This window comes from Patella vulgata, chromosome 1 (assembly GCF_932274485.2).
Source record: "Patella vulgata chromosome 1, xgPatVulg1.2, whole genome shotgun sequence".
Taxonomy (NCBI): domain Eukaryota; kingdom Metazoa; phylum Mollusca; class Gastropoda; family Patellidae; genus Patella; species Patella vulgata.
This window is the reverse complement of record NC_065879.2, coordinates 3,872,584-3,975,433: the sequence shown is the minus strand read 5'-3', so window position 1 is coordinate 3,975,433 and position 102,850 is coordinate 3,872,584. Positions and strand designations below refer to the sequence as shown.

Here is a 102,850-nt window from a genome sequence, read left to right as displayed (position 1 = left end):
ATAATATGGCCGCAAGTATACTTTTCTCCAGGTATATGTGTCGTGGTCAATAACAATCTCATTAAAACACAGATCCTATTTAATTTCGTTTTTTATACTTCAAAATTTCTATTATCTTGCCTTTACTACACTAGGATCTAGAAGAGTTGTTATATAACCCGCGTTCTTGATAATGTGGGGGGTTAGCCAATGAAACGATCTGTTACGGCGAGTCTTTGGCGTGAGGTACACAGAACTGTGGGTAAACCACTGGAAACATCAACGCTGATTGGTTAATCAAATGTCTGACGTCATAGGGTCAAATGCCACTTATATGACCTCGGACGTGTTCTTCCACAACAACCGGTCAGATCTTCATGTATTAGAGGCCATAGAAATTATAAAACAAAAAACGAAACGAAATACAGATCTGTATTTTAATGAGATTGGGTCAATAACTACGCATGACCGCCTCTGATTACTAGCAAAACCTTGTAACCCAATTTCAAGTTTTTCATTGACAAAGAAAATAACTCAGTATAATACAGCTCTGAAATTAATTGCAGAAAGTTTAAAAAGAAAAACTTTACCTTTAGAATTTTTACAATGTTCATGTGAGATGGGCACTATGATATGTTGTAGCTGTAAAGGTCTGTCACAGAGTTAATTGTCGTCAATTTGATCCCAGACCTAGTGATAACAATGAGTAGGGTCGGGTAGTCTTTCTAACTTCCATAATGCGTTCGATAGCCAATAATCGACTTTCTACAATTAAAACGATAACACTGGCGAGTTGGTTATTGATCTATAATGTTGATTTTTGAAGTAGGTTATATTAACAGCTTTAATATAAAAACATAGTTCGTCAGAAAAGAAGCATACGCCAAACCACAGATAAGCGTACCATCAGTTTCTTGTCAGTAGTGAACGACGGAGGCCTCACATGTAACAGTGTCTAGTCGTTCCGATGAGACGGAAATCCGTGGTCCTGTATACACGTTGCTATGAGCGTTCATTTACGAAAGTTGTAATTCGAAATAAAATGCCGTAGTGTCGCTGCCTGGACAATATTTACTTCATAGCACACTGACGTATGCTGCTCGTCATTTACCCCAGTTGCTGCAGAAGACTAGAGAGTTACGCCCCTTTTCATTTCAGAAAGCTGATTTCCATGCGAGTCATTATATTATGCCATAAATCAGGATTAGTTGGAATCCTCGAACTTTCATCTCATATTACACCCATATTGTATAATCTACATGGGTTATCTATTTCAAAATACTCCTTCTTACTTAGAAATGCTTTAAAAAAAAACCTATCCCTCAAATTAGTCTGGGGTCCTTCTAGTTTTTTTTCCAAAAATAAATCTCTGATCTTCATGCTTATTAGTAGAACCTATGTTATTTTTGTGTTCAAACGGTCTTCTCTCAAACAAACAGCCTTAAAACAGCATTGTCAAAGGGTTTTTAAATACTCAAACTTACTCTACAATGACCATTTTACAGCAAGTGTCAACTATATGGATTCTTATTCTTCTTACTTAGAAATGCTTAAACAACCCCTGTCCCTCAAATTAGTCTGGACTTCTTGTAGTTTTTGTTCCCAAAAGACATCTCAGATCTCCATACGTGTTAGTAGAACGTTTTGAAAACTTACGTTATTTCTTTGTTCTAGCCCGTTCTTCTCTGGAACAAACTGCTTTACATTAGAACCTGTTCCTCGTTGACACTAAAAAAGATTTAAAAACGTAGTTATTCTCAGGGACTTTTCTTCGGTAAGACACCATTTTGATTTGTGAATAGTAATGATGAAATTTATAAGATTTAAAGTTGATTTCAATGTTTACATGTATGTTTTATTTGTATTATAGTTCATTTGTATATTTAATTTCTGTACCATATTTTGTAAAGCGCATGTGAGCAGTTAGTTGTGGAACTTGTGTGCTAATTGTTCAATAATAATAATAATTGTAAACTCATTCCCTTCAATGCTGGGTTCCTTTTGAACAACATCGAATATGTATGAAGATAATACATTCCGTCCTATGAATATAATATTTGTGCACATAACAGCGATTATATTCACGTTTATAGATATTCGATTGATTCCGTACGTCCAATGAAAAATTGTAGTATTATGGTCTTTGCGACCATATTGTATCTTAAACTAATCATTGGGTTTACATACATTTGGTGTAGGGAAGTCATATCTCACGTACTTATAAACACGATTGAGTGGTTGACACATAAAAAGATTTATAAACCAAAACAGAGGTGATTCTAGGTGAACCCAGAATATCATATTTTATCACTTGTGTTGGAAAATTCCTATTGCATTATTTCGCTTAGTAACCAATCATTATATTAATTACGTAATATTTGTCCAATTAAATAATTGACAGAGCTGTCTCAAGGACACTGTCAATGTTATAAGACTGATTTAGGTCCTATAGCTTTTAGACAGTCGCCCAATTCGGGAGAGACCGCTCAATCTGATTAAAATACAGATCTATATTTCGTTTCGTTTTTTTATACTTTCGATGGCCTACACTACATGAAGCACTCGGCAAATCTCGACAGATTCCGTTACCCTACATCTAATCTCGGCTGTATGACAGTCAGTGATATGTACCTACGCCCATACATTTGCGATGCGGCTGCCGGTTTACTTTAAACAGGAAAACGTGTCGCTTTTACAAAAAAGTCCAAAATTGCGTCTTTTGTAGAGTGTATATACCTAACTGAGCAGAGATATTGTCTCAAGGCTGCTGGTTTAATAAAATTCCCTGGTAATTCCCCAAACCCAATGCCAAACGTGACGTTTGTTGATATAATACACTCTCCACAGAAATCTCCATGGGGGCAGCCATTTTTCATTCGGAACCTTTAAAATAGTTCAAATATGGCGGAAATGGTGATACAGCCGAGATTAGATGCGTAGAATCTGTCGAGGTTTGCCGAATGCTACATGAAGATCTGGCCGGTTGTTGCGATAGGTCATGTCAGAGGTCATACGAGCGGCAAGTTAGCCTATGACATCAGATATTTGATTACATTTGATTAACCAATCAGCATTAGTGTTACTAGTGGATTACCCACAGTTCCGTGCAAAACACGCCTAAAGCTCGCCGTAACTGACCGTTTCATTGGCTATTACCTCACACTATTCAGTACACGTCAAAAATAACAACTCTTCCAGATCCTAGAGTAGTAAAGACAAGTAAAACGAAAATTTAAACTATAAAAAACGAAACATATAGCAACTGTGTTTTAATCAGCTTGTAGACCGCCTAGGTTCAAGAGACACCAGCTAGATGGAGTAGACCCCATTGATTTGTAGGAGAACCATATGATGGTGATATTTGTCAGTAAACTCGATCTGAAAATAAGCGGGTTGAGAGAAAGACAAGTATTGTAATTTATGTTTGTAACTTATGTATTCAGAGCTTAATATAAATCTGTAGTCAAGAGAGAGAGAGAGAGAGAGAGAGAGAGAGAAATGGGGTTTAACGTCCACTCGACACAAACTAGGTCATTTCGGGACTAACACATGGTTATTTCAATAATTCGCTTGCGCGTAGGGGTCTTTAGCAGTGGGAGGAAACCGGATGACCCGGAGAAAACCCACAAGGTTGGACAGGCGACCCTACTCCTTGTCACGTACAACCAGGGATTCGAAACCACGCCAGTTGACTCAATAACAGGCCTTATGATACAGCACGCACGTGCTAACCATTCGGCCATCCAACCCCCGCTGTAGTCAAGAGACTCTTGTATTTGTTGTTTCGGTCAATCATACCATTTAAGATGCAATATATTCAACCACAACGTGAAACTGTGATTGACGTGGAACGTTAGAATAGGAAGTAAAGAAACATACTAGACGACCAAGGGCTGTTCCAAGATATGTTGTTGGGATCACGTGGCTAAGTGGGTAAGACGCTGGCTCGCTAGCCTGGAGTTCGGGTGTTCGATCCCTGCATTGGCAGAGAAAGTTCATCCCGATTTTCCGGCGTGGTTTCCCCTTGTCAGTGATGCAGGACGGAGGGCCTGACAAGGACAGCTGTCTAGTCGTTCGGATGGGACGAAAAACCGAGGTCCCGTGTACAAATTGGCGCGCACGTAAAAGATCCCTTGGCAGTTGGAATTCGATATAAGAGTAGGCCGTAGCGCCGCTGCCCGGGCAAAATTTCCCTCATAGCACACTGTATGGCGTATGCCCGTCTTCATTAGCCCAGTTTGGAGTAGAACAGTAGGACATTAAACCCCATTTCATTTCAAGATATGTTGTACTTAAAAGATCCCTTGGCAGTTGGAATTCGATATAAGAGTAGGCCGTAGCGCCGCTGCCCGGGCAAAATTTCCCTCATAGCACACTGTCTGGCGTATGCCCGTCTTCATTAGCCCAGTTCGGAGCAGAACAGTAGGACGTTAAACCCCATTTCATTTCACGATATGTTGTACTTAGGATGTGGCTACCGGTTTGTCGGAGGCCGGCTTTCCACGTCTGACAGACGACCCATGGTACTACAAAATGGAAAACCATTGAAATGGCGGCGTTCCGAGACATACAATGTAGATAAAAACATGTATAATTTGTCAGAAGTTAATAAATACTCTAAATGCATTAATAAAAGATGATGGAAAGAATATTTAGACGCATCTACAAATATAATATTTGTGGACATAAAAATGCTTATATACATGTATTCACTTTTGTAGATATTAAATATTGCATTTGACTGATTCCAATGATATACGGTAAGCAATTGAAATGGCGGCGTTCCGAGACATACAGTGTAGATAAAAGCATGTGTATAATTTGTGAGAAAGGTAATAAAGATTCTACATGCAACACCAAAGATGATCGAAAGAATATTTTAGACGCATCTCTCATTTAGAATGATGAGGTCAATCACAAAGTTCTAAAGATCATTCACTTTATTACAATAAAAATATAAAATATAAAATACACAAATAATACAACATAGCAAAATGAGCACGCGATGATCTACACTTATTATCCTTTTAAGTCAACTGGCGTGGTTTCGAATCCCCGGTTGTACGTGACAAGGAGTAGGATCGCCTGTCCAACCTCGTGGGTTTTCTCCGGGTCCTCTGGTTTCCTCTCACTGCTAAAGACCCCTACGCGCCGGTAATATAACAACTCACTCGGCAAACCTCAGCAGATTCTAGTACCCTACATTTAGCCTCGGCTGTATGACGAAATCCGACATTGGAACTACTTTCAAGTTCTCGGATTTAACGGTGTTGCCCATGACGACGCATGTGAAGAATGTTTTATCATACAAATATTTCAAAGTCTGAAGCTGTTTTTCTTTCAAGTTTATCCGATTTTCTGCAAACAAGGACAACTTTGCACTGAAAATTCTAAACACGCTTCGAATGACGCAATTTTGATAACTTCTTTTCAAAAGCGGCAAGTTTTCCCAATAAGTAAATCAATGCCGCATCGCAATTGTATAGGCGTAGGTACATATCACTTACCGTCATACAGCCGAGGCTAGATATAGAGTAACGGAATCTGCCGAGGTTTGCCGAGTGATAACAACTCTTCCAGATCCTAGCGTAGTTTTTTTTAAAAAAAAAACAATATTTTTATTTAGGTTGTCTGAATGCGATTGGGGAACAGGCTTAGCCTATGTAAAACCCCTCTCCCTAAATAATTTATATATATATATATCATTAATGCAAAATGTGTGTATATACATAGTTATAATGGCAAACACATACATATTATATAAGTACAGTGTAAAATAAAATATAATGGGTGAAAATGTACAGTAAAGACAAGTTAAAAATTAAACGTAATTTTGAACTATAAAAAACGAAACGAAATAGGATCTGTGTTTTAATCAGATTGCTGTATCCCAGTGGTATTATTCCGTTCTACTCCACTATAAACTGAGTTCATTCACGGGGGAGACACGTGGTCAAATTATCCACCCCCAATTCTTGTGCTATTTTTATCGATCAATCGAGTGTTTGAAGGGAAGTAACTACTGTATATCATTGGGGATAACGAGGATGCTCCAAAGGAGATATATCACAAGGACAAGTAAGCGCAATGGGAACCCAGCTGCGACCGCGAGAAGATCACCGTAATGAAATAAAGAGTCAATGGCTACAGCTTATCCAATATGTACTAACACAGAGTGATTGAACACAATATGTGAAATTTGATCAGGGTGACACAAAAAAAACGTTCATCAATAAAAATCGAATAACTTCCACAAATTTATTTAGATTAACACAAAAATTCAGCTACATTAGGTTAAGTCTATGTAGCAGACATCTCCAAAATGTCAAGTCTGTGCCATAAAAACTCTTTGTTTAACTGGCGCTCAAAAAATGTGCTCTAAATGAGCTCCCCGGTGCTGCAAGCACATTTGGATCCGGCGGGCAAAGTTCTCGATGACCCTCCCACATTCTTCCCTTGAGATCGCTTTTATTGCTGCTGTGATTGCTGCCTTCAGATCAGGGATAGTCTGGGGGTTGTTGCCATACACCCTGTCCTTAAGGTATCCCCACAGATAAAAATCTGGGGCGTTCAAGTCCAGTGAATGCGGCGACCACTCCGGGTCACACCTGCGGCTGACCAGTCGGTCAGGGAAACGCTGCTGTAGCCATGCCAATGATTCGTTTGAGGTGTGGGGGGTGGCACCATCCTGCTGGAACCACTGGAGGTCCCTGACGACCCCTCTTCGTTATTCAAGTTTAGGTGATGAACGCTTTTTTGTGTCACCCGGTATTATATGCACATTTCTAAACGCGACCACCGTTTTGTACACTACACGTGACAGGCTCCACTTACCACCCTAAAATGGGCCGCATCACACAGGTACAAGTAAGAATATAAAAAAAAAGAATAAAATGAGAGGAGAGACGATGATTGACGGAAACCGTGAACAATGTGAGACAGCAAGTCAAACATTTTAATTTAGAATAGAAAAATAATCCCAAAGAGGATCGCCCAAATAAAGTAATATATGCTAATGTCCAAAACAAAGTATACACACTAAAAATGGGACTAAGTTTTGTTTAGATTTAAAACATTTGATAAAACATTACCGACTTTGTCTCTTGCGTCCAAACTCAACATTTCTAAGCAAAAAATGTGAAACAAATTGACATTGTACTCAAATACCGGATACAATGAAAAAACGACTATATGCTAATGTCCAAAACAGAGTATACACACTAAAAATGGGACTAAGTTTTGTTTAGATTTAAAACATTTGATAAAACATTACCGACTTTGTCTCTTGCGTCCAAACTCAACATTTCTAAGCAAAAAATGTGAAACAAATTGACATTGTACTCAAATACCGGATACAATGAAAAAACGACTATATGCTAATGTCCAAAACAAAGTATACACACTAAAAATAGGACTAAGTTTTGTTTAGATTTAAAACATTTGATAAAGCATTACCGAGTTTGTCTCTTGCGTCCAAACTCAACATTTCTAAGCAAAAAATGTGAAACAAATTGACATTGTACTCAAATACCGGATACAATGAAAAAACGACTATATGCTAATGTCCAAAACAGAGTATACACACTAAAAATGGGACTAAGTTTTGTTTAGATTTAAAACATTTGATAAAACATTACCGACTTTGTCTCTTGCGTCCAAACTTAACATTTCTAAGCAAAAAATGTGAAACAAATTGACATTGTACTCAAATACCGGATACAATGAAAAAACCACTTAGGTTGATGCAGCACGAAATGAGTATACTTTCTTCTGGACATTAGTTTACTAATAATAGAACTGTTTGGTTATCGCAGTGGTTCTCAACCTTTTTTGCCAATGGCACACCTTGGAACACATGACAAAATAGTGGCACACCTGGCTAAATATATATGAAAAATATTTCAATTTTGCAAAATAAAAATATACAACCGTAGACACAGAGTAGTCATAGATACATAGAATGACACAAATTGAATAAAGAACAACACAGCCATTAACTTACTTTATTGCAGTGTTTCGAATTTCATCAGTTAAATATCTGGCTTCTTTAGTGAGAAATTTTCTTTGTGTGCCGTTCAAAATTTAGCGGCACATTTAGGAAAATCTCGCGGCACACCGGTTGAGAATTACTGGACATTCGGAAACGGCTAGAAATGACAACAGCATCCTGTTGCCGTTGCGCGGACAGGGTGTTAAATATATTGGATATTAGAAGGCCCTGGAACCACGGTTGTGAATCACGACGACTGAAATGAAATAAAATGAAATGGGGTTTAACGTCCAACTGTTTTGCTCCTACTGGACCAATGAAGACGGGCATACGCCATACCGTTTGCGATGAGGCAGTATGGCCTAATCTTATATCGAATTCCAACTGCCAAGGGATCTTTTACGTGCAACGCCAGTGTATACACGGGTCTTCGGTTTTTCGTCCCATCCGAACGACCTGACAGCTGTCCTTGTTAGATCTTGCGCAGGACGACTGTAAATGTGAAATAAGTATTGCACCTTTTCTCAAACAATAACACATATTATTTCTTCTATATAAAATTTCCTAAATGCTAAAACCTAATTTGTAGGCCTACATCAAATATGTTTAATACTCACATCATAGGAGCTGGGTTTCATGGCGGTCCATGATCCGAAAAATCTCTTTTTGGCTTAGCGAATGGTTATAATTATACTATACATTTCATTTTCAAAATAGGGGGGGGGGGGTGGATGGCTGAATGGTTAGCGTGCGCGCGCTGTATCATAAAGTCTGTCATGGAGTCGACTGGCGTGGTTTCGAATCCCCAGTTGTACGTGACAAGGAGTAGGGTCGCCTGTCCAACCTCGTGGGTTTTCTCCGGGTTCTCCGGTTTCCTCCCACTGCTAAAGACCCCTATGCGCAAGAAAATTATTGAAATAAAATTAAAAACCATATGTTAGTCCCGAAATGACATAGTTTGTGTCGAGTGGACGTTAAACCCCATCTCTCTCTCTCTCATTTTCAAAATGAATGAGGGTAGGGTATGAAATAGGGTTTAACGTCCACTCGACATCACTTGAATGAGAAAGACACAAGTTTATAATGTTAAATGAAGAGCCTCTCATTGTATCTAAAAACAAACGTTTCGTATTTTAATGAATATCTGCAGGCTTATGACATATTTCTTTCTCGTACCAATCACCAATATTATCGTACACTTTTTTTTCATTAAGCCACAATCTGGCCTTGTAACATAAACCACAATGACTTAGTTTGTGCATAAACATGGAATTGTCTCCAGTTCCGAACCAACTATATATAGATTCATAACTCTGTTTATTTTCAAGGTATTGTCTATAGGCTGTATCATTTCTATCCAAGTATAGAAGAAAATTAGCCAAGTCTTTTACTGATTTAAAATCGCTTGTATCAATGTAAGTTTTTGCTGGGGCTATTTTTGAATAATTTGCCCCACCCCGCGTTACGGCGACAATGTCTAGTGATTCAGGGCGAAAGAACTTTTCAGATACGTAATCTCTACACAGACTGTTCTCAAAGGACAGATAGAATTTGTAAGTTTTCGCATTTGATATAAAACAGTCGTGGGATTTAGGACACGTTAGATTGCCACATCTTCCATAGAAGTCAACGGGTATGTACTTTCGTAACAAGTTGATATATTTTTCACGTTGACTCGGTACACCACAATTACTGGAAAATATAGATACCAGTTTGAACTTCTGTTTCATGATGGCCGTGATATTTTTCTTTAGGGGCTCTTTTCTTTTTCTATAAAAACCATATGGAGTAAATTGATCCGAATCTACGCGATACGTAAACGTTCTGTTAAATTTATTCCGCCATGACGGCTTGAGCCATTGGTGAGAAGAAGTAATAACCGGTGATTCCATCTCGCGAAAGACCCAAACTTGATTTGGATTTCTCCTGACTGGTGGGTTTCCAGCTAATGAGTCGCCATCGAAAATTAGAATATCACTGTTGATATCCTCAGTGTATATACAAGAATCGTTACATTGGGAAAACCAATTTCTTAGTGTCTGTGAAGATAGCCCAGATGGTCTATTATACCAATGTATTGTAATACGTCTCTTTTTATTAGACCTAGATTTATTAGAACTTCTAGTGTTGAGATGCGATGATACATTTGTTAAAATATACGGGTTGCTGGGATGTTCTGGCTGTAAGTGTTCTGTCTTCAGATTGCTGGGATATTCTGATTTCGGGTTTCTGTAGTGTTCTGACTTGGGATTGTTGGAATGTTTTGATTTCACATTGTTGGCGTGTATTGAGTGCGTATCGTCCTTAGATGAATTAAGAGGCATCGCTTCTTTCAAAAAATTTACGAACACCTCATTGGTGGCCTCCGTATCGTCCTTAGATGAATTAAGAGGCGTCTCTCCTTTCAGAAATTTTACGAATACGTCATTGGTGGCTTTCAGATTTGTCAGGTAAAGTATCACCGTTAAAACCATGATCAGGATGATGACTAGTTTACGTTTTCGATTTTCCGTCATAGTGCCTTTTTCGTAAAATCTGAATTTAAAAATTAAAACAAGATTACAAATACATAAGAAAGAAGAAGAAACTAAATAATTATATTGGTTAAAGATGCATTATATAAAGCTATATCTGATTATTGTGGGCCCTTTTTTCTCGCTTCAAATGGTATATAAATTATTATTTAGAAATTTATTCACATAAAAATCAACAGACCGAACAAAGAATGGCTTAGATATTGAATGGTTTGGGCCATTGGTTGATGTTATTTCAATTATTAATAAAATGCGAGTTACTTCCCTTCAACCACTCGATTGGTCGATAAAAATTGCACAAGTATTGAGGGCATTCGGCAAACCTCGACAGATTCTACGCATCATTTCCGCCTTATTTGAACTATTTTAAAGGTTCCGAATGAAAAATGTCTGCCCCCCATGGAGATTTCTGTGGAGAGTGTATTATATCAACAAACGTCACGTTTGGCATTGGGTTTGGGGAATTACCAGGGAATTTTATCAAACCAGCAGCCTTGAGACAATATCTCTGCTCATTTAGGTATATACACTCTACAAAAGACGCAATTTGGGACTTTTTTGTAAAAGCGACACGTTTTCCTGTTTAAAGTAAACCGGCAGCCGCATCGCAAATGTATGGGCGTAGGTACATATCACTTACTGTCATACAGCCTAGATTAGATGTAGGGTAACGGAATCGGTCGAGATTTGCCGAGTGGTATTGAGGGTGGATAATTTGACCACGTGTCTCCCCCGTGAATGAACTCAGTTTATAGTGGAGTAGAACGGAATAATACCACTGGGATACAGCAATCTGATTAAAACACAGATCCTATTTCGTTTCGTTTTTTTATAGTTCAAAATTACGTTTAATTTTTAACTTGTCTTTACTGTACATTTTCACCCATTATATTTTATTATACTTATATAATATGTATGTGTTTGCCATTTGCATATGAAAGTTGATACTGTGCGAAAGTTGCTATGTAGAAAGCGTGAATGACAAATGGGATGTGGCAGAGCGCAAATGTAAAATGTAATGAGAGAAATGTAAAATGTTGACACGTCAAAAATAGCATTTTCCCACAAAACATTTGTCATTTAACACTTAACATTTGACGTTTTACATTTAACTCCTACCTTAGAGGTATTAGGACTTTGTACATTGTACTTTTTACATATAATCAGTGGAAAAGACATTGTAGCAGAGCATTTAATATTGGCAGCGACACCCTTCCATATGTTTCGGGCATATATTTCATCAGTCATATGTGATACGAGATATCGCTCTCTGAAACTTTCTGGTTTCTTTTGCAATTTGTTTGGGGTAAGACGTTATCACTCCCCACCCGCGTGTAAATAATAATATTAATTAAATATATAAACCGCACAAATTTAACAGATTCAAATAATGTACATGTTATTCCACAGGTAGACATACATTGAAGGGGCCCAGTGAAGGAGACGCAGTTGGCTTAGTATTTGCGCCCCATTTCCATGAAATAATCGTGTTGTTCTGATGCTCAACTAGTATCAAACATATATCGTGTCTGAGATTTGTTCGAGCATGTTCCACACATCTCAACATTTATAAGCTTTTTGTTCAATCTATAAATGCCTACATTCTTAGAAAATGTTTTGTTTAGTCAAGTGAAACAAGTAAAGGCTAAATGGAACAATAGAACAAGTACACCTTAATGTCGACAAATACGTAAAACTATGAAATAAGATACGTGTAATTTTATGACATGATTCAACCAAAAGGTTCTATATATTCAACATAGATATATAATATCTACATTCAAGTTAAACGAACTGCATCTATTCATTTTAAGTATTGCGTCGAGCTGAATAAAGTATATGATTTATTGTCATTAAAGGACCCATGGGTGGTTGGTTAGCAATGTGTAACTAAAAACTATGAAATTATCTTTACTGCCAACATTTCAATACACCTAGATTTTTCTACACTAAGTCTATTCCATCTAGATGTTTAAAGCGCCTTAACAATATATTCATTTAAGAGCAACTATGCCATTTCGGGATTAATATACCACATATTACAAGTTATACCAAACGGAAAGAAATGTCGATTAATTAATATTCCACCAATATGGATTTTATTTTGCGGGCCATTTTGAATTTCTACCATTCAGAATCCTCGAAATTCATTTTTTGAGATTATCGCTGCCCTTTTATTACCAAATTAATGTTGTTTTGTTTTGGACCATTTTGTAGAAAAAGGTAAAAGATAGTCAATTTTTGAAAAATATTTCAATAATTTGAATATTTTTGATTTGACTTGTTTGAAACTCTTTAAATCTTTTCGCAGAACTCACATTTTGACACAATTAAGAAAGAATCATCAATTCTAGAACAAAAGGCACATGGACCTGAGCTTCAAACCGGTATACAAAACAGTGCATAACTTTAAAGGGTCACCATTTCTGCAGTAATTATTTTTTGTGATTCTGTATTATAATAATGTTGCAAAAATAAACGTGAAGCTATAAAGAAAAGAATTTTGATGATATATGAACTTATAAAACCATATAGGAGGCAGACCACCATTAAATTTCACCATCTCGATACCCACAAATTGTAATTCGTCTATTTATAGCAATTCTCTCTGTGTCTCTTTTCTCCCCTTTTGCATGCCCATTTTTGTTGATTTTTTGGTCTAGAATGGATGATGAGGGTTTGAATTAACGTTTTCTGTCAGGTTTTGGTAAATATTCATGATTTTGAGGCTGAAGGATAATGGGTTTATCAGGTTGGCTACGGTGACATGTACGGCAACTAGTTACATGTTTTTAGTATGCTTCTTCAAGTTTGTGTATCTCAAAATTTTTGTGGTCAACCTCATACAAATTTTAGTGCAAAGACATGACCATTTCTTCCTCTCTGTCCGTAGTGAAAAGAATTCAGCCCAATGAAAATTTGGGGAAAAGTTGGAGGTGGGCAAAGAGGCCAGAATTAACAATGAAGTCAATGGGGAAATTAATGGTGGCCTTCCTCCATTTGTTTAGGATAAATTGTAGCCGTAAAACGTTATACCAAGAAAAAAAAATAAAACATTTTGTTAAGTAAAGCTATATAACGCCATGACGTCATAGTTTTTTATGGCGTCATAGTTGGGACCCAAAATGGCGCCTGTAAATAAGTTGTCGTAACTTTCTCTATACAGGGCTTTGCCCAGGGGCAGAGCCACGCCTATTTTCTTATTGTGCGTCTGTGTGTCGCCTACATGCCACAATTCTTAACTCCTTATACCCTAAGGATGATCCCTATTGTTTTTGGTGCATGCCCGACCCCCAGTGGCCCCTTACTTACTCCTTCTATCCTAAGGAACATCTCTAACATTGTTTGTGGTGAATGCCCAGCCCCCAGGGACAGAGCCACGCCCATTTTCTTTTTGTGTGTCTGTATGTCCCTTACAGCCTGCAATGCTTAATCGATCACCTTGAAAACTTTTTTATACTTATTCCTTATACCCTAAGGCTGGCCTCTATTATTTTTGGTGCATGCCCGACCCCCTGGGACAGAGCCACGCCCAATGTTTGTGTGTGTGTTTTGTGTCGCCTACAGGCCGCAATTCTTAACAGATCCTTTTGAAATTTTGCATGCCTATTCCTTATACCCTAAGGATGCCCCGTGTTGTTTTTTGGTGATTGCCCAACCCCCAGGGACAGAGTCACACACATTTTTTCTTTGTGTCTCTGTGGGTTGCCTACAGGTCACGATTCTTAATGGATTGTCTTTGAACTTGGGATATGTATTCCTTATAGCCTAAGGACGACAACTGCATGTCCCGACCCCCAGGGGCAGAGCTACGCCCAATTTTTGTGTTTATCGTTTACAGGCCGTAATTCTGAATGGATCAACTTGGTACTCGGCATATGTATTCCTTATAGCCTAAGGGCATCAACTATTGATTTTGGTAAATGCCCCGACCCCCAGGGGCAGATCCACGTCCAATTTTTGCCTTTAGCGGCCAAAGGCCACAATTCTGAATGGATTATCTTGGAACTTGGTATACTTATTCCTTATACCCAAAGGACGGCAACTATTGATGTTGTCATTTCAATAACAGGGTGGTACCTATTTATATTGTTTCTATATCCAACCCCTACGGACAGAGCCACGCCTATTTTTTGTATTTATCGTCTACAGGCTGTAATTCTGAATGGGTCATCTTGGAACTTTGCATATTTATTCCTTATACCGTAAAGACAGCAACTATTTATTTTGATGCTTGCCCCGACCTCCTGGGGCAGTGTCATACCCATTTTTTTGTTAGTATTTTGTCTGTAAATTTGGCAAAACAAACCCAACGCCGAGCCTTCTTTGCCTCTGATCATATTACAGCCATTTCATATTTCATTCTCTTCATTTTAAAAAGTACCATATCAATCAAAGCCGGAATGTGGACGTATATTGCAGCGTTAGCGATGCTCTTGTTAGTGAAGCCTGTACCATAACAGGCCCGGAATTGTACAGTGCAGTGGACGCTTACGGCTGGCCCCCGGATCCATTCACTTGATTTGATATTTGTTTCTTTTTGCAATGTCTATTTTCTGTCTTGTCCGCAGGTTTATCTTGTAGATTTTTGTTTTGCGTGTAGTGCGATCTGTTTCAGAGAAGACCGTTTGAATACAAAAATAACATAGGTTCTACTAACAAGCATGAAGATCAGAGATTTATTTTTGGAACAAAAACTACAAGGACCTCCGACTAATTTGAGGAATAGGAGTTATTGAAGCATTTCTAAGTAAGAAGGGGTATTTTGAAATAGATAACCGATGTGAGTAATATGAGATGAAAGTTTGAGGTTTCCAACTAATCCTGATTTATGGCATAATATAATAACTCGTATGGAAATCAACGGGTGCTAATCTCAACACTAACCCTGGACCTAGCCCGAATGCTTACTCCAACCCTAACCTACAAACTCGTCAACAATCACCTGTCCTAATTTATACATCTCAGCGACCTTGACAAAAATTGAGCTGGCCTTAACAAATAGATTTAGCCATGGAAATCAGCTTTCTGAAATGAAATGGGGCGTAACTTTCTATTTGTCTGCACCAACTGGGGTAAATGACGAGTAGCAAAGGCCAGTGTGCAATGAAGTAAATATTGCCGGGGCAGCGGCACTTCGGCATTTTATTTCGAATTCTATCTTTAAATAGGTCTTTCTGAGTAATACACAAATTCCCTTTACATTATCTAGTTTATACAAACTACCAGCTCTTTATCTAATCTCCCATAATATATCTTTAAATAGGTATTTCTGAGTAATACACAAATTATTCATACATAAATAAAGTTAACTTTAACACAAGTTTCTCCATGACTGTTACCAAGATACAGAGTTATTGTTTGAACTGTATAAATTTTAAAAGGGATTGATCTTAACTTCATGAATAATTTCAGCATTGATATTGTCATTAAAATTGTGAACTCATATGGGTAACAAGATTTACCCAAATCCATGAATATTATCATTCATAAAATTGATTTTGATTAAATCAGCTGGTTGTCTTTTTGGGGAATCTGAATCCCCTGCTACAAAAATGTGAAAGTTAAATCTCTAATAGAAATATCAGTTCAAAAATGATTCAGTTCGGTTTGGGATTGCCTGTCCACCTCGTGGGTTTTCTCCGGGTCCTCCGGTTTCCTCCCACTGCTAAACACCCCTATGCGCAAGCGAATTATTGAATTATAATTAAACCATATGTTAGTCCCGAAATGACGTAGTTTGTTTCGAGTGGACGTTAAACACCATCTCTCTCTCTCTCTCTCTCTCTCTCTCTCTCTCTCTCTCTCTTTTTCTCTATATGGCTCTCTCTCTCTCACACACACATACATGTTTATGGTGTAAACCGAGGACTTTGACTGGATGCTTCTAATCGAGGTCTTGATAAATATTGCATGTAACTAAAAAACACAGTTATGTCTGAACTCTAGTACATCAAACGATTTGAAAAATATATAAATAATACAATCAGGGGCTATAATTTAGGAAGTTATGGCCCGATATGCGCGAATATCGACAGGAACCGAGATTTGGGGGTTATAAACATACATTTCAGGTTTAAACCAAATCGGATACAAATTGTGTCCTCTACAGTGTTCACAAGCTAAAATCGTGACTTTTCCTACATTCAGGGGCCATAGTCTATGAAGTTACGGTCCGATACATGCCAATATCGAAAGGAACCGGGATCTTGGGGTGTTAAACCTATATTTCATTCACAGACAATTGTGGACATGAAAATGTGGGCGTATAAAAATTGATGTATGGTACAATATCGCGATAATGTAATCAGCCGAGGACGCATATTATGTTTCAATACCGACACATGGGGACTTGATGAACGCCAACAACCTAGTACATACACACCTACATCCGAGGACGTTACAAGTGTATATCAATAATATAAATTGAGTGGGATCAACATTATATCCGCGAACAGAACCCCTTTGAGCACATTAGCAGCCCATTGAAAATATAATTTTGTATTGATTCAGCCACTTAAACTTCTAATTTTTAAACCAATTGTGAAAACACTTTATAGGGTATTAAGTAGGCCCTATTTATATTACTTATTAGTTTCTCGTCACAAATCTATATTATGATACTGCTTGTGAACTATACATATATAAGCCTCCGTATTTTCCATAAATTCACTCTCATATGCTAGTCAAAACTCGAAGTCGGAGTTTTATACATTTTATTATAAAATTGTAATAAATTGGTTTTATATGAATGAATAGAATAAAAAATAAAGTCTACAATTTAAAACAGTATTTTAATGAGATTGGGTCAATAACTACGCATGACCGCCTCTGATTACTAGCAGAACCTTGTAACCCAATTTCAAGTTTTTCATTGACAAAGAAAATAACTCAGTATAATACAGCTCTGAAATTAATTTCAGAAAGTTTAAAAAGAAAAACTTTACCTTTAGAATGTTTACAATGTTCATGTGAGATGGGCACTGTGGTATGTTGTAGCTGTAAAGGTCTGTCACAGAGTTAATTGTCGTCAATTTGATCCCAGACCTAGTGATAACAATGAGTAGGGTCGGGTAGTCTTTCTAACTTCCATAATGCGTTCGATAGCCAATAATCGACTTTCTACATTTAAAACGATAACACTGGCGAGTTGGTTATTGATCTATAATGTTGATTTTTGAAGTAGGTTATATTAACAGCTTTAATATAAAAACATAGTTCGTCAGGAAAAGAAGCATACGTCAAACCACAGATAAGCGTACCATCAGTTTCTTGTCAGTAGTGAACGACGGAGGCCTCACATGTAACAGTGTCTAGTCGTTCCGATGAGACGGAAATCCGTGGTCCTGTATACACGTTGCTATGAGCGTTCATTTACGAAAGTTGTAATTCGAAATAAAATGCCGCAGTGCCGCTGCCTGGACAATATTTACTTCATAGCACACTGACGTATGCTGCTCGTCATTTACCCCAGTTGCTGCAGAAGACTAGAGAGTTACGCCCCTTTTCATTTCAGAAAGCTGATTTCCATGCGAGTCATTATATTATGCCATAAATCAGGATTAGTTGGAATCCTCGAACTTTCATCTAATATTACACCCATATTGTATAATCTACATGGGTTATCTATTTCAAAATACTCCTTCTTACTTAGAAATGCTTTAAAAAAAAACCTATCCCTCAAATTAGTCTGGGGTCCTTCTAGTTTTTGTTCCAAAAATAAATCTCTGATCTTCATGCTTATTAGTAGAACCTATGTTATTTTTGTGTTCAAACGGTCTTCTCTCAAACAAACAGCCTTAAAACAGCATTGTCAAAGGGTTTTTAAATACTCAAACTTACTCTACAATGACCATTTCACAGCAAGTGTCAACTATATGGATTCTTATTCTTCTTACTTGGAAATGCTTAAACAACCCCTGTCCCTCAAATTAGTCTGGACTTCTTGTAGTTTTTGTTCCCAAAAGACATCTCAGATCTCCATACGTGTTAGTAGAACCATTTTGATTTGTGAATAGTAATGATGAAATTTATAAGATTTAAAGTTGATTTCAATGTTTACATGTATGTTTTATTTGTATTATAGTTTATTTGTATATTTAATTTCTGCACCATATTTTGTAAAGCGCATGTGAGCAGTTAGTTGTGGAACTTGTGTGCTAATTGTTCAATAATAATAATAATTGTAAACTCATTCCCTTCAATGCTGGGTTCCTTTTGAACAACATCGAATATGTATGAAGATAATACATTCCGTCCTATGAATATAATATTTGTGCACATAACAGCGATTATATTCACGTTTATAGATATTCGATTGATTCCGTACGTCCAATGAAAAATTGTAGTATTATGGTCTTTGCGACCATATTGTATCTTAAACTAATCATTGGGTTTACATACATGTGGTGTAGGGAAGTCATATCTCACGTACTTATAAACACGATTGAGTGGTTGACACATAAAAAGATTTATAAACCAAAACAGAGGTGATTCTAGGTGAACCCAGAATATCATATTTTATCACTTGTGTTGGAAAATTCCTATTGCATTATTTCGCTTAGTAACCAATCATTATATTAATTACGTAATATTTGTCCAATTAAATAATTGACAGTGCTGTCTCAAGGACACTGTCAATGTTATAAGACTGATTTAGGTCCTATAGCTTTTAGACAGTCGCCCAATTCGGGAGAGACCGCTCAATCTGATTAAAATACAGATCTATATTTCGTTTCGTTTTTTTATACTTTCGATGGCCTACACTACATGAAGCACTCGGCAAATCTCGACAGATTCCGTTACCCTACATCTAATCTCGGCTGTATGACAGTCAGTGATATGTACCTACGCCCATACATTTGCGATGCGGCTGCCGGTTTACTTTAAACAGGAAAACGTGTCGCTTTTACAAAAAAGTCCAAAATTGCGTCTTTTGTAGAGTGTATATACCTAAATGAGCAGAGATATTGTCTCAAGGCTGCTGGTTTAATAAAATTCCCTGGTAATTCCCCAAACCCAATGCCAAACGTGACGTTTGTTGATATAATACACTCTCCACAGAAATCTCCATGGGGGCAGCCATTTTTCTTTCGGAACCTTTAAAATAGTTCAAATATGGCGGAAATGGTGATACAGCCGAGATTAGATGCGTAGAATCTGTCGAGGTTTGCCGAATGCTACATGAAGATCTGGCCGGTTGTTGCGATAGGTCATGTCAGAGGTCATACGAGCGGCAAGTTAGCCTATGACATCAGATATTTGATTACATTTGATTAACCAATCAGCATTAGTGTTACTAGTGGATTACCCACAGTTCCGTGCAAAACACGCCTAAAGCTCGCCGTAACTGACCGTTTCATTGGCTAATACCTCACACTATTCAGTACACGTCAAAAATAACAACTCTTCCAGATCCTAGAGTAGTAAAGACAAGTAAAACGAAAATTTAAACTATAAAAAACGAAACATATAGCAACTGTGTTTTAATCAGCTTGTAGACCGCCTAGGTTCAAGAGACACCAGCTAGATGGAGTAGACCCCATTGATTTGTAGGAGAACCATATGATGGTGATATTTGTCAGTAAACTCGATCTGAAAATAAGCGGGTGGAGAGAAAGACAAGTATTGTAATCTATGTTTGTAACTTATGTATTCAGAGCTTAATATAAATCTGTAGTCAAGAGAGAGAGAGAGAGAGAGAGAGAAATGGGGTTTAACGTCCACTCGACACAAACTAGGTCATTTCGGGACTAACACATGGTTATTTCAATAATTCGCTTGCGCGTAGGGGTCTTTAGCAGTGGGAGGAAACCGGAGGACCCGGAGAAAACCCACAAGGTTGGACAGGCGACCCTACTCCTTGTCACGTACAACCAGGGATTCGAAACCACGCCAGTTGACTCAATAACAGGCCTTATGATACAGCACGCACGTGCTAACCATTCGGCCATCCAACCCCCGCTGTAGTCAAGAGACTCTTGTATTTGTTGTTTCGGTCAATCATACCATTTAAGATGCAATATATTCAACCACAACGTGAAACTGTGATTGACGTGGAACGTTAGAATAGGAAGTAAAGAAACATACTAGACGACCAAGGGCTGTTCCAAGATATGTTGTTGGGATCACGTGGCTAAGTGGGTAAGACGCTGGCTCGCTAGCCTGGAGTTCGGGTGTTCGATCCCTGCATTGGCAGAGAAAGTTCATCCCGATTTTCCGGCGTGGTTTCCCCTTGTCAGTGATGCAGGACGGAGGGCCTGACAAGGACAGCTGTCTAGTCGTTCGGATGGGACGAAAAACCGAGGTCCCGTGTACAAATTGGCGCGCACGTAAAAGATCCCTTGGCAGTTGGAATTCGATATAAGAGTAGGCCGTAGCGCCGCTGCCCGGGCAAAATTTCCCTCATAGCACACTGTATGGCGTATGCCCGTCTTCATTAGCCCAGTTTGGAGTAGAACAGTAGGACGTTAAACCCCATTTCATTTCAAGATATGTTGTACTTAAAAGATCCCTTGGCAGTTGGAATTCGATATAAGAGTAGGCCGTAGCGCCGCTGCCCGGGCAAAATTTCCCTCATAGCACACTGTCTGGCGTATGCCCGTCTTCATTAGCCCAGTTCGGAGCAGAACAGTAGGACGTTAAACCCCATTTCATTTCACGATATGTTGTACTTAGGATGTGGCTACCGGTTTGTCGGAGGCCGGCTTTCCACGTCTGACAGACGACCCATGGTACTACAAAATGGAAAACCATTGAAATGGCGGCGTTCCGAGACATACAATGTAGATAAAAACATGTATAATTTGTCAGAAGTTAATAAATACTCTAAATGCATTAATAAAAGATGATGGAAAGAATATTTAGACGCATCTACAAATATAATATTTGTGGACATAAAAATGCTTATATACATGTATTCACTTTTGTAGATATTAAATATTGCATTTGACTGATTCCAATGATATACGGTAAGCAATTGAAATGGCGGCGTTCCGAGACATACAGTGTAGATAAAAGCATGTGTATAATTTGTGAGAAAGGTAATAAAGATTCTACATGCAACACCAAAGATGATCGAAAGAATATTTTAGACGCATCTCTCATTTAGAATGATGAGGTCAATCACAAAGTTCTAAAGATCATTCACTTTATTACAATAAAAATATAAAATATAAAATACACAAATAATACAACATAGCAAAATGAGCACGCGATGATCTACACTTATTATCCTTTTAAGTCAACTGGCGTGGTTTCGAATCCCCGGTTGTACGTGACAAGGAGTAGGATCGCCTGTCCAACCTCGTGGGTTTTCTCCGGGTCCTCTGGTTTCCTCTCACTGCTAAAGACCCCTACGCGCCGGTAATATAACAACTCACTCGGCAAACCTCAGCAGATTCTAGTACCCTACATTTAGCCTCGGCTGTATGACGAAATCCGACATTGGAACTACTTTCAAGTTCTCGGATTTAACGGTGTTGCCCATGACGACGCATGTGAAGAATGTTTTATCATACAAATATTTCAAAGTCTGAAGCTGTTTTTCTTTCAAGTTTATCCGATTTTCTGCAAACAAGGACAACTTTGCACTGAAAATTCTAAACACGCTTCGAATGACGCAATTTTGATAACTTCTTTTCAAAAGCGGCAAGTTTTCCCAATAAGTAAATCAATGCCGCATCGCAATTGTATAGGCGTAGGTACATATCACTTACCGTCATACAGCCGAGGCTAGATATAGAGTAACGGAATCTGCCGAGGTTTGCCGAGTGATAACAACTCTTCCAGATCCTAGCGTAGTTTTTTTAAAAAAAAAAACAATATTTTTATTTAGGTTGTCTGAATGCGATTGGGGAACAGGCTTAGCCTATGTAAAACCCCTCTCCCTAAATAATTTATATATATATATATCATTAATGCAAAATGTGTGTATATACATAGTTATAATGGCAAACACATACATATTATATAAGTACAGTGTAAAATAAAATATAATGGGTGAAAATGTACAGTAAAGACAAGTTAAAAATTAAACGTAATTTTGAACTATAAAAAACGAAACGAAATAGGATCTGTGTTTTAATCAGATTGCTGTATCCCAGTGGTATTATTCCGTTCTACTCCACTATAAACTGAGTTCATTCACGGGGGAGACACGTGGTCAAATTATCCACCCCCAATTCTTGTGCTATTTTTATCGATCAATCGAGTGTTTGAAGGGAAGTAACTACTGTATATCATTGGGGATACCGAGGATGCTCCAAAGGAGATATATCACAAGGACAAGTAAGCGCAATGGGAACCCAGCTGCGACCGCGAGAAGATCACCGTAATGAAATAGAGTCAATGGCTACAGCTTATCCAATATGTACTAACACAGAGTGATTGAACACAATATGTGAAATTTGATCAGGGTGACACAAAAAAAACGTTCATCAATAAAAATCGAATAACTTCCAAAAATTTATTTAGATTAACACAAAAATTCAGCTACATTAGGTTAAGTCTATGTAGCAGACATCTCCAAAATGTCAAGTCTGTGCCATAAAAACTCTTTGTTTAACTGGCGCTCAAAAAATGTGCTCTAAATGAGCTCCCCGGTGCTGCAAGCACATTTGGATCCGGCGGGCAAAGTTCTCGATGACCCTCCCACATTCTTCCCTTGAGATCGCTTTTATTGCTGCTGTGATTGCTGCCTTCAGATCAGGGATAGTCTGGGGGTTGTTGCCATACACCCTGTCCTTAAGGTATCCCCACAGATAAAAATCTGGGGCGTTCAAGTCCAGTGAATGCGGCGACCACTCCGGGTCACACCTGCGGCTGACCAGTCGGTCAGGGAAACGCTGCTGTAGCCATGCCAATGATTCGTTTGAGGTGTGGGGGGTGGCACCATCCTGCTGGAACCACTGGAGGTCCCTGACGACCCCTCTTCGTTATTCAAGTTTAGGTGATGAACGCTTTTTTGTGTCACCCGGTATTATATGCACATTTCTAAACGCGACCACCGTTTTGTACACTACACGTGACAGGCTCCACTTACCACCCTAAAATGGGCCGCATCACACAGGTACAAGTAAGAATATAAAAAAAAAGAATAAAATGAGAGGAGAGACGATGATTGACGGAAACCGTGAACAATGTGAGACAGCAAGTCAAACATTTTAATTTAGAATAGAAAAATAATCCCAAAGAGGATCGCCCAAATAAAGTAATATATGCTAATGTCCAAAACAAAGTATACACACTAAAAATGGGACTAAGTTTTGTTTAGATTTAAAACATTTGATAAAACATTACCGACTTTGTCTCTTGCGTCCAAACTCAACATTTCTAAGCAAAAAATGTGAAACAAATTGACATTGTACTCAAATACCGGATACAATGAAAAAACGACTATATGCTAATGTCCAAAACAGAGTATACACACTAAAAATGGGACTAAGTTTTGTTTAGATTTAAAACATTTGATAAAACATTACCGACTTTGTCTCTTGCGTCCAAACTCAACATTTCTAAGCAAAAAATGTGAAACAAATTGACATTGTACTCAAATACCGGATACAATGAAAAAACGACTATATGCTAATGTCCAAAACAAAGTATACACACTAAAAATAGGACTAAGTTTTGTTTAGATTTAAAACATTTGATAAAGCATTACCGAGTTTGTCTCTTGCGTCCAAACTCAACATTTCTAAGCAAAAAATGTGAAACAAATTGACATTGTACTCAAATACCGGATACAATGAAAAAACGACTATATGCTAATGTCCAAAACAGAGTATACACACTAAAAATGGGACTAAGTTTTGTTTAGATTTAAAACATTTGATAAAACATTACCGACTTTGTCTCTTGCGTCCAAACTTAACATTTCTAAGCAAAAAATGTGAAACAAATTGACATTGTACTCAAATACCGGATACAATGAAAAAACCACTTAGGTTGATGCAGCACGAAATGAGTATACTTTCTTCTGGACATTAGTTTACTAATAATAGAACTGTTTGGTTATCGCAGTGGTTCTCAACCTTTTTTGCCAATGGCACACCTTGGAACACATGACAAAATAGTGGCACACCTGGCTAAATATATATGAAAAATATTTCAATTTTGCAAAATAAAAATATACAACCGTAGACACAGAGTAGTCATAGATACATAGAATGACACAAATTGAATAAAGAACAACACAGCCATTAACTTACTTTATTGCAGTGTTTCGAATTTCATCAGTTAAATATCTGGCTTCTTTAGTGAGAAATTTTCTTTGTGTGCCGTTCAAAATTTAGCGGCACATTTAGGAAAATCTCGCGGCACACCGGTTGAGAATTACTGGACATTCGGAAACGGCTAGAAATGACAACAGCATCCTGTTGCCGTTGCGCGGACAGGGTGTTAAATATATTGGATATTAGAAGGCCCTGGAACCACGGTTGTGAATCACGACGACTGAAATGAAATAAAATGAAATGGGGTTTAACGTCCAACTGTTTTGCTCCTACTGGACCAATGAAGACGGGCATACGCCATACCGTTTGCGATGAGGCAGTATGGCCTAATCTTATATCGAATTCCAACTGCCAAGGGATCTTTTACGTGCAACGCCAGTGTATACACGGGTCTTCGGTTTTTCGTCCCATCCGAACGACCTGACAGCTGTCCTTGTTAGATCTTGCGCAGGACGACTGTAAATGTGAAATAAGTATTGCACCTTTTCTCAAACAATAACACATATTATTTCTTCTATATAAAATTTCCTAAATGCTAAAACCTAATTTGTAGGCCTACATCAAATATGTTTAATACTCACATCATAGGAGCTGGGTTTCATGGCGGTCCATGATCCGAAAAATCTCTTTTTGGCTTAGCGAATGGTTATAATTATACTATACATTTCATTTTCAAAATAGGGGGGGGGGGGGTGGATGGCTGAATGGTTAGCGTGCGCGCGCTGTATCATAAAGTCTGTCATGGAGTCGACTGGCGTGGTTTCGAATCCCCAGTTGTACGTGACAAGGAGTAGGGTCGCCTGTCCAACCTCGTGGGTTTTCTCCGGGTTCTCCGGTTTCCTCCCACTGCTAAAGACCCCTATGCGCAAGAAAATTATTGAAATAAAATTAAAAACCATATGTTAGTCCCGAAATGACATAGTTTGTGTCGAGTGGACGTTAAACCCCATCTCTCTCTCTCTCATTTTCAAAATGAATGAGGGTAGGGTATGAAATAGGGTTTAACGTCCACTCGACATCACTTGAATGAGAAAGACACAAGTTTATAATGTTAAATGAATAGCCTCTCATTGTATCTAAAAACAAACGTTTCGTATTTTAATGAATATCTGCAGGCTTATGACATATTTCTTTCTCGTACCAATCACCAATATTATCGTACACTTTTTTTTCATTAAGCCACAATCTGGCCTTGTAACATAAACCACAATGACTTAGTTTGTGCATAAACATGGAATTGTCTCCAGTTCCGAACCAACTATATATAGATTCATAGCTCTGTTTATTTTCAAGGTATTGTCTATAGGCTGTATCATTTCTATCCAAGTATAGAAGAAAATTAGCCAAGTCTTTTACTGATTTAAAATCGCTTGTATCAATGTAAGTTTTTGCTGGGGCTATTTTTGAATAATTTGCCCCACCCCGCGTTACGGCGACAATGTCTAGTGATTCAGGGCGAAAGAACTTTTCAGATACATAATCTCTACACAGACTGTTCTCAAAGGACAGATAGAATTTGTAAGTTTTCGCATTTGATATAAAACAGTCGTGGGATTTAGGACACGTTAGATTGCCACATCTTCCATAGAAGTCAACGGGTATGTACTTTCGTAACAAGTTGATATATTTTTCACGTTGACTCGGTACACCACAATTACTGGAAAATATAGATACCAGTTTGAACTTCTGTTTCATGATGGCCGTGATATTTTTCTTTAGGGGCTCTTTTCTTTTTCTATAAAAACCATATGGAGTAAATTGATCCGAATCTACGCGATACGTAAACGTTCTGTTAAATTTATTCCGCCATGACGGCTTGAGCCATTGGTGAGAAGAAGTAATAACCGGTGATTCCATCTCGCGAAAGACCCAAACTTGATTTGGATTTCTCCTGACTGGTGGGTTTCCAGCTAATGAGTCGCCATCGAAAATTAGAATATCACTGTTGATATCCTCAGTGTATATACAAGAATCGTTACATTGGGAAAACCAATTTCTTAGTGTCTGTGAAGATAGCCCAGATGGTCTATTATACCAATGTATTGTAATACGTCTCTTTTTATTAGACCTAGATTTATTAGAACTTCTAGTGTTGAGATGCGATGATACATTTGTTAAAATATACGGGTTGCTGGGATGTTCTGGCTGTAAGTGTTCTGTCTTCAGATTGCTGGGATATTCTGATTTCGGGTTTCTGTAGTGTTCTGACTTGGGATTGTTGGAATGTTTTGATTTCACATTGTTGGCGTGTATTGAGTGCGTATCGTCCTTAGATGAATTAAGAGGCATCGCTTCTTTCAAAAAATTTACGAACACCTCATTGGTGGGCTTCGTATCGTCCTTAGATGAATTAAGAGGCGTCTCTCCTTTCAGAAATTTTACGAATTCGTCATTGGTGGCTTTCAGATTTGTCAGGTAAAGTATCACCGTTAAAACCATGATCAGGATGATGACTAGTTTACGTTTTCGATTTTCCGTCATAGTGCCTTTTTCGTAAAATCTGAATTTAAAAATTAAAACAAGATTACAAAGAAGTAGAAACTAATTAATTATATTGGTTAAAGATGCATTATATAAAGCTATATCTGATTATTGTGGGCCCTTTTTTCTCGCTTCAAATGGTATATAAATTATTATTTAGAAATTTATTCACATAAAAATCAACAGACCGAACAAAGAATGGCTTAGATATTGAATGGTTTGGGCCATTGGTTGATGTTATTTCAATTATTAATAAAATGCGAGTTACTCCCCTTCAACCACTCGATTGGTCGATAAAAATAGCACAAGTATTGAGGGCATTCGGCAAACCTCGACAGATTCTACGCATCTAATCTCGGCTGTGTGACCATTTCCGCCATATTTGAACTATTTTAAAGGTTCCGAATGAAAAATGGCTGCCCCCCATGGAGATTTCTGTGGAGAGTGTATTATATCAACAAACGTCACGTTTGGCATTGGGTTTGGGGAATTACCAGGGAATTTTATCAAACCAGCAGCCTTGAGACAATACCTCTGCTCATTTAGGTATATACACTCTACAAAAGACGCAATTTGAGACTTTTTTGTAAAAGCGACACGTTTTCCTGTTTAAAGTAAACCGGCAGCCGCATCGCAAATGTATGGGCGTAGGTACATATCACTTACTGTCATACAGCCGAGATTAGATGTAGGGTAACGGAATCGGTCGAGATTTGCCGAGTGGTATTGAGGGTGGATAATTTGACCACGTGTCTCCCCCGTGAATGAACTCAGTTTATAGTGGAGTAGAACGGAATAATACCACTGGGATACAGCAATCTGATTAAAACACAGATCCTATTTCGTTTCGTTTTTTAACTTGTCTTTACTGTACATTTTCACCCATTATATTTTATTATACTTATATAATATGTATGTGTTTGCCATTTGCATATGAAAGTTGATACTGTGCGAAAGTTGCTATGTAGAAAGCGTGAATGACAAATGGGATGTGGCAGAGCGCAAATGTAAAATGTAATGAGAGAAATGTAAAATGTTGACACGTCAAAAATAGCATTTTCCCACAAAACATTTGTCATTTAACACTTAACATTTGACGTTTTACATTTAACTCCTACCTTAGAGGTATTAGGACTTTGTACATTGTACTTTTTACATATAATCAGTGGAAAAGACATTGTAGCAGAGCATTTAATATTGGCAGCGATACCCTTCCATATGTTTCGGGCATATATTTCATCAGTCATATGTGATACGAGATATCGCTCTCTGAAACTTTCTGGTTTCTTTTGCAATTTGTTTGGGGTAAGACGTTATCACTCCCCACCCGCGTGTAAATAATAATATTAATTAAATATATAAACCGCACAAATTTAACAGATTCAAATAATGTACATGTTATTCCACAGGTAGACATACATTGAAGGGGCCCAGTGAAGGAGACGCAGTTGGCTTAGTATTTGCGCCCCATTTCCATAAAATAATCGTGTTGTTCTGATGCTCAACTAGTATCAAACATATATCGTGTCTGAGATTTGTTCGAGCATGTTCCACACATCTCAACATTTATAAGCTTTTTGTTCAATCTATAAATGCCTACATTCTTAGAAAACGTTTTGTTTAGTCAAGTGAAACAAGTAAAGGCTAAATGGAACAATAGAACAAGTACACCTTAATGTCGACAAATACGTAAAACTATGAAATAAGATACGTGTAATTTTATGACATGATTCAACCAAAAGGTTCTATATATTCAACATAGATATATAATATCTACATTCAAGTTAAACGAACTGCATCTATTCATTTTAAGTATTGCGTCGAGCTGAATAAAGTATATGATTTATTGTCATTAAAGGATCTATGGGTGGTTGGTTAGCAATGTGTAACTAAAAACTATGAAATTATCTTTACTGCCAACATTTCAATACACCTAGATTTTTCTACACTAAGTCTATTCCATCTAGATGTTTAAAGCGCCTTAACAATATATTCATTTAAGAGCAACTATGCCATTTCGGGATTAATATACCACATATTACAAGTTATACCAAACGGAAAGAAATGTCGATTAATTAATATTCCACCAATATGGATTTTATTTTGCGGGCCATTTTGAATTTCTACCATTCAGAATCCTCGAAATTCATTTTTTGAGATTATCGCTGCCCTTTTATTACCAAATTAATGTTGTTTTGTTTTGGACCATTTTGTAGAAAAAGGTAAAAGATAGTCAATTTTTGAAAAATATTTCAATAATTTGAATATTTTTGATTTGACTTGTTTGAAATTCTTTAAATCTTTTCGCAGAACTCACATTTTGACACAATTAAGAAAGAATCATCAATTCTAGAACAAAAGGCACATGGACCTGAGCTTCAAACCGGTATGCAAAACAGTGCATAACTTTAAAGGGTCACCATTTCTGCAGTTATTATTTTTTGTGATTCTGTATTATAATAATGTTGCAAAAATAAACGTGAAGCTATAAAGAAAAGAATTTTGATGATATATGAACTTATAAAACCATATAGGAGGCAGACCACCATTAAGTTTCACCATCTCGGTACCCACAAATTGTATTTCGTCTATTTATAGCAATTCTCTCTCTGTCTCTTTTCTCCCCTTTTGCATGCCCATTTTTGTTGATTTTTTGGTCTAGAATGGATGATGAGGGTTTGAATTAACGTTTTCTGTCAGGTTTTGGTAAATATTCATGATTTTGAGGCGGAAGGATAATGGGTTTATCAGGTTGGCTACGGTGACATGTACGGCAACTAGTTACATGTTTTTAGTATGCTTCTTCAAGTTTGTGTATCTCAAAATTTTTGTGGTCAACCTCATACAAATTTTAGTGCAAAGACATGACCATTTCTTCCTCTCTGTCCGTAGTGAAAAGAATTCAGCCCAATGAAAATTTGGGGAAAAGTTGGAGGTGGGCAAAGAGGCCAGAATTAACAATGAAGTCAATGGGGAAATTAATGGTGGCCTTCCTCCATTTGTTTAGGATAAATTGTAGCCGTAAAACGTTATACCAAGAAAAAAAAATAAAACATTTTGTTAAGTAAAGCTATATAACGCCATGACGTCATAGTTTTTTTATGGCGTCATAGTTGGGACCCAAAATGGCGCCTGTAAATAAGTTGTCGTAACTTTCCCTATACAGGGCTTTGCCCAGGGGCAGAGCCACGCCCATTTTCTTATTGTGCGTCTGTGTGTCGCCTACATGCCACAATTCTTAACTCCTTATACCCTAAGGATGATCCCTATTGTTTTTGGTGCATGCCCGACCCCCAGTGGCCCCTTACTTACTCCTTCTATCCTAAGGAACATCTCTAACATTGTTTGTGGTGAATGCCCAGCCCCCAGGGACAGAGCCACGCCCATTTTCTTTTTGTGTGTCTGTATGTCCCTTACAGCCTGCAATGCTTAATCGATCACCTTGAAAACTTTTTTATACTTATTCCTTATACCCTAAGGCTGGCCTCTATTATTTTTGGTGCATGCCCGACCCCCTGGGACAGAGCCACGCCCAATGTTTGTGTGTGTGTTTTGTGTCGCCTACAGGCCGCAATTCTTAACAGATCCTTTTGAAATTTTGCATGCCTATTCCTTATACCCTAAGGATGCCCCGTGTTGTTTTTTGGTGATTGCCCAACCCCCAGGGGCAGAGTCACACACATTTTTTCTTTGTGTCTCTGTGGGTTGCCTACAGGTCACGATTCTTAATGGATTGTCTTTGAACTTGGGATATGTATTCCTTATAGCCTAAGGACGACAACTGCATGTCCCGACCCCCAGGGGCAGAGCTACGCCCAATTTTTGTGTTTATCGTTTACAGGCCGTAATTCTGAATGGATCAACTTGGTACTCGGCATATGTCTTCCTTATAGCCTAAGGGCATCAACTATTGATTTTGGTAAATGCCCCGACCCCCAGGGGCAGATCCACGTCCAATTTTTGCCTTTAGCGGCCAAAGGCCACAATTCTGAATGGATTATCTTGGAACTTGGTATACTTATTCCTTATACCCAAAGGACGGCAACTATTGATGTTGTCATTTCAATAACAGGGTGGTACCTATTTATATTGTTTCTATATCCAACCCCTACGGACAGAGCCACGCCTATTTTTTGTATTTATCGTCTACAGACTGTAATTCTGAATGGGTCATCTTGGAACTTTGCATATTTATTCCTTATACCGTAAAGACAGCAACTATTTATTTTGATGCTTGCCCCGACCTCCTGGGGCAGTGTCATACCCATTTTTTTGTTAGTATTTTGTCTGTAAATTTGGCAAAACAAACCCAACGCCGAGCCTTCTTTGCCTCTGATCATATTACAGCCATTTCATATTTCATTCTCTTCATTTTAAAAAGTACCATATCAATCAAAGCCGGAATGTGGACGTATATTGCAGCGTTAGCGATGCTCTTGTTAGTGAAGCCTGTACCATAACAGGCCCGGAATTGTACAGTGCAGTGGACGCTTACGGCTGGCCCCCGGATCCATTCACTTGATTTGATATTTGTTTCTTTTTGCAATGTCTATTTTCTGTCTTGTCCGCAGGTTTATCTTGTAGATTTTTGTTTTGCGTGTAGTGCGATCTGTTTCAGAGAAGACCGTTTGAATACAAAAATAACATAGGTTCTACTAACAAGCATGAAGATCAGAGATTTATTTTTGGAACAAAAACTACAAGGACCTCCGACTAATTTGAGGAATAGGAGTTATTGAAGCATTTCTAAGTAAGAAGGGGTATTTTGAAATAGATAACCGATGTGAGTAATATGAGATGAAAGTTTGAGGTTTCCAACTAATCCTGATTTATGGCATAATATAATAACTCGTATGGAAATCAACGGGTGCTAATCTCAACACTAACCCTGGACCTAGCCCGAATGCTTACTCCAACCCTAACCTACAAACTCGTCAACAATCACCTGTCCTAATTTATACATCTCAGCGACCTTGACAAAAATTGAGCTGGCCTTAACAAATAGATTTAGCCATGGAAATCAGCTTTCTGAAATGAAATGGGGCGTAACTTTCTATTTGTCTGCACCAACTGGGGTAAATGACGAGTAGCAAAGGCCAGTGTGCAATGAAGTAAATATTGCCGGGGCAGCGGCACTTCGGCATTTTATTTCGAATTCTATCTTTAAATAGGTCTTTCTGAGTAATACACAAATTCCCTTTACATTATCTAGTTTATACAAACTACCAGCTCTTTATCTAATCTCCCATAATATATCTTTAAATAGGTATTTCTGAGTAATACACAAATTATTCATACATAAATAAAGTTAACTTTAACACAAGTTTCTCCATGACTGTTACCAAGATACAGAGTTATTGTTTGAACTGTATAAATTTTAAAAGGGATTGATCTTAACTTCATGAATAATTTCAGCATTGATATTGTCATTAAAATTGTGAACTCATATGGGTAACAAGATTTACCCAAATCCATGAATATTATCATTCATAAAATTGATTTTGATTAAATCAGCTGGTTGTCTTTTTGGGGAATCTGAATCCCCTGCTACAAAAATGTGAAAGTCAAATCTCTAATAGAAATATCAGTTCAAAAATGATTCAGTTCGGTTTGGGATTGCCTGTCCACCTCGTGGGTTTTCTCCGGGTCCTCCGGTTTCCTCCCACTGCTTAACACCCCTATGCGCAAGCGAATTATTGAATTATAATTAAACCATATGTTAGTCCCGAAATGACGTAGTTTGTTTCGAGTGGACGTTAAACACCATCTCTCTCTCTCTCTCTCTCTCTCTCTCTCTCTCTTTCTCTATATGGCTCTCTCTCTCTCACACACACATACATGTTTATGGTGTAAACCGAGGACTTTGACTGGATGCTTCTAATCGAGGTCTTGATAAATATTGCATGTAACTAAAAAACACAGTTATGTCTGAACTCTAGTACATCAAACGATTTGAAAAATATATAAATAATACAATCAGGGGCTATAATTTAGGAAGTTATGGCCCGATATGCGCGAATATCGACAGGAACCGAGATTTGGGGGTTATAAACATACATTTCAGGTTTAAACCAAATCGGATACAAATTGTGTCCTCTACAGTGTTCACAAGCTAAAATCGTGACTTTTCCTACATTCAGGGGCCATAGTCTATGAAGTTACGGTCCGATACATGCCAATATCGAAAGGAACCGGGATCTTGGGGTGTTAAACCTATATTTCATTCACAGACAATTGTGGACATGAAAATGTGGGCGTATAAAAATTGATGTATGGTACAATATCGCGATAATGTAATCAGCCGAGGACGCATATTATGTTTCAATACCGACACATGGGGACTTGATGAACGCCAACAACCTAGTACATACACACCTACATCCGAGGACGTTACAAGTGTATATCAATAATATAAATTGAGTGGGATCAACATTATATCCGCGAACAGAACCCCTTTGAGCACATTAGCAGCCCATTGAAAATATAATTTTGTATTGATTCAGCCACTTAAACTTCTAATTTTTAAACCAATTGTGAAAACACTTTATAGGGTATTAAGTAGGCCCTATTTATATTACTTATTAGTTTCTCGTCACAAATCTATATTATGATACTGCTTGTGAACTATACATATATAAGCCTCCGTATTTTCCATAAATTCACTCTCATATGCTAGTCAAAACTCGAAGTCGGAGTTTTATACATTTTATTATAAAATTGTAATAAATTGGTTTTATATGAATGAATAGAATAAAAAATAAAGTCTACAATTTAAAACAGTATTTTAATGAGATTGGGTCAATAACTACGCATGACCGCCTCTGATTACTAGCAGAACCTTGTAACCCAATTTCAAGTTTTTCATTGACAAAGAAAATAACTCAGTATAATACAGCTCTGAAATTAATTTCAGAAAGTTTAAAAAGAAAAACTTTACCTTTAGAATGTTTACAATGTTCATGTGAGATGGGCACTGTGGTATGTTGTAGCTGTAAAGGTCTGTCACAGAGTTAATTGTCGTCAATTTGATCCCAGACCTAGTGATAACAATGAGTAGGGTCGGGTAGTCTTTCTAACTTCCATAATGCGTTCGATAGCCAATAATCGACTTTCTACATTTAAAACGATAACACTGGCGAGTTGGTTATTGATCTATAATGTTGATTTTTGAAGTAGGTTATATTAACAGCTTTAATATAAAAACATAGTTCGTCAGGAAAAGAAGCATACGTCAAACCACAGATAAGCGTACCATCAGTTTCTTGTCAGTAGTGAACGACGGAGGCCTCACATGTAACAGTGTCTAGTCGTTCCGATGAGACGGAAATCCGTGGTCCTGTATACACGTTGCTATGCGCGTTCATTTACGAAAGTTGTAATTCGAAATAAAATGCCGTAGTGTCGCTGCCTGGACAATATTTACTTCATAGCACACTGACGTATGCTGCTCGTCATTTACCCCAGTTGCTGCAGAAGACTAGAGAGTTACGCCCCTTTTCATTTCAGAAAGCTGATTTCCATGCGAGTCATTATATTATGCCATAAATCAGGATTAGTTGGAATCCTCGAACTTTCATCTCATATTACACCCATATTGTATAATCTACATGGGTTATCTATTTCAAAATACTCCTTCTTACTTAGAAATGCTTTAAAAAAAAAACTATCCCTCAAATTAGTCTGGGGTCCTTCTAGTTTTTGTTCCAAAAATAAATCTCTGATCTTCATGCTTATTAGTAGAACCTATGTTATTTTTGTGTTCAAACGGTCTTCTCTCAAACAAACAGCCTTAAAACAGCATTGTCAAAAGGGTTTTTTAAATACTCAAACTGACTCTACAATGACCATCTACAATATATCCACGTAGATAACAAGTATGATACAAAGTACCAGTTTATTCAATTAATGTCAAATAATGAACAAACTGTCGTTATAAATATCTCAAAATTTATATATTTTGCAATTGAAATACGTAAAACATTATCAACTTCTGCATAAATTTTGTATACAGTTTGTCAATTATCACAAGAAAGTATTCATATTCAAAATTGTAGATATTATTCCTTACTTTACTAATCACATTGTCATAGGTATAGTTACTTATACACTATTATAACATTGTAAATATTAGTCATTTTCTCACTAAACTGTTCCTTTCTTTTTCTACTTTGTGCACCACTCTATTATTGTATCTATATGATTTGCATAAATCTATAAAGTATTATTTAATGGTTAAAATTGAAATAAGTGTACATAATTTTCACTTCAATATGCTAAATTTGTACTATGGCCGTAAGGCTTCAATACATGAATAAAGATTATTATTATTATTATAATTATTATTTCACAGCAAGTGTTAACTATATGGATTATTTTTCTTACTTAGAAATGCTTTAACAACCCCTGTCCCTCAAATTAATCTGAACTTCTTGTAGTTTTTGTTCCCAAAAAACATCTCAGATCTCCATACGTGTTAGTAGAACGTTTTGAAAACTTACATTATTTCTTTGTTCTAGCCCGTTCTTCTCTGGAACAAACTGCTTTACATTAGAACCTGTTCCTCGTTGACACTAAAAAAGATTTAAAAACGTAGTTATTCTCAGGGACCTTTCTTCGGTAAGACACCATTTTGATTTGTGAATAGTAATGATGAAATTTATAAGATTTAAAGTTGATTTCAATGTTTACATGTATGTTTTATTTGTATTATAGTTTATTTGTATATTTAATTTCTGTACCTTATTTTGTAAAGCGCATGTGAGCAGTTAGTTGTGGAACTTGTGTGCTATAAAATTGTTCAATAATAATAATAATTGTAAACTCATTTCCTTCAATGCTGGGTTCCTTTTGAACAACATCGAATATGTATGAAGATAATACATTCCGTCCTATGAATATAATATTTGTGCACATAACAGCGATTATATTCACGTTTATAGATATTCGATTGATTCCGTACGTCCAATGAAAAATTGTAGTATTATGGTCTTTGCGACCATATTGTATCTTAAACTAATCATTGGGTTTACATACATGTGGTGTAGGGAAGTCATATCTCACGTACTTATAAACACGATTGAGTGGTTGACACATAAAAAGATTTATCAACCAAAACAGAGATGATTCTAGGTGAACCCAGAATATCATCTTTTATCACTTGTGTTGGAAAATTCCTAATGCATTATTTCGCTTAGTAACCAATCATTATATTAATTACGTAATATTTGTCCAATTAAATAATTGACAGAGCTGTCTCAAGGACACTGTCAATGTTATAAGACTGATTTAGGTCCTATAGCTTCTAGACAGTCGCCCAATTCGGGAGAGACCGCTCAATCTGATTAAAATACAGATCTATATTTCGTTTCGTTTTTTTATACTTTCGATGGCCTACACTACTTTAAACAGGAAAACGTGTCGCTTTTACAAAAAAGTCCAAAATTGCGTCTTTTGTAGAGTGTATATACCTAAATGAGCAGAGATATTGTCTCAAGGCTGCTGGTTTAATAAAATTCCCTGGTAATTCACCAAACCCAATGCCAAACGTGACGTTTGTGGATATAATACACTCTCCACAGAAATCTCCATGGGGGCAGCCATTTTTCATTCGGAACCTTTAAAATAGTTTAAATATGGCGGAAATGGTGATACAGCCGAGATTAGATGCCTAGAATCTGTCGAGGTTTGCCGAATGCTACATGAAGATCTGGCCGGTTGTTGCGATAGGTCATGTCAGAGGTCATACGAGCGGCAAATTAGCCTGTGACATCAGATATTTGATTACATTTGATTAACCAATCAGCATTAGTGTTACTAGTGGATTACCCACAGTTCCGTGCAAAACACGCCTAAAGCTCGCCGTAACTGACCGTTTCATTGGCTATTACCTCACACTATTCAGTACACGTCAAAAATAACAACTCTTCCAGATCCTAGAGTAGTAAAGACAAGTAAAACGAAATTTTAAACTATAAAAAACGAAACATATAGCAACTGTGTTTTAATCAGCTTGGAGACCGCCTAGGTTCAAGAGACACCAGCTAGATGGAGTAGACCCCATTGATTTGTAGGAGAACCATATGATGGTGGTATTCGTCAGTAAACTCGATCTGAAAATAAGCGGGTGGAGAGAAAGACAAGTATTGTAATCTATGTTTGTAACTTATGTATTCAGAGCTTAATATAAATCTGTAGTCAAGAGAGAGAGAGAGAGAGAGAGAGAGAAATGGGGTTTAACGTCCACTCGACACAAACTAGGTCATTTCGGGACTAACACATGGTTTAGTTTTATTTCAATAATTCGCTTGCGCGTAGGGGTCTTTAGCAGTGGGAGGAAACCGGAGGACCCGGAGAAAACCCACAAGGTTGGACAGGCGACCCTACTCCTTGTCACGTACAACCAGGGATTCGAAACCACGCCAGTTGACTCAATAACAGGCCTTATGATACAGCACGCACGTGCTAACCATTCGGCCATCCAACCCCCGCTGTAGTCAAGAGACTCTTGTATTTGTTGTTTCGGTCAATCATACCATTTAAGATGCAATATATTCAACCACAACGTGAAACTGTGATTGACGTGGAACGTTAGAATAGGAAGTAAAGAAACATACTAGACTACCAAGGGCTGTTCCAAGATATGTTGTTGGGATCACGTGGCTAAGTGGGTAAGACGCTGGCTCGCTAGCCTGGAGTTCGGGTGTTCGATCCCTGCATTGGCAGAGAAAGTTCATCCCGATTTTCCGGCGTGGTTTCCCCTTGTCAGTGATGCAGGACGGAGGGCCTGACAAGGACAGCTGTCTAGTCGTTCGGATGGGACGAAAAACCGAGGTCCCGTGTACAAATTGGCGCGCACGTAAAAGATCCCTTGGCAGTTGGAATTCGATATAAGAGTAGGCCGTAGCGCCGCTGCCCGGGCAAAATTTCCCTCATAGCACACTGTATGGCGTATGCCCGTCTTCATTAGCCCAGTTTGGAGTAGAACAGTAGGACGTTAAACCCCATTTCATTTCAAGATATGTTGTACTTAAAAGATCCCTTGGCAGTTGGAATTCGATATAAGAGTAGGCCGTAGCGCCGCTGCCCGGGCAAAATTTCCCTCATAGCACACTGTCTGGCGTATGCCCGTCTTCATTAGCCCAGTTCGGAGCAGAACAGTAGGACGTTAAACCCCATTTCATTTCACGATATGTTGTACTTAGGATGTGGCTACCGGTTTGTCGGAGGCCGGCTTTCCACGTCTGACAGACGACCCATGGTACTACAAAATGGAAAACCATTGAAATGGCGGCGTTCCGAGACATACAATGTAGATAAAAACATGTATAATTTGTCAGAAGTTAATAAATACTCTAAATGCATTAATAAAAGATGATGGAAAGAATATTTAGACGCATCTACAAATATAATATTTGTGGACATAAAAATGCTTATATACATGTATTCACTTTTGTAGATATTAAATATTGCATTTGACTGATTCCAATGATATACGGTAAGCAATTGAAATGGCGGCGTTCCGAGACATACAGTGTAGATAAAAGCATGTGTATAATTTGTGAGAAAGGTAATAAAGATTCTACATGCAACACCAAAGATGATCGAAAGAATATTTTAGACGCATCTTTCATTTAGAATGATGAGGTCAATCACAAAGTTCTAAAGATCATTCACTTTATTACAATAAAAATATAAAATATAAAATACACAAATAATACAACATAGCAAAATGAGCACGCGATGATCTACACTTATTATCCTTTTAAGTCAACTGGCGTGGTTTCGAATCCCCGGTTGTACGTGACAAGGAGTAGGATCGCCTGTCCAACCTCGTGGGTTTTCTCCGGGTCCTCTGGTTTCCTCTCACTGCTAAAGACCCCTACGCGCCGGTAATATAACAACTCACTCGGCAAACCTCAGCAGATTCTAGTACCCTACATTTAGCCTCGGCTGTATGACGAAATCCGACATTGGAACTACTTTCAAGTTCTCGGATTTAACGGTGTTGCCCATGACGACGCATGTGAAGAATGTTTTATCATACAAATATTTCAAAGTCTGAAGCTGTTTTTCTTTCAAGTTTATCCGATTTTCTGCAAACAAGGACAACTTTGCACTGAAAATTCTAAACACGCTTCGAATGACGCAATTTTGATAACTTCTTTTCAAAAGCGGCAAGTTTTCCCAATAAGTAAATCAATGCCGCATCGCAATTGTATAGGCGTAGGTACATATCACTTACCGTCATACAGCCGAGGCTAGATATAGAGTAACGGAATCTGCCGAGGTTTGCCGAGTGATAACAACTCTTCCAGATCCTAGCGTAGTTTTTTTTTAAAAAAAACCAATATTTTTATTTAGGTTGTCTGAATGCGATTGGGGAACAGGCTTAGCCTATGTAAAACCCCTCTCCCTAAATAATTTATATATATATATATATCATTAATGCAAAATGTGTGTATATACATAGTTATAATGGCAAACACATACATATTATATAAGTACAGTGTAAAATAAAATATAATGGGTGAAAATGTACAGTAAAGACAAGTTAAAAATTAAACGTAATTTTGAACTATAAAAAACGAAACGAAATAGGATCTGTGTTTTAATCAGATTGCTGTATCCCAGTGGTATTATTCCGTTCTACTCCACTATAAACTGAGTTCATTCACGGGGGAGACACGTGGTCAAATTATCCACCCCCAATTCTTGTGCTATTTTTATCGATCAATCGAGTGTTTGAAGGGAAGTAACTACTGTATATCATTGGGGATACCGAGGATGCTCCAAAGGAGATATATCACAAGGACAAGTAAGCGCAATGGGAACCCAGCTGCGACCGCGAGAAGATCACCGTAATGAAATAAAGAGTCAATGGCTACAGCTTATCCAATATGTACTAACACAGAGTGATTGAACACAATATGTGAAATTTGATCAGGGTGACACAAAAAAAACGTTCATCAATAAAAATCGAATAACTTCCAAAAATTTATTTAGATTAACACAAAAATTCAGCTACATTAGGTTAAGTCTATGTAGCAGACATCTCCAAAATGTCAAGTCTGTGCCATAAAAACTCTTTGTTTAACTGGCGCTCAAAAAATGTGCTCTAAATGAGCTCCCCGGTGCTGCCAGCACATTTGGATCCGGCGGGCAAAGTTCTCGATGACCCTCCCACATTCTTCCCTTGAGATCGCTTTTATTGCTGCTATGATTGCTGCCTTCAGATCAGGGATAGTCTGGGGGTTGTTGCCATACACCCTGTCCTTAAGGTATCCCCACAGATAAAAATCTGGGGCGTTCAAGTCCAGTGAATGCGGCGACCACTCCGGGTCACACCTGCGGCTGACCAGTCGGTCAGGGATACGCTGCTGTAGCCATGCCAATGATTCGTTTGAGGTGTGGGGGTGGCACCATCCTGCTGGAACCACTGGAGGTCCCTGACGACCCCTCTTCGTTATTCAAGTTTAGGTGATGAACGCTTTTTTGTGTCACCCGGTATTATATGCACATTTCTAAACGCGACCACCGTTTTGTACACTACACGTTACTGGCTCCACTTACCACCCTAAAATGGGCCGCATCACACAGGTACAAGTAAGAATATATAAAAAAGAATAAAATGAGAGGAGAGACGATGATTGACGGAAACCGTGAACAATGTGAGACAGCAAGTCAAACATTTTAATTTAGAATAGAAAAATAATCCCAAAGAGGATCGCCCAAATAAAGTAATATATGCTAATGTCCAAAACAAAGTATACACACTAAAAATGGGACTAAGTTTTGTTTAGATTTAAAACATTTGATAAAACATTACCGACTTTGTCTCTTGCGTCCAAACTCAACATTTCTAAGCAAAAAATGTGAAACAAATTGACATTGTACTCAAATACCGGAAACAATGAAAAAACGACTATATGCTAATGTCCAAAACAAAGTATACACACTAAAAATAGGACTAAGTTTTGTTTAGATTTAAAACATTTGATAAAGCATTACCGAGTTTGTCTCTTGCGTCCAAACTCAACATTTCTAAGCAAAAAATGTGAAACAAATTGACATTGTACTCAAATACCGGATACAATGAAAAAACGACTATATGCTAATGTCCAAAACAGAGTATACACACTAAAAATGGGACTAAGTTTTGTTTAGATTTAAAACATTTGATAAAACATTACCGACTTTGTCTCTTGCGTCCAAACTTAACATTTCTAAGCAAAAAATGTGAAACAAATTGACATTGTACTCAAATACCGGATACAATGAAAAAACCACTTAGGTTGATGCAGCACGAAATGAGTATACTTTCTTCTGGACATTAGTTTACTAATAATAGAACTGTTTGGTTATCGCAGTGGTTCTCAACCTTTTTTGCCAATGGCACACCTTGGAACACATGAAAAAATAGTGGCACACCTGGCTAAATATATATGAAAAATATTTCAATTTTGCAAAATAAAAATATACAACCGTAGACACAGAGTAGTCATAGACACATAGAATGACACAAATTGAATAAAGAACAACACAGCCATTAACTTACTTTATTGCAGTGTTTCGAATTTCATCAGTTAAATAGCTGGCTTCTTTAGTGAGAAATTTTCTTTGTGTGCCGTTCAAAATTTAGCGGCACATTTAGGAAAATCTCGCGGCACACCGGTTGAGAATTACTGGACATTCGGAAACGGCTAGAAATGACAACAGCATCCTGTTGCCGTTGCGCGGACAGAGTGTTAAATATATTGGCTATTAGAAGACCCTGGAACCACAGTTGTGAATCACGACGACTGAAATGAAATAAAATGAAATGGGGTTTAACGTCCAACTGTTTTGCTCCTACTGGGCCAATGAAGACGGGCATACGCCATACCGTTTGCGATGAGGCAGTATGGCCTAATCTTATATCGAATTCCAACTGCCAAGGGATCTTTTACGTGCAACTAGACAGCTGTCCTTGTCAGATCTTGCGCAGGACGACTGTAAATGTGAAATAAGTATTGCACCTTTTCTCAAACAATGACACATATTTCTTCTATATAAAATTTCCTAAATGCTAAAACCTAATTTGTAGGCCTACATCAAATATGATTAAAACTAACATCATAGGAGCTGAGTTTCATGGCGGTCCATGATCCGAAAAATCTCTATTTGGCTTAGCGAATGGTTATAATTATACTATACATTTCATTTTCAAAATGCTACGCGCTTGAATGAGGGAAGGGTGTGAAATAGGGTTTAACGTCCACTCGACATCACTTGAATGAGAAAGACAAAAGTTTATAATGTTAAATGGATAGCCTCTCATTGTATCTAAAAACAAACGTTTCGTATTTTAATGAATATCTGCAGGCTTATCACATTTATTTTTCTCGTACCAATCACCAATATTTTCGTACACTTTTTTTTCATTAAGCCACAATATGGCCTTGGAACATAAACCACAATGACTTAGTTTGTGCATAAACATGGAATTGTCTCCAGTTCCGAACCACCAATATATAGATTCATAACTCTGTTTATTTTCAAGGTATTGTCTATAGGCTGTATCATTTCTATCCAAGTATAGAAGAAAATTAGCCAAGTCTTTCACCGATTTAAAATCGCTTGTATCAATGTAAGTTTTTGCTGAGGCTATTTGTGAATAATTTGCCCCACCCCGCGTTACGGCGACAATGTCTAGAGATTCAGGGCGAAAGAACTTTTCAGATACGTAATCTCTACACAGACTATTCTCAAAGGACAGATAGAATTTGTAAGTTTTCGAATTTGATGTAAAGCAGTCGTGGGATTTAGGACACGGTAGATTGCCACATCTTCCATAGAAGTCAACAGGTATGTACTTTCGTAACAAGTTGATATAATTTTCACGTTGACTCGGTACACCACAATTACTGGAAAATATAGATACAAGCTTTGACTTCTGTTTCATGATGGCCGTGATATTTTTCTTTAGGGGCTCTTTTCTTTTTCTGTAAAAACCATATGGAGTAAATTGATCGGAATCTACGCGATACGTAAACGTTCTGTTAAATTTATTCCGCCATGACGGCTTGAGCCATTCGTGTGAAAAGGTAATATCCGGTGATTCCTGCTCGTGAAAGACCCAAACTTGATTTGGATTTCTCCTGACTGGTGGGTTTCCAGCTAATGAGTCGCCATCGAAGATTAGAATATCACTGTTGATATCCTCAGTGTATATACAAGAATCGTTACATGGGGAAAACCAATTTCTTAGTGCCTGTGAAGATACTTCAGATGGTCTATTATACCAATGTATTGTAATACGTCTGGTTTTATTAGACCTAGGTTTATTAGAACTTCTAGTGTTGAGATGCGACGCTTCATTTGTTAAAATATACGGGTTGCTGGAATGTTCTGGTTGTAAGTGTTCTGATTTCAGGTTGCTGGGATGTTCTGATTTCGGGTTTCTGTAGTGTTCTGACTTAAAATTGTTGGAATGTTCTGAATTCAAATTGTAGACTTGCACCGAGTTCGTGTCGTCCTTAAATGAATTAAGAGGCGTCTCTCCTTTCAGAAATTTTACGAACACGTCATTGGTGGCCTTCAGATTTGTCAGGTAAAGTATCACTGTTAAAACCATGATCAGGATGATGACTAGTTTATATTTTTGATTTGCCCTCATAGTGCCCTTTTCGTAAAATCTGAAATTAAAGATAAAAACGTGATAAAAAAAGACTAACAGCGAAGTAGAAACTAAATACATAGTATAACCATGTAAATCAATATCCTATATACTATTCATATACACATTGGCTAGTGTATTGAGATTGGAAGAGAAATGGGGTTTAGCATATGGTTTAATTTTATTTCAATAATTTGCTTGCGCGTAGGGGTCTTTAGCAGTGGGAGGAAACCGGAGAGAACCCACGAGGTTGAACAGGCGAACCTACTCCTTGTCACAAGCGGGGATTCGAAACCACGCCAGTTGACTCAATGACAGATTTTATGATACAGCGTGCACACGCTAACTATTCAGCCATTCAACCCCGATTAGTATACTGACGAAAGGATCGAGGTTATTTCTTGAGGCTACAGAAATAGTTTTAGCACTGCAATTGAAATATCATCAACCATATCACATAATCTTATAACCACGTGGTTTTCATCTATCACAACAATGGTGCATATTGCTCTACCCTACTAATTTTAGTATACAGTGGGTAAAATGATTTATATGACAGTTTTGGGTTTCTGTTTTTTTTAAAGTAGATAGGTCTCTAACTCAATATCATCCAAAATCAACACTGATGTTGTGATCTTACCAGGTAAAGATGGGCTTCTGATATCCAATATATAAAACAAAATAAACAATTTACCATTGGTACACAAATCGTGTACCATAATGCGTTTCAGTGCCATTTATAATATAAGGGACTAGAAAAACGAGACAAGGCATATTCCGCAAGTCGGTGTAGACGCTAGAGAAGTCCATTCGATTGTGACTTCACGCGTATTTCGCCGAAAATAACTAATTAGAAATTACAGTAAAAATGTAAATCAGTTTATATACCGTTGGGAATACAATGGAATACTAGCTTGTGTTGTACAAGTGTAAAGCTGAATCTATTGACGCTGCTAAGAAAGTCAATTGATAGTATGGGTAGACCCTATTTATTCCTAACGGAGTGGAATTTCAAAGAAGATAAAGTCAAACAATGGAATATAGACAATATGCCAATCATAACACTAGATTTTGAACCCTATTTCTTAAACCAATGACGTTCTATCATCTCGGTCATTTCCGAACCAGTGAGTGTACGTGAAGTAACGACAGATCAGAACCTGCGGTTGAACCTGTTAAATGCAAAAATAGACTCGATCGTAAACGAACACAAGCTTAAAATGCAGATTCTTCGCCAACAAGTCCGTTACGAAACCCCTTGAAAAAAAACCCATCTAATACTAATAGGTATCAAACTTGACGAAACCAACAAATAACAAAAACACTTTGCCATTCTGTATTCTTTGTGATGTTTTCGAAATATATATTATTTTAAATTTAATTTTAATTCGATGATCATTTGTGTTTCAACATTTTAACGACTTCTTTCTTAGTATATTTGTTGATTTACCACTGAAAACCTCACAAACTGTGATATTTTGACTACTTTTAAATCACAGCTGAAGACTCACTTATTTCGAGAATGCGATGAGAATTGAACTCTCTGTTCACTGTGTATATAACTATTGTCTCATTGCGCTTTTAGCGTACTTTTGGATGGATTAGGCGCTCTACAAATGTACATTATTATCATTATATTTCTGTGACTGTAATGTATAGAATAATATAAAGATATCTTTGAAAATATATATTGTGTTAGTTTTTTATACCTCCGAATCCACACATTGTTACTAGTAAAACTTTCTCTCGTCTTATTACAGAATTGAAATTGAAAAAAATGTTAGTAGATCACGTAAACTGCAGCGGTGACTACAAAAGATAAGCAATAAAACCAATTATCGTGGTAGATTTCTCTTCCTGTATGTTTTTGTGATTTAGTCGTGGAAATTGATCCCGGTCAGATACAAATTCTATTGTCGATCAGCACTCTGGACACACTTGCTCTACCATTTCCGTTACAGTGAAAAAAGCAAAACCCTCGTCAACCACATTTTTCTGATTTAAGCTACATCAGAATTATTGTTGTCTCATAAGTGTCTAAGAGGTTTGACTTTATTAAAAACAACAACGTCATAATGATCAATAGTGTTAAAATATAGATATGCATTTCAAAGTCATCTCATTTAAAACAAAAAGACAGCTGTTGATAGACCCTTCATGTAAATGGATAAAATGATCTCGATTTAATGGTATTTTCATAGATTACTGTGCCAAATACTCTAATTCAGATATTTCATGGACATGTGGTGTATATCATTAGTATTATTATTGTTCGATGTTTATAGAGCTTCATTACACACGACTGTTTCTAAGAGCATTCGCAACAAAACCGTTCAAAAACATTTTTGAAATAAATATGCTTTTAGGTGAATGTTAAAGCCCTGGATGGAAGTGAAAGATAATTCCATATCTTAGCGGCACTGACATTAAAAACATATTCACCAGAAAGCGTATTATATTTCGAAATCCTCAATAAGCTGCCAACACCTGAAGTACACAGGTTGGAACCACATAATGCGTAGGCCTATTTCTATGACGTTCTAACACAAAACCATCACAATATATACCCTCAATAACATCTGCACCACTGTCCTTCAATATGGACGGTAATCCGTCATTAGCAGAACATCTACACATTGACATATCATTGGCACTGAACGGTAATGGTACTAATAATTCGCACTGAACGGTAATGGTACCATGAGTCAGTTAAGAGTTAACGAATAATAATTCGCTTGAACCAATGTAAATCTATAGTATCTGGGGATGTAAATGGTTGGATACCCGACCACCTTTTAAAGATATCAATACATTAAATTTCAGACTATTTTGTGTGAAAGAATAGATTAATTAACAATTTACTTGTTAATTCAACGCAACTTATATTATACTATTCAAAAAAAGTAGGGGATATTTGATTTTTAAGTGTTATTAAAGTCACCTAATGAAACTGACGAAGAAACAAATGACAAAATGAAATGAAGTTCACATTCATCGATTTATTCCAAATGATCGTTAGACTAAGTAAGGCACAGACTGACCATTATAAGGGTAAAATGATACCCGGGGTCAAACAGCAAAGTTACCACAGCATCACAACCAAGTCAGTAACGGGTAAATCCTCCTCTGTTTGCCAAACAAGCATTGATCCGACGTGGCATACTCCTAATGAGACGTCTAAGGTCATTTTGGTCCAGATTGTCCCATTCCTGTTGCAACGCAGCAGCAAGTTCTTGGACATTGGCAGGACGTTGTTGACGTTGACGTAACCTCTGTCCAAGCATGTCCCAGACATGCTCGATGGGGGAGAGGTCGGGACTCAGTGCTGGCCAAGGTAATGTGGTGATGTTCTGTTGTTGGAGGTAACCTGTAACGATCCTGGCCCTGTGACATCTTGCGTTGTCATCCTGGAAGATGAAACGGCGGCCATGACGTCGTGCGAACGGCACAACATGGACTGCCAAGATGTTGTCCCGGTAGTACTGGCCTGTAACAGGCCCTGCAACAACATGTAAAGCCGTTCTTCCAGCAACAGTGATGCCTCCCCACACCATAACAGAACCACCCCCAAATCGATCATGTCTGATGACGTTAACGTCTTGGAAGCGCTCGTTTCGACGACGCCACACCCTCCTACGTCTGTCAAAAAAATCAACAGTGAACCTTGACTCATCTGAAAACATCACATTGCTCCAGCGTCGATTATCCCAGTGTTGACGATCCCTACACCAACGACGTCTTGCCTGAATGTGATGATCTCTCAAACAAGGGATCACGCGAGGACGTCGGGCGCGAAGGTGACCCCTATGCAGTCGATTCCGAATCGTCTGGACACTCACTCACACACCAGTGTCTGTTTGAAGACGAGCGCTGATCTGATTTGCTGTGATGACACGATTTCTCAAGGCCAAGGTACGGATAAATCGATCCTGGGCTTGAGTTGTCGCCCTTGGTCGACCTGAGCGTGGTCTGTCCTGTACAGATTGTGTATCACGGTATCTGGACCATAGCCTGCTTATGACAGACTGAGAAACATTCATCGTCCGCGCCACAACCGCCTGTGTTGTGCCGATCTGTAGCATGCCAAGGGCACGTAACCTTTCATTTTGGGTAAGCCGACGCATATCAAAATTTGTTTTCTGGTCACTAAAACAATTAAACTGATGTTTCCACCCTTGAATTCAATGCCACAATGACTGTAACATTCAGAGTCGTGTAAATCTTGGGTTGGACCCCCATGATGATCCCAAGCATCACCTGCATTCCATGCGGTAGCTATTGGTGCGTTTGGGCGTCACATGTAACTGGAAATGTTTCTTCTGTTAGGTTCTATAGTGACTTTTTTCGTAGTCATTTGCATATTTTAGTATTATGCCCCCAAAATCAAATATCCCCTACTTTTTTTGAATAGTATAGTTAATATTCCGCATGTTAACGTTGTTGTGATATTGAATATGTTAAAATGTAATACAGCCAAAGGGATTGACATGTACAAATAATGTGTGAATAAGTGCACTGCGATGTGGGTGGTGGTTTGTGAGGCTGTATATTTTGGTTGATTGGTGTGTGTGAAAGGGGTGTGTGTCATCATTAGTCGATTTGGTGATACGAACTATGTTACGTTTAAGCAAATCTATAATCTACCTGTTATCATCAATTAAGTATGTAAGTCCTGAAAGGCATCTAACGTTTTGAATTATACTAATTGCCGACTTGAACTAATTTGTATATTTTATTTATTGATTGATTTCTTCATATTTACAAGAAAAATGTATGATTGGTTACATATTTCAAGAGATAACATATAATTCGTATAATGCGTGTAGGATACATGTTTATGATTGGTTAGATTTTTCAAAGCAAAGACAAATGTGTAAATTTTGTGACGGGTAATTTTAAACGATATAATTCGCGCCATGTGTTGTAGTGGGGTCATTTGGTAAAGATTCGTGCTCCCTTATAACATGATTATACCATGATTATACCACCGGTAGACACTCTAGACGAGTGTTACATGTTGGGTTCAGCATACATTGTTCCGTCCCGTAAATGTATATGTATGTATTTGAGGAAATATATTCGACCTGTAAAACGACGATAGAAAAGAAAGCAAAAGTTATTACATTTTGCTCAATTAGAATTACGTCCTCTATATTTCACTGTAAAAATGCTGTGCCAACATCTGTGCGTTGGTATGACAGTGTGTGGGTGTGTGTGCATGGGAGCTGTCGAGTATGAATATACAGTTCATATTGACATATTCAAATAGGTCACATATATTTTAAGTATATCATTCAAATGATCACCCACGACACGATAAAAACATCAGTTAAAACATCTTGTTAAGTACATAATGCAATGTCAGCCTTGTTTTCAAAGAGCTAACCACTTTTGTTTTTCTTAAATATACTATTCAAAAAAAGTAGGGGATATTTGATTTTTAAGTGTTATTAAAGTCACCTAATGAAACTGACGAAGAAACAAATGACAAAATGAAATGAAGTTCACATTCATCGAGTTATTCCAAATGATCGTTAGACTAAGTAAGGCACAGACTGACCATTATAAGGGTAAAATGATACCCGGGGTCAAACAGCAAAGTTACCACAGCATCACAACCAAGTCAGTAACGGGTAAATCCTCCTCTGTTTGCCAAACAAGCATTGATCCGACGTGGCATACTCCTAATGAGACGTCTAAGGTCATTTTGGTCCAGATTGTCCCATTCCTGTTGCAACGCAGCAGCAAGTTCTTGGACATTGGCAGGACGTTGTTGACGTTGACGTAACCTCTGTCCAAGCATGTCCCAGACATGCTCGATGGGGGAGAGGTCGGGACTCAGTGCTGGCCAAGGTAATGTGGTGATGTTCTGTTGTTGGAGGTAACCTGTAACGATCCTGGCCCTGTGACATCTTGCGTTGTCATCCTGGAAGATGAAACGGCGGCCATGACGTCGTGCGAACGGCACAACATGGACTGCCAAGATGTTGTCCCGGTAGTACTGGCCTGTAACACGCCCTGCAACAACATGTAAAGCCGTTCTTCCAGCAACAGTGATGCCTCCCCACACCATAACAGAACCACCCCCAAATCGATCATGTCTGATGACGTTAACGTCTTGGAAGCGCTCGTTTCGACGACGCCACACCCTCCTACGTCTGTCCAAAAAATCAACAGTGAACCTTGACTCATCTGAAAACATCACATTGCTCCAGCGTCGATTATCCCAGTGTTGACGATCCCTACACCAACGACGTCTTGCCTGAATGTGATGATCTCTCAAACAAGGGATCACGCGAGGACGTCGGGCGCGAAGGTGACCCCTATGCAGTCGATTCCGAATCGTCTGGCCACTCACTCTCACACCAGTGTCTGTTTGAAGACAAGCGCTGATCTGATTTGCTGTGATGACACGATTTCTCAAGGCCAAGGTACGGATAAATCGATCCTGGGCTTGAGTTGTCGCCCTTGGTCGACCTGAGCGTGGTCTGTCCTGTACAGATTGTGTATCACGGTATCTGGACCATAGCCTGCTTATGACAGACTGAGAAACATTCATCGTCCGCGCCACAACCGCCTGTGTTGTGCCGATCTGTAGCATGCCAAGGGCACGTAACCTTTCATTTTGGGTAAGCCGATGCATATCAAAATTTGTTTTCTGGTCACTAAAACAATTAAACGGATGTTTCCACCCTGGAATTCAATGCCACAATGACTGTAACATTCAAAGTCAGAGTCGTGCAAATCTTGGGTTGGACCCCCATGATGATCCCAAGCATCACCTGCATTCCATGCGGTAGCTATTGGTGCGTTTGGGCGTCACATGTAACTGGAAATGTTTCTTCTGTTAGGTTCTATAGTGACTTTTTTCGTAGTCATTTGCATATTTTAGTATTATGCCCCCAAAATCAAATATCCCCTACTTTTTTTGAATAGTATATATATATATTTCAAATACTAGAATAGAAACATCCTTATTCAAGTAAGTTGGTAAGTTGGGGTTGTACTAACCTCGAGTAACATAAAACTTGGCGCAATGGTTAGAGAGTAGGATTTGTAACCGAATGGTTGCAGGTTCGAGACCCGAATTGTGCGCCGAGTTCTTGTGTCCTTGAATAAGACACTTTATCCCTGAATTTCCAGTCTACCCAGCTGTAAATGGGTACCGGTAGGATGGTGTATGTATTATACAAAAAACTGTTGCGCTCCTTGAAGCAGCATTTGTTGGGGCTCTTTCTAAGAGTTCAGGGGTAAAGGGAGGTAATCAGGCAAAAATTTTAAAGTAATCAGGAAAAAAGTTAAAGCACATCTGTTATAGTATGGTGTCATGTATTTCCAAGCGCTGGGAAATGTGTACATTTTATGACGGGTATATAATTCGTGCCACGTATAGGTAAGTACGTTTTTTTAACATTGAATTACATTCTCTATATTTGACAGTTAAGATGATTTGTGGGTGATTGTGTGTCGGTGTCCCAGTCAATTAGAGCGTGTGTGGTGGGAGGGTTGTGTGTAAGTGTGGCAGTTCATGAGTGTAGTGGGTGTGTCTGTGTATGTGTGCATGTTGAGCACTGTGTGTGTGTTGGGAGGGTTGTGTGTGGGTGTGGCAGCCTATGAGTGTGGTTGGCGAATCTGTGTATGTGTGCATGTTGGGAACCGAGTGTGTGTTAGGAGCCATCATTTATTAAGATGGATTTACTTAAGCAAAATCAAATTTTCTTTGTCCAAAATCTTTTGTCAAAAAAAAGCAAATACTTTGAAAACATTTTAAACATCTGGCACAGCTAAGGCACTGGCAATAAAAACGCCTGTCAAACTTTGCCACGCAACAGACGCATTCTTCAATTCTCAAGAATATCAGATGACACCCAAGTCGTGTTGCCTTGTAATTTGATAGCTAAACCATCTGACACAGCTAAGACACTGGTTATATAACACATGCCAAACTTTCCCACGCCAAAGACATATTCTTTGGTTCTCAAGAATATCAAATGACACCAAGGTCCTTGACTTTTATTTTGATGATTAAAACATATGTCACAACTAAAAGACTGGTGTTAATTAAACATAGTCACCAAATTGCCTTTACAGAAGACATTTTCTTTAGTTCTCAAAGATATTAAATTACATGGTGCTAAAACATGTCATAACTCCATACAAGATAACAGTGACCACCGGTATAATATATAAATCGAATCTAAAATACTGTGTAACGAAAATAAAACCCATTTATATAAAGAACATATTTCGGTCATGGAAACTTGGTCATACTATTTTCATAATTCAAATATTGGAACAGATTCATCATACCACCACATTTTATTAAAACCTTTCATTAAATATAAAACTATCAGCAGATGAAATATTGTTCAAATTTCAAACATTTGACTACAGAAGCAAACTTTCCATCAAATTAAAAAAAAATATCTACAAATAATCGGTAAATGATTTCAACAAATTAAAATAAATCATATGTACATCACTTATTGAAAAAAAAACAACTAATGAATGAAAAATCTATAAGGATAGAAGGGATTCCTTTGATACACAAGTTTGAAAACTGGTAAGAAGGTCTTATGGAATCGTGGTTATATACCACAGAAACATTTACATATACGGTTCAGACGGCATAAAGTTCATCTAACAGAACCAATGAGGGAGTGTATGTCACAAATTATTTGCATGTTCGGTGAATTTCCATTTCATGCAAGACCTAGAAAACCAATGATAATTGTGTATTTCGCAAGTCATTTGCATTTTAGATGAATTCAGGTCAATGGAAAAGTTTACAAAAGTTCATAGACATATTTTAAATAGTTCCAGATTAAGTTTTAGTATATCGGTCCACAGGTCACCCACCACGCGAAAGACTGAAAGATTGGCATTGAACAAAGGAATGGTGCTTCGTCATCAGCTTTTAAATAAGCCGCTCCTTTTTTTAAACAGATCACATGATCACATCTGTATGTAACACACATATATGTGGATGGAATGTTTTACTGCAAGATATTATGTTTTATCTAGTTTAAAATCAAAAGCCATCGGTTAGAACATCTGTTAAGTACATTATCTAGTGTTAGCCGTCGGTTTGTTTTAAAAGAGGTCACCTCTTATATTTTTGGTTAAATATATTTCAAAGGCTAAAATAAAAAAAATAAAAATCTTACTGAAGTATGTCGGTTTTAACTAACCTTAATCAATATAAAACAATATAATCAATTCGCATATTAATTATTACATTAATTACTACAATTATCTGGTCATTTTTTAAAAAAACATTTTGGTCTTTGGGTTGAAGCGACGACGAAAAAGACGTTGGGGCGTGGCGAGGCGGGGCCCATGCGCGGTACAAATAAAACATTTTGTTTCACACCACCAATAATACATTATATAAAAAGATGATCAGAGCGTCCGCGGGCGGGCTGGGCGGGCGAGGGCGGGCGAGGGCGGGCGGGCGTCACGCGGGTTCGAGGTGAACTACGCACGCTTATTACGGGGACCCCCCCCCCCCCATATCCACAATTCAAATTTAAACTCACAACTTCATATTACCTAGTTGCCACGGGTTTCCATCGGCACTACAATTAACCGTTAACACCCACCCCTTTAAAAAAAAGGCGGACAACATTACAAACACACACAGCCAACAATTCAAATTTAAACGGACAAGGTGTTCATATTACGTCATTGTCACGTGATTCTATCGTAACTATGGTCAACAACCACGCCCATAAGACGTTGCTAAGGTAAACTAAACAGGGGAAGATAACCCCTACCGGAAATACCCCTTTAAGTACCGTATTTTACTACTCAGGTATTCATGTAGTTTAAGTCAACGAAAGTATAAAAAAGCGAAACGAAATATGGATCTGTATTTTAATCAGCTTGGTGATGTGTGTAATTATGAACAATAAGGTTGGGCGAATATGAGAATTGTATCAACATTATGTACTTGACCAATTATTGGGGTCGAAATAAAATGAAATGAAATGGGGTTTAACGTACTACTGTTCTGCTCCGAAATTTTTGACGGCAACGGCACTATGTCCTACTCTTACATCGAATTCCAACTGCCAAGGGATCTTTTACGTACATGTCAATGTAAACATGATAACGGGCATACGCCATACAGTCTGCTATGAGGGGAAATTTTGCCCGGACAGCGGCGCTACGGCCTACTCTTATATCGAATTCCAACTGCCAGTGGATCTTTTACGTGCACAGCTATGTATACATGGGACCTCGGTTTTTCGTCCCATCCGAACGACTAGACAGCTGTCCTTGTCAGTCCCTCCGTCATGCACCACTGTCAAGAGGAAACAACGTCGGAAAATCTGGATGAACTTTCTCGGCCAATGCCAGCGTTTTATACTTAGCCACCGTGGCTGGGTTCGAAATTCATAAACAAGTTAGATGACACGTGTAATACTATTTGATAACTATGTAACCTATATGTAGCAGTGCTTAATATAAAATGTAGAACCAAAATATGGTAAATAAAATAAAACCAAGTACGAACAATCCAAACCATTAGACAAAATTCGAAGCCCTAAATAAACGGTATAGGCAAAATAGTGTAATAAAGCAAAATAGTGTAATCAGCATATGGACTGTTCACCGTGTACAAAATACACGACAGACAGTGGTAACAGGTGTCCGGAAGAGTAAGCTTACCCTGCCTGGCGCCACACCCGCCAGGTATTTGTTGTTCCTGTTGATGGTATTATTTAAGATGCAGTATATTCAGTCACAACGTAAAGCTGTCATTAATGTGGGATGTCGGAGTGGCATTAAAAGATACATCCAAACCAGTTAAAGAATAACAGAGACAATACTAGACGATCATGGGCTGTTCCAACATTTGTAGTAAGAAACGATGCATGGGTTATACGCCAGATGTGGCGACCGGTTTTCCCGGCGTCCGCTCTCCACGTCTGACAGACGACCCATGGTGCTACACACGTACAAAAGGGAACGTGAACTATGATTTAATACATTTGTCTTTTCCATTGTCAAAATATTATGAATTTATTTAAAGTGCAATTAATTTGTTTTTAAAACTGGGTGAAAAACAGAATATCACGTCTGACACTCGTGAGAGGAAAATTACTAATTAGCCTACGTCATTAGGCATAAGAAACCAATCACATAATTAATTGCATAAATTTAGCCAATACTGAATAATTAGTAGCAGATGTCTAGGCATATAAAACATAAGATTTGTGCGCGGTAGGACAGACACGTATTGGATTCTTTAGGAGATACCGTTAAGGTTCAAGATACACCATTTGGATTGAGTAGACCCCGTTATTTCGAAAGAGAGCCATGATGTAGTAGGGTCCGTCGGTATCTCGTCATGCGAGTTTAGTAGGGGTATGGGACTGAGATACATGGCGGGGGATCACGTGGCTAAGTGGGTAAGACGCTGGCTCGCTAGCCTGGAGGTCGAGTGTTCGATCCCTGCATTGGCCGAGAAAGTTCGCCCAGATTTTCCGGCGTGGTTTCCCCTTGTCAGTGATGCAGGATGGAGGGCCTGACAAGGACAGCTGTCTAGTCGTTCGGGTGGGACGAAAAACCGAGGTCCCGTGTACACATTGGCGTGCACGTAAAAGATCCCTTGGCAGTTGGAATTCGATATAAAAGTAGGCCGTAGCGCCGCTGCCCGGGCAAAATTTCCCTCATAGCACACTGTATGGCGTATGCCTGTCTTCATTAGCCCAGGTTAGGAGCAGAACATTAGGACGTTAAACCTATATACGCTTGTAATCTATATACGCTATGCTTGTAATCTATGCTTGTAATCTATGTAAGCTATGCTTGTAATCTATGTAGACTATGCTTGTAATCTATGTAGGCTATGCTTGTAATCTATGTAGGCTATGCTTGTAATCTATGTAGACTATGCTTGTAATCCCACAGGAAAGACACATGTGCGTGCGCTAAGATAATAAAAATGAAAAATAAGACTTGTCTGCGATATCAACTTCGGTGAAGCGGACGTTAAACATTAAGTACAACAACACATGTCCGACGACGTGTAGTGCTACAACCCAACGCTATACCATCAAATGTAAAAGCATTGTTAGTCAGGATGATCAAATTTTTAGGAATTATCTCATAGCTACATTCAGGATGTTTGTCCACCCAATATTCCACGGCACGAAAGCATAGGTCATGTGATACGTTTCCATACATATTACAAACTTCCAGCATTTAGATTTGGAGGTAATATACTATTCAAAAAAAGTAGGGGATATTTGATTTTGGGGGCATAATACTAAAATGTGCAAATGACTACGAAAAAAGTCACTATAGAACCTAACAGAAGAAACATTTCCAGTTACATGTGACGCCCAAACGCACCAATAGCTACCGCATGGAATGCAGGTGATGCTTGGGATCATCATGGGGGTCCAACCCAAGATTTGCACGACTCTGACTTTGAATGTTACAGTCATTGTGGCATTGAATTCCAGGGTGGAAACATCAGTTTAATTGTTTTAGTGACCAGAAAACAAATTTTGATATGCGTCGGCTTACCCAAAATGAAAGGTTACGTGCCCTTGGCATGCTACAGATCGGCACAACACAGGCGGTTGTGGCGCGGACGATGAATGTTTCTCAGTCTGTCATAAGCAGGCTATGGTCCAGATACCATGATACACAATCTGTACAGGACAGACCACGCTCAGGTCGACCAAGGGCGACAACTCAAGCCCAGGATCGATTTATCCGTACCTTGGCCTTGAGAAATCGTGTCATCACAGCAAATCAGATCAGCGCTCGTCTTCAAACAGACACTGGTGTGAGAGTGAGTGGCCAGACGATTCGGAATCGACTGCATAGGGGTCACCTTCGCGCCCGACGTCCTCGCGTGATCCCTTGTTTGAGAGATCATCACATTCAGGCAAGACGTCGTTGGTGTAGGGATCGTCAACACTGGGATAATCGACGCTGGAGCAATGTGATGTTTTCAGATGAGTCAAGGTTCACTGTTGATTTTTTTGACAGACGTAGGAGGGTGTGGCGTCGTCGAAACGAGCGCTTCCAAGACGTTAACGTCATCAGACATGATCGATTTGGGGGTGGTTCTGTTATGGTGTGGGGAGGCATCACTGTTGCTGGAAGAACGGCTTTACATGTTGTTGCAGGGCGTGTTACAGGCCAGTACTACCGGGACAACATCTTGGCAGTCCATGTTGTGCCGTTCGCACGACGTCATGGCCGCCGTTTCATCTTCCAGGATGACAACGCAAGATGTCACAGGGCCAGGATCGTTACAGGTTACCTCCAACAACAGAACATCACCACATTACCTTGGCCAGCACTGAGTCCCGACCTCTCCCCCATCGAGCATGTCTGGGACATGCTTGGACAGAGGTTACGTCAACGTCAACAACGCCCTGCCAATGTCCAAGAACTTGCTGCTGCGTTGCAACAGGAATGGGACAATCTGGACCAAAATGACCTTAGACGTCTCATTAGGAGTATGCCACGTCGGATCAATGCTTGTTTGGCAAACAGAGGAGGATTTACCCGTTACTTACTTGGTTGTGATGCTGTGGTAACTTTGCTGTTTGACCCTGGGTATCATTTTACCCTTATAATGGTCAGTCTGTGCCTTACTTAGTCTAACGATCATTTGGAATAAATCGATGAATGTGAACTTCATTGCATTTTGTCTTTTGTTTCTTCGTCAGTTTCATTAGGTGACTTTAATAACACTTAAAAATCAAATATCCCCTACTTTTTTTGAATAGTATATATTAACAAAATATACGTCATCCCGTATAACAGATTTTACATTTGGCACGTATGGATTTAAGTAAAGGGGGATGGATGGCCGAATGGTTAGCGTGTGCGCGCTGTATCATAAGGTCTGTCATTGAGTCAACTGGCGTGGTTTCGATTCCCCGGTTGTACGTGACAAGGAGTAGGGTCGCTTGTCCAACCTCGTGGGTTTTCTAAAGACCCCTACATTTTAAGTCCTATCCGAACGACTAGACACTGTCTTTATCAGGGTCGCCCTTGTACACCACTGATATGGAGAAACAATATTGGAAAACACCGGGCTCGAACCCCAGGCCTCCTGGTTAGTGAGCCAGCGTCTTACCCACCGAGTCACCGTGGCTCCCCAAATTGAGTACGAAGCACAGTGTTACTTACCTACGAAATATTTGTCAGTTTAAAGGAGCTAAGTCCCTTTATAACTCAATATCGTCCAAACTCTTTGACATTGAAAACACGAATTATTTGTCAATTTAAATCAACCTTGATGTTGGGATCTTACCGTGAAAAGATGGGCTTCTGATATCCAATATTTAAGACAAAATAAACATTTTGCCATAGGTACACGAATCGTATACCATAATGCGTTTCGGCGCCATTTGTAACAAGGGGCTTGAAGAACGAGGCTAGACATATTCCACAAGTCATGTCAAATGGTGAAGCCATATTCTTATCTGTAGAGCATGCGCAATAAATACTATCGGTGTAGACTGACAAAAAAAGCCGCTAGAGATTGCCATCCGATTGAGACTTCTGGGGTATTTCGCCGAACATAACTGATTAGAAATTACAGTAAAAACTGAAACCATTGAATGGAAATCAGTTTATATACATTCATATTACATTATTATATGCGTTGCGACCCATTTGGGTCAGTTTCTAGGTCCCAAATATTAGCGATTTAGCTCCTTTAACATAAATAAAATTGTTAAACACTATTCATGTTCATAACCCTACTCATGTTACCTAGTTGACGTTTCATGTTACAGCGCCTTAACACAAGAAGAAGAAATGTTTATTAAAGTGTCACACGATGTACCTTTACACATCATTATTCAGTTAAAACTTAATTAAAGATAGGTTGCCAGGCAACAAAACATACGCCCACAGCAGCTAAATCGTCCGGGTGGTCAAGAAGGGTTGTCGCATATTTATTCTTTTGTAAGTAATTAGGGGCAATTAATAGACAATTTGATACAGATGACATTATAATTTTCGTCGTTTGTGGGTTTACAAGGTTCTAAAAACTAAAACAAGGGCCGTAACCCAGGAAGTAATCTACAGAAGGTGTTGTAATTCAACAGGCTTTTTCATCTTACTAATTCAAATAATGCTTATAAATTTCATACAGATCGGATGATAAATTTTGTTGTTCGAACGTCCGCAAGGTTCAATAAAGTAAAACAAGGGCTATAACTCTAGAAGAAATTAATGGAAATGCTGAAATTCAATAGGCTTCTTCATGTCACTAATTTAAATAATGCATATGAATTTCATACAGATTGGGTGATCACTTTTGTCGTTCGAGCGTTCACAAGATTCAACAAAGTGAAACAAGGGCCATACCTCTAGATGTAATTAACGGAAATTTGCTGAAACTCAATAGGCTTGTTCATTTTACTAATTTAAACGATACATATAAATTTCATACAGGTCGGTTGATAACTTTTGTCGTTAGAGCATTCACAAGGTACAACAAAGTGAAACAAGGGCCATAACTCTAGATGTAAGTAACGGAAACTGCTGAAATTCAATAGGCTTTTTCGTTCCACTAATCTAAATGATGCATATACATTTCATACAGATCGGATGATAACTGTTGTCATTAGAGCGTTCACAAGATTCAACATAGTGAAACAAGGGCCATAACTCTAGATGTAATTAACGAAAATTGCTGAAATTCAATTGATTTTTTCGTTTCACTATTTTGAATGATGCATATAAATATCATACAGATCGGAAGATAACTGTTGTCATTAGAGCGTTCACAAGGTGCAACAAAGTGAAACAAGGGCTTCTTTGTTTTACTAATTTAATTGATGCATATAAATCGGTTGATAACTTTTGTCGTTATAGCGCTCACAAGGTGCAACAAAGTGAAACAAGGGCCATAACTCCAGAAGAAATTAACAGAAGTTATTGGAATTAAATAGGCTTCTTCATCTCACTAATGCAAACAACAAACAACATAAATCAATTTCAAACCAATCAGATGATAAATGTAGTCTGTAGAGTGTTCACAAGCAATTGTGGACGGACGGACGGACGGGGGCGACGGCAATATATGACTACATTTCCATGTGGACGTATAAAAAGAACATCACCCGACCATGCATTGACCGAGAAAGTGAATTTGGTTTTTCGTCCAATCCGAACGACTAGACAGCTGTTCTTCTCAGACCCTCAGTCTTGCACCAATGACAAAGGGAAACCACACCGGAAAATAAAGATGAACTTTCTCGGCTAATGCAGGGATCGAACACCCGACCCCCAGACTAGCGAGCCAGCGTCTTACCCACTTAACCACCCCTATTTAAATGAGACTTATTTATAGATTCGATATTACATATATGACTAATATTGAGATTTTATCAGAGCGTGACCGTTCGTTTCCCAAGATTTAGGCCGTCTGAGTGACTAATTAACAACAAATATATTTTGCTTTGTAGTTTGAATATATTTTTCAATCAATGATTATGTATTCGGGCTCTAAAATGTCATGGGAATATAGCTTTAATTTCTAATGACACACCAGATTTTCCCTGGTTTTCAAAAACAGAATTTTTGATATGTCCAGTACCACTGGGCTTTTTTGTTGTGTTGTCTCTGTGGTCGTTTATTAAAGCCGGTTAGCATCAATGTTCCTCGTTCTCAATAAAGTGTATATAGCTTTTGATGGCTGCTCTGCAAGACTGGGTGAGAATTACGCTCAACGCCCTCTTTTATAACCCCTAAATACTTTACGTCATAGACAAAAGTTAGAGTTAATTTCCCTTCTCAAATGTGAAATATTGAACACCCCCATACCCCTAAGACCGAGAGGAGAACATTGCCTTATTTGGTCTACCAACGCATTTCATAAGAAGATAGTATTTGATGGATATTTTGACAATGGAATGGATATAACAAGTGCTTTTACCAAATTATCACTCGTTTTTATATACAGTGCCAGACTGGGCCCACCTGTCCACCTGTCCACCTGTCCGTGACAGGTGGGCCTAAGCTCATTAAAAAAAAGTGGGCCTAAGCCTATAAAGAAAAAAGAAAAAAGAGAAAGAAAAGAGAAAAAAGAAAGAAAGGAGAGGGGGGGGGAGAAAAGAAAGGGAAGGAGAGGACAGGAGACAGGACAGGAGAAAGAAGAGATAGGAAAAAAATGACAACACAAAAAAAGAAGTGTACTAGAATTCTCAAATACATCTAATGATAGTGCTCTTAGGTCATTCTGTTATCTAATTGTATCAGGAAATCAAATATTTGCCTTTTTCTGCTTTGGTCTGAAATGTGTTTGCGGTTGTCAATTTTAAAAATTTTCCTGGGGGGGGGGGGGAGAAAGCCCCTAAGACACCCTCGGACCACTTGTGACACGCCGGGTACTTGTGTGGGCCTTGGTCAATGACCTGACAGGTGGGCCGCCGGCACTGTTTATATATAAATCTGTCACTCAGTTTAAACATACATTATGCAAGAGCTAAATCTGCCTATTTCAGGTCTTTCTTTAGACCTGAAATGTTATCTAAATTATTAATTAGACATTAATTAACTTATCCAGACCATAATCAAATCTCGATGGCATCGGATTTCTCCGATATTAAATAGATTAGAACAGTTCAGCCATATTTTGATTTAAGCTAACCATGGAAGAGCGAGACTTAGCTTCTAACAACCAGTACGGTGGATGAAATTATTGCACACGTCTTGTCAAACCTTCAAAGGCTAATATCTTCGCTCGCAATAAAGTAATTTGAATGAAATTTTCAAATTATTCATTTTAAGTTATTTTTTTTTCGAACTATTATAGCAAGAATGGCTAGCTCTTTATCTAAATCTTACATAATGTATCTTACGTGCGTGAGATATGACTTCTATACAATGTGTGAATCTAAAGATACAATATAATATGGTCACAAAGACCCAAATCTACCCGATCTAACAATGCGCGAGAATTCAATAAGATATAGAAATAAAATTGAACAATGTGTTTTCTATTTATGGCTTGCGTGATATGTTATATACCTAAGTAGTTTGAATATAACAATCAGCAGTAGTTTCGTATTTAGCATTTTGACTATAATCTTAAACTAACTATAAACATACTTATGAAAAACAGCTACTGATTTATTTAGGCGACGTTTCGAAGAGTATTCTCTCAACGTTTTCAAGCTAATACAATATAAAAAAATTTGCAGCAACATATATAGACAAAATTACAATGACAAGGTTTTATCGTGTTTTTGTTGACAATCTGTGACGCCGGAGGCGCGATAGGGAGAGTGTGGGAGGGTTACCATCCCACTGGGGGGGGGGGGACACCCCCATAAAAATTTTTTTTTAAAGTTTTGGTCTTCTGTAAAGTAAAACATCACACCAACATATTGGGAATCGTAACTAATCCTAATAATTGTTGTAAATAAATAGGAGTTAGGGCCTACTATGTAAATTTTGCGGGGTCCAAGTATATTCAGACCCCCCCCCCCCCCGAAAAACAATGGGCCCATGTTGACGCCCATGATGGTTTCAACCTTGTTATTGTAATTTTGTCTATATATGTTGCTTCAAATTTTGTTATATTGTATTAGCTTGAAAGCGTTGAGAGAATACTCTTCGAAACGTCACCTAAATAAATCAGTTGTTGTTTTTCATACGTATGTTTATAGTTTATTTATCTGCCCAGTTACTATATACTATATGCCCCTTAAAGAATATTATCTTAGACTTGCTTAAACATACATTATGCAAGAGCATAATTGATCCATATGTTAATCCGGAAATGATCTCTCTCTCTCTATCTCTCTCTCTCGTGTACACGTTAGCGTATATCATAGATAATACCGTATTATCTATGCGTATATGTAATAGAATCCCTAACAGATGTAATTTGATGAAAAATATAGCTCGAAACATTGCTGTCCAAAATTCCCCTCATATCACAATGTATATATATGCCAACAGTAGGATGTAAACAGGTCCCGCATTTCATTTTTGCGGATCTTCTTGAAATGTCTCGTAATGTTAATTATATGTGGAAGTGGTGAAATTAAATATTCATAGCTAATTTAAACAACGATAATCTTACCTCTACTTATGCTTGCGCACAATGCACTCCCTCCGTCATTCTTCGTCGTTTGTTACGTTAAGCGAGCACAGGTTTTGGTAGGTGTCATATCGAAGAATAGCTAAATCTATTTGTTAAGGCCAGCCCTATTTTTGTCAAGGTCGCTGAGATATAAATAAGGTTAAGGTAGGGCACGTGATTGTTGGCGAGATTGTACGTTAGGGTTAGGGTAATCATTGGGGCTAGGTCCAGGGTTAGGGTTGGGATTAGCTCTAGCCCTGTTTACATTTTGTGACCTAAGACGAAAAATTGAGCTGGCCTTATCATTTAGCAATGGCCGTCGTATCGAGAATAGCTTGTTCAATAGAGTACACAGAGCGGAACTAATGTTAAACACCTCTTATCTTATTACATACTTGTCTGGTTTGACTGGCCGAATAATCACGCTTCACTCATATGCAAATCCCGCGTTCCATTTTATGTAAGCTATCCATTAGACCAGGACCAAGAATTAATTCGACGATTTACACCGGACTTTTGAAGAATTATGCGTTGTTTTGTAACGCCAATTAGTAGTGCTAAAGTTTGTTTACAACCTGTAACTATGTTCAGGGGCGTACATAACGATTTTGTTTGGGGGGGTGTTTAGCCAAAATGCGACCGACTGATGCACATACCCCCAGTACGAGTGACGCACTCAGGAGCCGCGCGCCACAGGTGCGAGTTTTCTAGGGGTCATGTGCAATGGCGGATCAAGATGCTGGGAATAGGGGGTGGGTGGGGGTGGTTCCAAATCTAGGGCGCCATCCACAATCCCACTCCACAATAATGTCAACAAAATACTGGCTATAACATTAAGCGTCCCAGTAGAACATAGATAGTATTGTATAATTATATAGTTGTTCGCCGGTCGTTGTCTCGCCGAAAAGCAGTTTTATTTAAGTTGACATAAAGTTTATGTCATATATGATGATTGTGCCTATAACACTGAGCAACCTGGGAAACTTTTAAAAAATTGAGTCAATATCCTAGCATTTGAGGTCATTGCTGGGAGAAAGTCTTGCGGACGAGAGGACCAGAAATGTGAGCCAATGGGACAGAATCTCGAGATCTGCCCCTGTCAATTCCGCCTGTTTTGCAAGAGTTGACATAACATTTGTGGATCGGACGCCCCACGACCCACACACCAGTGTAAGTGGGCAGTTCACTATAAGCGTGAATATGATAGTGCTGAGACAGTATAGGAACACAGAGGAATAGAAGAATGATGTTATAACGGAATCGAGCGCCGCAGGCTCGAAAAAATTTCAGATATGTAACCGAGCTTTTAATTTTTCGGGACTGGGGCTGAAAATTTTAGTCAATGTCATGGCAAATGGAACCAAATTCTGGCTAACGAGAGGTTAAGAAATGAGACAGAATATTGTGGCTAGTCTGAGACCGACTGCGGTGAGTACTTTTTTGAGACCGACTATTTTTTTGCCATGGGGAAAAACATTTCATAGAACAACATACTCACAACAGAATAAGAGTAACAAACATTTTTTCAAACATGACAAGCAGACATGGTTATTTTATATTATAGTTTTGTGTGACGTATGCAATTTAGGCTCACGGATTCACACAAATACATAGTATTTGGGATCTATTCTGGCATTGTTTGTTTACCTCATTAATTCATTAAGTCGCCGATGCATAATTTTGAGACCGACTGCAGTGATTGCACTTATTTTGAGACCGACTATTTTTCTCCCTGGGGGAAATTTTGTTCATAGACCAACATATTCACAACAGAATAGGAGTGAAACACAACATTTTTTCAAACATGATAAGTTGACAAAGTTTTTTTATACTAAAGTTTTACGTGAGTAGCGTGACGTATGCAGTAAGCACTTATTTTGATACCGACTGCTCTTATTTTGCGACCGACTGCACTGATATTGCGACCGACTATTTTTCTTCCTGCCCCCCCCCCCCCACCCCACACACATTTACGCCCCTGACTATGTTTAATATTACATATAAAGATACGTTATGTAAGATTTAGATAAAGAGCTGACCCTTCTTTCTATAACCGGGGATTCGAAACCACGCCAGTTGACTCAATGTCATGACAGACTTTATGATACAGTGCGGAAGTGTCTAGTCGTTCGGGACGAAAACCTGAGGTCCCGTGTACACATTGACGTGCACGTAAAAGATCCCTTGGCAGTTGGAATTCGATATAAGAGTAGGCCGTAGCGCCGCTGCCCGGGCAAAATTGCCCTCATAGCACACTGTATGGCATATGCCCGTCGTCATTAGCCCAGTTTAGGAGCAGAACAGTAGGATGTTAAACCCCATTTCATTTCATTTCATTTTTTGTTATGCATACGATAAACTTAACTTAGATTTACATAATCTATTGATGTTCATGTCAAATGTCTGATAGAAGTTGCCGATATAATTATTCTGATTCTGTAATGCACTACGGTGACAGTCACAGAGGCTATGATGTCGCCTGCATAATTTAGGGCTGAAATATTATGAACATTTTCAGTTGTAAATATTCCAATATAATCATAGTTTTGTTTATTCAACATTCGGCCATCCAACCCCCTGGAAACAATGTGAAAAAGCAACGGGCATATCATGCAGCCCCAAAGGTTGTCTATGCTGCAGTATTGTATCTGTTTGAAAACAGGATTTTAGTTGCGCTTACATTATTTGTCAATAAAATATATTTTAGATGGCTGTCTGAGATACAATCAAATACTTTCCAAAGGTCAAAGGTCAAAGTATATAAACTAGGAATGATCTTTTATTTACAAGCTAGAATTTCTAGTGTGACATTTTGCAACATGGTCCTCCAAACTACAGTCTGCGACCAGTATAAAATGGATGAGCGGACAGCGGAACTAGGGCCTATACTCGAATTCCATCTTTCAAGGGGTATTTTACGTGCACGTCAGTGCTTTCAGATCCAAACGACTAGGCTAGGACCTCCACCCCCACCCCCTGTACCACTGACAAGGGGAACCATAATCTTATTCTCTTAGCCACCGCGGCTTCCGTAAATGTAGGCTTCATCTATTATTCATGTTTCCATGCGTGTGTCCCTTTCTCATCAGTATGGGGGAGACGCGGTGAATCAGTGAGTAAGACTCAAGCTCAGTTATCAGGAGGTCAGGGGTTCTATTCACGAGTTGACCGAGACAGTTCTCAGGGATTTTCTGGCGTGGTTTCCCGTTTTCTGTGTAGCAGGACGGAGGGTCCGATAAGGACATTGTCTAGTGGTTCGGATGGTACGAAAACTAGTCTAAACAAATTTACTCAATAAACTGAACAACAGGCAAGGGCCTATATAAGTTCCACCAAAACAGTATTTCTAGATATATAATAGCTGTAAACCTTTATTTTAGATACGATTTAAGGCTAGATTTCTAACAAATATTTGAACTGAAACAAAGTGTCTATGATTGTAATTTTCTCATTAAAATAGATATGGCAGAAACTACATAATAATTTAATGGGGGTGACGATTGTAATGTAGAGAAAAAAAAATGAAATGGGGTTTAATGTCTTACTGTTCCGGTGGGGGGGGGGGGGTGGATGGCCGAATGGATAACATTCTGCAGTTAACAGCTGTAATAAAGGCCGATTTCAATAAAAAAAAATTCTAAATTGATTATAGCTTCTGATTCAGACTCTAGCTCATGTTAGTCCAGAAACCCTTGGGTCTGTAGGTTGGCAGACATAACCCTAGCGGCTGTTGCGTACTGCGGCTTAACCGAAATATCTGAGCTCGAACGTAGAAATTAAGATAAATCCACTTGAAATTAGAGATGTGGTTTAGAAGGGGCAGCCCTGGCAATTTTCGTGGCGCTGTGTTAAAAATTGTGCTGATGCGGGTATGGAATTTTAGCTACTTAATAGATGAACTGGCCTTAGCGTCTGTGTAGATGCACTGTTTCCCCCATAGGAAACTGTATAGCGTACGGCTGTCTCCATTAGTCTAGTCCAGGACTTTTTCATATAAGATGATCTCATAGTAAATGTAGACGAGATAAGTTGTGGTCTGATATCTAATAAATCATACTAGAGTTATGTCCCGTCCATGCGGCAAACAGCTAGCCAAACTGATCCGCAGTAAAATATTCGCTTGGCTTTTTTTCGCATTACCGCTAGGCAACAGATTGTCGGGGAGTGTGAAAATTCGATTTTGTCACATAAAAAGGTTAAACAATTTCCCATTCGGTCATTCGTTGGCTGTACTCAATGTGTACATTTCATTTACATAGCCGAAAAATCGATCACAGATCGATGAACAATCTGATATCACGTAGAAAGGCTTATTGATTTAATTATTTAACCACATGTTACTTTAATACGTTTGATGTGTTTACATTATATACCTATAAATATATGTCTAAATTGTTAATTTAGTTTCATCTGAAATATAGCTATAAATAATGTCATAAACATAAAAAATAAATATGTATTGTTAAACAGCACATTTGATCACTTTGGATTAGAATAGACGTTGATGTTCTGTCAATTTTATGGGGGGTGAATGGCCGAATGGTTAGCACTTGCGCGCTGTATCATACGGTCTGTCATTGAGTCAACTGGCGGGGTTTCGATTCCCCGGTTGTGCGTGACAAGGAGTAGGGTCGCCTGTCCAACCTCGTGGGTTTTCTCCGGGTCCTCCGGTTTCCTCCCACTGCTAAAGACGTCTACGCGCAAGCGAATTATTGAAATAAAATTGAACCATATGTTAGTTCCAAAATGACCTAGTTTGTGTAGAATGGGCGTTAAACCTCATCTATCTCTCTCTCTCTCTCTCTCTCTCTCTCTTCTCTTACACACACACTCCCTCTCTCTCTCTCTCTCCCTCTCTCTCTTCTCTCACACACACACTCCCTCTCTCTCTCTCTCTCTCTCGCTCTCAAGTTTTTAAGAATTTGTTTAACACTTTGAATGGCTCAGTTGGGGAACAAAACAAACACGGCTGTGGTTGAGTTTCTGCGATTTTATTACATCATTGCGGATACTGCATTAAAACTTGTTGTAGACTGTCAGTAACTTATATCAATGGGTGGTTGTTTATTAAGGATCGCAACTGTCGAGACGATAAAGGAAATGAATAAATCACAATTAAAGATACATTATGTAAGATTTAGATAAAGAGCTAGCCATTCTTGCTATAATAGTTCGAAAATAGATAATGTAAAATGAATAATTTGAAACTTTTATTCAAATTACACTATTGCGAGCGAAGATATTTTGCCTTTTAATGGTTTGACAAGAAGTGTGCAATAATTTCAACCACCAAACTAGTTGTTCGAAGCTAAGTCTCGCTCCTCCATTTTTAAATTAAATCAGAATATGACTGAACCATTCTAATCTATTTAATATCGGAGAAATCCTTTGCAATCGAGAGTTGATTATGGCCTGGATCAGTTAATTCATATCTAATTAATAATTTAGATAACATTTCAGACCTAAAGAAAGACCTGCAATAGGCAGATTTAGCTCTTCAACAATGTATGTTTAAAGGACAATATTGGTGTCTGTCATTATTACACATGTGATAGAACTGGTTAAATACATTCCAAATATAATTTTAACACAGAGATCATTGCTACGGGAGACAGCCAATTCTTTTTTTTGAATTGTCAGATATCCACTCATCGTCTCATATAACAACTTTTCATCTTCAACGGAATTATCAGTGAAATGAAATTCGATCGTCTGTCTGTTACCGCTCGTTACTTCAGCCAGTTATATAGAAGGACAACTCATGTTTGTCATGTTTGACGTCACTTCCCGTTTCTTCACGTGCTTGTAGCAATGATCTCTGTGTTAAAATTATATTTGGGATGTATTTAACGAGCTCTATCACATATTTCATAATGACTGACACCAATATTGTCCTTTAATGAAACAAAAACAACCTGTACGTATCGTTTAGTGATGAAGATGACATGGTCCTTGTTTAAATCAGTTTATGTTACCACTTTAAATTCATATAAACATTGAAACTGTGATCCACATTGTCCATCAGAGCCATATATTCTAACCACGGGTTCCGTATCACTGGTAAACAAACTTCCTTCCCACGTGTTATTGTTTATTTTACTCATTGGACTTGTCTCGATAACAACTTCTTTAAGTGCCGACGATACAAGACGGAATTTGATTTCTTTATCAGAGGGTAAAAATCGATACAAAGGCTCCATTAGCATGCAATTAAAATCGGCGGCACCGGGGTAGTAAATTGGGAATGGGAGACAATTCTCAGCTTCTTTAGTACATCTGACCAAAAAATGTCCAATACAGTCAAATTTACCTTCTACGTCACCAGGTTTTTGTGCAAACAAATTTAATTCGTAATAGCCAACATGGGGTAAACGTGCACTAATTTTCATCGCGGAGGCAGTGTAAGAACAGAACACGTATTCCTCCATATCTCTGGAACTTTCGGCTGATCGTAACTGCATAAGTGTGATGACTTCGCTGCATAAATTAAGACTTAGACTCAGATTACCATCATTAGATTCAAATGCCGTGTGATCAAATGTATCCTCCATAAATCCGTACTCAACGATCTCTGGTTTGGCGCCCCAAACACCGAATCGATCTGGGTATGGGAATGTGTCAGCCCCAACCTCGTCACAACGTATACAGAACTCTGCTACTAAATCGAAACTAGGCGTACTGGCCTGCCACGGAAGGGCGTATATCTCCAGTATGAATCTAGTTTCTGACGCTGGTCGCACGTGGATATTAAAGGTTTCCGAGTCAACTTTTTCACACATAACAAAATTGTCAACACTTTTTTTTGTCTTTTTCTCTCGCAGATGACATGCTATGTCCCTGACTGTATCCGGTGGGGCTCTTAAAGTGATGTCCCCACTTTTGACGACTTTGAACAGATATTTTGTATGTGATAATTTAATGCCATGAAACAGAGCACCCGGTTCAACTTTGGCCATTTTATTGAATTCGTCGACATTGATGGGCTTGGACAGCAGTTGGTACTTCTCATTAACTACGATCGCTTTGTCCTTTTTTGGAAAGTGCGAAAGTATGAATCTGTCGGGTTCGGGGAGAAAAAAGAACTCTTGATAGAAGCATTCAAACTCTCTGTTGCTGTTGACATGGCCGCTACCCCAAGTACAATCTATGGGCCACCAGTTCTTTTCGATCTGCACCAGGTTCCAACTATGGGTTGTTCTGTTCTTTAGTGTGTACAAGACATCTGGGTTGTAGCCGTAACCTTTAGCAAAACCAGTCATCCTAACACAAGGTATCTCTGCTGACCTGGAATAGAACGTTCGTTATCAACCGAATTTTATATAATAAAATAACAGTACATCATCATATAACCTGTGTGAACTCAGGTGTGTTTTCCTAAATCAAAACGCGCCTGTCAAACCTCGTGGGTTTTCTCCGGGTTCTCCGGTTTCATCCCACTGCTAAAGACCCCTACGCGCAAGCGAATTATTAAAATAAAATTGAACCATATGTTAGTCCCGAAATGACCTAGTTTGTGTCGAATCGGGGAATCGAAACCAGGCCATTTGACTCAATGACAGACCTTATGATATAGCGCGCACGTGCTAACCATTCGGCAATCCAAACCCCCACCTCTAATACACGTATGCCTGTAGGTTACTATTGCACATGGGGGTTGGATGGCCGAATGGTTAGCGCGTGCGCGTTGCATCATAAGGTCTGTCATTGAGTCAACTGGAGTGGTTTCGATTCCCCGGTTGTACGTGACAAGGAGTAAGGACGCCTGTCCATCTCGCGGGTTTTCTACGGGTCCTCCGACTGCATAAAACCCAAATGAAATTGGACTATATGTTAGTCTCGAAATGACCTGGTTGTGTCTAGTTGACGTTAAACCCCATCTCTGTAAAGAGCGCTGTAAAGGGGGCTAACATTCACCCACCATTCGACCATTATCACGCACAATATCCCGGATTCGAATCTCAGCGAAGGCCGAGAAGAATCATCTGGGTTGTCGAACCGTGTTTCCATCAGTCACAATCTGTACATGTGAGTCTTTTGTGGGAAATAATTATGTCTAGTCGTTCGGATGGAGCAAAAATAACCATCATACGTTAATCTCAGAATGGAAAAAGTACTGTTTTAATCCTTGAGAGCTATTTAGCAATTGATTTATGATATAATATTAGAACACTTAGTATGGATACAATCACTTGCTTTATTATACTGCAACGTTTCAACAACATTTCACAAGTCATTTTCAAGCAAATACCTATTATACAAATGAGACATTAGGTATTGTGTTGACCAGAAATTAAACTCGTCTTCATTTCCGTTTCTGTAAAAGTTAACGTGAAAAAGTCGCATGAACGTTCTTTTTCGTGCAAGAAAATGTTATACGTGTAGGATAAAGTACGAGACTGAGGTTATGCTGGGGAAAGAAAGACTGAAGAAAATAACCCGAGAAAAAGAAAAACCGAGGCCGGCAAGCCGAGGTTTTTCTGTTGAGGGTTTTTTCTGAAGTCTTTCTTTCCCAGCATAACCGATGTCGAGGACTTTATCTCGCTTATAAACCGCCTATGTTTACATGTACGCAAGATGAGACTATCCCAGAAAAAACCTTATATCATGTTTTCTTATGGAAAAAAAACCTACCCTGGAAGAATAACCCCGTACAGGTTTAAAGAAAAACGTTCAGGAGAATAACCCCAAATTCCCCTGTATATATACAGACCGCAAGTTATTCCGGGTATAGAATATACCCCAAAGATCAAAGAGATTTACCGTTACAAGTTTATAAATGCTATATACATACCGACACATTTCTGAGAAGAGTTGACTATAATGGTCACAGACACCTCGTCCATCTTGTAGAACTTGAGCACCATCTCTATTCGGTATTATACCACTGAAGAAGCTCTGTGTATCATAGCTGAAATTACATATAAAACAACCAGTGCATTGGAGTTTGTGGATTTACCGTTACACGGGGAGAGGGGGGTGGGGGAGAGGGAGTACTTTCGAAGGGGTGGGTGAAAAGAATTCATTATATTTAAACCACTGGTGAGTTGTAGTGTCTTTAGGACCCAGAAATATCTTCTACTCAGGGAAATTGCCGTTATACGACTGCTCGAGGCGGTACTTTTGATTGAAGGGTGGATAAAAAGAAGAAATGCATTACGCCATCACACTATCAACAAGAGAAAATCAGGTCGCTAACCCCATTAACCTCTGTATGTTAAGTATTTTGTGAGAATAAATATGTTTTGTTTTTGTAATTGATAACTGTATGTAAATTGTGATTATTATTATAAACAATGTATCTATATGTCTGTAAATAATTTATTACGGGAAATGGATTTATATAAGCTCCGGATTGTTTTCAGATCCAAAAATTAAATATTGCATATGTATAATATGTAAATATTGAATAAATATTGTTAGAAAAAAACAAGAACAATTGCATTTAAATCACCAGACTGGTGACTTCTTGTGTCTGTTGGTCTCAGGAGCCACGGTGGCTAGTTGGTTAAGATGCTGGTTCGCTAGCCTGGAGGTCGGGTGTTCGATCCCTGCATTGGTCGAGAAAGTTCATCAGGATTTTCCGGCGTGGTTTCCCCTTGTCAGTGATGCAGGACAGAGGGCCTGACAAGGACAGCTGTCTAGTCGTTCGGATGGGACGAAAAACCGAGGTCCCGTGTACACATTGGCGTGCACGTAAAAGATCCCTTGGCAGTTGGAATTCGATATAAGAGTAGGCCGTAGCGCCGCTGCCCGGGCAAAATTTCCCTCATAGCACACTGTATGGCGTATGCCCGTCTTCATTAGCCCAGTATAGGAGCAGAACAGTAGGACGTTAAACCCCATTTCATTTCATTTCATTTTCTAACCTGGAGCTTGGGCTTCTATTATCCAGGTACAAAGTATTGCCTGAGTGTCGTGCGTTACGTAAGGTAGGTTTAATCTTTCTTGAACCCCTGGTGTCACTTCTAAGTAGCATTTTACTTTTATTTTTAGTATTGACGTCTCCCAACGAAGCCAATAATTCAGTATGTTCCTGCAGCAACGACTGCGAGTTTTACAACATCTTGACGTTGCTAGATTACTTTACAATTCCCAAACTTATAGCTACGTTATCTGCAAAGACGTGAACAGTTGCGTCCAATCAGTGGTTGCAACATAACGACACAGAAACCTCGACATTGAACGAACCTTGAACTTTGCAACTCGATTATCATAGGTAGACATTTTAGCTTGAAAACGCGGGACTTGGCATTCGTGAGGATCAAGGAATATGCAGGGTATTACGTGAAGAACTCACCCTAACGGAACATTTCATTGGCTAATCCCTTACTTCAACCAGAAAACTGGTAATATAGCAACTCTTCCAGATTCTCGTGTAGGGTAAATGAAATTTTTAACTATAAAAAACGAAACGAAATAGGATCTGTGTTTTAACCAGATTGTTACTAATATTCTTTAGTTTTTATCAATCAAGGCGTGGGGTATATTTCTCTTTACATGTGTCCTGTCTCCGATACACAAAGAAATATACACCTGCTTGTCTTTAAAAAATGCTACGATTTCTTACCTGATATTGTTAGTTATCCATATGTAAAAAGCTCTGATTTTGTCCAAATCATTTTTGGCTGGTTTACTTAAATGATAAGCTAAATCTTCGGGTGATCTCGTCACCAGTTTTGGAGCCTGTAAAATGACATAACATAATGATAAATGATGCTTTATGTAAGAACTATATCAGCCCATTGTAGATCTTTTTTCTGCTTCAAATGTTATATAAAACTATTATGTGTAGTTTAATGGTCGAGGGCGGGGCATTAAGTATATACAGATATTGTACGAGTGAGTTAGCACGAGGGCTATATCTATATATATTACTCAATGTGTTGAAACCGACCATTAAACTACTTAAAATACAGACACTATCCCGCACGTGCATTTCAATGAAATACGTCAAGCGGGTCCAATATTTCAAATAGTATAAATAGTGCTTGGCACATTGCCCGTACGATTATTTTATAAATGGTACGTCAACATCAAAGGATGACGTCACATCTGTATTTTAGTTAGACATAATTCACATAACTCTACGGACCACCGGATGGCTGACATATTAATCGAGGCTATTTACGCTATGTGTCAAAAAGAGAGATAGTGAGAGAGAAATAGAGTATGACGTCAACTCGACACATACTAGGTCATTTCGGGACTAACATATGGCTCAATTTTATTTCAATAATTCGCTTGCGCGTAGGGGTCTTTAGCAGTGGGAGGAAACCGGAGGACCCGGAGAAAACCCACGAGGCATCCCTACTCCTTGTCACGTGCAACCGGGGAATCGAAACCCCGCCAATTGACTCAATGACAGGTCGTATGATACAGCCATCCACCCCCCCCCCCACCTCCATGTATTGTCAAAACGTTAAAATTTATAACTTCGGTCATTGAATAAAATAATTTGACTGAAATTGTCAATATGTTTATTTTTCATTATCTATTGTTTAAAAACTGTTATTTGCAACGAGAACGACGTTGGGCCTGTTTCATGAAATTTTAACTAAGATAAAATCTAGATTTTAGTAATTTGATTGGATAATATTAGATTGATTTTAGTGCTTAGCTAATCAAAATTGAAGTATCTACTAAAATTTGGATTTTATCTATAGGCCCCAGGTCTTTATCTAATGCATATTTAAGAAATAATCTTTTATGGAGGAAAGTCTGAACCATAAAGTGGAGGGGCGGGGGCGGGGGGGGGGGGGGTGGCCGAGTGGTTAGCGTGTGCGCGTTGCATCATAAGGTGAATCAACTGACGTGGTTTCGATTCCCCGGTTGTATGCGACAAGGAGTAGGGTAGCCTGTTCAACTTGTGGGGTTTTCATCGGGTCCTACGGTTTCCTCCAAATGCTAAAAACCCCTACGCGCGGGCGGATTATTGAAGTAAAATTGAACCATATGTTATTCCCGAAATGACCTACTTTATGTCAAGTGGACGTTAAGCCCATTTCTCCCTCTCTCTAAACCATGAACTATTCTTTAAACAACCAAATGCTTTTATACCTGACAATTGACTCTTATCGATATTGTGCAATATACAATGGGGTTTAACGTCCTACTGTTCTGCTCCGACTGGGCTAATGAAGACGCCATACAGTGTGCTATGAGGGAAATTTTGCCCGGGCAGCGGCACTTTGGCCTACTCTTATATCGAATTCCAACTGTCAAGGGATCTTTTACGTTCATGACAATGCATACACGGGACGCCTTGGTTTTTTGTCCCATCCGAACGACTAGACAGCTGTCCTTATCAGACCCCCTTCGTCCTGTATCACTGACAAGGGGAAACCACGTCCGAAAATCCCGATGAACCATCTCGGCCAATACAGGGATCGAACACCCGACCTCCAGACTAGCGAGTCAGCGCCTTACCCACTTAGCCACCTAGGCTCCCCGAGAGAAAATAACAATTTTCCCCAAATAAGATCGTGATTGTAATTTTTATATTGTACTAGAAGAATGCCCGGCTTCGCTCGGGGGTCATAACCCCGAAATCGGGAGTGGTAGACTAACGCCACTTGGCCTATGTTACTCCCCGGTCCGAGCTACCCCTATACCCCAAATTTCAGACTCGGGGCAGACCTAGTGTAGCCGCCAACCCCGAACAGACAGACAGACAGACAAACGACAGTCACACATATTAGTATACTAGCAGGATACCCGGCTTCGCTCCGGGGTCATAACTCCGAAACCGGAAGTGGTAGACTAACGCCACCTGGCCTATGTTACTCCCCGGTCCGAGCTACCGCTATACCCCAAATTTCAGACTCGGGGCAGACCTAGTGTAGCCGCCAACCCCGAACAGACCGGCTTCGCTCGGGGGTCATGACTCCGAAACCGGAAGTGGTAGACTAACGCCACCTGGCCTATGTTACTCCCCGGTCCGAGCTACCCCTATACCTCAAATTTCAGACTCGGGGCAGACCTAGTGTAGCCGCCAACCCCGAACAGACAGACAGATACCTGGGTTCGCTCGGGGGTCATGACTCCGAAACCGGAAGTGGTAGACTAACACCACCTAGCCTATGCTACTCCCCGGTCCGAGCTACCCCTATACCCCAAATTTCAGACTCGGGGCAGACCTAGTGTAGCCGCCAACCCCGAACAGACCGGCTTCGCTCGGGGGTCATGACTCCGAAACCGGAAGTGGTAGACTAACGCCACCTGGCCTATGTTACTCCCCGGTCCGAGCTACCCCTATACCCCAAATTCAGACTCGGGGCACACCTAGTGTAGCCGCCAACCCCGAACAGACAGACAGACAAACGACAGTCACAAATATATATATAATAATAATAGATAGAACAGATAAAAAAAGAATTGTATCTTACCGACAAGGCATATACATCGATGGTAGCAAACATGTTGATGTCTGGTACGAGTTGAGTTCTTTTAATATTAGGAGGTTTAAATGCCACCGCGTTTGGTAAAACCTCTTCCGGTTCCTCTTTCCTGCCACCTTCCGTATCCAAAGATTCGACAGAGATATTATCACCAGAATGACCACTCCGGTCAGTGTTTTGTTGTTTTCTGGGTGTGATATAACTGGGGACGGGGCTCAAAATGGTGTCATGTTCCCGATGATCAGGCAATGAAATCTTTATAGACGGGATTTTTGGCATCCCATTTTCCGCCTGCGACGTTTCCACGGACCAAACTTTTTGGGTATCCTTTTCCATGGATGTTCCGCTTCCCATCCTTATATCCTTATAACTAACCCTAAAAAATATCCAGTGTATATTTCAGGTTACATTCAAAATATATTAAATTTATTAGAAATGAAATGAAATGGGGTTTAACGTCTTGCCGTTCTTCTTCGACTGGGTTAATGAAGACAGGCATACGCCATACAGTGTGCTATGAGTAATATTTTGCCCGGGCAGCGCCACTATTGCCTAGTCTTATATCGAATTCCAACTGCCAAGGGATTTTTTACGTGCACGCCAATGTATACACGGGTCCTGCGCCACTGACAAGGGGAAACCACGTCGGAAAATCAAAGCAGGGATCGAACACGCGACCTCCAGGCTAGCTAGCCAGCGTCTTACCCACTTAGCCACCGTGGCTTGCCAATAGGGTTTAACGTCAGAGTGTTCTGTTTCGTACGGACCAAGAAAACTGGGCATACTCGGTGCAAAGTGTGCCATGAGCGACATTTTGCCCACATATGGGCGCTGCCGACTTCTCTTATTTTGCACATCCACTGTCAAGGTTTTTTTTTTACGTCACGGGATTCTGTTCCTTGGATTTATCCGAAAAGCATAGGGAATGAAATGGTTAGAGTGAAAAGAATTATCATGAATTCCTTACCACAGCCTTCGATGTACTGTCAAAATCTCGTATTTAACTTAAAAAAAAAAACTACTTCAGCTATCCATGAGTATGACAATCTCCATTTAAAAATACATTCCTAATCTTTCCAGTATCGTTGGTGTTACTATATGTGTGGTCAAGGGGATATTAAAAATATTGTCCGCGTAATGACACGATGTCTACGTTCTAATCAGTCCTTAGCAACGACTCCAAACACCTTCTGGTTTCATTGTATACGATGACGTAATTTGATATCATTGTTAATGATGTAATAAAAGTGTTGTGGCTTATTATTGTAAATCTAACTAGCGCGAACAACACGAACCATTAATCTGTAGTCATGATTAATGAAATGGCTAATTAGATTATAGGATTTATCAATGGACCCAACAACATGATTTGTTCAAGCTAAATGCATCTCAATGGACTATTAATCTAGATCGTCTGGTTAATTAAAATACGATGATGAATCTGTTATATAATTGTGACACTGTTTAACGTGGTTATTTGCCATGACAGTGGCACTGATTGAACTTTCAAACCGTTTTGCCCGAGAATATTTCCTACAAGACTATTCTTGGAGATTCCCTGTTTGGGTGTGTGGGTTTGTGTGTGTGTGTGTGGGTGGGGGGGTGCGTATCCTCCGCTGACCTTGAACCAAACATTGTTATCTGTATAAAAAATGCTAAATTGATATCTATTCTCTTCAGATGGGACGAAAAACCGAACAAGATCCCCCCCCCCATACCACACTGGATGGATTACCCTTGTCTTCATTATCCCAGTCGGAGTAGAACAGGAAGATGTTAAACCCATTTCATTTATCCAATACTGCGTTGTCATCTGGGCAATTCGGGGGGGGGGGGGCGAATGGTTAGCGCGTGCGCGTTGTATCATCAGGTCTGTCACTGAGTCAACTGGCGTGGTTTCGAATCCCCGGTTGTACGTGACAAGGAGTAGGGTCGCCTGTCCAGCCTCATGGGTTTTCTCCGGTTCCACCGGTTTCCTCCCACTGCTAAAGACTCCTACGCGCAAGCTAACTGTTGAAATAAAATTAAACCATATGTTAATCCCAAAATGACCTAGTTTGTGTCGAGTGGACGTTAAACCCCATTTCTCTCTCTCTCTCTCTCTCTCTCTCTCTCTCCCTCCACTGTGAATTAAAGCTTTCGTATTTCCACCGTGGAACAGTTTGACACGGTGTATGTTGACACGAAAAAAAAAGGCCCTTACAATGGTGGATGTTTCATAACGTGCAAACAACTCGTTTGTTTTTAAGCTCCTTCATTTGTTTATGGATAACATCGACTTACTAATCATACCAAAGGGACGTTAGCTATCACGAACTCGATACAAAAATAAAACAAAATCAAATTCTTTCTTGGATAAACAAATAAAACTGTAATTCCAAAACAACGTTATTATACACAGAAAATCAAACGTGCATTTTTTGATTGCATATCAAATCTCGTATGGGTTGCTACCAAAAACACAAATGTGGAAATTAGCTTTTAAGCGATTTTAAAGTACATGGTATTACAAAAAAGATTTTGAAACGGGATTGTTCTGAAGGAATGTTTAGCAAAGTTTAACAAATGGTGCAATAGGTGGAATTTGATATTGACATGTACCTAAATAGATGTTCATACCAGTTTATTTATTTCTATGGGGGAGAAGGGGTGGGGTGGGGGTGGGGTGGTACCAATCTGATTAAAACACAGATTCTATTACGTTTCGTTTTTTTATAGTTCAAAAGTTTCGTTTTACTTGTCTTTACTACACTAGGATCTGGAACAGTTGTTATATTACCGGCGTTCTGGTTGGAAGGAGGGATTAGCCAATGAAACGGCCTGTTACGGCGAGTTCTTGGCGTTTGATGAACAGAAGTGTGGGTAAACCACTAGAAAGGCCAACATTGATTGATTAATCAATGTCTGACATCAAAGGGTCAAAAGCCGCCCGTACGACCCCTGACGCAACCTCCCACTGCAACTTGTCAGATCATCATGTATTTGAGGCCATCAAAAGTATAATAAACGAAACGAAATATAGATCTGTATTTTAATAAAGGTGGCAAGGGGGGGGGGGGGGGCTGTTAAATTCAGTAACATGAACAAACATTATTTACAGAAAGGAAGCCGTATTCTTTTAAAATTAGATTATGAAATGTAATGGAGGTTTAACGTCCTACTGCTCTGCTCCCACTGGAATAATGTAGACGGGCATACGCCATACAGTGTGCTATGATGGAAATGTATACGCCCAATGGAGTCAAGTTGGGAAATGTTAAAAAAAAAAAAAGATCCATGGAATCAAAAAAGCCCAAAGGCTCAATTGTTGTCAAGTAAGGAAATGTTCATAACTGAACTCGGTAAAGTCTAAATGGATCCATATTGTCAAATAGTGGTCAACTCGACCAAATTAGAGGGGGTGGATGGCCGAATGGTTAGCGTGCGCGCGCTGTATCATAAAGTCTGTCATTGAGTCGACTGGCGTGGTTTCGAATCCCCGGTTGTACGTGACAAGGAGTAGGGTCGCCTGTCCAACCTCGTGGGTTTTCTCCGGGTCCCCCGGTTTCCTCCCACTGCTAAGGACCCCTACGAGCAAGCGTATTATTGAAATAAAATTGAACCATATGATAGTCCCGAAATGACCTAGTTTGTGTCGAGTGGACGTTAAACCCCATTTCTCTCTCTCTCTCGACCAAATTAGGAAATAACATCTAATTTTATGCATTCTGCATGTTTTGATATATTTACTGGTAACGACTAACGCTTTATTGTATACTAAGATTTCTGACGTGGTTTCTCCTTGTCAGTGGTGCAGGGCGGAGGGACTGACAAGGACAGCTGTCTAGCCATTTGGATGGGACGAAAAACTGAAGTCCCGTGTATACATTGGCATGCACGTAAAAGATCCCTTTGCAGCTGGAATTCGATATAAGAGTAGGCCATAGTGCCACTGCCCGGCAAGACTGCCCTCATAGCACACGGTATGGCGTATGCCCGTCTTCATTAGCCCAGTCGGAACAGAACAGTAGGACGTTAAATACCGTTAAACATAATTTCTAGCTGACGAGGTTTCTTCTTTTGATACCTAATGGAAATGCCCATTATGTCAAATCAATTAAAATTATTCATTTTAACCTTTAAAAGAAATATTTGTATCAATTATTTATTACTTTTTTTTAAAAATTTGACTATATTACAGCATGCACATAGTGTCTAACTTGTTCAAGTTTGCAGACACAAAAAAAGTCATTTATTGTGCAATTTAAATAAATAAATAAATAATAATAATAAATCAGCATTACCTAACGCCAAATTTAGCATTCTCATCATGACGGGAGATAATGACTTCAATTTGGCAAAGACGATTATATTCAAATAAGTCTTATTCGTTATGTTTTTGATTTGTATAACTTGATGTACTTATACGAAGTAATCTGGTTACAGATCTATATTTCGTTTCGTTTTTTTTTTCAATGGCTTACACTACATGAAGATCTGGCCAGTTGTATCGGAAGGTCACGTCAGGGGTCGTACGAGTGACTTTGGACCCTATGACGTCGGACATTGATTAATCAATCAGCGTTGACATTTCTAGTGGTTTATCCACAGTACAGTACAGTGCATCGCGCGCCATGAAGTCGCCGCAACAAATTGTTTCATTGGCTAATCCCTCACGCCACCCAGAACGCGGGTTAACAACCCTTCCAGATCCTAGTGTAATAAAGACAAGTAAAACGAAACTTTGAACTATAAAAAACGAAACGAAATAGGATCTATGCTTTAATCAGATTGTATACGAAGCAGATATTTCTGTGTTTTTGATCTATTCAGAATACCTGTAGATTAGCGAGAATGAACATTATATCTCTTAAAATGTCGAAGTTTGAATGATTGCTGTGTCGTCCATTCCAACTACATTGTCACGGAATGCACTGGTACTTGTTCCAGCGCGTAATATAAGGCGTCTAAATGTATCCTTAAACTGAATAACAGTTGATTATACAAGGAAATGATTATTACCTTTCAAAAGCACTAATTTTGTTTTATTGTCTTTCAGGTGTGTGTTTTTTCAACATGCCACTTGTTATATTTCAGTGGATGACATACAAGCAGAATTTCATGAAGAGCTGGCCTAGCGGTCTAGAGTGTCGACCTCTAGCTGTTTATATACTCTTCAAAAAAAAAAGTAGGGGATATTCAGAAACAATACAAAACTGCGAAAATGCACTGCTGTTTTTATTAGAGGTAACCAGTTCATATGGGCGGCTTATCTGACGGCCCCATTTCACTCACAAAGAGACACACCGTCAAAAGTGAAAATGGACGTTTTTGATTTTTGTGTTAATAATGAGTAATTGCTCCACCAATCATCAGACGTTCAGCAATTTGTCGCGGCATGCTCCTAATCAACCGTCCAATCACGATTTAGGGCAATCTGACCCACTTCTCTTGCAGTGCCACGGCTAATTCTTGCAGTGTTGTCGGTTGACGTTGACGCCGACGAACACGTCTCCCGATCAAATTAAACGTAACACACTAAAGCAAAGATATGCTAAACAGTAAATCTCATGCAAGAACCGATAGGAAAGCAAACATGGATAGGATAAACCAGCAAGCGACTGTTTTCATCAACCCTTCCTTGAAGTGTCAAATTTGACAATGAACACCTCCGACGTGTATGCAGCTCAGTGGTTTTGTTGGGGCGATAAATTCTTCATCTGTGAACATACTTTCAAAGCATGTCAAGTGTCCATGACTATTTATCATATCACAACCTGCACAGGCATTTGCATTTCAATATCCCCTACTTTTTTTTTGAAGAGTATAGTTCCGGTATATAGAACAGCGTTTCGTTTTGCCACGGTAGTATTAGTAAATAAAATGAAATGAAATGAAATGAAATGGGGTTTAACGTCCTACTGGTCTGCTCCTATACTGGGCTAACGAAGACGGGCATATGCCATACAGTGTGCTATGAGGGAAATTTTGCCCGGGCAGCGGCACTATCGCCTACGCTTATATCGAATTCCAACTGCCAAGGGATATTTTACGTGCATTCCAATGTATACACGGATTCCTCGGTTTTTCGTCTCATCCGAAGGACTAGACAGCTGTCCTTGTCAGGCCCTCCGTTCTGCACCACTGACAAGGGGGAAACCACGTCGGAAAAGGTAGTATTAGTAAGCTATGCGTACTAATAATAATGTCTATTGATGGATTAGCTATTTAAACAGATAGGCCTACTTGTAGATTACCAGTACTTATCCATTCAAATTCAAACACTTTTGAAAGGTTAACTGTTTTCTGGAAATATTATAAGTGGAGACAAATAGTTCTTTTTAATAATGAAAGAGAATTCTAAATGTTCGAATTTTAGATCAGCCGGAACACAAATAGATTTTTAAATTTACCCTAAACTATCTTTTTTTTATATTTTTTTTTATTATTGAAACATCAGTATATTAAAAACAATTGACATCAAAAGAAAATATTTTGTATTACAATCTCAAAATATAAAACAATATTCTATGTCATGATAAAGTCGATAAAATACATCCATATTCATTTTGCGTTTGTAACATAGTATTTTCATAGCTTTATATATGAAATGAAATGAAATGAAATTGGGTTTAACGCCCTACTGTTCTGCTCCTAACCTGGGCTAATGAAGACAGGCACACGCCATACAGTGTGCTATGAGGAAAATTTTGCCCGGGCAGCTGCGCTACGGCCTACTCTTATATCGAATTCCAACTGCCAAGGGATCTTTTACGTGCACGCAAATGTGTACACGGGACCTCGGTTTTTCGTCCCATCCGAACAGCTAGACAACTGTCCTTTTCAGGCCCTCCGCCTTGCATCACTGACAAAGGGGAACTATGCCGGGAAATCTGGATGAACTTTATCGGCCAATGCAGGGATTGAACACCCGACCTCCAGGCTAGCGAGCCAGCGTCTGACCCACTTGGCCACCGTGACCCCCAATTCGAGGTCCCATGTGCACATGGGCGTGCACGTAAAAGAACCCTTGGCAGTTGGAATTCGATCTAACAGTAGGTCATGGCGTGAAAGAAGCCCCTGTTAGTTTTATTGAAGGTAATTTCTTCCTATCTTGAAATAATTTAAAAAAATTATATTCTGAAATAATAATTAATATTCTGTATGGAAATCAGAATCAAAATAGATGAGTTGGTAACATATTGTTGTATTAATTTAACAAAAAACAAGTAAATACATGTAAAACTTCATGTTAAATTCAGTTTGATATTTTCAAATAATCAATAAGTTAATCGACCAATATTCATTGCATTCGGCTTAGGTGTCTGGTCCAGGTTTGATTCTCCATTTAGTTATCAAATCACTGGAACTAACCTTCCTTTCTGGTGTCGACGAGACATTCTCCCCCAGTCTGTCTCACACAGTAAGTACAACTTCCATAGGCTAACCTCTAAACACAGGCTATATTAAACATGCATTATGCAAAAGCAAAATCTGCTTATTACAAGTCTTTCTTTAGGCCTGAAATGTTATCTAAATTATCAATTAGACATTAATTAACTTATCCAGACCATAATAAACTCTCGATGTCAAGGCTAGCCTTCGATGTAGGCTGGATTAGATTCCTATATGCCGCTAACGGCCAAAGATAATTAAATCAGAAAAAGTGGATAATCGAGACTATGCTGTTTATATTAATGATTTTAGTAATGATGACCGAGACTATGCAAAAATTTCACCCGCTTCTTTCTCGGCTCATAGTGGATCAATCGAAACCACGCCAGTTAACTCAATGACAGACGTTATGATACAGTGCGCATGCGCTAACTATTCGGCTATGCCCCTCCCCCCAAAAGAAACCAATGCAATTTGGTTCAGTCATCATACTTATATCAGACAAGGCGAAATGACGTAATTAACATACATGTAATTCAATATGGCGGTCTTAAAAAAGTTTCTGGGAGTGATATTTTTAACTAGTGCTTTCAGCGGTAGGTCAATACATAGATTTTTATTAAAATCTTAGAATACAAATTGGTCATAGAGGCGAAATATTCCGAAAATAGCAAATTTGACCAAACCATTTTTTAAAAATTATTTTTCACGCAGTATCAGTCATTCTTTCAAAATGGCTGCCAAATTTGGTAATAAAATGGCATTGTTTCCGTATATAACCAGTCACTATCTCATAAGAAATAACTTTTATTATGGTAGAAATTCAAAGTGGCTGCCAAAATAGCGGATTTAAAATTAATCTTTATTTTTCGCTTTTGGATACGACTTGTAACATGTCTTTCACATGGTTTCAAATGTTATTTGTTTGAATTCTGATCTCAAAAAATTAATTTCGAAATCCAAAATGGCCGCTAGAATGAAGTCCAACATGGCGGATTTTTAATTAATCGTCATTTTCTTCCGTTGTACATGGCTTGTAATATGTCTTGTATAAGGTGTTTGAGGTTACTGGGTTCAATTCTGACTCCTAAATCTAACTTTGAATAGGCAAGATGGTATAAATTTAAAACGGCGATCAAAATAGAATTCATGCTAGCGATATTTTTCCATCTGGGTATTGCTCTTAAAGTATATCTGTTAAGGTTTTCAGGGTTACTTAATTCTATTCTTAAAGTTAAGAATTCCAAACATCAGTTTAGCGTTCCTTTTTTAAGTGCAATTTTGTTCATTTGGTATGTCTTTGCACCATCTTCATTGGGGTTAAAAGTTTTTTCGATACATCTAATCGTTAAGAATTTGGACCCTAATATTAGGTCAGAAATGGTTATACGATCCGTGTGTACAGCCCTTGTGCTATCAATTCCAGGAATGGACTGAAAAGCCTGGAGGTCGGGTGTTCGATCCCTGTATTGGCTGAGAAAGTTCATCCAGATTTTCCGGCGTGGTTCCCTCTTGTCAGTGATGCAGGACGGAGGGCCTGACAAGGACAGCAGTCTAGTCCTTCGGATGATACGAAACACTGAGGTCCCGTGTATATATTGGAATGCACGTAAAGGATCCCCTGGCAGTTGGAATTCGATATAAGAGTAGGCGATAGTGCCGCTGCCCGGGCAAAATTTCCCTCATAGCACACTATATGGCGTATGCCCGTCATCATTAGCCCAGTATAGGAGCAGAACAGTAGGACGTTAAACCCCATTTCATTTCATTTCATTCCATTTATCCGCGTCGTTTCAATGTTAAACGAACTAGAGAAACCCGTCATACCACCACTATCGCCGGTTTAATATCTTCTTGATTTTGACTTATAATGAATGATAGGACTTGACTTTAATGATCGCCTACAGCAATATCGATATTAGTTCAGTTAATTACTCAAATCAAAAAATCATTCATATATATTGAAAGAAAGTGAGAAAAGTGTAGACCTATCGAACGATTTTAATATTACGTTATATAGTGCCATGAATGTGGGATGGGCTGTGCATAACTAAAGATCATACTGTCATCGAGTCTCTTTTATAATTATTCAGGAAGTTTATTTCATAGTCAATATTTGACTAATTATTGTGGTGACGAGACATCAAACTTTTCATAAAGTTATTCTTTAAAGTGTAGTGAAATGTTTAATGTAATTCCATATTGAAATAGCTGTTTATTTCATAGTCAAAATTTGACTAATGATTGTGGTGACGAGACATCGAACTTTTCATAAAGTTATTGTTTAAAGTGTAGTGAAATGTTTAATGTAATTTCACATTGAATAGCTGTTTATGAATGGAGGCCATTTTACGCTAGAATTGAGAAGGGATTATGAGACTCATTAACCGTCGTTATACGTCATCACTCTTTTTTCATGTAAACAATAAAGTAAAGCTTATATTTTTTACTTACGTGATATCTACATAATATATGATGTAACTCAACTCCACGGGGTGTATGTACTTTCACTTTACAAATATATAAAGAAACATACAGATGCCCTGTAAACTATTTGTTTTTAAGGATTCTTACTATTATTAAAGTCATTTTCACCTAAACTTGATATAATAGGTAAGTACGGTTTAAATATGTCAATTAAAGGGCCATTATGGAAGATTAGATAAAGAGCTGGCAGTTCTCACTATAATAGTTAAAAACCAGATAATGTAAAGAGAATATGCTAAATTTCAGTCAAATTGATCCACTTTGAACCGAGATATAGCCTTTTGAATTTTTGGCCTAGCCTCGATCATCATTACTAAAGTCCAATGTTTCAATTTATTTTTAATTAAAGGGCCATTATGTAAGATTAGATAAAGAGCTTGCAGTTCTCGCTATAATAGTTAAAAACCAGATAATGTAAAGGGAATATGCTAAAAATTTCAGTTAAATTGATCCACTCTGAACCGAGATATTAGCTTTTGAATTTTAGGCCTAGCCTCGATCATCATTACTAATGTCGGTACGATAAAAAGCATAGTCTCGATTATCCATTTTTGGATTAAATCATCAATAAGCGTTGAGCGGCAAATAGGATTTAAATCCAGTGAAAATCCGACACATAAGATGGCATCGAGTGTTGATTATGACCTGGATAAGTTAATTAATGTCTAATTAATAGTTTATATAACATTTCAGGCCCAAAGAAAGACCTGCAATAGGCAGATTTAATACTTGCATAATATATGTTTAAAACATAAAGATTAGGGAACAAATATATCATAAGAAATCCAAACGTTAAGGCAATATTATTGATTATTAATTGTTGGCAAAGGGAATATCGACTGGGCAGCGCTAACATATGGCCCAGTTAGTAAAGGCGAATTGTCACTAATCAGGAGATACGTGATTCGCGGACATGGCAAGGAACACTGTCTAGTCATTCGGAGGGTACGGAAAACTGAGATCGAGATTTCATATTTGCGTACACGTAAAAGAGCCCCTGGTAGTTGGAATTTTAAATGGTGTATACCCGTCTTCACAAGCCCAGTTTGTGTAGAAAAGTAGGACGTTAAACCATATTTCATTTCATTTCATTTTTTTAATCTAGAAATTTGAATGTATAAACTGTGAACATCGCTAAACGTGTCACATTAACATAAAGGGGGTTATATATAAATACATGCATTTAATCACGATGCAAATAGAATTAATTATGATATGGTTTAACGGTGTATTCCCGCGAAGGCGCAGTTACAGAGCGTGACCAAAATTAATCCTTCCCGCGAAGGCGCAGATATCGACGTGTCGGCTTTCGTTTGAAGAGAGACATGTTGTTATTAGGACCCAATTAACGGTGTTAAAGATTTTATGAATTTATGTTCACTCTGAATTTTATTCACCAATTGACAACTAATGATGAATATCATCAAATCACCCAAGTAATGTTCACCTATTCGCTCACTCACACAATCAGTGTCATTTTTAAAGATATAAAATCCCGTTACACTATCCGAAATTCAGATAATATTCTACAATGGCAAACGCACAACTTGCATTCAGCTTTGTACCTACAAATCGCGGAGGGTCAAGAAGCTAGTTGGAAAAGCCCACCCTAGTGTTTTTGAATTGATCACATTTTTGCAACAAGAACAAAATATTAATAAGATAAGAATCGTCCAATATGCTGAGGGATAGGAACCACCAAAGAAAAGATATAAATATGCTCAAATTCAAAGCCAGCTCGAGGAATTGAAACGAAGACACCAGCAAAATGAATGACATTAGTCGAGTATTTAGACAGGGTGTCTTATTTGACGAAATTGAACTAATTTTTGTTATATTATAGTTGTTTTTATTGGCGAAGTTAAATTAATTTTTGTTATAGTATAGTTATGTTTTTTTATTTATTTGACGAAATTAAATTAATTTTTGTAATATTATAGTATAGGTATGTTTTTTTTTATTTCTTATCTGATGCTGAAATGTTGGTTAATTAGTGTCAGTCGGGATTATGAAAGTGTAAATTCTTATAACAATCTATAACACCATTTTTACGTTTTTAATCCAATTTAATCCATTTTAATCCTTAGGGCTGGATTCCTGCGAAGTCGTCGAAAACGACCTTTTTTTAATCCGTTACGGTCAATAACTGCGCCTTCGCGGGAATAAACCCTGCAAACACCCCGATTTATTCTGATTATCATTTAATTAAACATACATTATGCAAGAGCTAAATACGGCTATGGCAGATATTTCTTCGGGCCTGAAATGTTATCTAATCAACAACTCTCGATGCCATTTAATTTGTTCGATTTTCACTGGATTTGAATCCTGTCTGATGCTTAACGCTCATTGGTGATTAAATGTAAAAATGGTTAATTGAGACTATCTTGTTTTTTTTATCGTACCGACTATAGTAATGACAATCGCCAAATACTCAGTTCAGGGTGGATCAATTTCCCCTTTACATTATCTAGTTTTAACTAATATAGCGAGAACTGTCAGCTCTTTATCTAATCTTCCATATTGAGAACTTTGTAAAAATATTGGTTTTATCGGAGAAATATTTCTTTGGTTTTTTTTATGCTTATCACACGTTAAACATGCATTATGCAAGAGCTAAATCTGCCTATTGCAGGTCTTTCTTTAGGCCTGAAATGTTTTCTAAAGTATTAATTAGACATTAATTAACTGATCCAGGCCTTAATCAACTCTCGATGGCATCAGATTTCTCCGATATTAAATAGATTAGAATGGTTCAGCGATACTTTGATTTAATCAAATATGGAGGACCGAGACTTAGCTTCGATCAACCAGTACGGTGGTTGAAATTATTGCACACGTCTGTCAAACCTTCAAAGGCTAATATCTTCGCTTGCAATAGAGTAATTTGAATGAAATTTTCAAATTATTCATTTTACATCATCTACTTTCGAACTATTACAGCAAGAATGGCTAGTTCTTTATCTAAATCTTACATAATGTATCTTTAAGTAAGGGTACTAAGATAATTCCACATTGATGTCAACATGACTTGATAATGACATTGACATTCAAAAAAAAAACAAACAAAAAAAATCCCATACTATTTATACCCACAGTTTACTAATTTTGGGATACATTTATTTATTTATTACCATATATATGTAGGACTTATTGATAGAAAATTTTATAGACCCATTTCCTCAACGGGCGCTCAAAAGTGCGTTACAATAAATATACTTGAACGATGGTAATAAACGATCACACATATAAAAAGCAAAATACAAATTTAATTTGGAAAAAAAATATGGTTGTTAAAAATAGGATACATTTATAAAATGGCATATAGAATTAATCAAATGAGTTTTAGGACCTATTTTAAAACTTAATTCAAATTAAAGGGGCTATAATTCTATTATTTGGAATCTAAATTTAACGAAAATGGCTCGAAAAGCAGATATTAATAATAATATGAATCTATATAAACTGATTTACATTCAGTTTTTACATTTTCATTGTAATTTCTAATCAGTTATGTTCAGGGAAATACGCGAACAGGCCAAATTAGAGCAGGAGCCCAGGGGGTTAACCTAGCTGAAAAGTGTACCAATTTTCTCCTATATGGTATCAATGTATGTATATCTGGTATCATCAGAATGTAAGTCTGCCGGGTTTCTGGTGGTGGGTTTGGTATTCCACGCCCAAAATATCATGCCCCCAACTAGTCTAGATTAGCTCAAAAGTGTACCACATGAAAATCGCACAGCAAGGTACCGTACAGCTTCAGGTATTACAAAAACGCTCTAACAGACATTTCTAGTGGTGGGGTACCCCTGACAGAGCTATGTAATTGCCAGACATTTGTAGTGGTGGAGTATCCCTGACAAGAGTTATCTAATATTTAGACCATTTAAGCTATGCTAGATTAGCTCAAACCTGTACCACCTAAAACAGCTTTGGAGTTGTTCAGTACCACGAGAGGAATCATGAATGACCACTGCCAGACAGTTTGTGCGGTGGGTTACCCCTTATAGACACGCCCAAAATGCCACACCCTCCAACTAGATTAGTCCGCACTGTTCCCGTGGTCCAAAAATTTAAAAATTGTACCAGGATGCGTATATTACTAATACCTAGCACGTATAGAAGAGGCGATAAACTGCAGTTCCAGGAACAATTTTTTTTTCAAAAAACGCATTTTTAGCCCCATAAAACGTTTTTTTCCCAAAAATCAATTTCTTGCAACCGCAGTTTATCGCCTCTTCCATACGTGCTAGGTATTAGTATTCTACGCATCCTGGCTAAAAATTTAATTTTTTAAAACACGGGAACAGTGCTTGCGAAGTTAGCCTAGTTGGGGGCGTGGCATTTTGCGGCGTGTCTGTTAGGGGTAACCCACCGCACAAACTGTCTGGCAGTGGTCATTCATGACTCCTGTGGTGGTACTGAACAACTCCAAAGCTGTTTTAGGTGATACAGATTTGAGCTAATCTAGCCTAGCTTTGGTCTAATATTAGATAACTCTTGTCAGGGATACTCCACCACTACAAATGTCTGGCAATTACATAGCTCTGTCAGGGGTACCCCACCACTAGAAATGTCTGTCAGAGTGTTTTTGTAATACCTGAAGATGTACGGTACACTGCTGTACGATTTTCATTTGGTACACTTTTGAGCTAATCTAGCCTAGTTGAGGGTCATGGCATTTAGGGCGTGGAATACCACACCCACCACCAGAAACCCGGCAGACTTACATTCTGATGATACCAGATATACATACATTGATACTATATAGGAGAAAATTGGTACACTTTTCAGCTAGGTTGACACCCTGGGCTCCCGGTGTAAAGTGAATGGCAGTCTAGTCTTCAGTGCGAGTACGGTTTGACTTTTCACTTAACCCTGATATCAAGGCGCCTTATTAAAATTGGTGTCCGAAGTCATAGAAACCACGACGCTATTGTGTTTTAAATAGCACGGTAAAATAAGAAATGGGAATCACGGTGGCTAAGTGGCTCGCTAGCCTGGAGGTCGGGTGTTCGATCCCTGCATTGGCCGAGAAAGTTCATCCAGTTTTTCCAGCGTGCCCCCCCCCCCCTTGTCATTGGCGTGCACATAAAATATCCCTTGACAGTTGGAATTCAATATAAAGGTAGGCCGTAGTATCGCTGTTCGGGCAAAATTTCCCTCATAGCACACTGTATAGCGTATGCCGTATTCATTAGCCCAGTTCCGAGCAGAACAGTAGGACGTTAAACCCCATTTCTTAAAATAAGAAATGAAATGAAATAAACGTTCTACTGGGTAAAATAACAACCTCATTATTGATTGACAAAGAGCAATATTAAAATCGTGTTTTTAATGTCGAATACTATAGATAGTATTCAGTTAAACAAGAACGCTGTCAAGTTTACAGTACGCTGAATGTGAAGACCTTAAAATGTGGGAACCACGGTGGCTAAGTGGGTAAGACGCTAACTCAATAACTTGGAGGTCGGGTGTTCGGTCCCTGGAGAAAGTTCATCGGGATTTTCCCATGTGGTTTCCCCTTGTCAGTGATGCAGGACGGATGGCCTGACAAGGACAGCTGTCTAGTCGTTCGGATGGGACTAAAAACCGAGTTCCGTTGTACACATTGGGGTGCACGTAAAAGATTCATTGGCAGTTGTAATACGATATAAGAGTAGGCCGTATCGCCGCTGTCCGGGCAAAATTACCCTCATATCACTCTGCATGGCGTATGCCTGTCTTCATTATCCCAGTCGGAGCAGAACAGTAGGACGTTAAACCCCATTTCATTTCATTTCCTCTAAATGTATTCTGCCATGGGGTTATTATTTATTTGCCTTTTGAAACCGCGTTTTATCCGGTTAGAAACAAGATAGTTAAAACATCTAGTAAAAATCGTTACGTGCAAACTTGAGGATATTTGCTTCAAATAATTTAGATTTATATATATTTACATAGCTATGTCAATTTACACGGTTGAATAAACCCAATATATACACTGCGCGTCTTGCTTAAAGATACATTATGGGAGATATTTATAGAGAGTTGGCCATTCTTGCTATAACAGTTCAAAAGTAGATGATGAAAGAAGAATATATTGAAAAATTCAGTCAAATTACTTTAGTTTGAACATAGTTATCATCGTTGTAATATTTGCCTAGACATGGTAGCGAAACGTGTCTTCACCTTCGCGGAACGTTTGATTGACAGGCGTTAACTCCACCTACATATCTCGATTATCAAGTAAAGTTTTCAATGGCATACGGAAACGCTTTACAGCGGCCTCGCTAAGTACACTCTATCATTTAGCCTCGATCTAACTGACGTATTTTCATCAGGTTACCCCTTATCTGATTTAATCAATTAGTGAAATCCTATTTAAATCCGAGCTGTAGCCGAGCCATCCGTGGGTCTACAGAGTTGATTTTGGTCTTGTTGTTTAAATAAAGATCTAATTTATAATTTCTATAACATCTGAAGCCTAAATTAAGACTTGCAATAATCAGATTTAGCTCTTGCATAATGCATGTTTAATATTTTCCCATTCATCCGGACGATTCAATTTAATTTAATTTAAACACATTTTGTTGGGCGAACCAATGTCGTTTGATATTGATGTACATATGATAAATAATAGACGAAAGGGATATTAATACATTGTTTTATTGCATACATCTGTTTCTATATATATATATATATATATATATATATGAAATATAAATTTCATTATTATGGTCACATCTGAGCTTTGAAATAGTCGAGCTTTTAATACAGAATATAGATTGCTATCTGATGGATGAGGATACAATTAGTTACGCATAAAGGTATTGTATCAAAGTGGTATTTCATAATGCGCAAGATACTCAATGACATGCGCATAGGTTTGGTGCAATCTGATTAAAACATGGATCCTATTTCGTTTCGTTTTTTATAGTTCAAAATTTCGTTTTACTTGTTTTCACTACACTAGGATCTGGAAGAGTTGTTATAATATAAGCAGCGTTCTGGTTAATGTGAGGGATTAGCCAATGAAGCGGTCTGTTACGGCGAGTTCTTGCACGAAACTGTGGGTAAACCACTAAAAACGTCAACGCTGGATGAAAACATAGGGTTAAAAGACGCTCGTTTGACCTCTGGCGCGAGCTTTCACTACAACCGGTCAGATCTTCATGTAGTGTAGGCCATCGAAAGTATAAAAAAACGAAACGAAATATAGATCTCCGGGTTACCTATTTAGGGTATTTTCCGGTATTTAGTGTGTTTTCCGGTATTTACATGTAGTGTTTTTCCGGTATTTTCCGGTATTCATTATAAAATGGTGTTTCCGGTTGTTTTCCCTTGTTTTCCGGTTGTTTTCCCTTGTTTTCCGGTGTTTTCCGGTATATAGTATTGCCGTTAGTAAACTGTTTTGTAATGCGGTCCTACCCCGGTTGACATCTCTGCATAAAGACTATAAATTAAACCGTTTCAATTTATTAAATGAAAGCAGATTATATACTTCTCAACGATTTAGGTCTTAAAATGTCGGTCAGTTAGCTTACTGTCCGTTCTCAAGTGGAGCGTCCCCCTTGTCAGTGATGCAGGACGGAGGGCCTGACAAGGACAGCTGTCTAGTCCTTCGGAAGAGACGAAAAACCGAGGTCCCGTGTATACATTGGAATGCACGTAAAAGATCCCTTGGCAGATGGAATTCGATATAAGAGTAGGCGATAGTGCCGCTGTCTGGGCAAAATTTCTCTCATAGCACTCTGTATGGCGTATGCCTGTCTTCATTAGCCCAGCATAGGAGCAGAACAGTAGGACGTTAAACCCCATTTCATTTCATTTCATTTCTCAAGTGGAGCTAATTATTGACAGCGTAAGTTTAGTATGAGATTTGGTGATGGTTAGCGTTCGCTTTGTACAATAAGGTCTGTCATGGAGTCAACTGGCGTGGTTTCGATTCCTCAGTTGTACGTGACAAGGAGTAGGGTGGCCTGTCCAATCTCGTGGGTTTTCTCCGGTTTCATCCCACTGCTAAAGACCCCTGCGCGCAAGCGAATTATTGAAACAAATTGAACAATATGTTAGTCCCGAAATGACCTAGTAGTTTGTGTCAAGTGGACGTTAAACCCCATCTCTCTCTCTCTCTCTCTCTCTCTCTCTCTCTCTCTCTCTTGAAGCAACGACCACGAGTTTTACAACATCTAGCTGTAAGGTGTTTAAGCCAGAGAGATCAAGCTTTCTATTGGGATGAAACCTAATGTAAACAGAATAAATCTATCTTTCAGATGTATAACTACATGAAAGTAACAATGGTGTTGATTCTGGCAATATCAGGAGTTACAACAACAGCAATAACAAAAGGTTGGTATAAGATGCGTGTGCACAAGAACATATTTTGAAAGTATATGGAACATCATGTTCCTAAAGCAACGACATTGTCTCAACATTTACCCATAGCTGTGATTCTCAACCAGTGTGCCGCGAAATTTTTAAAGAGCACACTAAGAAAATGCAAAAAACCACATGATCCTAATTGAATATTATTCACCGGTGTCTACTGGTAAGTTCATAGCTGTGTTTTTACAGCTGTGTCATTCTATGTGTCTATGAATAGTCTCTGTCTACGGTTGTATACGTTCTGACTTACCATGTTTTTATTTTGCCAAATTCAAATATTTTTCATATATATTTAGCCAGGTGTGCCGCTATTTTTTCATGTGTTCCAGGGTGTACCATTGGCTAAAAAAGGTTGAGAACCACTTACCCATAGTAAAAAAAACCCTCTGATATGCTAGCCTCCATATGGCCACGGAGTTGTTTAGGGGGGGGTGCTAATTGTAGGTCGATTGGGAAGGTTCGGGAATTTCCCATGGTAAATTGGACCGAAGTTGAATCCACAGTGACCGCATTATATAAATGAGTATTTTGGGGAATGCTAACCCTAACCCTAACCCTTTTAAGAGGGGTAAAAGATACATTGGATACAAGTCCTGTCTTCTAAAAAAGGGGTTAGGGTTAGGGTTAGGGTTCATATTCCCCCAAAATACTCATTTATGGGAACGGATTCGGAATCAGCGGAAATTCCCAAACCTTCCAAACCGACCTACAATTAGCATCTGCCGTTGTTTAGAGGGGGCGGTAAAACCCAGTTTCCTTTCATAAATAATTAAAATGCAATCAGTATTCGACGTATACCCGGTATATCCTATATAATAATGGCTATTGGTCATATACACTAAAACTAGTAATAATAAACAAATAACCCTGAATTAAATTGTTTCTTTTTTTATTTTCTTTAAAGCAACACAGATGAAAACTAATGAGAGTTGTCCGTACGTTAATCTTTACAGACATGCGCATAACAAACATCACCTTTTCTGTAAACCCGGCGAAGACGACCTGAACGTTTTTGAACAATATGGCTTTACGGATAAAAACATACCCAGGTCTTTGAATTACCTCCAACCAATGATGTTACACGAATCTTCGGTTATAAGATACGTCGATGCTGAAGGAGAATTTCTGTATTTGGATAATGGAACTTTTGCAAACGTTTACCTCGGAGAAATGAAAGATGGCGGAAAACCAGTCGTTATTAAGCAATTCAATAAAGATACTGATTTTTTCGACGTGGATAAAGAAGCTAGAATACTCATGTATCTGGAAGACACGGGGATATTCCCAAAGTTTTACGGTTATATACCGTCTGGTCGATACGCTAATAATATTTCAATGGTTATGGAATATATCACGAATAGTCAAAGCCTTTCCTCGGCTTGTTCGGATACAAACATGACGGTATATCAATGGGTGTTGGTACTTGAGCAATTAGTTGGTTCATTAAAAACAATTCATTCTAAGTATGTTTTACACAATGATTTACATCGTAGCAATGTGATGATTATGTGGAATGGTTCTAATCCCAGAGTACGAGTAATTGATACTGGGTTTGCCAGCTTCCGGGGAGGTGTTTTACAAGATATGTCAGCTACATCATTACCTTACTATCCATTTTTCCCTCCAGAATCTATTTTATTTGAGAGCAACCCCTCCATGGATATTTATGCCGTTGGTTATATAATAGGTAAAGTCACCAAATATTTAAAAAATGAGGATATAGCAAGTGTAGGGAAGTCTTGTTATCAAATAATTCCAGAACACCGACCAACCGCAGACCAACTGCTGTACACGTTGAAACAGTTAAAGAAGAAATATAGCTATCAATCAGAATACGGATACAAGCCATCCATGGATGGTGTCCTCACACCTCCAGAACGATATCAAAATTACGAAACGGCGCCTCTCCCGATCTTAATATTATCAGAAGTTAGTCCAATGCCCCGGACCCAGGATCGCAATCGGTGGTTGAGATTAGAAGACAGCTACGCCTCTTATGTTGGAAAATATCGAAACAATTCTGTCATTATACGTCTGTTCGCTTATTCAGACTTTGCATCCATTCGGCACCAAGCTGCTGTTACCATGTTTGCTGATTCTCTAGGAATTACTCCACATTTTTATGGATTGATAATCCACGGCGAAAAGATGAGCCACGTGGGATTTGTTCAAGAGTTTGTTAAAAATGGCACGACGTTGTCGGAAGCTTTCAGGGAAAAAAGAAGCCTTAATTGGACGGATGAATATCGTTTACGTATAGCATGTCAGCTTATAAACGCGGTTAGTTTGTTGCATGATGAGCATATTTTATTAAACAATATTAAATCTTCTAACATCTTATACCGTGATAATGGCACCGGACCTTTGATATCCATCCTGAACTTCCAGCAGAGTAGTGATTCAAACGGGATTTACTTTAATAAAACTTCCGTTTACACAGCTCCGGAGATTACCGAGGACGAAGATATCCCCACGTCTTTCCCTTCGGATGTGTATAGTCTTGGGGTTGTGTTAAAAAAATTATTCCAAAATTCAAATGCAACCCGAGCCATAGAAGCAGTAAATATGTGCGTACACCTTAAACACGAGCTGCGGCCATCTGCTCGGAGATTAAAAAAGACAATGTGTGCTAAATTGTTGGAATATAACTGTCCCGGTCAATGCTGATTAATAAATTTGTTATCATACTTTATAAAAAATACCAGTAGCTTGCTGGTTTAAGTTCTTGGTCTAAATGCAGGACCGGATCTAGGGGGGGGGGGGCAAAGTGGGACAAATTTCCCGGGCCCCCCACATTTAGCCCCCCCCCCCCACAATTCTGGGTCATACTAATATTTTATCCAGGACGGAGCCAACCAGTACCTAGCCTGAGGGGGCGACGATGGAGCCCTGGGCAGTAAGGGATATTGGGGGCCCCGGGACTGGTAGATACCAACAGATTTTCGGGGGCCCAGGAAATCGCTGCCTAAATTGTCTCAGATGCACTGAAATTAATCCTAATTTTAAAAAACAATTCCTGGAGGAAAACACCCCAGGCACTCATGTGGGCGGGGTACATACCAGTACGATCCGCGGTCAGTACGAACAATTTGAACAAACAACAATGGAGCCCCCGTTCAGTTGGTATGTCCCGGCCCCCCACAAGGTTAATCCGGCACTGTCTAAATGAAGGCTTTAGATACCAATAAACACACCAATCATGGTACATTCCTTGACATGGCCGCTGATCATAGACCAAAACCATGGACCGTATATAGATGGGCAGACAACGACCACGAAGCATTCAGAATTCTGTGAATAAAATAAAATTACACCCCCTCGCGCAATTACCAGTATTAAGTTTAAAAGCAAAGAAACAGAAATCTATTCATAATATTTTTATTAATCTTGCTACTAAAACACTGTTTTAATTTTTACTTCTGCACAATTAATCCTCATTCCGGACATTATTATACCTGAACTTTATTTTCATAATTTTAAAATCCTTCATACATACGGAAATTTGGATTATTAAGCAAAACCAAAATGGTTACAAAAACTAAGAAGATATTGAAATCTATCATTTTCAATTTTCAACTGCTGTATTTGGAAATTTCAGTGTTGTTCTAAACTGGAGAAATTCGTCACTACCGGAAGAAATGCTTATTGGGTTGACAAATTACCGTGTAACCGTAAGAATACCGTAAATTCTTAGGAGGTCGAGAAATCAATCTATATTAAACCCCGCAATGTCAAAAATCATGTCGCTTGGTTTACCTTTGACATTGAGATCTCGTCGTGACTCGCGCGAGCGGCAGAGAATCAAACAAAGGGGACTCGTTGCCTGTCCATCTATATACGGTCCATGCTAAAACTAAGGCCAGTAAGACTATATGTTCCTGAAGCAACGACTACGAGTTTGACAACATCTGGCCGTTGCTTGTTTACTTCATAATTCCCGAACTTATAGCTATGTTATCTACAGACACGTGAACAGTAGTGTCCAATCAGAGGTTGTGACATCGCGACCTCCACGGAAATCTTGACATTGAATGAACCCTGAACTTGCAACTCGATTATCACATCTAGACATTTTAGCTTGAAAGCGCGAGACTTGGTATTCGCGACGATCGTGGAATCTGATAGGCTCACAAGTTGGGGTTATACCTAATCGAAATTAGTGCGGAAATATGTAGGGTATTACGCAAAGGCCTTGATAAGATGTACGTAGTTAAAGCGAGATCAAGCCTTCTATTGAAGATAGTAAGACTATGGCGTTTTCTGTTGCCTGTCCATCTATATACGGCCCATGCTAAAACCAAGACCCGTAAGATCGTGATCGGTCACGAAAACCCCCTAACCAGACATGCAACACCCCCCCCCCCCCACACACACACACACACTCAACTTTCGTGCAATCTGACTTTTCGGGCAAACGGTTAACGTGAAAACAAAAATTATTATTTTATCTAGTTGGTAAAATAAAGTGCCCGAAATCTATTAAAACGCCAATTTTACTTTTCTTTTAATTGAATATCACGAATTTGTACTGAATTGACTGTGGATTAAAATATTTTGTCTGCAGCCACTCTACTTTGTGCGACATTTTTCTGGCATAGATTATTATTAATTTTGTGAATGCAGCTGCAACAGTCCATTGGATGGTTGGAATTCAGGTCGGCATACAGTAGGATTCCGGTAACAAAACGATTGGAAACTTTGAAGTTGTTTTCTCGTGTAGGGCGACGATTGATTGGTCGTTAGGGATTCCGTCATTTCCAAATTGTCTTTGAGGTGGTGTACGGCGTAAGCCCGGTTTCATAAGCCCAGTCGGTGAACAAAAGTAGGACGTTAAACCAGGACCATTTTTGTTAATTTGTTTGGTCTAGAATGGAAGAAGAGGGGTTGAATTAACATACGCTGCCAGGTGTTGGTAAGTATTCATGATTTAGAGGCGAAAGGATAACAGAGTTAACAAGTTGGTTACGGTAATAGGTACGGCGAATAGTTACATGTTTTTGCTACTTCAAGTTTGTGGATCTCAAAAATTCAGTGGTCGACCTCAAGCAGAATGTTGGTGTAAAGACATGACCATTTGTTTCCCTTTCTGTAGTGAAAAGCATTCAGCTCATCGAAAATTTGGGAAACGGGTTTGACCAATCTGTTTCACAGAGATCTTCTAATATCTCTGTAACAGATGACTGTTTCGACACGTGACGTCACATCACGCGGCGTCAATCATTGGCTCAATAGCGCGTGCATTGTTTACATAAAACGTTACTGATTCGGGCTAAATGGTGAATTTTACTTATTTTAATACCCATTTACACTAAATAGGAAATGATTTTTACCTAAAAATAATTCAAACGTCTTTATTTATTTTTCTATTGAGTGAAAAAAAATGTTTTAGAATTTAATTTGACGGAAGAAAAAAGTTAATATTTGGGACTCATTAAGTCTCATCGATGTCATCCTTATCAGTGATTGTAGCGGCCTAGCGAAAATTCACTGCTGATCAGTGTGGGGTTTGACTTGGAGTCAATGCGGAAATTATTGGTGGTCTGCATCCTTATGATTTAGATTGCATGGGTCTTCTCCCTTTGACATGAAATGCTTCTAATGAAAAGATAGGAAACTGCAACAAAATTCTGTAAAGACACAAAATACAATAACAAAAATCCAATTTAGACAGTTACAGCAGAAAGAATGTAGTTATCTCCCTTAGACCGTGAGCAATTCTGCATTGTTTGACAATTCTACCAAACTTAATAGATGAGACCACTATGGCACTTGAAATATGACAGAAATAGCGTCACAGCTACATTTCAGCATGTTTTGATATTATAGCAAAGATAGGGGGTCTTACTATAAAGATGGACACACGGGATAATGACCCGGGATTTCTCAGTCAGCACATAAATGAACATACAAAATAGGGAAATTACAATGACAACCGTGAAATGGACTCTTCCTTAATTATATAATTATATATACCTGAAGAGTAGATCACTCGGGCTTTAAATTATGCCTTATTCTACAAAATAACAGAGCTCTCTCTCTCTCTCTCTCTCTCTCTCCCTCTCTCTCTCTCTGAACATCAGAAAGTAAAAACAGCACTTCCCGTTGCGCCTGCACATCGGGAACATATTCGACAGTTGTACGCAATGACATCTATATTAGAGACGTCATTGGTCGTACGTGAGTGCCATAGACGAAAACTTTTTGGCTTTTTTTACAACAGTGCCGAAGACAAAAATCTTTGGGCTATTTTTAGGGTTAGGTTTAAGAATTTGGGGGAGAGGTTAAGTCTCCACATAAGCACTGACTTAGGACGATGAAAAATTAGTTCGTGATATTTCCTAGTTTTATTAAAAATACATACAATACATTAGATTTATATACAAGATGATTTCACATGTTTTTTGGTGTTGGTGTCGCTGATGGTCTTCCTTGGATGGTGCTTCTGGTATTCTGGTATTTTTGTTTCTGAAGAAAAAAGAATAAATTTGAGGCTCTCGGGGGAGAGCCACATTAGTGTGTTTCTTACTACGGATTGGATTTTCTAAAAATGTGTTTGTTCCCATAACCGGGTTAGGACTAGGGATTCCTATATCTAGTTGATTTTATTTACTAACGGTTAGGGTGGAGACTGGTCTTATTTAATCTAATTTACTGTGCACTAGGATGTCGTTCAGATTTTTATTTTTAGAATATGCAATTATAAGTTTCTGTGTGAAGATTTTCTGGTGATTTTCTTGGAGATCAGTATAGTGTTTTCTGATGATTTTGGATGCACTTGCTGCTGTTGCGCTAAATGGAACTACAAAAGGGGCTATTGCGCTAGCCGTGTGAATATTCAAACCTAGAGGTGGGGGGGGGGGGCTGTTGTTTTCAATTTGTTAATCCAGAATTTTTCTCTTGTTAGCCTAAACGTTTTAATTTCTTCTGTAGTTTCAAAGTCGCTCTTGGTCTTTTCTATTGGCGTGGCAATGAGATCAGAAATGTCATGATTTTGTTGGTTGAAATGAATTGAGACAGGTTTGTCATTTTTGGTGACTGTCTGACCGGTGATCGTTAATTCTTTCCCTAAGTGCATTCTGAGTCTCCCCTACGTATTGTTTGTCACATTGTCTACATGAAATTAGATAAATTATGTTTGAACTACTGCATGAAAGTTGGTCTAATTGTGTGCCAGATGTTTTGTTATGGAAATGGTCGGATATGTTTATGATTTTGCATGTTTGACATCTTGGGTGGTCACAAGTTTTGGTTTTAACTGTTGATTGCATATTATTTGTTCCTTTGGCGGCAAGTTGTTTTTTTAAACGTCGGAGATAGCGTTTGGAGTATCCCCTTTCTCTGAGTTTGCTAAATACCAGCGTAAATGCTGACTCAATGTCGGTCTTCTAATGCATATCCTATGAAAACGGAGAATCTGAGATTTTATGATGCCAGAGAAGGTATGTTTGGGGTGAAAGGAGCTCTTGAACCGTAATTGATGTGTATCGGTTTCTTTGAAAATACATTAGTTTCCAGTTGGCCTGTGATTTTGGTGTTAAGAAAATCTATGCTGTTATGACTTACATTTGCGGTTAATTTGACAGATGGATGATGATTGTTCAGAATGTTGAAAAACGTCCAAAATTCGTCTAGTGTGTACGTCCAGACTATAAAAACGTCATCTAGAAAACACACTACCGTAGTAATAGCCCAAACTTTTTATCTTTACGGGAATAATAGCCACTTTGGTAAACAAAAGGGGGAGGATTCCTTGTTTTCTAACAGGGGGCAGGTATTTAAAACGAACATGACCTAAATATCAATTCTTTAAATGACATCTATAAGCACGGTTAACTATTCAAAACAAAACACAACACCAGGTATATATGGATATAACTACTTCTCTATTATTTCATAACACATGGTATATAAGGATATAACTACGTACTTCTCTATTATTTCATAACACATGGTATATATGGATATAACTACTTCTCTATTATTTCATAACACATGGTATATATGGATATAACTACTTCTCTATTATTTCATAACACATGGTATATATGGATATAACTACTTCTCTATTATTTCATAACACATGGTATATATGGATATAACTACTTCTCTATTATTTAATAACACATGGTATATATGGATATAACTACTTCTCTATTATTTAATAACACATGGTATATATGGATATAACTACTTCTCTATTATTTAATAACACCAGGTATATATGGATATAACTACTTCTCTATTATTTAATAACACATGGTATATATGG

At 38.5% G+C, this 102,850-nt stretch overlaps 4 protein-coding genes and 1 pseudogene across 4 annotated transcripts in view; 1 reads left to right on the top strand and 4 right to left on the bottom strand.

Moving 5' to 3' along the window:
• The window catches only part of LOC126814039 (alpha-(1,3)-fucosyltransferase C), a 5,606-nt gene extending 3,805 nt beyond the window's left edge, over nt 1-1,801 (bottom strand). Inside the window, exons 1-2 of the mRNA XM_056102782.1 lie at nt 1,636-1,801; nt 570-744 (exon numbers count right to left, since the gene is read on the bottom strand). The gene's annotated coding sequence lies outside the window, so the exon portion shown is untranslated. The remainder of the gene's footprint in view (nt 1-569; nt 745-1,635) is intronic.
• A 7,273-nt stretch (nt 1,802-9,074) lies between these two features.
• Nucleotides 9,075-17,567, bottom strand: LOC126808491 (3-galactosyl-N-acetylglucosaminide 4-alpha-L-fucosyltransferase FUT3). The gene is made up of 2 exons (XM_056102549.1): nt 17,451-17,567; nt 9,075-10,504 (listed from the first exon to the last, which is right to left on the bottom strand). The coding sequence occupies exon 2, from the start codon at nt 10,483-10,485 to the stop codon at nt 9,103-9,105; it is 1,383 nt and encodes a 460-aa protein (XP_055958524.1). The 5' UTR covers nt 10,486-10,504; nt 17,451-17,567; the 3' UTR covers nt 9,075-9,102.
• A 6,520-nt stretch (nt 17,568-24,087) lies between these two features.
• LOC130010545 (alpha-(1,3)-fucosyltransferase C-like) lies at nt 24,088-63,055 on the bottom strand. Its single transcript, XM_056102564.1, has 3 exons — nt 62,954-63,055; nt 25,997-27,237; nt 24,088-24,113 (listed from the first exon to the last, which is right to left on the bottom strand). Exons 2-3 carry the CDS (start codon nt 27,216-27,218, stop codon nt 24,088-24,090), a joined length of 1,248 nt encoding a protein of 415 aa, XP_055958539.1. The 5' UTR covers nt 27,219-27,237; nt 62,954-63,055.
• Nucleotides 63,056-65,582: 2,527 nt separating this feature from the next.
• LOC126814055 (kyphoscoliosis peptidase-like) lies at nt 65,583-76,371 on the bottom strand (annotated as a pseudogene).
• A 7,287-nt stretch (nt 76,372-83,658) lies between these two features.
• On the top strand, nt 83,659-97,248 carry LOC126814071 (uncharacterized). Its single transcript, XM_050539190.1, has 3 exons — nt 83,659-83,752; nt 94,470-94,545; nt 95,486-97,248. Exons 2-3 carry the CDS (start codon nt 94,470-94,472, stop codon nt 97,246-97,248), a joined length of 1,839 nt encoding a protein of 612 aa, XP_050395147.1. The 5' UTR covers nt 83,659-83,752.
• The last annotated feature ends 5,602 nt before the right edge of the window (nt 97,249-102,850 follow it).

Coding starts and splice junctions, on each gene's coding strand:
- LOC126814071 (XM_050539190.1), top strand. CDS start 94,470: ATGTATAACTACATGAAAGTAACAATGGTGTTGATTCTGGCAATATCA. Junction 94,546..95,485: donor AACAACAGCAATAACAAAAG/GTTGGTATAAGA, acceptor TTTTCTTTAAAG/CAACACAGATGAAAACTAAT.
- LOC130010545 (XM_056102564.1), bottom strand. CDS start 27,218: ATGACGGAAAATCGAAAACGTAAACTAGTCATCATCCTGATCATGGTT. Junction 24,114..25,996: donor GAGCTATGAATCTATATATA/GTTGGTTCGGAA, acceptor TCCTATTTTTAG/TGTGTATACTTTGTTTTGGA.
- LOC126808491 (XM_056102549.1), bottom strand. CDS start 10,485: ATGACGGAAAATCGAAAACGTAAACTAGTCATCATCCTGATCATGGTT.